Below are 144179 nucleotides of genomic sequence, written 5' to 3' on the forward strand. Positions count from 1 at the left end.
GGAAGAGGGAATCCCCTATTGGACAGGACACGCAAGATCCTGAGCCCAATCTGGGATCGCTTGTTGCAGACACCGAGGGCCCATCGTTAATCAGGAGACGTGTGACTGCAGTACAGTAGACAGGACACGTAAGATCCCAAGCCCAATCTGTCTGTCTGTCTATCTATCTTAGCATTATTGATTGTGCAGATGAGAGTCATTGCGAATCCAGTTGATGACTTCAGGTTGGTTTCGCTAAGGACAACGCAACTAGTCATTGTGAACCAGCGGAGGGAGCTGAAGCTTCAGGCGATTGGCCATTAGTTTGGCGATACATTTTCATGTCAGCGGTAAGGAGTGAGATGGGTCTATAGCTAGGACATAAGGTAGGGTCTTTACCACTCTTTGGTATGACCGTTATATCTGCTTCAAGGGACTGTTTTAGTATCTAAAACTCAGGTACGCTCTAGTCATTAGAGGTGCGAATTTATCCTTAACCCTCTGCAGTGCATTTATTTGGAATTTTATTTATTATTCACAAATGTTCTACATACAAAGTTGAACGATGTTAATGTCTTATGCTGGCCACACATCAGACCAACTTTCCTTCAACCATCCAACTAGTTGGTTGGTTGGATTGAAAATCTGGTACTGTATGGGGGCAAATGCCAATAAGAAATTTGCTCACAAACTCAGGAGAATGGACAGAAACATTCAGTTAAATTGTTTAAATCAAACAGGTCCAACTACAGTACATCGTCTGAGTGACACTTGTTGTCCATTTTCCTATTTGGGAAACAAAAGACTTAATTAAAAATTACATTTGCTCCTATCCCGTACCAGGTTTTTATTCCATCCAACCAACTAGTTGTATGGTTGGAGGAAAGTTGGTCTGATGTGTGGCCAGCATTAGTTTAAAGTGTCTCCCCATTGAATCTGCTACTAGCGCTGGGGCTGCTGAGCCTGCCTACACGTTGGACCTGAAAGGGTTAAAGGTTTTATAATAGGCATGTGACAGGCCTCTGGGCAGGGTCTTTTACCTGTCGGGGATGATGAAATCACCTGATCGCCTTCCTCCAATAGAAATGGCAGATCAAGCGGGTGGCCTCCTCTGGAGACAGGGAGGGGTAGTGGAGAGATGGAAGATATTGTGACACGGCTTCTTCAGGAGATGCGGTGTTTCTGGTATTGTCTATGTATTAATGTTCTAGAGTTTGGTGTAATATGACTGGAAGGAATCTGTGATATTTTCAGTCACATTGTGGGTCTTACCGTGTTCATCTTTTATTGAGGACATAATTGCATGTTGTTCTCGTGGGGCTTTTGCTAACATTCTACCTGGCTTGTTGCCCCATTGGTTGTAACGATTGCGGCATGATTAGCGTCTATTGAGAGCTGCTCTCGCTTCGGTTAATTCAGTGTTGTAATGAGATGATAGGGAGGCTTCATGGGAAGTATCAGGAGACTTTATGTTGGTCGGAAGAGGATCTCGTCTGGGCCTTTTGCTTCTTTAAGTATGAACTAAGTTTGATACATGTGCCCCGTAATACACATGTATGTGCTTCCCAAACCATCACCTTTCAAATGTTGTCCAGACCAAAAAATTCCGGATGATTTATTTTTTATTAAATTGGTAATTTATAATAAATAATGAAGTAAACAATAATACAAAGTTCTATAAATATACTATAAATGTAATATATTTACTTTAATGACTTGCTAGCGTCAGAATTAATCCTGGCGCAGACCAGCAAATCTTCTGTGTATCAACAGTTGGACGAGAAATTCACTATTGTATCTCCCATATCTTTGGTTGGACACAACCGCTCACAAGTGGAAACCGCCTGCGACGCTTGCTTACCATCAATGGTTATTTTCCCCTCTGCGCGCAGCTGAAGGGGAACCCAGGACTTCCTTTTTGTCTGCATGGTCTTCTCTGAAATGGGGGCGGGCGCTGACATCATGTGAAGTCCACCATCCGCACCGGGTAGACAGTGGAACACCTGTGTTCTGCCCAGCGTTTTTTTTGTGGGTGTGTCCACCCCAGAACGCCCCCTGCATGTCAATCAGCCGCCAAGCTCCCCATCGATTGACAATATCACAGTCGGCGACTCAATGCGCGTAGACTCCCACCACTGGACAGGGGAGCGAATGCAGACTTGAATGTACAGGTCTAAGTCACCCCGTAAATGGCTGAAGCATGGGCAAGTCGCACTGTTCCCCCTCAGTACAGAGGTGGATTTAGACCTCACGGGGCCCTATGAAAGAAACCAGCAGAAAATCCCCTTGCATGGCTCACATACTTCCGCCAGGTGACCCGCTGTACTAGCACTGTGCCCGGCCTCCTTCATGGAGTCCATGTCCATTGAATCATGAAACACTTGTGTGGACCGCCGCCACGTCTAGCTATTGCGTGTGCCACCAGGAGCATTGTTGCTCACTGCAGGAGGGGGTAGTCAACGGCAACGATACCTTTTAAGTTAGGGGAGAGGCAGGTCTAGAATAGCTGGAGCTAGTTCCCCATCCAACACCAGCCAGAGCCTCTAGGGATGGGGCAAGGGGTCTGAGGGTCTGGCCTGTGGCTTCATCCGTGTGGGGAGAATGGCAGTTGGCAGCTTCACGGACAGCTGGAGCAGGGCCCCGGCCAGGTAGTGGTGCTAGATATAATACAGTGTAGGTCAGGGGGTGGCCAAACCTGTCCTCAAGATCTACCAACAGGCCATGTGTCTCAGCCAACCTGTGGGTCTATAGTAGGAATGCATGCAGCAGGTTTGACAATGTGAGTTAGTAATGACTACACCTGTGCACCAGCTAGGTGATCTGGGGAATGTGACAGTTAGTAATGACTACAGCTGTGCACCAGCTAGGTGATCTGGGAAATGTGACCGCTAGTAATGACTACAACTGTGCAGCAGCTAGGTGATCTGGGGAATGTGACAGTTAGTAATGACTACAGCTGTGCAGCAGCTAGGTGATCTGGGGAATGTGACAGTTAGTAATGACTACAGCTGTGCAGCAGCTAGGTGATCTGGGGAATGTGACAGTTAGTAATGACTACAGCTGTGCAGTAGCTAGGTGATCTGGGGAATGTGCAGTTAGTAATGACTACAGCTGTGCAGCAGCTAGGTGATCTGGGGAATGTGCAGTTAGTAATGACTACAGCTGTGCACCAGCTAGGTGACCTGGGAAATGTGACAGTTAGTAATGACTACACCTGTGCACCAGCTAGGTGATCTGGGGAATGTGAGTTAGTAATGACTACAGCTGTGCACCAGCTAGGTGATCTGGGGAATGTGACAGTAATGACTACAGCTGTGCACCAGCTAGGTGGTCTGGGGAATGTGACAGTTAGTAATGACTACACCTGTGCACCAGCTAGGTGATCTGGTGAATGTGACAGTTAGTAATGACTACAGCTGTGCACCAGCTAGGTGATCTGGGGAATGTGACAGTAATGACTACAGCTGTGCACCAGCTAGGTGGTCTGGGGAATGTGACAGTTCGTAATGACTACAACTGTGCAGCAGCTAGGTGATCTGGGGAATGTGACAGTTAGTAATGACTACAGCTGTGCAGCAGCTAGGTGATCTGGGGAATGTGACAGTTAGTAATGACTACAGCTGTGCAGCAGCTAGGTGATCTGGGGAATGTGCAGTTAGTAATGACTACAGCTGTGCACCAGCTAGGTGACCTGGGAAATGTGACAGTTAGTAATGACTACAGCTGTGCAGCAGCTAGGTGATCTGGGGAATGTGACAGTTAGTAATGACTACAGCTGTGCAGCAGCTAGGTGATCTGGGGAATGTGACAATTAGTAATGACTACAGCTGTGCAGCAGCTAGGTGATCTGGGGAATGTGACAGTTAGTAATGACTACACCTGTGCACCAGCTAGGTGATCTGGGGAATGTGACAGTTAGTAATGACTACACCTGTGCACCAGCCAGGTGATCTGGGGAATGTGACAGTTAGTAATGACTACACCTGTGCACCAGCTAGGTGATCTGGGGAATGTGACAGTTAGTAATGACTACACCTGTGCACCAGCCAGGTGATCTGGGGAATGTGACAGTTAGTAATGACTACAGCTGTGCAGCAGCTAGGTGATCTGGGGAATGTGCAGTTAGTAATGACTACAGCTGTGCAGCAGCTAGGTGATCTGGGGAATGTGCAGTTAGTAATGACTACAGCTGTGCACCAGCTAGGTGACCTGGGAAATGTGACAGTTAGTAATGACTACACCTGTGCACCAGCTAGGTGATCTGGGGAATGTGAGTTAGTAATGACTACAGCTGTGCACCAGCTAGGTGATCTGGGGAATGTGAGTTAGTAATGACTACAGCTGTGCACCAGCTAGGTGATCTGGGGAATGTGACAGTTAGTAATGACTACACCTGTGCACCAGCTAGGTGATCTGGGTAATGTGACAGTTAGTAATGACTACACCTGTGCACCAGCCAGGTGATCTGGGGAATGTGACAGTTAGTAATGACTACACCTGTGCACCAGCTAGGTGATCTGGGAAACGTGGACCATTGATAGATCTCCAGGAGCAGTTTGGCCCCCCTTGTCTAGTCATTGCGGTATGCAGTGAGACTCAGATTCCCATCTACCTAATAATCCTGCAGACTATTGTTATTTTCTTCTGTATAACATAGCAGACTGGGGTATTCCTGTTACCAGCATCACCAGTAATGGTAGTGTCCAGAGATTCTCTATTACCGCCTTGTTGTACAGAGCCCTGTGTCCCTCTATATACTCCCACTCCTCCATGGGGTAATACAGCGCCATCCTCACACCTTATAGGAAGCTCAGCTGAATGATAACAACTTAATAGGATTACTCGAACATTGCTCTTTTTTTTTTTGTATACCCATTGATTTGTCCCTGGTAACTGGATATACCCAGTCGACTCGATCAGGACTATACGTAAAACCTGGACTGTTGGTCTGGCTTCTGAACACAGTTTGTGCAGTGCTGATCACATAGCAGGCAGATTGCACTTACCATGTGCCCCAGGAAATGTAGTTGGGGTGGGGGTAAGTATAAGTAATAGGGGAAAAGTTTGCCTATTTTGGCTTAGTTTGGCTAAGTCAGCAATCTGACCCCATGTACATAACCATTTTCAGTTAGCAATGACTGAATGCTGCAGTGACTGTTGACACCTATTTTTTAGCCTACCCTTAGCATTGATACCAACATCGTAACTATCTACTTTATAGAGGCGAATCAGCTGTTGTTTGTCCTGACTGCCACGAGCTGGTACCCAACAAACCGTCCACTCAGGTACACATGCACCCGTGGGGAGAGCACATTTCCTGATGCCATAGCCTAGACTGTGTAGCCGCTATACATGGCTAATACCGGTACTAAAGGGTGCGCAAATGGGGCATGCAAGCCCATTGTAGAGGACAGATAAATAGTTTCGGTAGTTACAGAACACATCTAATTTGGAGGTAAATGTATGAAGCGTGGAGAAGTGGTCACTATCCCCATAACAGTATGTGCAAGGTGATAATGCTCCAGCCAATCAGCTGTGTACATTGACAGTTAGGAGCATTGTCACCTTGCACATGACGTTTGTTATGGGGATACTGTAGCTACCACTTCCCAGGCTTCATACATTTACCCCCAATTACTCATAATGTACACGTGTATACAATGTCGTGTCAGGCAGACAGAACACCCAACATCACTGGTTCAGAGCACGGAGAATGAGGTCCACCGCCAGTTACGCAGAAAAGTCAGCTAGACGCAATGTTAACCAAAATAAATAAGAACTCCCCAAATGTTAATGTTTTTAGAAAGTGTTTTTGTAATTCTATTTTTTTTTTCTGTATAATTGTACAACAGTTCAAAAGGACATTTGCATAATAATCTAATTCTATTAACAGCCATTCAAAAAATTGAACTACGTTTCCAACACTTGTCATCCGGGGACAGAAAAAAAAAAGAAGAAGAATGAATGAATGAATAAACGCTTCCACTTCTCGTGTTGCTTTCTGTAGTGGACAACAGGCAGGCGAAGCCCGGGAGAGGACACCGTATAGGTATAAAGGAACAAGAAAAGAAAAAAAAAAAAAGATGTGTACTGGTACGCCATACACAGCAGCTAATCTGGCAAAGGTGAGAGGCGGAGTTAAGAAAAAAATTATTATAAAAACTAAAACAGACCAGGTTTCCTACGAGCGGGCAGGGTAAGAAAGATGGATTTTCTTCACATTCCTCAGAGCTACTGCGTTTCGTTTCATCCCCCCCCCTCCCCCCAATCCCCTTTTGCAGCCTGAAATCTCTGGCACACCACAACATGCTCACACTTCTCCTGAGGAGAACGCTCCTGCCCCCTATGTGTCGTAAAAGTCCTTTAGTAATGTTCTTCTGCGCTGTTCCGCTATGTGCATCTGGTTCTCCAGGTCCTGTGGCAGCAAGAGGAGAAAAGGTTCTAGGTTACACAGTTCCATGTACACCAACACTAAAGGCCTTTGGGCACATTATTAATATTACACCTTTGCTTGTGAAAAGTGAACACCTTGGACCGTTCCCAGGGTACAGAGCTCCTTTATTCACTAAGGGTTTGATGTACCAAGCAGTGAAGAGAGGGGAAGAAGTTACCCTTAGGTACAGGGGATTGCGTCTGGCGGACAGAAACCTCCTGTGGAGCAGATTTTGAACCCGGGTCCGAGCTGGGTCACACCAGTCACACTAATCCAGGGGCGCCCATTATACAGAAGGTGGCCCAGGTTTAACCTGGATTGAATAAGTGCCGGTTATGTAATTTGGGGCTTTCATACTGCACCTTAACCCGCACTGACCCAGGTTATAAATGCTGCATTATAGGGTCATCAATCTTCTCTACAGACTGGACGCAGTTTTCTGGAATAATATCTATTGTACCAGCTATATCCTCCAGAGAAACGAGCCAGACACTTGTGATAGAGCGGACTCTGAATTCTGATGGTTCCAGATATCCTGCACCACATAATTGTACACGTGCTTCACTGGCGTGATCACTGCACACGGCCTGCACCTCACTACACGCATGGTACACCTATGGCTTTCACAGACTAAACTGGGCAACATAACAGTATAATAAACATGCATTATGTGATTAGGTGATCTAGAGACTCTATAGTAACTCACTCCTCTGTCGTAGCTGTCTGCCCGCTCCACCTTCCAGGACAGGTTCTCTATCTCTGCCTCTAGCTGGGCCTGCTGATACTCAAACTGAAAGAGAGATGCGCACATGTCACACAGAGCCAGGGTACGTGTCACAGGGGTAATGATCAGGTGCCAGAAAGCTGTACAGAGGGTTCGCAGTAGCAGCTAGGAAAAGTAGATGTACATTCTATTCACAACACAGACTAGATTGCAGCCTATCGATGCCCCAGCAACCAATGACATCACTGAAAAAGGTCACACATGACTGATAAAGCCGCAATCGACAACAATAACCAAGGAAGCAGCAACAGGTTACAGCCCATTACTGCAGGTATAGAAATAGAAATCTGGGCCAGTCGGCATTGACGCTTCCTATGGCCGCTGGTAAATGGGTACCATCACTGGGGCAGCCGCTGCGTATATATAAACTAGAATGATAAGCGAGAACTTACCAACTTCTTTCGGGGGCCGGACTCCATGTAGTAAGCGTAGGGATATGTGTATTGCAGAGTGTATCGGCACTGAGAGCAAGGGATACAGAAAGGAACAATTATTAAAATCAGGCTTTAAATACACATCATCAATGAAGCAAGGGGCAGGGGTCTAACAGGCAATATTCTGATAAGAAAGAAAACGTATTGTGCAATAACTCAGGGGTCATGGAAGAGGGAGGGTAGGATGGGACTTAAGCACCAATACTTTCTCCTGCCATCGCAAATAAAAGTCAACGGGAATGGACTTATTTCCGAGCAGCGGGACAACGTCCCGGCGCGAGTGATCCAGAATCAGCTCCTATGAGGATTATGCATGCATTGTATTTCTGAACAATGCAAGAGACAGTAGCTGAAGAAGGGGCAGAGAGAAGATTGGGAGAGGGCCAGGGGCCAAGCCGAGAGGCTATGGGAAGAGAACGAGTGAAGAGATAGATGGGCGGGGGAAGGGGGGGGGCTTTAACACTTGTAATATTAACTAGCAAACTGGTGAATGAAAGGTCCAACACACTAAGACTACAAGGTCCTTCCAGCTCCATACTGGTGATATGCTGCATCCGTTACCTTTGCCAGCAGTTTTGCAGCATTCTGTAGGTACTGCCAGTCAATCCAGGTGCCAAGGTTGTTCATGACCCGCTCCTGAATCTTTTCCTGAATTTGCTGGTAGGTCTGGGCCTCCAGCTGTAGACTCTTATTGTGATTTTCCCACTGCCGGAGACAAACAACCAGTGTAAGAGCAGCTGATCGCGGGAAGACAAAATGCAGCAAGTAGCGCAATAGGAGCTAATGAGGTCACCCCAGAATCCAGGGGCGCACAGAGAGGAAGCGGTCTGTGTGCAGCCTCTTCCGGCCAGGCCACCTAGCAGAGTCTGAGCACTAGAGTTGCTCAGACTCCACTGCACAGGCGCGGTGGCCATTTCTCCAGCTGCCTCCCATGCTGCGGGCATATGTAAATGTTCTACTGTACCCCCAGAAAAGGTTTATGGCTTTATAGGAGATGCAATCTTCTATGGTACCCTGTGAATAACCCAAATTATGAATGTTCGACATGATAAATAATGGACCATTTCTGAGAGCAGTAAGTAAATCTATGCGGAATGTGAACATGGAAGCTTATGCTAGAGCGGGAAAGCACAGAACACTGGGCGGAGCTAGATCTTAGTACTAGAATGCGATTGGCTGTTCTGGTTCCTGCTGTTTACCCTCTCAAAGTAGAAGAGGTATTTCTTCAGCGCCTCCCTGGCCTGGGCCTGCTGACTCTGGTTCACAATGTCGGGGTTCTCCTTGTAGCGGCTGCATTCATAATACTCGCTGCCGTGTGTCTTCCAGTCCCCAAGGCACATCCAGCAGAAGTCTGAGAACAGACACAGTCATATATGGTTACAAAGTACAAATCCCCTCCCCCCCCCCCCCTCCCCAGAGTACAGGGGATATCGGAAGGGACCAAGTTCTTGCTACCTTTAACCATGTTATTCTATAGGAATACTATTGCATTTATACCATGTTTCCTGTTACTTTGTATTGTTCTGTAATATACTTTAAATAACCCGTCCTGTGTCCCCGTCAACTTTTGCTGTACTAACTAATGTATCTCTCACATTGATAAAAACCAACGAATACAATCTGCAAACAAATAGAACCAAATAGGATTTCTCTTTCAGGAACAGATGTACTAAAAGCCAATATGGGATTCTGACTGTCGGATGGACTGACAGAATTCCAGCCGTTTTTCTCTTGATCTGACAGTACATGGACAGTCGGTATTCAACATACAGTGTAAGAAAGTCTGCGAATTGTCGAAAACGGCCATGGATTGTCCGAACACAGCCGTGAATTCGACAAGCCGCAGCAGTTTTTTTTCCAACTTTAAAAAAAAGGCAGATCGGACACCCTTCAATGCTTCAACGGCAGTATTCAATAGTTGAGTGGCGATATTTATCCTGTTGGGAAATACTGGCACATATTGAAACACCAGGGACGGTGTAATGGTTAGCATTACTGCCTCACACCGCTGAGGTCATGGGTTCTACTCCCACCATGTGTTATATATACGGGGCAGTACGGATGGTGTAATGGTTACATTACTGCCTCACATCGCTGAGGTCATGGGTTTGATTCCCACCATGGCACTAACTGTGTGGAGTTTGTATATTCTCCCCGTGCTTGCGTGGGTTTCCCCTGGGTACTCTGGTTTCCTCCCATATTCCAAAAATATACTGGTAGGTTAATTGGCTCCCAACAAATCAACCCTAGGATGTCTGTGTGCGCGTGTACATGTGGTAGGGATTATAGATTGTAAGCTCCACTGGGGCAGGGACTGATGTGAATGTTCAAATATTATCTGTACAGAGATGTGGAATATGTGTGCGCTATATAATAACTGGTAATAATAGTCTCTGTACAGCACTGCGGAATGTGTGTGCGCTATATAATAACTGGTAATAATAATCTCTGTACAGAGCTGCGGAATATGTGTGCGCTATATAATAACTGGTAATAATAGTCTCTGTACAGCACTGTGTAATATGTGTGCGCTATATAATAACTGGTAATAATAGTCTCTGTACAGAGATGTGGAATATGTGTGCGCTATATAATAACTGGTAATAATAGTCTCTGTACAGCGCTGCAGAATATGTGTGTGCTATATAATAACTGGTAATAATAATCTCTGTACATCGCTGCGGAATATGTATGCGCTATATAATATCTGGTAATAATAATCTCTGTACAGCGCTGTGGAATATGTGTGCGCTATATAATAACTGGTAATAATAGTCTCTGTACAGCGCTGCGGAATATGTGTGCACTATATAATAACTGGTAATAATATTCTGTACAGCGCTGTAGAATATGTGCGCGCTATATAAATAACTGGTAATAATATTCTCTGTACAGCGCTGCGGAATATGTGTGCGCTATATAATAACTGGTAATAATAGTCTCTGTACAGCGCTGCGGAATATGTGTGCGCTATATAATAACTGGTAATAATAGTCTCTATACAGCGCAGCAGAATATGTGTGCACTATATAATAACTGGTAATAATAATAGTCTCTGTACATCGCTGTGGAATATGTGCGCGCTATATAATAACTGGTAATAATAGTCTCTGTACAGCACTGCGGAATGTGTGTGCGCTATATAATAACTGTTAATAATAGTCTCTGTACAGCGCTGTGGAATATGTGTGCGCTATATAATAACTGGTAATAATAGTCTCTGTACAGTGCTGCGGAATATGTGTGCGCTATATAATAACTGGTAATAATAATCTCTGTACAGCGCTGTGGAATATGTGTGCGCTATATAATAACTGGTAATAATAGTCTCTGTACAGCGCTGCGGAATAAGTATGTGCTTTATAAATAAACAATACCCCTCAAAGAACCAATCAGCTCATATCTGTAATTTAGGAAATATAGAAAATGGCAGTTAGGAGCTGATTGGCATGTACTTTATTTCTACATCGCTTCCTACAATTTCCCCCTTAACATCTAATCAACCGCACTTGCCTTCGGATTACCCTGAGTGGTGCTATAAACTGCACTCTCTCACAAATCTTACTAGGCGCGTGGCTACCGCCCGGGGACCAATCTCCTGCATGCTGGATAAATCCGTCGGTGGAGAACACTGGACCTGACACATCGCTGTGCCCTGAGCAATCTTGCTGAGCCATCCACTGCCCTCAACGTTTTTTAAAGCAATAAACACCCTACAGAAACTTGCCATTAACACGTGAATGAACCTGCACATGTGACTGCTGCCCTTGGTCAATGCTCTGACCTCCTCGAATTCTAAGTTAATGCAATGGAAACCTACTACACAGACGCGGTGACTTACCATGCTTGCATTTCGAACATTGCTGTAAGAAAGAAGACAGTGTTACAATACTACCACTAACAGCATTACTTGTGTGAGCTGCCGGCGCACGCACGCACGCGCACGCACACACACACACGAGCAATGAAAGCAGTTAAGCATGCACACACACAATGTGAGCAGTTAGGGGCACGCGCACACACATACACAATGTGAGCAGTTAGGCGCGCGCACACACACACACACGAGCAATGTAAGCAGCAAACGCGCACAGACACACAAGCAATGTAAGCAGTTATGTAGACTTCTAAAGAGTCACATTGGTAATAAGTGCTGCATGGCATCAATCCCATGAGTGGGCGATGCCAAATCACTACTTTTGCAACTGGCACTGTGGCACGGAGCCCCGAAACAATGAGGGACATTTGGTTAAAGGCTCTGCCCGGACCTGCGAGCTATCTGGGATGGCAATGGCTTCCTTTATAACTATCCTCAATGTACATAGATCACCCACCTCTCTCTCATGTAGCGGTACATGTACACTATAGGCGTGCACTGCCCCTATACTGCACATAGGGAATTAGGGGTACAGAACACAGCTCCACATGGGGATGGGAAATCAGAACAGACTATCCTCGCCTCATTATTAGAGTGCGTCAGAGTCTTCCTCACTCATTACTACAACTTCTTCACTTCTATTATTTTAATAGTAAAACAAGCACTGAGTAACCAGACAGGGCAGCACTGGGTCTGCAGCTTCGGTAGTAAAGCAGCATGTCACCGGCACGGGGTAAACACTGAAGGTGAATGCTATTTATTTAATACACAGCAGCAATCCCTGAAATACAGACATTATTAATGGATTACTGCACTGCAGACATGAATATTGGACTCTCCGATGTACAATTGGTTGTGTTACGTACCATGTGATTGCATCCACCATTTTTTTCGATACAAATATTGCACTTGGGACACTGGAGAAAAATAAATAAAGAAAGTCAATACACAAAACATACATAATGTAACATAACTGCTACCAGCATACACGAGGAGGGGTATTCAATCCCTGTGACGGCGATCAGTGCCGATAGCTCGCCGTCAGTGCATTCTACTCCCGCCCCTTCACTTGCTGTTTCCACCTCCCTGCGGGGGGGATTTATTAAGCTCGGTGAAGTGATAAAGTGTCTGGTTTTTATCTCCGGCCAATCAGCTCCTACCTGCCATTTTTCAAACCAAGCCTGTAACTTCAGTTAGGAGCTGATTGGCCGAGTGATAAAAACCAGATACTTTATCACTTCACCGGGCGTAAAAAATCTGCCCCTGTGTTCCTTTCAGCGAAGTGGAAACAGTGATTGTGGCCATCAGAACGGCGGGCATTGCGCTGAACCTCGCAATTCAAGTGGATTACGGATAATATTCTGACAGCACTGACGCTTGGGGCAGATTCAATCAGCCACTGGTACAGCATCGCATGTTATGTCATGGAAGGCAGAATCTGCTCGCTGCCCATGGATGTGCCTGCAGAATCCCAACAACGCTGACTGGCCGGGGGGAGCCCACATGTGAATCTGCTCCCATGCGTCTGAGCGGTTTCTTAGGGGATACAGATTTGTGGAGAGCGTTGCCTAGAGCCTTCACACTCTAGACCAGAGCCTGAAAATGAGATGATGGAGTTCTTGCCATATTCATCAGGTGAAGTTGGATCACTGAGCGGGAGCAGTAAGTGCCGCTGTTAAAGGAACACTGTGTTCTATGACTCCTGCGCCAGCTGTCTGCGGATCTGAGCGACTGTTACAGGGAGACAGAATAGCACAGTCTGGGATGGCTGCTCCCGGCTCTGCGTCACAACACTGCACATCTACAATACCTGCCTCAACTATAGAAAGAATTAGCTGCACACTCACCAATAGCAGACAAGCTGTTCTCTGGCTATGCACCTGCCTGGAAGCTTTCTCCAACCCCTCCTAGAACAGAATCCAAGCCTGTGCTGAATATGAACCCTGCAGATCGCATTGTATGGAACAAACTGCCAAACAACTTGATCTGCGGACCGTCCGTGCCCAAATCCAAAGAGCTCATCATCTAAAGTTGGGTACACACTGGGAGATCGATCGGCCATTCAAACGTAAGGCAATATATTGTGAGGTCGGTGGGTGCGTACTTCTGATAGGTCTGAACATCATCATTAACAGCCGTATCTGCACAGATCTATCGGTGTATCTGACTGTGCTGCAGGAACCGCGCAGGCCAATTCAAAAGCCCGTCCGGCTGTGACGTCATGGTGGCACATTCAGCGGCCAATTAGTAAGAGCGTATGTTTAGCAGAATGGGCTGCTCAGTCAGTGTGATGGCGAATCCGTTGTAAGTTCGACCAAGTGTGTACCCAGCCTAAAAGTGTTCAGGTAAAGACACTTAAGGGTGCAAAGACTTCCAACTAAGCCAATCACCTGACCCGTTACTAGGACCCAATTTTCTGCTCAAATAAATAAAAACTATTTGTACAGAAACATTTGGGGTTCTCCAGAAACTTGCAGACTTCTGCAACTAAATGCGCATGCAAGCACCCAGAATAGTCGCAGAGTGTATGGGGGCTTTACTTTTTTAGAACCAATCAGATTAGACGGATTTATCTAGCACCTTCTAGAAGAGAATAGCTAGATTCTGATTGGTTCTTATCGGCAACAACTCTCTATTCTAAAAACTCACACTTTAGTAATTATTCCTTAGTCTGCACAAATGTCGTCGTGTCATCACAAGTGGAACAGAATAGGGGTGATGCTCACATACAGTGCATTGTAGTGCATTAAAAATGCAGCGTTGGGGGGGGGGAAGCAGCAGAACACTGGTGTAATGTGGGCAAGTCTACACTTCCGCTGTACAAGTTGTTACAGTAACACTTATAGGTCTTTGTCCGACTACACAACTGATAAACCGAGACCCCCGCCACTTTCACAGCTTACGTCTTTAGTGTGAGCACTGATGTAGTTCGCCGTTTCTGAGTCATCTGCGCACTTTGTCAGCCACTTCCGGATGGTGGCGCAGTCTGTGGGAGCGTGGTACATTTGGCGGCACCGGAAGCTTAAAGAAAGAAGAAAATTGGAAACATTTTTTAAAGACCACAAAAAGGGAAGGGAAGGTAAGCCGGAGCGCGGGGCCAGGCTCGTCGGCAGAGCCGGAGCGTGGGGCCAGGCTCGTCGGCAGAGCCGGAGCGCGGGGCCAGGCTCGTCGGCAGAGCCAGAGCATTCTCACGGGGCAGATACATAAGGTGTGGATTGGTAAATTCATACAAATGGACAGAACCAGAGATGGCAGCAGCATGAGGCGACAATTACAGCTTTGAGTCTTTAATAAAAGCCAAATAGAAATTGGACTTGTTATAAGAGATACTATGAAATGCTAAACCACCATACTATAGTTCGGATCTGTCACAACCTCCTCTTAGCAGATCAATGTCGGGGTTTAGTGGCCTGTTTAGACAGCAGGTCGCTCTTGGGGGCTGCTGAGAACCCTGCTCATTCCAGTCTGTCAAACGCTGCTCTAATCTCACGGGTCACTGCTGCCCAAAATATATCCACATTCATCTCCTGAAATACTCTGCTACTGTGGGCAACAGGCTTCACAATCCCCCGACACAAATATACGGATTTTAGATGCTTTTATGACAATTTTTTGTAAGCCTTTTGATAAAATAAAGTGATAAAAACAACTCCTTTGCCAGGACATGAAGTGCGATTTGTATTGAGCAGCCCAGTAAGGGACAGGGGAGACTACCAGCATTTTATAGGCGCTGTGCGGCCAGAAGACATTTAAAAATAGACCTGGCAGGCGGTTCAGGTGTTTTTGTGAAACATTAACCCATGTGGGTCCGGGCACTTGCAGTGTAGCGGTTCCTCGATGGGTATGAATTAATGATGGCAGAATGAGTGATTGTAGAGTGCTGGAAAGAATACCCCGAGATCAGAGGCTAATCTATGTATTGTTATTTTACATAGATTAGCCAGTAGAGCCCAGAGCGGGAGAGGCGGGCAGTCACAGAGCCCAGAGCAGGGGGCGCGGGAGAGGCGGCCAGTCACAGAGCCCAGAGCAGGGGGCGCGGGAGTGGCGGCCAGTCACAGAGCCCAGAGCAGGGGGCGCGGGAGAGGCGGCCAATCACAGAGCCCAGAGCAGGGGGCGCGGGAGAGGCGGCCAGTCACAGAGCCCAGAGCAGGGGGGGCGGGAGAGGAAGCCAGTCATGGTCCAGAGCAACAGGATGTGAAAGGCGGTCAGTCACAGTCTAGGGCAATGTGACCGGAGAGGTGTCAAGTCACAGAGTCCAGGGCAACATGAAGTATCCGGCATGTGCAAAAGTACCAATGTACACTAATCTATTCTATCCGTACAGGGCTGGTACCTTTGTAAGCCGTATGTGGATGCCATTATTTTTAAAGCGGTACGTACGCTAATCAAGTGGGGGCTTCCCCGGTGCCCCTGCATGAAGTAACAGCTGCCTGAGGATATGTACTATAGGCAACACATTACTAGCTGACAAAGTGTCTTGCAGTCAGTATGTCAACAATGACTATACAGTAAGTGTCAACACCAGAAAAGGGGGATTTTAGGTTCTTACCCGTAAAATCCTTTTTTCCTAGGCCAAGGTGGATGCTTGGATTGTGGGTAATCCAGGACATGTGGATCGGGCACCAAGAAGATTAGTGCAGCCCGTAGCTCCACCCCCCTCAATACCCCTCCTTCCTGTCCTCAGAGACTCGTTTTTTTCCTTGGTGCTCTGAGGAACAGGGTGATGTTTTCAGAAGATGCCTGTTTCAGCCCCAATTCACTACTTTTTAATTACTTTAGGCTATCAGCATCGCAGCTGACAGCCTCCGCACTTCTCCCGGCGACTGGACCTCACAGTCGCTCACACCAGTCATCTCCCTGCACTTGGAAATGCAACCAAGGGTCCCCGACCGATCAATGTTGTTCACAAGGTCAGCAAGTAACACACTTTTCCGGCCAACATAAGGAATTTGACAGTACAATTGTCAACATTATGAATGTCAACAAATTATGCCGAGCTGCAAGATTTTACTAAACCAAGAGTTGTGTGTAAGGTTTGTGCAGTTGTGAGATTCGCCCTCCTCCAGACTAAGCAGAAAGGGCAGGCCGTCATCTACAGAGAACTCTACGTTCTGTATGCATCACATTCCCGCACTCACCAGAAGACCTCGTTGCATCGGTTGCACTGTACGCGACGAGCCTTCGGCTCCTGAACCTGTATGACCATTGGACAGTCAGCACCGGGGCACAGCTGTAGCTGATAGTGGCTCTGGAGGGTGAGAGAAGCAGAAAGGCCCAGGATGTGAATCATACAAAAGGATCAATCAAATTAGGTGCAGTGTGATGTTGCAGAAAGGCGCATCATGCGACTCCCTACATCGCCCCCTGGTGGTGCACAGTCAGCCATGCTACAGAGGGAACTGTACACGACAAATGACTACAGCACTAAATCATGGCATATAGTGACTGTAACCTAAACAGAGCACAAGGTGCCAGCAGCAGCCATCACTCATGCCAATCATACAGATACTGCTATTAGAGACATTCATTTCTGAGCAACATGGGGTTCAAGTATCAACATGATCTAACAGAAGTAAATAGAAAAGCTCTAAAAACCACATTAAAAAGCAGCTTCTGCAGATCCCAAATACTGCCACCTGATTGGTGGACAGTAGAACGACGCACCCAAAGAACTAGTTTTTCGTTTGAAGATGTACCCGCTTCCCCACACAGCGCCCTCTACACCTTACACTATGGTACTGCACCCAGATAGGATCCAGGCATTATAACATGCAGGGATTTTTGGGCCAGTCTTTACGCCCATTGAGGGCCAGGCTCTCACACCTGCACAGAAAGGCGGATCTTCAGGCTGCCAACATAAATCCCTACACGTTTCCATACAGCCGCCGCGTGTACAAATACCTCTACGTAGTCCCTGAAGAGATAGCGTCTGTATTTGTCTTTGAGTTCCTCATTAGGCAGTAAAGGAAAAACAAAATCTTCTGGCGCTCGGAGTAAGCATTCCTGGGCCATGCAGGAGATCCCTGAAGGAAGAACAAATGGTTAATAGTCTAGAACCGATGCAGTGGATCAATGTTCTAGGACAATGTGAGGCAAGCTCTGTCAGCCGGCTTCTGAAAGGACTTACCAACGCCAGCCCCATCCTTCACCAGAACAGTGCAGTGCTGCTCCCAACAGCTGCGGCAGAACTGGTGCTGACAGGGCAGACACAGCAGGTTCTCCTTCCGGACAAACTGCATACACACCGCGCAGTGATGGGAGGAATGTGCCATAACCTGGGGACAGGAATGGAGCCAGGGTTAGCAGCATGGATAGTGACGAAAGGCAACTTACACGCACCTACCTTTCTTATTAAAGCCATATTTCCTAACTTTATTTATGCACAATATCTGGCATACATACAGAAGATTGTGTGCGACCGTCCCAGACATCCGATACGCATGAGCCGACGGCTTTATTACAGCAGGACGCCGGGCAGAGCTGTAGGCTCAGTGCGACTCGGGCTGAGCCAATTAACCTCCTCTGCTGTTTTGCAATGTCAGTATTAAGCAGAAGCACTCAGAGTACATACAAACTCCACACATACAGGGCCACTGATTGCAACCAATCCAAGGGCATTGAAAATAATGCCAACCACTGTGCCACTGAAATGGCAAATTCATGTCAATAACAGGGCATGGGTCATTAGCTAGACAGGTGTTGGGTTGACCACTGATGGTTGACACGGCTTAAGTCGACATGAAATTGGTGGACATGGCCAAGGTCGAGTGGATTGAAAGGTCGACATAAGCATTAATCAGGGCTGGGCAACACCGGCCCTCCAGATGTTAATGAACTACACATCCCAGGATGCTTTGCATTAGTTTTGCTATGTGGCCATGCTGAAACTGATGCAAGGCATGCTGGGATGTGTAGTTCATTAACATCTGGAGGGCCGGTGTTCCCAAGCCCTGCATTAGATAGACAATGGCAAGGTCAACGTAATTCAGGCGTTTGTGTCCCAAATGTCAACATGGACACCATCAAAGTGTACCGCTGCGCTCGCCATGCTTTGGGCGCGGTGACTGGCTGCGCTCGGCACATTAGTCTCCCTCCACGCCCTAGTGAATGGTAGGACATAAAATTCCGCCTGTCGACACGTGAAAAGTCATAGCAACCTTTAGCATGTCGAACGTGCTATTGTCGACCTAATGCTTGTGTCGATCTCCCACCCTGTCCACCGCAGCCATGTCGACCCAAGCCATATTGACCTTCAGTGGTGGACCAAATATGGGTGGACCTATTGAGCATACACCATACCAGTAGAGGAAGCAGTTGTATGCATTGGTTACAGTGACGTAGCCTATGGAATCACTATGGACCGGGGACGTGGAGGCAGAACGGACATTAGCGACGTGCTGGCGGTCTCAGGAATACCTGCGCAGCTCAGCGACTGCCTGTACATAGCAAGTGCACTTTAAAATGTAAAAAAAAAAGCCCTTAAACAAACAGGCCAATGTGTGATTTACAGCAGAGAGTCACAAGTGTATACAAACCACTCACATGTTTAAACGATAATGGCTGAACTCTGGCGTCGACTAACAACTGCGCAGAATTCAGTTTATGCCTAGAAGACAGAAACACAATTACATCAGGGCTACAGGTATTTGGTACAAATGTTATTCTTTATAAGGCAAAGAGCTGCAATGTACTAGAGCAGGCCTGGTCAACGTGTGGCTCTACAGGTGTTGTGGAACTACAAGTCCCAGCATGCCTTCCCACAGTTTTGCTATTAGGGAATGCTAAAGCTGTGGCAAGGCATGCTGGGATGTGCAGGTTCCGAGAGCCGTCAGGTTGGCTGGGCCTGTACTAGAGCAACTGTAACAGACAAGTCTGACCCTCTGAGACATCAGTCCGGAGCGGACGTCCTATAAATGGCTACACAACTACGACGTCTGCAGATCACGATGGGACTGTCAGTTCTACGCTAAGGACTACAGTAACATTCATAAAAACCCCAAACTGACAAACTGCAATAGTACGGGCGCAGTCATTGGCTTATCAGTGTGCAGTCACAGCCGGGGCCTCTATTCCTCCACACTAGCTGGCACTAGCACATGGGTGCTCTGGCACAGTCTCGTGTTTGTAAGTCTCTGGGGGAAATGGCCATTTTCCTGGTGATTTTGCAGTGCTGTGACAGTATAGAAGGGGCACAGGGTGTTGCCCGCACCCACTCTAGATACGCCACTGGATCATACACTCACTGCAGAAGCTCCGCCCAAAGCTCTGGGACAGAGTCCAGATTGGATAGAAGCGGAGACTGCAGTCACAGAACATAATGCACCTAATCCTCATTTACTAAGTATACAAGGTAGATTCTCTATTCAGGAGGTATGTGCCTCTCTAACAGGCGGAAGGACACCAAATTAGGAGTATATTTACTAGGATGACAGTTCTAGCTCTGTAGAACGTTCCCCATAACAACTCATCAGATTCTAATTATTTAGCACCTTTTAGTAGATAGATATAATCTTCAACAGAACGCATCTCAGTAAGTTTACTCCTTAGTATTCCATTCAAGGAATGGGGGAACCTTCTGAAAGTAAAGGGATTCCTAAAATCTGTCAAAAGAGCGGGATAAAACCTGTCTCCACTCCCCCAGTAGTGGCACCGGTGGCTTCTAAATCTCACATTATGTGATCATTACATAGACAAGTGACAGCCGGTGTGCATAGTAAATGTATCACATAACCCTACAGTCTCATTGAATGGAATGTGACGGGGACGTAATGCAGTGGCGTACGGTGTATAAGGGCGTGACGGGGACGTAATGCAGTGGCGTACGGTGTATAAGGGCGTGACGGGGACGTAATGTGTTGGGGACGTAATGCAGTGGCGTACGGTGTATAAGGGCGTGACGGGGGACGTAATGTGACGGGGACGTAATGCAGTGGCGTACGGTGTATAAGGGCGTGACGGGGACGTAATGTGTTGGGGACGTAATGCAGTGGCGTACGGTGTATAAGGGCGTGACGGGGACGTAATGTGACGGGGACGTAATGCAGTGGCGTACGGTGTATAAGGGCGTGACGGGGACGTAATGTGACGGGGACGTAATGCAGTGGCGTACGGTGTATAAGGGCGTGACGGGGACGTAATGTGACGGGGACGTAATGCAGTGGCGTACGGTGTATAAGGGCGTGATGGGGACGTAATGCAGTGGCGTACGGTGTATAAGGGCGTGACGGGGACGTAATGTGACGGGGACGTAATGCAGTGGCGTACGGTGTATAAGGGCGTGATGGGGACGTAATGTGACGGGGACGTAATGCAGTGGCGTACGGTGTATAAGGGCGTGACGGGGACGTAATGTGACGGGGACGTAATGCAGTGACGTACGGTGTATAAGGGCGTGATGGGGACGTAATGTGACGGGGACGTAATGCAGTGGCGTACGGTGTATAAGGGCGTGACGGGGACGTAATGCAGTGGCGTACGGTGTATGAGGGCCAGGAGACACTTACCGTTCCAGGATTTCTGACACTTGCCAGTGAAAGTGAACTAAGATGAGTTTTGCCACAGAATGAGATACCTGAGGGGGAGAACACAAGCGTTACAGTACGGTGGCTGCGCATATGGTAAAAGACATCACAGGATACATGTAGGCCAATGGTTCCAAACTTCTGGAGTATCAGAATTCGTCACAGCACCCCTAGGATAAGAGTTTATTATGGAGAAATTTAGAAAGAAAGAAATAAGGCCCTTGTCTTATTTAAACCAATCTTTGATGGCACCAAATCCCACAGGGGGTGGGGGTAGTAACAGCAGCAGCAATATAGCGCGGCAGCCCTTAGGTCATACAGCAGCTGTGCTACTGGTATGTGTATTACACCGGATACAATACGGCCCCGTCTGACACTGCCCTATACACGTGTATGACAGATATATACACACACACACACACAGAAAAGCAGCAGTAAGGCCCATGTACAATACTGGCTAGAACAGGAACAATATAGATACAGGTGTTAGTTACTAATAACATAAATTATACGGAGCTCTGTATCACGGGCTTGTAGAATTTCGGAAAATGATCAATTCCTTTGCGCTCCTTGGGACATCTCTGCAGCGTCCCCGGCCTATAACGCTCAGATAGAGCAGAGTCATACGGCTGGGTTCCAGGCTCGGATGACATCATTCAGGGAAGATTGCATCGATTTTGTTACATTATTAATATTTCTGCTTATCCACAAAGCAAAGGCAAGAAACAAATGGATACCATACAGAGGCAGCTGGCTCTATGTCTGACAGATTGTCCACACACCTCCTCCCTCTGATCATCCTCCTCTGGCCTCCACAGAGTCCTCCTCTTTACCTCCAACCTTATCTTAGTCCACACACCGCCTTCCAATTATCATCAGTCCTCTATAAATCACCACCTCCTTCCCCCAATCATCATCACCCCACTCATTTATCTCCCAACCTCATCTCAGTCCGCACACCACCTTACTCGGATCATCATCTGGCCTCCACCTCACTCTCCATTATCTCCCAACCTCATCTCAGTCCGCACACCCCCTTACTCTAATCATCAGCTGGCCTCCACCTCACTCTCCATTATCTCCCAACCTCATCTCAGTCCACACACCCCCTTACTCTGATCATCTGGCCTTCACCTCACTCGCCATTAACTCCCAACCTCATCTCAGTCCACACACTACCTTACTCTGATCATCATCTGGTCTCCACCTCACTCTCCATTATCTCCCAACCTCATCTCAGTCCGCACACCCCCTTACTCTGATCATCATCTGGCCTCCACCTCACTCTCCATTATCTCCCAACCTCATCTCAGTCCGCACACCCCCTTACTCTAATCATCAGCTGGCCTCCACCTCACTCTCCATTATCTCCCAACCTCATCTCAGTCCACACACCCCCTTACTCTGATCATCATCAGGCCGCCACCTCACTCTCCATTATCGCTCAACCTCATCTCAGTCCGCACACCCCCTTACTCTAATCATCAGCTGGCCTCCACCTCACTCTCCATTATCTCCCAACCTCATCTCAGTCCACACACCCCCTTACTCTGATCATCATCAGGCCGCCACCTCACTCTCCATTATCGCTCAACCTCATCTCAGTCCGCACACCCCCTTACTCTGTTCATCATCTGGCCTCCACCTCACTCTCCATTATCGCTCAACCTCATCTCAGTCCACACACCCTCTTACTCTGATCATCAGGCCTCCACCTCACTCTCCATTATCGCTCAACCTCATCTCAGTCCACACACCCTCTTACTCTGATCATCAGGCCTCCACCTCACTCTCCATTATCGCTCAACCTCATCGCAATCCACACACCCCCTTACTCTGTTCATCATCTGGCCTCCACCTCACTCTCCATTATCTGCCAACCTCATCTCAGTCCGCACGCCCCCTTACTCTGATCATCATCAGGCCTCCACCTCACTCTCCATTATCTCCCAACCTCATCTCAGTCCGCACGCCCCCTTACTCTGATCATCATCTGGTCTCCACCTCACTCTCCATTATCGCTCAACCTTATCTCAGTCCGCACACTACCTTACTCTGATCATCATCTGGCCTCCACCTCACTCTCCATTATCGCTCAACCTCATCTCAGTCCGCACACCCCCTTACTCTGATCATCATCTGGCCTCCACCTCACTCTCCATTATCTCCCAGCCTCATCTCAGTTGATGCGTGCGTCCTTACCCTCCGATACCAGCACGTATTGAGTATTATACTTATGCATAGTCCCCGATAAGCAGTTACCAAAGCCTCGATACCACATGAATCAGGAGCTTGCCTGATCGTGGGTCCCTTTTCAGCAGATAAAAACGGCCTCTAACTGGATATCACAATAACGAGCACTGGTGATAAGTTGCGTTATCAGGCTGTTTTATCAGCCAAAAATGCATCAGGGCTTATTGGATCCCCCCATAGTGCCGAACCTCTAAACAAAACATTTCCAGAGTCTGATCACAGGAACTGACACCATCTTCAGAAGACATTAGATCCTGAAGGATTGCTCCTTCCAAATGAAAGGAGTTCCAAAGGGTATAGAGGTTTCCATCAAAATCTCTCCACCACCTTACACGGGCGCTCTGATGTCTGTGTAGTGTCAGGGCTCACAGAACGTATTCTGACCAGAGCAGCTGCCAGACACCCAAAGCAAATTCCCCAGTACTTTAGTACCCCCCCCCCCCCCCCAAGAAAAAAAAAAAACTGGGGCTAACGAATAGACCGTTAGTTATTAAAATGACAACAATGGATTCCTCTGACCATATTGTTTAAAAAAAATATATAATAATAATAATAATAATAATAATAATAATAATAATTTGGGCTCACATGCTATATTTTAGTCGACACTAATGCTGTCAACAGTAGTACACCAATTTAATTTTATTTAAAGCATTTAACTGTCGGCATTACAGATTTAACTATGCTCAGAAATGATGTTTAAAATGATCATCCCAATGCTTTAAACACTACAATTGTGTGGTAAAAGGGTCCTAGGACTAGACAATGACCAATCAGTGGGGCAGCCCGGTCACACCGCGCGCAAGGGCAGCCCGGTCACACCGCGCGCAGGGGCAGCCCGGTCACAGTGCGGCACAGTTATAATATCTGAAGCAGCGATGAGAGGTATAGAGGGTTTCTTTTCTTAGCTCATGGGGTCACGACGCTGTCATACAGCCTTATCCAAAGCAATCGCCTGCGGTACGTCATCATATACTGAGCTGGGGGGCTGCAGGCACATCTCATGGAAGAACCCATTGATTTTACCATGTGTCAAAGTACAACACTGAGGAATGGCGCTGCTGTTAGAAAAACATAATATTTTCATTCAAGTGCGAACCCTAAAAGTGAGCAATGTATACAATCTAGTCTTCGTAGTGGGAAGCGACAGATAGAGGTGTCTATTTACATTGTAATGAGATCTGTAGGTATCCAATGCCCCTTTCAGACATACGATAAAAACCCGGGATTTTTCACGTGCATCATCCTGTATGTCTGAAAGGTTATTCCCGGGATTTCAGTCAACCAAAATCCAAGGTCCTGCACTCCTGCAATTGACCCGGGATTTAAAAAACCCAGGATTGTACCAGGTTTAAAATCTCGGGTGTCATGACTGAAAGTGGTATAATAAAAGGCTGAAATTTAGGTCACGGTGCAGGCCCGTTGGGCAACGGTCGGTAGGTCGAACACTGTTGAACAACACGAGTTCTATTCATACAGGTGGGCACAGAGCTAGAATCTAATGCCCGAAGCACAATTATACAGTGCTCATGTCGACAAAAGCTACGTGGACCTTTTGACCTGTCGACCAATAGTGGTCAACATTAATTGTGTCGCCCCTATGACCTATATAAAAATGTTGCCATAGGGGGGCCACAGTTTTTTCTTCTTCTGACAGTAACTCGACAGCCGGAATTGAATGTTCGGATTGTTGGAAAGTCGGAATATCCCCCTTAGAGCGGTTTTCAGCTACACGCAGTTTTATAATTCCTACAGATTTGCCACTAGATATCAGACTTGCTTTATCTCACGGGCCAATCACAGCGCAGGACACAGGACCCAGAGACTTAGCAGGATTGAGCTTTTACAGACAGTCTCCTGTTAACATGAGAACAGGACAGACAGGATTGCTGCAGGTCTGTACTTGTCCCCAACACACAAACGCCCACATTTGCCAATGTACCCTGCACTACGCAGCCCCATTATGTTGGCCTAAATCTTACAACAGGGATGGGGAACCTTCGGCCACCCAGCAGTTGTTGAACTACACATCCCAGCATGCACTGCTACAGTTTTGCTATTTTGCCATACTAAAACTGCTGGAGGCCATGCTGGGATGTGTAGTTCAAAAACATCTGGAGGGTTGAAGGTTCACCATCCCTGTCTTACAGCATAAATCCCAAATGACCCAAATAGGGATAGAGTTTGACTGTGCATTGTTGCACTTTATAGCAATTTTACATTAGGAACAAGGCAGGAAGCGATGAAGATACCCAATACTGCAAGGACTCCTATTTCCTACCCCGTGTTGTCAGCGATCAGGGACCTCTTACTGGTTTATTCCCAAGTGTAGGCGGCAAGGGGCCATTGCAGTAAGCGGCTCTGCTAGTATTTCCCCATAGACGTGCGTGCAGTGCAGCTAGAAATTTTGTAGAACTCCCGTCCAAGTGACCAGAGATCGAGATTCGCAATTAAATGTAATTTTTTTTATTTTTATTATGGCAATGATTGGGCCCAGACTAGTATTAGCCGCGTCCAAGCTAATTTTTACTTGCCAGCATAGCAGCTGTGTCTGTTCTTGCCCAAGCGGAGCAACAACTGAATTACTGCCAGGTCCCACCTAGTGGTAGCCGGCAGGATTCTCCTCATGGTCTGTAAGGCCAGGTACACAACAAAACGATCCTGATTGTTAGTAGATCGTTAGCAGATTGTGTGATTTTCGCACGATCTGTTGGAGCACACAATCTGCTAACAATCTGCTAACGATCTGCATCCAATCTGATCCCAATCCGATCTGAGTCTGTATCCAGTTGAATGGATCTTTTACAGATCCTCACTGCAGCAGGTAAGATCTGTAAAACGACCAAACGACAGCGGGGACGCGCATCGGATTGGAATCGGATCGGAATTGGACCTAAACATGCCCAATCTACATACAATCTGCATCCAATCGGTCGGAATTGGATCCAGATTGATGGAATTGAGCCCTAATCATTCTGGTGTGTACCCCCCCTAAGATTTTCTACTGCAAGATCAAATATAAAAAATATATACTGTATATACTTGATCAACACCTAGCGTTAAGGGCAGAAATGCACTTAACGCTAGTTAACTGGGGGGTGATTACGTTTTCCCCAATGTATCACTAGCGCACCCCATGTTGGGGACAGCCCCAATGAATTACGCACGGCGGGGCTGTCCCCGGCAATCCCCCCTCAGTGATTAGTGGCCGGAGCGATGTATTAACAGCCACAACAGACGCTTTTGCCAGCGTGGATAATGGTGACATGTGTGTTACACCTGCTATGCACACGCGTGGATAATGGTGACATATGTGTGTTACACCTGCAACCCTGCACACGCGTGGATAATGGTGACATATGTGTGTTACACCTGCAACCCTGCACACGCGTGGATAATGGTGACATATGTGTGTTAGACCTGCAACCCTGCACACGCGTGGATAATGGTGACATATGTGTGTTACACCTGCAACCCTGCACACGCGTGGATAATGGTGACATGTGTGTGTTACACCTGCAACCCTGCACACGCGTGGATAATGGTGACGTGTGTGTTACACCTGCAACCCTGCACACGCGTGGATAATGGTGACATATGTGTGTTAGACCTGCAACCCTGCACACGCGTGGATAATGGTGACATGGGTGTGTTACACCTGCTATGCACACGCGTGGATAATAGAACTCATGAACTACACATAACACGGACACTATAAGCGACTTCTCACCTTTACCAAGGACGCCAGGCTCGCCATCTGCTCATTAAGTGCACTCTCCGATTCCCTGTAGGTGAGGCAGGTAAACAGATACTCCTCTGGGTCAAACGAGTCTGCCCCCTGCTGCTCCACATCATTAGCCACCCCAATGTAATAGTCTTCTATGTCTCCTGGTTCATCTTCCTCTTCTTCCTCCTCCTCCTCCTCACAATTAGGGTCATAGTCCTCATTACTGTCTGAGCCCTGACTGTTCATATCTACAGACATTTTACCATTGGGGTAGGGGGGGTCACTAGTAGTGTTCCAAAATCCTGTGCATGCCCCTTCACTTCAGGATGAGCTGCTGCTGTCTGGCACCCATCTGGCTTGTGTTGTATCCTGGGGATAAAGGAGGAAGGCACTTGAGTAACATCGGCAAACATCACATGTTGCAGGGAGGAATAATGACAAATGTCCTGTCCGTTACTGGAAGAATAAAAACACCACAACATATACTGAGAAATACACTTGTAAAGCTGGGTACACACTGGTCGACATGGGAGCGATGGCAGGTGTGAACCAGCGATATATCGCATCGGCACTGCAGCACAATCATACATATCAGCGCATTGAGCTGTTTGTACGAGCAATCCACCGACGACAGACTTGAGATATATATATATATATGTACCCATATAAAAAAAAAAATATATATGTATATATATATATATATATATATATATATATATATATATATATATATATATATATATATATATATATATATATATATATATATATATATATATATATATGTACCCATCATATAAAAAAACAATCACACTGGTCCCCACAGGTAACAAAAATAAAATACATTGGTCTTTTACATGAAAAGAAGAGACCAGTAAAGAACAGTTGAACTGTTGGTGGCTGTAAACTGGTTTGGGCATTTCTAGATCTGGGGGCTCCATGCACACTAGAAGCGTACCACAGCACAGTGGATGAAAAACACTGATCTAGAGGGAAGACCTTGGAGGTAGCCCACCACCTCCGTAAGTGCTGTAGACCCCTCTAAATTGGGGAATTGTCATGAGGCATATCCCTTTTTTGGGAATGTGTGCAGGAAAGCCCCTCTGCACATCAGAATAACTGCTCTGACCCCTGTTTGTCAGGAACACTATGTATGCACTTACCAATTGTCAGATAGGGTGGCAAATTCAGCCAGATGGCCAATCAGTCTCTCATGCTGAGTACACAAGGCAGGCCATAGGCCGCTGTGCACAGGGACAATATCCAATCCTGCTTGATAGAACAGCTGTCAGTCAGGGGGCCGAATCACAAATGTACACCAACCCGATGGTTATGTACATCTCGGACACATGTGCAGACCTCATACTGTGATGCACAGCGCCCCCTAAACCACAGCATGGCTGACATGCTGCAGCCGTTTGGAGGTGTGGAAAGGATGGGAAAAGGCAGATTTATCAATGCATGCCGAAGCCTGTGTCTTCGGGAGTAACCCACTGGCCCCGGGTGCCGGACGGCTCTCTGACAGTCGGGATTCAGACAGTCAGTACTTCGACGTCGGAATCCCGACTGCTCCCTCGTGGGGGTCCACGACCCCCCATAGAGGGAGAATAATGTGCTCGCCACCGAGCCCGCAAGATGCTTCATTGCGCTCCCCCCGCTGTGCAGTCGGGATTCCGACGTCGGAGTACTATACCACACCCCTGGCCCCAGCAGCATACAGACACCGGCCATCCTGAGCAACCTAATGGTGTGTACACACGGTCAGATGTGCCTTAAGATACTATCCAATCAGATCAGATCGTGGATAGTATCTGAAGGCACATCCGATTTGCATACAAGTCTGACTATATGGTGCAGATCTGCACTATGTAGTCATGGCAGACAAGACTTTCTGCCTTGCGATACATGAACGAGCATCGGAATCGGATCGGGATCGCAAGGGTTAAAACCCTTGCAATCTGCACCAGATTCCGATCCGATGTTGACTATATCGTCAATATCGGAAGGCAAAAAGTACCATGTGTACACACTATAAGGGATGCTCAGACGAGCAATGCATCTACGGATGCAGCAGCAGCATGCAGTGTGTGTGTGTGTCTGTCTTGCTACGTCTGATGCCTCCTGCTGCATTACCATATTTCAGCATAGCATCTGGGTAATAAGATGAGGCGGCTGTCCTACTGAATCCACCTGAAGCGGTAGAACACAAAGCGTGCCCGATTCAGACTCACATTATGGATTTTGTGATTTTAGCATCAGAGGCTGTGGATGCAACTTGGAACAATAATTCTGATCAGTAGGGACCTCAGCCAGCAGACATTAAGCACATGCGCTGATCCTCTCCAGTGCTGAGAACGGGTGTGAGGCAGCTCCAGCCCTGGGTTACCAGTACTAGGCCTTTCCCTTTTAAAGTCATCTTTAAACAATGCAGGAGATCTAATTACAGCCTACAATGGTTTTCATTGGGGTTTTTTTTCCCATGTGTGTGTAAAATATATGTGTATATGATTATTTTCAGTATCATAAACTATATTCCCAACAGTACCATAACCTTATTAACAACTGCAGGAGGATTTATTTATTGCATTACATGCCACATCTTAACCCAGGACAGGGACGTGTCTTCCCCAAAAGCAACAGATCCCAAAAAGGCATTGTCAACCGGTTCACTACTGCGATCGTAGAAGTGGCGGAACCAGTAGGAGCGAGAAGCTTTAACTGGTGTCCCAGGCACAGAACCCCCCTTATTTTTCTACAATTATAAATAATGCAAAAGGCTATGTTGGTTAGTTTGGGTCTTCATAAATCTGCAGGTAACATTATTCCTACAGTATATGTATTAGTATTAGCAATAAGCACATTCTATTAATTAGACCTTTATTTCTTATTAAAAGGACTGAGGCAAAGTTGAAAGTAAGAAAGAGACCTCCACAGGCGTTTAAGTGGGGTAGTGGTCGGTATATCAGTGAAGCCAATTATTGTGATCTGCAGACGATGAACACAGGAAAAGCTTGAGTTATTGTGCTGGCTCTTAGTAACGGTCAGACCACCCAGCTACAAGGTAGAAGTCTTTTGCATTAATAGGGTTTGGACACAGGGCAATGGAGGAGTGTAGTGATGTATTTTGTGTTGTCCGACGAGGGTTCTCTCCCATTTTTACCTTTGCTACTGTCAGCACTGCTTCCAGTAAAAGCACTTTGTCATCAGCAGTGTTCACATCGTGGTAAGCATCAGTTACACCAGAAGCATCAGGACTTGTCAATGGATAGAACAGTGGTCAGTTAACACAAATGGAAATCAGATTACAAAATATTAGTACAACAGACCATAAACATCTCCAGCATGTTGCAGTTTTCATTTGTCTGATGCATGTTTATAGCACCGTATTGTAAATGCACTCTCTCCAGCAATCTACTGATCAGCACTTTTAGTCTACCCATTGCAAAAGCAGAGGTTTACCTGCACATATGGAAATGTTTTACAAGAAACCCTGATGGTCTAACGCAGGCATGTCCAAACTATGGCCCTCCAGCTGTTGTGAAACTACACATCCCATCTTGCTTTGCCATAGTTTTAGCATTCCCTAATAGCAAAACTGTGGCAAAGCATGCTGGGATGTGTAGTTTCACAACAGCTGGAGGGCCATAGTTTGGACATGCCTGGTCTAACGGGTCACCTCAGTATCTGCCTAGTCCTGACACCCCTGATCTTTGACCCTCATTACTAGCCTCAGTAATTTAGTGATCCCAGTCACTCCTTATTAGAAGTTGATCATACACCCATAGCACCCCATCCCTGGGGGCACCAGATCCTCAGGCCCCCATCCCTGGGGGGGGGGGGGGGGCAGCTCCTCATGCACCCACAGCCCACCATCCCTGGGGGCACCAGCTCCACATGCACCCACAGCCCACCACCCCTGGGGGGCACCAGCTTCTCATGTACCCACAGCCCACCACCCCTGGGGGGCACCAGCTCCTCATGCACCCACAGCCCACCACCCCTGGGGGGGCACCAGATCCTCATGCACCCACAGCCCACCATCCCTGGGGGCACCAGATCCTCATGCACCCACAGCTCACCATCCCTGGGGGCACCAGCTCCTCATGCACCCACAGCCCTCCATTACTGGGGGCCACCAGCTCCTCATGCACCCACAGCCCTCCATTACTGGGGGGCACCAGCTCCTCATGCACCCACAGCCCTCCATTACTGGGGGGCACCAGCTCCTCATGCACCCACAGCCCACCACCCCTGTGGGCACCAGCTCCTCATGTACCAACAGTGCCCCATCCTTGGGGGGCACCAGCTCATCAGACACTCACAGTGCGCCATCCATTGGGGCACTAGCATCTCATGCACCCACATCCCCCACACACAGTAATCAGTCTCCCTCATATCCCTGTCTTATCCCCTCCCCCACCACTGTCCCGATCTTTAGCCTCACTCACGCAGGTATACGTCACTCCTGACAAATCCCCTTCCTCCCACAGCCAGCGCCGCCCGTGTGGCCGGATCCATGATCTTACCCAGCCCCATGCAGCCCCCGCAGATGTGCGCTCCCGGCCTCACCTAGCAGTGACCAACCTCTGTCCGACGCCCAGCTGCGCCGCGCAGGGTCCTGGGGGGAGGTGGCTCCGATAACCGCCGCAGCCGTTCCACCTCCACCGACTGCCCACACCGGAAGTGCTTCTCTCTGTGTGACGTCACTTCCGCCGCCCAGGTGCTGGGCGGTGCGGCGCTATGACAACGCACGTAGGGCGAGGCCTGGCCGGTCACATGGTGCGCTGTGCCGCTGCTGCCGGCGCTCGGAGACTACAATTCCCGGCATGCCCCGCGGCCTGACACCCAGGCCCAGCTGCTCTGCCTGTCAGAGGTAGAGATGGGCAAAACGGTTCTTTGAGCGGACCCGGGTCGACCCGGATCGGTCAGTGAAAAGATCTGGACCCTTTGGGCGGCTCTACGGCTCTGTTTGTGTAAAAAAGACAGTTATTTATGGTTTGAGTTAGTGTACCATACCTCCCAACATGACCCTTTCCAGGAGGGACACAATGCTCTGTTTCTGGACTTCCCTCTTAATGTTTGATTGTTATTACCTGTGTGGAAACACCTTTCTTACCCATTTACCTGTTTAGAACAGGTAATAGCAATCATTCGTTAAGAGGGAAGTCCAGAAACAGAGCAAAGTCGTAGGTCAGAGATGGGGAACCTTTGGCCCTCCAGCTGTTGTTGGACTACACATCCCAGCATGCCCTGCTACAATTTGCTATTTGGCCATGATAAAACTGTTGCAGGGAATGCTGGGATGTGTAGTCCAACAACAGCTGGGGCCAAAGGTTCTCTAACCCTGACCTAGGTGGTGCACTTAACATAGATTGTTCTCCGCAGTATTAGCCCGTAGAATCTATGGTTTTACACACAGGGGAAATTGACTAATAATTGAATAGCCCTGCGTGGTAAACACAGTAGATAATTGAATATTGAATACGTTGGGTTTGCCCCCTTATATATCTCAGGGTCCTTTCCTGTGGGGCTACCGGTCTCTGTACTACTACAATTAGCCTGTAGCCCCTCCCCTTGAATATCTCCCCAATAGGCCCTCAGCAGTTCAGGCATACACGCCGCCGGATACGGCAGTAGGGGGAGGTGGAGTCTGATATTCTGTGGCTCACTGTACAAATCAGGCCTCCCTCTTGAAGACCCCTTTTCATTGCCAGTTTCGGGAGGGAGGAGGGGGTCCCTATGATATAAAAATAAAAGTGTCTACTCACCCATTAAATACAACCATTTCCCTCATGCCTACCTATATACTTGTACAATGACAAATACAGGGAATAATCCTTTGTGAGGTGGTGTCCTGGGGTGTTGATCATATTGGGGCAATTTATCAATTTTGAGGGCGCAGGGACAGGGCTCCGAAAGGAGCCCGTCCCTGCGAAGCCCTAACCTGGAAGCCGGGGGGTCAGACCCCCACTGACCCCTCTCATCCGAGCCGGGCAGTGCGATGTGTAGGCATAGACTACAATGGGCTATCGCCATCTCAGAATGGCGGTAGCCCAGGGGTGCGAAGCCGGGCTGCCCGATGTTGATACATCGGGCAGCTTCGCATCCCCCATAGAAACCTATGGGGATGCGGCCGGCGGCGCTTAAAGGGGGATCGCAGCAGGGATCGGAGATTCCTGTTGCGGTTCCCCGATGATACATTTAGGGGATACGGGCTTACTAGAGTAGAAGATACCATGGCTCTGGTACATGTACAGCTGCTAGCCAGGGAGTACACGGAGGGTGTCAGAAGGAGAAGAGGAGCTTACAGCGGGATGCGGCTCCTTAAAGCGTTCTGTACATTGCACATTTTAGAGAAATGTAATGACATCATCTCCAAGCGCCAGGCCCGCGGTGATCCCCACCGGGACCACTGATCGCCGTGCTGGGGACAGCCCAGCACCAAGGTAAGCTGCTGGGCTGCCCCTTAGTCCCCGTGCACCCCTCCAGCCATCGTCCTGGAGGTGAATGGATGCCTCACACCGGCATCCATTCACCTCCTCCGCTGCTGTCTGCTGAATATAGCAGACAGCAGTGCAGGCTGTCTGTGCCCCCCTGTCCAACCTGCGGATGCTGCGGCCCCCCATTGATGTAAATGGGAGCCGGTTCGGATGACCCAGTGTACCCATTTACACCGACTGCCCTCTACCCAGGTCATAGTCATGTTCTACCCAGGTCAGGACCTGGGGAAACGGTCGTTTGGTCGACATTAGGTCAACAACACTAGGTCGACATGCTGAAAGGTCGACATGGTTTTAGGTCGACATGGAACAAGGTCGACGTGGTTAGTAGTAGTAGTACGTTTATTTATAAGGCGCCGCAAAGTGTCCGCAGCGCCGTACATAGCAAACAAAAAACAAATGACAAGGTAACATACAGGGTGTGTTGAAAAAGTCAACGTGGTTACAGGTCGACGTGGTTTTACGTCGACATGGAACAAGGTCTACATGGTTATAGGTCAACATGAGGAAGGTCGACAGGTCATAAGGTCGACATGGGGATTTTCACTGTTTTTTGAGCCGACATGTGCCGACAGGCGGTATTTCATGCCCTACCATACACTAGGGCATGCAGTGAGATTATAATAGTGTGGCAAGCGAAGTGAGCCACTGTGTCCGAAGCATCGCAAGCGATGCGAGGGTCCGATTTCACTTCCAACTGTGTTGACATTCGGGTCAAAAAACAGCGAAAACCCCATGTCGACCTTATGACCTTTCGACCTTCCTCATGTCACTCTAACGTCCATGTCGACCTAAAACCACGTCGACCTTGTTCCATGTCGACATTTTCCCATGTCGACCTAGTGACTGTCTGACCAACGCTTGTCTGACGAACAATCCAGTTCCCAGGACCTGGGTAGAAGTCCCGTGTAAAGGGACACGGCATGTCCCATTTACACTGCCGCTGACCGGGGTCTGACCCGCTGAAGACCCGGGGTTTTGCGGCGGTGTAAAAGGGGTATTAATTTTGCTCGTTGCCAAGGGAGACTAAGTTTGCTTATTGCCAAGGGGGATTACATTTGTTCATTGCCAAGGGGGACTAAATTTGCTCATTGCCAAGCCCCCCCCCCCCCCCCAAATGAAAGTTAAAAGAAGGCCCCCTCCCCCTCCAAATTAAAGTTAAAAGTACTACACATCCCAGCAAACACAGATCTAGTAAAAAAAAAAAAAAAACATGTGCACTGCCTAACTAAAGTCTGTGTGTCTGTGAGAATGTGTGTTCATACTTCTACACAACTTTCTGTGATACTGTACTAGTAGAAGATGGTGAAGCAATCCTGCAATGCCTCTGCTGAGTCTGCTGTTGACCTCCTTCAGGGCTTCAAGAAGAATCTAGATCTGCACATGACACAGCAGCAGCACAAGCAGGCTTGTTTTTCTATTCACTCACAGTCTCCAATTAGAAGAAAATATCTCAGCTGCCAAAGGTGGCAGTGCTGAGCTCAAGCAATGCATTGTATTGTATGCAACGTAAAACGTAACTGATCCGGATCCCCATTTTGGGATCGACGGCTCCCTCGTTCTTTGAAGTGGACCGTTCAAAAGAACCGGATCGTTCGCGAACGACCCATCTCTACAGAGGTAGCCGTCAGGGCGCGCTGAGTACCCCTTCGGTTAACCCCCACCTCCTATTAATGACTTAATAGGCAGCTGGAAATTTCCAATTAATAATCAGATCTACCGTAATCTATGCGATCTGAGGCGGATAAAGGCCCATACACACCAGAAGATTATCTGCCCAATCTGGTTGGCTGGAATGAAAATCTGGACATTGCTGGGAACAACTGTTTGCTCCTAAACCTGGAAAATGGACAAGAACAGTCATCCGCATACAGGCCCATACACACTAGACGATATTGGCATCAATCTCGTTCAGAAAGGGGCTTCTGAGTGATATTGCTGGCAATATCTTCTAGTGTGTATGCCTGATATCTTCAACAATGCTTATTGTTACCGATATGGACATCTTCCGGACATGCAGGTCACATCTGTCAATATTGCTCATGCCATTTGCACCCATCGTTCAGTGTGTATGCACAATATCTTTCATGATCAGCTTAAAGGTCCGTACACACTGGGTGATGATGCCCAGCTTGTATGGACGGCGATGACCGCCGCTTAGCGCATACACACTGAGCAGCTTTACTCCTGCCCAGCGCTGTCAGCAGGGGGGGGGGAGGGGCGGCTTTGCATACACACCTAACAATATTGTTCGGTGATATCACCCAGCCCTGTGCTGAACATACAGTCATTGATGATAATGTCAGATTTTACTGCAGGAGGTGTTGTTAATGATATAGTGCAGTGGTTCCCAACCTTTTTTCTCTCCCGTAGCCCTTGATTAGGCTTTTCATTGATGAGTACCCCTCCTCTCAATTTAAAATATAGACAGTACTTAGCGGTATGTGTGTCCTTGTGCATGTCCTTATATTAATAGGAGCGAGCGGCGACTAGCCGGGAGAGACCGTAAACTATTAGTCTGCGCTCCCAATGCCATGAGATGCTACCATTGTCTTGCTGGTATTAGGATGGGGGCAGGGAGATAGCAGTGAAAGGATAAGGGGTGATAAAAGGGGGGAAGGTAAGAGAGAAGCAGGTAGTAGGCGCCTCCCCATGGGAGTAGACTTATACTTAAGGACAGGACAGGTAGGGGGAGGATCAGAGAGAGCAAGAGGGCACACCGTAAGGATTGTGGAGACTCACCAGCAGCTTTAAAGTTAAAAAGAAGCAATGGACTGTCCTAAGAGATCCAGAGAAGTGCGAGCGAGATTTAAGGGACCGGAGCAGCAGCAGAAGAAAGCAAGGAGGGCTCCAGCAGCAGGAGATCTGAGATCGGCGCCAGGAGGAACGGGCCGGCCGTGAGGAAGAAAGAGGCAGAAGACAGGACTCTAGCAGCGGGCAGCAGCGCCGAAGAGAAGCAGCAGCAGCCGGGACATACACACAGAGTTGGGTTGGAGCATCCCCAGGGCCGCACTCGCAGCCAGAACGCAGCCCGTCCCCTCCTTACCCGACTCCCAGCAGCAGCGGGCACCAGCAAGAACATCCAGAAAGCACCAGAGGAATGATCCAGAAATATTATAAGTATCTTTATTTATTGGCATTTGTATCCCTTCTTATTCTTTTACTTAATTCCATATTCAGCACCCTGCTACCATCTGATGTCACAAACTCCCAATGTCTCTCTTATGAATTCAATCTTTAATGCAGATAGAATTTTACCACATGTTTTATATTATGCTGGGTAACTTCCCCTAAGGAATAACAGCACCTAATAGAGTTTCACACCTATAACCTAACAGTACAGTTGGGATTCAGTGCTGAAGTTTTTTCAATGCAGACTTCTAGCAGTTTAAGGCCAAAAAATGAGTACTTAGGGATTTATTATTATACTCGCTGCAGCCTTTAGCAAAACAGCAAAGAATTAGGCCCAATGTTCAGGCAAGTTGCAAAAAATGTCCAATCCCCCCCTCCCCCTAATTAAATTACTGAGGGTTTGTTTACATGGCATAGCATGTAGATATCATGATAGAGGTATCCTTTCAATACAATCCATTCATCTACTCCTCCCACTAGGCAGAGCATACAATGGAGTCAGCAGGCTGCCTAGCAATGATAAACAAATGTATAATTTGCGCAATAAGACATTAATATGGTTATTATTATTATAGTTTTATTTATAAGGCGCCACAAGTGTTTCGCAGCGCCGTACAAACATGAAATGCATGATTACAGATGAGCGCCGAGTCGTGTCATTTCATATGTACTAGGGGAATGACATAGTTTTCAGAACATAATATAATATTGCTTAAGAGTGTTATTAGGATACGGCAAAGCATATGCTTAGATAGGCAGAATCCAAATATGGGAACGCATTGTTTTGATTTTAATGTTAAAAAATAATGCTGTTTAATGTTAAATATAATGCAAAATAAGGCAGGAAAATTAATTATGCAGTGCAATTTTCAGCGTGCAAGGCATCATAGGGGTATAATAGACAGTATTATAAATATGTTGCTGAATGGGGGAATGATATATGGTAACAGGTTAGATTAAGCTGCAGTCAGTAATATAATATGGTGTCACATACAAATGAGTAAGTTCATTGTTACGTGCATGTATGTACAATAATAATAATAGTACAGGATATCAATAAGTGAATTCATTACATTTGTGCATGATAAGCATTTTACTTCATATTAGACTGTTATATCTTTGGCAGATCCAAACTTACTGTTGCTTCCTGAAAAGCGCTGGGTTAATCTGCTGCTTTATAAAAAATCCTTTGCTGTTAGAATTCTGTTAAGTCAATTCATGCAATTGTATAAGAAGTAATGTATATAATTAGGGCACAGGGGTGGAACCATAGTTCTCACAGCAACTAAGTTTGTAAGTTCATTTTTTTTTTAGTTTTTTGTTTAAAGGGGTACATGCTTGGCCTTAGCAGGGAAGACCTATGCGCAGTGCACCTGCCAGCAATGTGGTGGCTATATCTTATAACCTTTATGCTAATACAAGGGATAACAGCCCCTTCTTTTGAAGCTTAGTACAAGTTCTCTTTCACGGTCATTTAGAACAAAGGTAATGCACTATTTACTGAACAAGCTTAGTCCAACAATGTCCAATGCCAACGGGGCTTAATGGGACATTACAAATTTCCACAGTACAAACTAACATGTTTTATGTCACCTCGCAGTGCAACACTTCCTCTTCCACCTGCAGATGCCTAAGGATCGGAGGGGGCGGGCAGGCTGATGACCTGGACAGACGCTGATGGTTCTTGGGGTTTTGGGGTACCTCGAGGGAGAATGGGGCGCATCGCAGTGGCCGCAGAGCTGGGACGAAGCAGGACTGACCAGGAACATGCTGCTGCTAGAGCTGTTCCCGATCTTAGTAGCGGTGGAGTTGTGGGGTAACAGGTTAGCCAACAAGGAAATAACCTTCTGGTATGACAGCCTGGGGGTGGTCCAGGCGGTCTATAAGCAAAGTGCCTCCTCCCCACCAGCGATCAATCTGATCAGGCATTTGGTATTGGTTTGCCTGCGGCACTACATTAACTTTTGCGCCAAGCACATCCCAGGGGTAGATAACATAATTGATGCCCTCTCAAGGGGAAAATGGGAAGCCTTTAGGGAGGCAGCACCGCAAACACAGCTGCAAAGGTTAACCTGTCCTCCTAATTTATGCAAGGTTGTCAATATGGCGTGAACAAGCTGGTGAAAGACTCATTAGTGCCTGCGGCAGGGAGAAGCTACAGCTCATGGCAGCAGCAAAGGGCGTATGCAAAGATGTCTTTAAAGCAGCGATGCTCAGGGAGGCATTCGCAACACCCTTCAGGAACTCATTGCAGGAGGAAAATGAGGACTCCCGGAACGGGGTCCAAGGGTGAGATACGGTGGGGAAGCATTTCAGTTCAGGAGCAGAGAAGAGCGTGCAGATGGTTACATATAGGTTCTAGATTAATAGGGCGAGGGAAGGTCACGGTGAGGTGGCGGGCTATGGTTCTAGGAACCTAGCGTTGGCGGAAGTACTGCGGGCCAGCCAAAGTTTGGCGCCAGGAAACGGAGGCACCCCAGAAGAGGGGGTGCAAGATCCAAGGCCTGGCGTCGGAGGGGGCAATTGGGGACCCCGGGCGGTTACATGTTTCAGGTGCGAGAAGGGGTCCCCACCCCCGGGCGGCTTGATTCAGTTACGTTGGAGGGCTGGTGGACCGCAGTGCTATCTTTGCCACCTAAGAGAGTAGGATTATATTGGTAATCTGATTAATAAATGTGACCTTTAATTCGCCATAAATAAATGACTCAGTTTGGTTATTCCAGGTGAAGGGGAAAGGGGAGGGGGAGGGGGCGCTTTATAGGTGGGGGTGCTTGGTCTGTTTAAGGTTAAAGGAATGGCGGGAGCATCAGACGCTCAGAGGTTTAATAGGAGCGAGCGGCGACTAGCCGGGAGAGACCGTAAACTATTAGTCTGCGCTCCCAATGCCATGAGATGCTACCATTGTCTTGCTGGTATTAGGATGGGGGCAGGGAGATAGCAGTGAAAGGATAAGGGGTGATAAAAGGGGGGAAGGTAAGAGAGAAGCAGGTAGTAGGCGCCTCCCCATGGGAGTAGACTTATACTTAAGGACAGGACAGGTAGGGGGAGGATCAGAGAGAGCAAGAGGGCACACCGTAAGGATTGTCCCACCCACCCACCCTTGGACGAAGAAGGAGCAACATCCAAACAGCATCTAGGTTACAGCAGAGATTGTCTTAACAGAGGCGGAAATACTGCGGGCCAGCCAAAGTTTGTCGCCAAGAAACGGAGGCACCCCAGAAGAGGGGGTGCAAGATCCAAGGCCTGGCGTCAAAGTGGGGGTTGCAATTGGGGGACTCCGGGCGGTTCTAGTTACAGGAGAGATTGTCTTAACAGAGGCGGAAGTACTGCGGGCCAGCCAAAGTTTGGCACCAGGAAACGGAGGCACCCCAGAAGAGGGGGTGCAAGATCCAAAGCCTGGCGTCGGAGCGGGCAATTGGGGACCCCGGGCGGTTACATGTTTCAGGTGCGAGAAGGGGTCCCCACCCCCGGGCGGCTTGATTCAGTTACGTTGGAGGGCTGGTGGACCGCAGTGCTATCTTTGCCACCTGAGCGAGTAAGATTATATTGGTAATCTGATTAATAAATGTGACCTTTAATTCGCCATAAATAAATGACTCAGTTTGGTTATTCCAGGTGAAGGGGAAAGGGGAGGGGGAGGGGGCGCTTTATAGGTGGGGGTGCTTGGTCTGTTTAAGGTTAAAGGAATGGCGGGAGCATCAGACGCTCAGAGGTTTAAGGAGTAGCGGACAGGAATCGTGCCCTTCTGTGTCTGCTCGCTGGTTGTGTAATGTCTCCAGGGTTCCCACTTACACCTGTAGGATTAATGCCGCTGCTTCTTCCACCTGTGTCAGCGGAGGACAGATGATTGCTGATGTCTGAGGGCAGCATGGGAAGCTCCCCATGGATTGCTGGTCAGGCAAAAGCACAATGAGACGCTGATGACGCTGAAGACAGAACCATAAGTGGCACAACATGGTTCTTCTCCATAGCAATGGGTCTTCTTCTTCTGCCATCAAAATACTTTTTTTCATCTTCCGCCATTACCAATATTATTTTCAAGTACCCCCAACTGGTCTGCAGAGTACCCCCAGGGGTACTAGTACCCCAGGTTGGGAACCACTGATATAGTGCATACACACTAGACGATATCCTTATCATGCATAGTGTGTACAGGGCTTTTCACAAACTGCTACACAGTGCAGCAGTCGCATACAGGGCCGCCAATAGGGGGGTGCTTTGGGTGCAGCTGTCCTGGGCCCTGGCCTCTGGAAGGGCCCGGGCTGCTCATTTTGCCCACCACAACCCTTGAATTTTGCCCTCCTCTGCGCTGAACAAAGCAGGTCCCGGAGCGCAGACTTATTCAACCCAGGACACCAGCAGCAAATTAAAATGCTGCACTGGCTTTTGAGCCAATCAGAGCTTGCGTACCAGCAGCTAATCAGAGTGGCTGCCGGTACGCAAGCTCTGATTGGCTCTCCAGCCAGTGCTGCCTCTTAATTGGCCGCCGTCATCCTGAGTTGAAAAAGCCTGCGCTCCAGGACCTCTGGGCTGCAGCTCAGTGGGGGGGGGGGGGGGGGGGGGGGGACGGGACTGGAAATGAGTCCTGGGTCCCAAAATTCCTGATGGGAGCCCTGGTCGAATATGCCTATTATGCCCCTTTCCCACTGCAGGCTTTACACGGTAAAATGCCGTTTTTTTAGCCTTTTTAAACGGCTAGAGCTGCAGTGGGAAAGCTCCAGGTTGCTTTACCCGGGTAACAAATACCGGTATTTGTTAACCGGGTAAAAAGCAGTGTTTTACCCGTGTAAGAGTTTTTGGCAATGGGAAAGGGTTTTAAACGGTATTTAGAAATAATAATAAAGGTTAAGAACATGATTGGTGCATGTGATGTTTTTAATGACAGGCAAGGTTTACTAGAGAGTTTAAACGTGTTGCTTTGTGGTTTACACGGGTAAGTGTGAATGGGACATTTACTGCTTTTAAACGGTTTTTACCGTTTAAAAGCTGCAGTGGGAAAGGGTCTTTGTGGCTCTTACCCGGGTAAAGACCCATTTAAAAAAAACAGGTCTTTACCCGGGTAGGCAGTGGGAAAGCAGCATAAGGGAGGTTTAGCGATCTGCCTCTTCCCCCACATCCCCTGGATCTGCCCCTGCCTCATGGCACCCCTCAGCATGGAATCTGTGAAAACGGCCCTGCAGCAATGGCCGATGCCTTGTTGGTGACAGATGTAAATGAAGGGCAGTGCATACAGAGCGTCCTGGAAGTGCCAGGTTCCAGGAGCACTATGAGCATGCAACCCTTGGCAATAAGCATGTAACTCCCTCACAATGGGCATAGAAACCCCCTGGCAACAAGCATGTAACCCCCTGGCAAAGAGCATGTGATCCCCTGGCAATGAACATATAACACCCTACCCATGAGCATAGTAATCCCTGGCAACAAGCAAGAAACCCCTGACAATGAGCATGTAGTCTGGCATTGAGTAAGAAACCCCTGACAATGAGCATGTGTCTGGCAGGGAGTAAGAAACCCCTGACAATGAGCATGTAGTCTGGCAGTGAGTAAGAAACCCTTGACAATGAGGGGGGGTTGCACCAGAATGTTTTTTTGTCATATATTGGCAATTAGAAAGAGGCTGTGGGACGTGCATAGCAATCAATTAAACGTAGTTGCCTTCTCTCCCGCATCCTGCAGTAGGTTCCGTTCAGTCCTTATTATTATTATTATTATCATTTATTTATATGGTGCCACAAGGGTTCCACAGCGCCTAACAATACATAAATGAGCAAAAACAAACAAATGAACAAATAATGAATTACAGTACAAGGCATCATGGTACAGTACACTGAATCAATTATTAGGGTGGCAGAAATATATATATATTCTAAGAAAGGCACATGAGGAGAGAGGATCCTGCTCGTTACAGCTTACATTGTAAAGGGGAGGGGCAGACAGACCGGGGTGACACAGAAGGGGAGGGGCAGACACACAGGGGTGACACAGAAGGGGAGGGGCAGACACACAAGGGTGACACAGAAGGGGAGGGGCAGACACACAGGGGTGACACAGAAGGGGAGGGGCAGACACACAGGGGTGACACAGAAGGGGAGGGGCAGACACACAGGGGTGACACAGAAGGGGAGGGGCAGACACACAGGGGTGACACAGAAGGGGAGGGGCAGACACACAAGGGTGACACAGAAGGGGAGGGGCAGACACACAGGGGTGACACAGAAGGGGAGGGGCAGACACACAAGGGTGACACAGAAGGGGAGGGGCAGACACACAAGGGTGACACAGAAGGGGAGGGGCAGACACACGGGTGACACAGAAGGGGAGGGGCAGACACACAGGGGTGACAGAGAAGGGGAGGGGCAGACACACAGGGGTGACACAGAAGGGGAGGGGCAGACACACAGGGGTGACACAGAAGGGGAGGGGCAGACACACAGGGGTGACACAGAAGGGGAGGGGCAGACACACAGGGGTGACACAGAAGGGGTAGAAGGTTAGGGTGAGAGATGGCTGGCTGTAATGAAGAAGTGGGTTTGAGAGACTGTTTAATGATTTGTAGGGAGAGTCTGATAGGGAGGGGTAGAGAATTCCAGAGATAAGGAGCACAACTGCCAAAATATTGGTGCCAGGAATGTGAGAAAGTAACCAGTTGGCAGGAGAGGCATAAATCTCCTTCTGCCATGCATTGTACTCTGGGGGGTTATTCTGGTTCACCAAACCCCACCTTGCAAATGGTTGGCTGCCACCACGCAATTGCAGGGCGACTTGCTCGCAGGGGCCTGCAGATGGATGTTATACAGTAAGGGCAGGAGGAACCTCCCACATCTTTCTATAGTCGCAGACCATCGAATGATGAGGAAGGTGCACGCATATGTGAGGTTGCTCTGAGCAACCTCACATGTGCGTACATGCTGGGGAGGAAATGGGCAGGTAGCTGAGATCCGGTGATGTCAGCTGCCCCCCCACCACCACCCGTCACGGCCTCATTAGCACAGGAACGCCCATGAAATGCTGGGCATTCCCATATGATAATGGGGCTGCACACGCCCCTCTCTGCCCCCTGCCCGCTGTGTTGGGTGTGTGCACTAACAAAACATCTGTCCTTGTGAGAACGCAGGCTATCTGCGAACGGACCTGAATAAGACCCTTAATCCCCCAATTCTTCTGATTCTGCCAGGGTTGCCAGTGCCACTAAGGACCTTTACAAGGACAGTGATTAACCACTCAGATTAGGAGTCTTTGCTGATTATCCCCTCTTGTGGAAACCCCAGACAGGAGAGAGACAGCAGAACAATGATCATACAGGGTCATTCTTTTCTCTGCTGGTGTGCACTCATCCATAGTGCGCTGCTGCTGTTCGCTGTAAGGAGAAGTATTTTCTCTAGTAATCTTTCTTCAGTTAAATACATTTGTTTAATTACAGTATCTGGTGTCCATAATTGTTTGACTAATGCTATAATGGTATTTAAAACAGCATATCCAATAATATACGTAGTTCCTACAAGTTGCAGACAGTCATTGTTAACAAAAAAATAGCATTCACTATACCAAAACATACTTCTATGCTTAGGGATGAATCACACAAGGTCAAATTGGATTTGGAATTTATTGCATAGGCATCACCTGAATCAGTGAGTGAGAAGAAAATAAATATCACAGCGACAACAAACCCCATATTGCAGACAGCAGTTAGTATCACTACTCACAAAACTTCCCAAAATATGTTGTTACTAATGTTTATATCGAAATATTTCACAACAACAAGTATGTAAGCATAGACACGCCCATATGTGGTCCTAGACACGCCCATATGTGGTCCTAGACACACCCATATGTGGTCCTAGACACGCCCATATGTGGTCCTAGACACGACCATGGCCCTTATTCTGGTTGGTGCGGTCGAGCCGCATATGCGGCTCCGACCGCACCAGACGAATCCCCGCCCACCCTACGGATCGCCACGGCCGTCCGTACACGGACGGCTGGCGATCCGCATAAAAATGGTGGAGGCTACGCCTCCACCATGGTGGGAGCTGCCCCCTGCATTCGATGGTCGTCGACCATCGAAGGCAGGTCCGCACGCCGCGGCAGCTCCCGCAAGCTGAGACCACACGGACAATCGTCCGTGTGGTAGCTTGTATGGGGGCTGAAAGCTGACATCCGGCGACGTCAGCTTTCCGCCCCCATGAGCTGCGTCATGCCCTCATTTCCATGCATACGCCCCGCGTTTGCATGGGAACGCCCATGAAACGCGGGGCGTACACATAGGGAAATGAGGGGATGAAGCCCCTCACGCCCCTATCCGCCCCCTTTGCGGCGGACGAAATACGTCTGCGGCGAAGGGGGCTGCACATGCGCAGAATGACCTCTGCGCATGTGCAGAGTAAAAACATCGGCGGTACGGCCGCACGCGGGCCGTACCGATCCGATCAGAATAAGGGCCCATATGTGGTCTAGACACTCCCTTTTCGTAGAGTCTGACATGGCCCTCAATGGCGCATCCTACTGTAATCTCCCTGATTCTAGTTTCAAAAGTAAGCAAGTATGTAATCAACCAATCATATTCTAGATAATATTTTTTAAATACTTATATAAAATGATAGCTATAATTTAGTACGTTGATATGGGCAAAACCCACTCTTGACATCTTCAAAAAGTTAAATGCATCTCCTCATAGTATTATATCGGCCAATGGTTGCCAGATCACTGCACTTAACTTAATATTATGTATGAATATATTTTAAAATATAAATAAACATAGAATGAGTTTTTGGAGATAAGGAGCCCATACACGCTCCGTTCGGTACTTAAATAGTACACATCGCATCGCGGAGCACAGAATGGAGCGTGTATGGGCTCCTTAAGACGTATCTATGATGCATGATGGCAGATTAACTATGTAAAAAAATTGAAACTGTTCCGAAAGCAAGAAAAACATTTACAACATCCACATAAAATTCAAGATGGAGTGCAATAAAGGGGTCAGGATTCTGACGTCGGGCTAATGACTGTCGGAATCCGGACTGTCGGTCTGTTATACCACACCCCAATAAAGGCAGAGAAAAACAATACAAATATTAATATGGAAATGGATACGTCAATGGAATAAAAGTCACTTTGTGCCCTTCTTGTCCATCTCCGAGAATGCAGTCCACATGTCTTTGAAGTCCAAAGTGGAGCCTGTCATTCTTCTGAAGATGTCTTTAATGTCATCACAGGTGGTCTCAAAGTGAGTGGTGGCATCATATGATTGGGAGATAAAAATCTGTAGAAAGACAAATGACTGACAATTGTATAAATCGGTTCCCCATGGAAGGTAGAGCGGTGCTAGGGCATTTCATTAGATGCAAGCCTTGTGGTTACAATACAAGTGTGACCCTGTAGAAGGTTTTCCCTGTCTGTCACCTTGGAGAATTAGGTATTTGGAATCCACTTGACATTGCAGTGTGCTCCATTCCATGCCAAAGCCCTGTCTTTACTGGTAACCCGTTTGCCAACCATCACCTGTTCATAATAATTACTTTACACCAGTGGCGGATCCAGAGGTGGGGCTGTAGTGCAGTCCAAAATTCAAATAGGAGAACCACACCAAATTCCCCTACAACCTCGCCATTTAGGAATCACTGGCTCCTCTATTTGAATTGAGGATTGCGCTGAAGTCCCACCTCTGAAGCCGCCACAGCTTGAGGCTAAAAGCATCTAAAAAGGACAAATTGCATCCAATGGGATCCTAGCATCACTTCATAGCACCTCCCCTTGTCCTCTCTAGATGGTTTGATAGATCTGCCCTAAATCCTGGTGACAACATAACCAGTTTCATGGGTAGGGGGGGGGGGGGGGGTTACCATAGGGGAAGCTCTTGTCTGATAAAATAACAAGTAAAGGCCCATACAGGGTTTTGTGACAGTGAATACAGTTTAAGGGTGGGGGGATACAATTGTTGTTGGGCATATTAAGTCACGGACACCATACTTCAGCCCCACCCTGCCCACTGCACTAGGAAGCAGTCGGGATACGGCAGATCCACTTACTGCTGCAGGGGTGCAGGGGACCACCTGAAAAATATGGAGTCTCCCTCAACTTCTGGGAAGGCAAGTATGATGCAATGGAAGCAGGAACCATTACAGAGGATTCTGCACTTTACTTCTCTACTTCTGGAGGAAGTCGTTTTGTGGATGATCACACAAAGTAGTTGCACCAAGATTGCTGAGAGCCCCAGATTGCTTTTTGGTTGCTATGTATCTAATGCTGGGAAAGAAGTCATTCACAATAATATGTTGGTACGGAGTACAGCAGCTAACAGTGTATAGTGCAAGAGGCTCATCCCACAGCACTTGATGTTTATGTGTAATATCACAAATATGGTGCAGACTTACGTTATGTGATATGGTGCACACTTACGTTCTTACCTGGTTTTTCGTTCCATCGTGCTTCGGGATATACTGGTCCGTAATGGCCACAAATCTTAGAGAAAATGAAAAGTCTGTTTTATCTTTTGTAATCACGGGTATAATGTTAAACCCAATGAAACCCAATGAACCTGGGGCATTAGTGGCAGCATAAAAATAGTCTAAAACTAATTAACTAAAATATCAAAATGACGGCTTCTGCAATGTTCTTTCACTTTGAGCTGTGACCGATTTTACTATAAATTTGAGCCGTGACAGTTTTTAGCCCACAAACTCTCTACCCAACAGTCACTCCCTATCAGCTCCTACCTCAAATCTCCGTCTTTACATTTCCCTCTCTCTATATCCAGCAATATGGAAATAGATCAGTGTCCCTGCAAAAATTGCTTTCCCTTTCTGTTATGACATCTTTTAGCACACGAAGGAGCAGTTTGGTCCATTGAGTGGCCTCTAGTGGTTACTGGTGGTTCTTCACCTCATAAAGGTGAGGAGTACTTAGCCTTTTATATATATAAATGTCATATGGCATTTAATGGGAGGAGTCCACTGCACTGCTTACAGCTCTTTACTTTCTCATGGCAGTGGCACCGATTGCCAGCCACAGAGGCAAGGGAGGGCAAAAGCCAGAAGGGCCGATGGCCACCTGGGCCTATTTGTCCATCCATTTTCAAGACTGGCAGTGGCAGCACCACCATCTGATCGGGGCACAGAGAGAGCCGCTGGACTCGCGTGGACTTCAGGATGTGCGTGCATAAATGCCAGGGCTAATTCGGAGGCCCAGTCAGCCCCTGCAGTGTTATAACATCATTGTTGCCACTGGCATACCTCCCAACTGTCACGATTACAGCGGGACAGTCCCGATTTTCGAGTCCTGTCCTGCTGTCCCACCCGCGGCAGGCATTAACTGGCCAGTGGCCACTGTATCACTATATTAGTTACTATAAAGGTGCCCATACACACACCAATCCCAGGGTGTGATCTGTACTATGAGATAGTAGTTAGGAGATAACTGGCCAGTGGCCACTGTATCACTATATTAGTTACTATAAAGGTGCCCATACACGCACCAATCCCGGCCGTGTGATCTGTACTATGAGATAGTAGTTAGGAGGTAACTGGCCAGTGGCCACTGTATCACTATATTAGTTACTATACAGGTGCCCATACACGCACCAATCCTGGCCGTGTGATCTGTACTATGAGATATTAGTTAGGAGATAACTGGCCAGTGGCCACTGTATCACTATATTAGTTACTATACAGGTGCCCATACACGCACCAATCCCGGCCGTGTGATCTGTACTATGAGATAGTAGTTAGGAGATAACTGGCCAGTGGCCACTGTATCACTATATTAGTTATTATAAAGGTGCCCATACACACACCAATCCCGGCCGTGTGATCTGTACTATGAGATATTAGTTAGGAGGTAACTGGCCAGTGGCCACTGTATCACTATATTAGTTATTATAAAGGTGCCCATACACACACCAATCCCGGCCGTGTGATCTGTACTATGAGATATTAGTTAGGAGATAACTGGCCACTGTATCACTATATTAGTTATTATAAAGGTGCCCATACACGCACCAATCCCGGCCGTGTGATCTGTACTATGAGATATTAGTTAGGAGATAACTGGCCACTGTATCACTATATTAGTTACTATAAAGGTGCCCATACACGCACCAATCCCGGCCGTGTGATCTGTACTATGAGATATTAGTTAGGAGATAACTGGCCAGTGGCCACTGTATCACTATATTAGTTACTATAAAGGTGCCCATACACGCACCGATCCCCGCCGTGTGATCTGTACTATGAGATAGTAGTTAGGGGATAACTGGCCAGTGGCCACTGTATCACTATATTAGTTATTATAAAGGTGCCCATACACGCACCAATCCCGGCCGTGTGATCTGTACTATGAGATAGTAGTTAGGAGATAACTGGCCAGTGGCCACTGTATCACTATATGAGTTACTATATAAAGGTGCCCATACACGCACCAATCCCGGCCGTGTGATCTGTATTATGAGATAGTAGTTAGGAGATAACTGGCCAGTGGCCACTGTATCACTATATTAGTTATTATAAAGGTGCCCATACACGCACCAATCCCGGCCGTGTGATCTGTACTGTGAGATAGTAGTTAGGAGATAACTGGCCAGTGGCCACTGTATCACTATATTAGTTATTATAAAGGTGCCCATACACACACCAATCCCAGCCGTGTGATCTGTACTGAGATATTAGTTAGGAGATAACTGGCCAGTGGCCACTGTATCACTATATTAGTTATTATAAAGGTGCCCATACACGCACCAATCCCGGCTGTCATGCCTTCAGCATAAGTTTCTGTTGTGTTCTATTGTTTCTCTGTTTTGCATAATCCACTCCTTCCTGTGGTCAGTACAGAGCTACTGTATGCTAGGTAGTTTGTCCCCCTTAGCTTTCTGTAGCTAGCTAGCTAGCAATGCATTCTGGGACAAAGAGGATCATCAGGGGCCATATTAAGTTTCACATGTATGCAGACAGACACAGCTCACATGGTCCAGCCTGATACAGCATTCGATGGTGAGTTTATCACTCAAAACTGTGTCACCCCTAACTCATTTAGGCAGTTATGTATGTTAGCAATACCAGTTACACTCTAGCATATACCTTTACCCATAATGTCAGGTTATATGCACAATGTTATGTGTACTGCATGTTTACCTTGCATTTTTCTATATGCAGATTGTAATTGCATGTTTATGTTTTATTTACAGTTTTACCCAATTCATTGAATATGCAACTTCTCCAATTCATTGTATATGCAACTTCTCCAATTCATTGTATATGCAACTTCTCCAATTCATTGTATATGCAACTTCTCCAATTCATTGAATATGCAACTTCTCCAATTCACTTGTATATACACCATCTAATCAATCATCGCATATATATACATGATCCCTTTACTGAATAATAAACACCGTTCTTCAGACATCGTATATCAAGATCGATTATTGAAAAGTAAAGGAGGGTTATGCTGTAGGTTTCGAATTTGCCAAAGCTGCTTAGTGAGAGACTGAACAGTAAAACATCGATGCTATCAGCATTTGGACACATGCACACTGACTTCATCAGCAAACCATCGATGCCATCGATGCTACCATCGAGTTGGACACACGAACACTGATTTGTCAGCAAAATATCAGGCTGTCTGCAACTTAAAACATACATCCTGAATTTGTCAGCAGCATTGTCTGTCAGCAAGTGGATCACATGTACTGACTTACAGATCTGTTACACTGCCAGCCACAGCTATCTGCATATGACAGCACAAGTTTCTATACAGTCTGCTAACAGTGGCAACTCAGCAATAGGAGTACCGCCATTCGACTACACAGAAACCTCACACTGTCAGCACAGCTACCTGCACATGGCAATACAACAGTCCCTGCACAGTCAAACAGCTTAACAGTTCCAAGAACCTGACTTCACAGAGCTCTGCTACACTGTCAGCACAGTTACCTGCACACGGCAATACAGCAGTCTCTACGCAGTCAAGCATTTACATCTCATCAGTATGTCTCATAAAACAAAATCTTCATGCAAAACAAGGTCCTACATCTCTGGTTCCTCCAAATCAACATCAGTTAGCAATGCAGCCATCCTTGCACGTGCAAAAGCAGAAGCTGCAAAGGTACGGGCAAACTTTGCTGAGCAAGAAATGCAGTTGAAAGTAGAGAAATCACGTTTGGAAGCAGAGAAAGAAATAGAGAAATTTCACATGGAGGCAGAAAAGGTACGTCTGGGTGCAGAAAAGGATATGGAGAAAAAACGCTTAGAAGCAATTAGTGAGAAGCTTGCTGCTGAGAGGGAAGCTGCCGCCGCTATGGCCGAAGCAGAGTTCTTAGAGTCTGCAGAACGCGTCAACATAAAAGAAACCATTAATATACTTGATGCAGAACTTGGATCACAGAATTCAATGCAACGTGCAGCAGAATACAGGCGCCAAGTGTCCGCAAATAGCAGCAACGCTCCACCAGTACAAGATATGCAATCAGATTTCATAAATGAAACAAGCCAAGTACACTATGCAGTGCCACCACAAGTCAGTAGCAGACTGCAAACCTGCAAGCAAGAGGACTCCATTCACAGTGGATCCATGAGAGACAACTCACCCTCACGCCAAGAGCCTGTAGCCGCAAACTACAACCATGATAACACACCACTTACCCACCATGCTAATGCACCTAGAGCCAATCAAGATACATTAGACTTTGCCAGATTTCTTGCACGCCGTGACCTGGTCACAAAAGGACTCTCAAAGTTCAATGATCACCCTGAGAGTTTCAGAGCATGGCGATCCTCTTTCCAAAACGCAATCAAAGATTTAGGCCTTTCATATAGTGAAGAGATAGACCTCTTAATTAAATGGCTTGGGAATGAATCAGTTGAACATGCTAGAAGGATAAGAGTGATTAATATTAACCATCCTGAGTATGGCCTTAAAATGATCTGGGACAGACTTAATGAGTGCTATGGCTCACCAGAGGTAATAGAAAATGCACTGTTCAAAAGGATTGATGATTTTCCTAGGCTACCTAACAGAGGCTATCAGAGACTTAGAGAGTTAAGCGACTTACTAATGGAGCTCCAAGTAGCCAAATGTGAGGGAGACTTGCCAGGACTTGCTTTTCTAGACACCGCCAGAGGCATTAACCCTATAGTGCAAAAACTACCTTATAATCTACAGGAACAATGGATTACCCATGGTTCAAAGTTCAAACAGCGTAACAAGGTACCATTTCCACCATTCTCTGTTTTTGTGGACTTTGTAAGTCAGCAAGCCAAGACCAGGAATGACCCTAGTTTTGCCTTTACCCTAACAGGCACTACCCCTGCGCTACCTAACCCTCGCAAAACTGCAGTCACAGTTCACAAGACTAACGTTCATAATTCAGATTCTTCCCACAGGTTTATCAGCTCTGCTCACCAAGAGACCAGGGAGAAAGATCCCGCCAAGCAGTGCCCTCTGCATCACAAACCACACCCTCTCCTGAAATGCAGAGCCTTCAGAGAAAAGTCCCTAGAGAACCGTAAGGCCTTCTTAAGAGAAAATGGTATCTGCTACAAATGCTGCTCTTCCTCATCTCACCTCGCCAAAGATTGCAAGGTTAGTCTTAACTGCACAGAATGTCACAGCACAAGTCACAACACAGCTTTACACCCTGGGCCTCCCACATGGGCTTTACAAAACAGCCACAGTGACACAGAGCATGGCGGGGAGCATAATGCAGAGCAAAAATACACTAATGCAGCAACACCAGAGATGACTGTGCAATGTACCGAAGTCTGCAAAGATGCCATTAGCAACAGATCTTGCTCCAAAATCTGTTTAGTCAGAGTCTACCCCAAAGGCCAACCAGATAAAGCTGTCAAACTTTATGCAATCCTAGATGACCAAAGTAATGGTTCTCTAGCCAGATCAAACTTCTTTGAGACCTTTAACATCAGAGGCCCCAGCACCCCTTACTCCTTAAAAACCTGTGCAGGGAGTTTTGAGGCAGCAGGAAGGAAAGCCACTGGCTATATAGTGGAATCCATAGATGGTAAGACACGTCTTCCCTTACCACCAATCACCGAGTGCGATGATATCCCAGAGAAAAGGTCTGAAATTCCTACACCAGATGCAGCCTTTCATCATTCACATTTAAAACGTATAGCACATCTGATACCAGAACTAAACTCACAAGCCCAGGTATCTCTACTCATCGGGAGAGATCTCCTACGAGTCCACAAAGTCAGAAGTCAGATTAATGGTCCACACAATGCACCTTATGCTCAACGTTTAGACCTAGGATGGGTCATAATAGGAGAGGTATGCCTTGGGAGTGTGCACAAACCAGCTTCTATCAATACCATGCTTACTTGCACTTTAGAAAATGGACGCCCTTCTCTGTTTCAACCATGTCACAACCACTTCCTCATTAAGGAACTACCACACCGGACTCCCATAGATTCTCTTAGTGACGACCAGATCTGTGACAACTACCAAGATCATCTGGGATTCACAGTCTTCCAAAGGACAAAAAGGGATGACCAAGTAGCAATGTCCATAGAAGACAAACTATTCTTGGAAATAATGGAGGAAGGACTAGTTAAAGACAATGCCAACAGCTGGGTGGCCCCTCTACCGTTTAGAACACCCAGACAACGTCTACCTAACAACAGAGAACAAGCTCTCAAACGTTTCTCCTCACTTAAACGCAATCTTCACAGAAAACCAGAGATGAAAGATCACTTCTTTTCTTTCATGAGCAAAATATTTGAAAACTGTCACGCTGAGATAGCTCCCATTCTTAAAGAGAAAGATGAATGCTGGTACCTGCCAATGTTTGGAGTATACCATCCAAAGAAACCAGGTCAGATCAGAGTTGTATTTGATTCCAGTGCTAAATTTGAAAGTATCTCCTTAAATGATGTGCTCCTGACAGGTCCAGACCTTAACAACAAACTCCTTGCAGTACTCATACGATTCCGAAAAGACTCTATTGCCTTCACAGCTGACATTCAGCAAATGTTTCATTGTTTCCTTGTGAGAGAACAGGATAGGAATTTCCTAAGATTCCTTTGGTTCAGGGACAACGACCCCTCTAAGGACATTGTAGAGTACCGCATGAGGGTACACATCTTTGGTAACAGCCCTTCACCTGCAGTTGCCATCTACGGACTCAGACGTTCAGCTCAAGAGGGTGAACTAGAGTATGGTTCTGATGTTAGACAGCTCGTAGAAAAAGATTTCTATGTGGATGACTGTTTGAAATCTATGCCAACAGAAGAGACCGCAATCAGCATTCTCAAGAGAGCTCAGGAAATGCTTGCTTGTTCCAATCTCAGGCTTCACAAGATAGCCTCCAACAGCAAAAAAGTCATGGAAGCCTTCCCTACACAAGATCATACCACTGACTTAAGGGATTTGGATCTAGGAACTGATTCGCCACCAGCCCAACGTAGCCTTGGACTCTTATGGGACTTGAAATCTGACTCCTTTACCTTCCAAGTAAGTAGTGAAGAAAGGCCCTTCACTCGCAGAGGTGTCTTATCTACTGTCAATAGCTTGTACGACCCCTTAGGATTTGCAGCTCCTGTCACCATTCAAGGTAAAGCCTTGCTCAGAGACCTATCCTGTGAATCATCCGACTGGGATGCCCCTCTGCCTCTAGGAAAAAGGGAATTGTGGGAAGAGTGGAAAAGTTCTCTGTCCGCCTTAACCAACTTTTACGTTAGACGCCCATATGCACCTGTACCTTCCACAGAAGTGCAAAAGCAGAGACTGTGTGTATTCTCAGATGCTTCAGTTCAAGCAATTGCTGCTGTTGCATATCTCAAAACCATGGACAATAAAAGTCAATGTAACATTGGATTCGTCATGGGCAAAGCAAAGCTAGCACCTCTTCCAGAACACACAGTGCCCAGGCTAGAACTTTGTGCTGCAGTACTAGCCGTAGAAGTAGCTGAATTAATCTCATCAGAGTTGCCTATCGAACTCTCAGAAACAGAATTCTACACTGACAGCAAAGTAGTATTAGGGTACATTTACAACGAGACCAGACGTTTCCATGTTTATGTCAGCAACCGTGTGCTAAGGATCAGGAGATCTACCAATCCAAAACAGTGGAACTATGTATCTACTGCTCATAACCCCGCAGATCACGCCACAAGAGCCGTTCCAGCCAGTCTCCTCAAAGACACCACATGGCTCATGGGACCTGAATTCTTGTACCAGACAGATTTGATCAATCCTCAAAGAGACCAATTCGAACTAGTAGACGCAGACTCAGATGTTGAAATACGTCCACAAGTAACTACAATCCATACCATGGTTTCAGATCGTCAACTTGGATCCCAAAGATTCCAAAGATTCTCAACGTGGAAATCACTTGTTAGGGCTATTACCTGCCTAACCCACATAGCCCGTTCATTTAAACACAGTACAGCTACAAATGTGATTAAGTGTAAAGGTTGGCATCACTGTCAAAGTACTTACACACCAGAAGAAATACAACAATCTCAGAACCTGATTATCCGTATTGTTCAGCATCAAACCTATGCCACAGAAATTCACAACCTTACCAATGGAAATCCTATTCCAAGAGACAGCACCTTGAAGAAACTAGACCCGTTTCTCGACGAGAGTGATTTATTGAGAGTAGGAGGTCGCCTTCAAGAAGCGAACTTAGGATCAAATGAGAAAAACCCTTTAATCATTCCTGGAAGTCATCACATTACTTCTTTAATTGTGCAACACTATCACAATGAAGTCAAACACCAGGGACGACTGTTTACAGAAGGAGCTCTACGGTCAGCAGGGTTCTGGATTATTGGGGCAAAAAGGTGTGTAAGCAACATAATCTTTAAATGTATTACTTGTCGCAAACTTCGTGGTACTTCTCAAACTCAGAAGATGGCTAATCTTCCAGCAGACAGGCTTAGTACAGATCCTCCTTTTTCAAATGTTGGTCTTGATGTATTTGGGCCTTGGACCATCATTACCCGACACACTCGAGGAGCCAATGCAAACAGCAAGCGCTGGGCAGTTGTATTCACCTGTATGAGCATCAGAGCTGTTCACATTGAAGTTATAGAATAGACACTTCAAGCTTCATTAATGCACTAAGACGCTTCATGGCCATCCGTGGTCCTGTAAAACACATCCGTTCGGACAGAGGCACCAACTTTGTTGGAGCAGCCAAGGAATTACAAATTCCCTCAAACATCGACAGAAAGGGAGTGGAGAAATACCTTAGTGAGAAAGGTTGTATGTGGACTTTCAACCCTCCTCATTCTTCTCATATGGGAGGTGCATGGGAAAGGATGATAGGAATAATACGCAGAATCCTTGATTCCATCTTTCTGCAAGTAGGAACTGCAAGACTCACCCACGAGAGTTTAACTACCTTCATGGCTGAAGTCTCAGCTATCATCAATGCCAGACCCTTGACTTCAGTTTCTACTTACCCCTGCCACTCTTCTTACTCAGAAGACTGGGACTGCTTATGCTCCTTCAGGAGATTTCAACACCAAAGACTTATTTAAACGTCAATGGAGACAAGTTCAAAGCCTTGCAAACACTTTTTGGGACAGGTGGAAAAGTCAGTACTTATCTACCTTACAACCAAGAAGCAAATGGCAAGTTGCCAAACCCAACTTAAAACCAGGTGACATTGTGCTCATCAGAGACTGTCAGGCACAACGTAACGAGTGGCCTTTAAGTCTCGTCACCAAAACATTCCCAAGTAAGGATGGGAAAGTCCGTAAGGTGGAGGTCAAGCTCTGTAAACAAGGAGAGACTAAGTTCTATCTCAGACCAGTATCCGAACTGTTCTTACTGTTATCATCTTAGAGTTTAATATATGGTATCAGTGATACCAGACGGGGAGTGTCATGCCTTCAGCATAAGTTTCTGTTGTGTTCTATTGTTTCTCTGTTTTGCATAATCCACTCCTTCCTGTGGTCAGTACAGAGCTACTGTATGCTAGGTAGTTTGTCCCCCTTAGCTTTCTGTAGCTAGCTAGCTAGCAATGCATTCTGGGACAAAGAGGATCATCAGGGGCCATATTAAGTTTCACATGTATGCAGACAGACACAGCTCACATGGTCCAGCCTGATACAGCATTCGATGGTGAGTTTATCACTCAAAACTGTGTCACCCCTAACTCATTTAGGCAGTTATGTATGTTAGCAATACCAGTTACACTCTAGCATATACCTTTACCCATAATGTCAGGTTATATGCACAATGTTATGTGTACTGCATGTTTACCTTGCATTTTTCTATATGCAGATTGTAATTGCATGTTTATGTTTTATTTACAGTTTTACCCAATTCATTGTATATGCAACTTCTCCAATTCATTGTATATGCAACTTCTCCAATTCATTGTATATGCAACTTCTCCAATTCATTGTATATGCAACTTCTCCAATTCATTGAATATGCAACTTCTCCAATTCACTTGTATATACACCATCTAATCAATCATCGCATATATATACATGATCCCTTTACTGAATAATAAACACCGTTCTTCAGACATCGTATATCAAGATCGATTATTGAAAAGTAAAGGAGGGTTATGCTGTAGGTTTCGAATTTGCCAAAGCTGCTTAGTGAGAGACTGAACACCGGCCGTGTGATCTATACTATGAGATATTAGTTAGGAGATAACTGGCCAGTGGCCACTGTATCACTATATTAGTTATTATAAAGGTGCCCATACACGCACCGATCCCAGCCGTGTGATCTGTACTATGAGATATTAGTTAGGAGGTAACTGGCCAGTGGCCACTGTATCACTATATTAGTTACTATACAGGTGCCCATACACGCACCAATCCCGGCCGTGTGATCTATACTATGAGATATTAGTTAGGAGGTAACTGGCCAGTGGCCACTGTATCACTATATTAGTTACTATAAAGGTGCCCATACACGCACCGATCCCGGCCGTGTGATCTGTACTATGAGATATTAGTTAGGAGGTAACTGGCCAGTGGCCACTGTATCACTATATTAGTTATTATAAAGGTGCCCATACACGCACCAATCCCGGCCGTGTGATCTGTACTGTGAGATAGTAGTTAGGAGATAACTGGCCAGTGGCCACTGTATCACTATATTAGTTATTATAAAGGTGCCCATACACGCACCGATCCCGGCTGTGTGATCTGTACTATGAGATAGTAGTTAGGAGATAACTGGCCAGTGGCCACTGTATCACTATATTAGTTATTATAAAGGTGCCCATACACACACCAATCCCGGCCGTGTGATCTGTACTATGAGATATTAGTTAGGAGATAACTGGCCAGTGGCCACTGTATCACTATATTAGTTACTATAAAGGTGCCCATACACACACCAATCCCGGCCGTGTGATCTGTACTATGAGATAGTAGTTAGGAGGTAACTGGCCAGTGGCCACTGTATCACTATATGAGTTATTATTAGACTTGCAGACAAGGCATGGTAAGGAATACATCTAACTATAAATGTATCCCCGATACCTGCAGGAGTCATGTCCGACAATAATTACTGTGTTGTGTGAGACGCGCCAGACCAAGTAATAAATGCTAAGTGTGAACAAGCTGGACATGATGTCATACTGTATCTACATGATATATGCATATGTTCCATCGCCAGCATGCACCCGCCTCCACAGCTCAAGGGAAGAGCCTGGGGCAGGGCAGAACTTGGGGCATACTGATGTAGCCAGGCAGATGCCAGGTCCCTGTACTAGTCGTATGGGCTAGATATAATGCTGCCCAATTTCAGCGACCGTGTGGTATGCCGGGAAACGAGGAGGAAACGCTTACAATGCACAACCATGCCCTGTAAATGATTGCCCCTTTACAAAAACGCCTGAGTTTGGCCGACATCGCAGACGGCCCCTGAACTCAGGCGGCATTACATCCGTGTGACTGCGTGTGAGACTCTGCGTGCGTGTGACTGTGTGTGCGTGTGACTGTGTGTGCGTGACTTTATGTGACTGCGTGTTTGACTCTGTGTGACTGGCCAATGTTGTTAATAGCATACAGCACTCAGCCAATCAGAAGCAGCTGCTGACTGTCATACACGTGTATGTAGAACAATGGGCCACTCACCTCCTGACCGGTCTTTGCTGCATTCTCTGTTCGGCCTCACTCGGGGACCGATTCAGACCTGTTTGCTAGGCTGCGTATACTTGCAGCCTAAGGAACAGGTAAACGGCACTTGCTGCCCCGCCAACGTCTGCCCCCCCCCCCCCCCCCCCCCCCTCCCACCACCCCTGGAACAAACCCATGCAGCCAAAGGGGAGAAAAATCATTCGATGTTCAGCGACAGTGAAAACCCAAGATCATCGAATACGGGTTGGCCGCTGGTGTCATGTGATGTGAGCCGCCTGCCCCGAGCTGGCAACGCCACACCTCCGTTCCCAGGGGAACCCTAGCATTTTTATGGGGATGCCCACGAAAATCAGGTGGTGTTCCCAGTCACCCATACAAGTGGGTGGTCGGAAGGGGACCCGATGGCAGGATTCACACTGCTTTTAGGCACACCCACCTTCACACCTGGCCATGCCCACTTTGTGCCTACCACGCTGCACCCTCCCAGAGGACACAATGCCTTCCAGCCTACATAGGTGTACATGCATTAGTATGTTCTCTACATACACGCAGTACATTGCGCCATAGAATACATGGTGAGGTTCCTCCTCTACGGCTGGCCCTTTCCTCTCCCTAATGCTGTGTACACACGGTGAGGTTCCTCCTCTACGGCTGGCCCTTTCCTCTCCCTAATGCTGTGTACACACGGTGAGGTTCCTCCTCTATGGCTGGCCCTTTCCCATCTCCCTAATGCTGTGTACACACGGTGAGGTTCCTCCTCTACGGCTGGCCCTTTCCCATCTCCCTAATGCTGTGTACACACGGTGAGATTCCTCCTCTACGACTGGCCCTTTCCCATCTCCCTAATGCTGTGTACACACGGTGAGGTTCCTCCTCTACGACTGGCCCTTTCCCATCTCCCTAATGCTGTGTACACACGGTGAGATTCCTCCTCTACGCCTGGCCCTTTCTCCCTAATGCTGTGTACACACGGTGAGATTCCTCCTCTACGGCTGGCCCTTTCTCACTAATGCTGTGTACACACGGTGAGATTCCTCCTCTACGGCTGGCCCTTTCCCATCTCCCTAATGCTGTGTACACACGGTGAGATTCCTCCTCTACGGCTGACCCTTTCCCATCTCCCTAATGCTGTGCACACACGGTGAGGTTCCTCCTCTACGGCTGGCCCTTTCCCATCTCCCTAATGCTGTGTACACACGGTGAGGTTCCTCCTCTACGGCTGGCCCTTTCCCATCTCCCTAATGCTGTGTACACACGGTGAGGTTCCTCCTCTACGGCTGGCCCTTTCCCATCTCCCTAATGCTGTGTACACACGGTGAGGTTCCTCCTCTACGGCTGGCCCTTTCCCATCTCCCTAATGCTGTGTACACACGGTGAGGTTCCTCCTCTACGGCTGGCCCTTTCCCATCTCCCTAATGCTGTGTACACACGGTGAGGTTCCTCCTCTACGGCTGGCCCTTTCCCATCTCCCTAATGCTGTGTACACACGGTGAGGTTCCTCCTCTACGGCTGGCCCTTTCTCATCTCCCTAATGCTGTGTACACACGGTGCGGTTCCTCCTCTACGGCTGGCCCTTTCCCATCTCCCTAATGCTGTGTACACACGGTGAGGTTCCTCCTCTACGACTGGCCCTTTCCTATCTCCCTAATGCTGTGTACACACGGTGAGATTCCTCCTCTACGGCTGGCCCTTTCTCCCTAATGCTGTGTACACACGGTGAGATTCCTCCTCTACGGCTGGCCCTTTCTCACTAATGCTGTGTACACACGGTGAGATTCCTCCTCTACGGCTGGCCCTTTCCCATCTCCCTAATGCTGTGTACACACGGTGAGATTCCTCCTCTACGGCTGGCCCTTTCCCATCTCCCTAATGCTGTGTACACACGGTGAGGTTCCTCCTCTACGGCTGGCCCTTTCCCATCTCCCTAATGCTGTGTACACACGGTGAGGTTCCTCCTCTACGGCTGGCCCTTTCCCATCTCCCTAATGCTGTGTACACACGGTGAGGTTCCTCCTCTACGGCTGGCCCTTTCCCATCTCCCTAATGCTGTGTACACACGGTGAGGTTCCTCCTCTACGGCTGGCCCTTTCCCATCTCCCTAATGCTGTGTACACACGGTGAGGTTCCTCCTCTACGGCTGGCCCTTTCCCATCTCCCTAATGCTGTGTACACACGGTGAGATTCCTCCTCTACGGCTGGCCCTTTCTCACTAATGCTGTGTACACACGGTGAGGTTCCTCCTCTACGGCTGGCCCTTTCTCCCTAATGCTGTGTACACACGGTGAGATTCCTCCTCTACGGCTGGCCCTTTCTCACTAATGCTGTGTACACACGGTGAGATTCCTCCTCTACGGCTGGCCCTTTCCCATCTCCCTAATGCTGTGTACACACGGTGAGATTCCTCCTCTACGGCTGGCCCTTTCCCATCTCCCTAATGCTGTGTACACACGGTGAGGTTCCTCCTCTACGGCTGGCCCTTTCCCATCTCCCTAATGCTGTGTACACACGGTGAGGTTCCTCCTCTACGGCTGGCCCTTTCCCATCTCCCTAATGCTGTGTACACACGGTGAGGTTCCTCCTCTACGGCTGGCCCTTTCCCATCTCCCTAATGCTGTGTACACACGGTGAGGTTCCTCCTCTACGGCTGGCCCTTTCCCATCTTCCTAATGCTGTGTACACACGGTGAGGTTCCTCCTCTACGGCTGGCCCTTTCCCATCTCCCTAATGCTGTGTACACACGGTGAGATTCCTCCTCTACGGCTGGCCCTTTCCCATCTCCCTAATGCTGTGTACACACGGTGAGGTTCCTCCTCTACGGCTGGCCCTTTCCCATCTCCCTAATGCTGTGTACACACGGTGAGGTTCCTCCTCTACGGCTGGCCCTTTTCCATCTCCCTAATGCTGTGTACACACGATGAGGTTCCTCCTCTACGGCTGGCCCTTTCCCATCTCCCTAATGCTGTGTACACACGGTGAGATTCCTCCTCTACGGCTGGCCCTTTCCCATCTCCCTAATGCTGTGTACACACGGTGAGGTTCCTCCTCTACGGCTGGCCCTTTCCCATCTCCCTAATGCTGTGTACACACGGGGCAATTCCCTCGCTATCTGACTTAAGATTCGAGTGCTATGCAGTCTTTGCTATCTCTGTACTATCTACATACAATCGATACAATCTGCATTAGATTTGCACTATATAGTCATTGCTGCCCTGTCTATCTGGGCTTCGATTTGTGCTGTCACAGGGGCAATCTCTGTACATCAGCCCTTTGCATTTATAAATGACAGATGAGAATCTTCTTTTCTTGGAGTTGCCAGCAAAACTAAATGCGATGCGATGGGCACTCCCGCGGGCATCGCATCGCACAGTACAAAAAGTATGTGCTAGACTTTAGTACTGCCCGCGGATTGCATCGCATTGCACGCACATTGCATGTCGTGCGGTGCGATCTAGCCCATAACGCATGTGATTCTCGCAGCGTGTATGGGCAACTTAAGCAATATCTCAGGACTATAATGTCATTGAGAGTCTGACATATCGCACCAGGTCCCTACGGAACCTTGGACCTTATTGATTCTGCCCCATGCACCGTATTATGAAACTACCTGTAAATGAAAGAAACTAGTGGGGAAAGTTCAACAAATGAAATAGCGTTAATACTGTGCCTTGTCCCCACTTCCTAGCTTGTGATAGCATGGGGCCCTTCTGCACAGGGACGGACTCTGTGGGTCATCTCTGATGTTTCACCCCCCTCCTGCCACACTGTGAAGGTTGCACAATATCAGTGCCAGGATCAGCTCACACCAGGAATTGTGACTCATCACAGCCGTATTTCCTGCATTCCGCTGAGGTTCTAGGAAATCTGTCGCCCACCAGACTTGCGAAAGAGAGAGAATAACACCTTTCATTTGACAGCTTTACACCCATCAGCTTGTTTGTCCCTGTCCTACGGGTAATAAAAGGGCATTCCTAATCCGTGCTAATGCCACCAAAGAAGGTGGGTCATCACCGCCTTGCAGAAATGTGCCAGGGATAATCATGGCTGACACATAAAGTGGCTTTAGATATTGGGAATTGGTAAGTACAGTTATGGGATCAGTTATCCGGAACTCTTTCGCCGTGATGTGGAACATGCTGTACAGTTTGCATGGTATCTGGTCAAAGTAGATCCATCTTGCTACCCATTGTATAAAAGAGGGGTGCAGGAGGGGCTTAAATATTGGAAGAGCACTCAGGGTTGTCTAAGACCACACTGGCATGCTAGGGGGGGGGGGGGGGGCTCAAGTTATGACAACAATAGCAATGTTATAATAATACAACAATGGGCCTATCCCCAGTCCCCATCCCACTCACTTCTGATCAACAGGTTCCAGGAGTTCTAGAGCCGGCTGGATCTCAGTCTGCGGATTCTCAGTTTCGACTGTTGTGCTAATTATAGCGACATATTTCCCGTCTGATGCGACGCAGTGTGAACAGGAGACCATACACACATAGATGTCTGGGCAGGGGGGAAAGACGACAGACTGCAGTTATAATCACCAGTAATAATACATTCACACTCATCTGGCCCACGCTGGGCTTCCCTGACTGGTCCATGTGGGCGTCTGGCCAGGGACTGAATGCGCCATGTTAGGGAATGTAGGAAAGATTATTTTAGCAGTTTAAGGGCTGATTCTGACGCACCCAACAAGTGGCTGTAGTTTAGGGACAGAGCGGAAGCCTATTTTAATACCTTACGCTAATGCTAGAATCTGCATAAGGTGTAATGGCCTCCATTTTCCGAGGGGGAGAAGTCACAAACAATGCCCCTCCGGGCGGCAGGGACATGTACGATATATGGTATCAGCTCATTCTGCATATGATACTGTATATTGTATGCGATCCTGTGCCCCACTGCTGGGAGTCAGAGGTCAGCGTGCAGCAGGTCCGACCTCCTCTCTGATGCAACCATGACAACGGAAAGGATGTCAAACACAGATGATTTGGCCACTCTGCACCCGATTTTTCGGCCCGATGCATCAGAATCGGGTAAAAAAAGAGGCCAAATCGGACAAGTGCATGGGGGCCTTAAAAGATCTGTCAGATACAGGCTTTCCTTTCCCGTATGCAGGATTCAGAACAGCACAGAGCTTTCCATATGTCAGAGACAGGCTTACCTTCCCCGTACTCAGGACTCAGAATCGCACAGAACTTTACATATGTCAGAGACAGGCTTCCCTTCCCCATAAGCAGGACTCAGAATCGCACATAGCTTTACATATGTCAGAGGCAGGCTTGCTTCCCCGCACTCAGGACTCAGAATTGCACAGAGCTTTACATATGTCAGAGACAGGCTTCCCTTCCCCATAAGCAGCACTCAGAATAGTACAAAACTTTACATACAGTATGTCAGAGACAGGCTTCCCTTCCCCGTCCTCAGGACTCAGAATCACACATAGCTTTACATATGTCAGAAGCAGGCTTCCCTTCCCCATAAGCAGGACTCAGAATCCTACAGAGTTTTACATATGACAGAGACAGGCTTCCCTTCCCCATACACAGGACTCAGAATCGAACAGAGCTTTACATATGTCAGACACAGGCTTCCCTTCCCCATACACAATACTCAGAATCGCACATAGCTTTACATATGTCAGACACAGGCTTCCCTTCCCCATAAGCAGGACTCAGAATCGTAGAAACTATACATATATCAGAGACAGGCTTCCCTTCCCCATACACAGGACTCAGAATCGCACATAGCTTTACATATGTCAGAGACAGGCTTCCCTTCCCCATACACAGGACTCAGAATTGAACAGAGCTTTACATATATCCCCATGCCACTCCCTTAACTCTGGGTTGTTCCGTGTGCCTGCATTTTCACTGCCGAAAGTGCACTATTTCACAGAAATACAGGTCAGGCCGATGTTTGTACAACTCAGAATAGGACAAAGATAAGCAAAAGTGCACATCTGACCTTGCACTATATGAATAAATCTTCTGTTTGCTCCCTTGCACAGATATCATCCCATAAACCCCTTAATGCGCCTCACCTGATTTTCTGTTGACTTGCGTCTGGGGGATGATGATTTGGCAAGACGTGCACTCATCCGTGTTCCTGATTGGATGGCTGAGGATGCAGATAACACGTATGACCTGCCCAGTCTTCTTCACTTGGTCAGGGACATAACTGGGGTCACAGATTAACTGCTTACAGTAAGCAATCTGCAACACAAGTCAAAGCCGTGCTTGGAATGGTATGTGTCTATAATGAGCCCAATTCGGGCAGTTTTGTGGGGCAGCAAAATGTAAAGAAAGAAATGAAAAACTGAACAAGTGCTGATAGCCCCACTAATCATTAAAGTAATCATGTAAGACTGAGTCTATATTATGCTGTACACTTATATACAAGTTTATGTTGCTCTATGTAATGAATGTATTTATGAACCTGTGATGCAGTATGGGGGGGATTTATCAAACCTTCTAAAGAGGAAAATGGAGTCATTGCCCATAGGAGCCAATAAGATTCTAGCTACCAATTTATAGAATGCAAATGGTAGCAGGAATCTGATTGGTATGGGAAACGCCTCCACTTTTATTCTTTAGAAGGATTGATAAGTCTCCCCCAGCTGAGTCTCTCTACAAGTCCCAGCATGACCGTGGTCAGGGGCGTTAGAGGAGGGGGACCGTGTGCAGGCTCCGGATTGGCTCCCTCCTCTTCACGCTCTACTATGCATGTGCAAGTCTCCAGAAACGGGATGCAGTCAAAATCCCGACGGTCAAAATCCTGACAGGGTCAAAATCCCGAATGGGTCATAATACCAACAAGGACAAAATCCCGACAAGGACAAAATCCCGACATTTAAAATCCCGACAGGGTCAAAATCCCGACATATAGATTGTACAGGTGAAACAGTCAATATGACTTTCCGTCGACAGGTCGCAAGGTCGACATGGGTTTTTTCAGTGTTTTTTGACCTGACATGTGCCGACAGGCGGTATTTCATGCCCTACCATCCACTAGGGCGTGGTGGGAGAATAAAATAGTGTGCCGAGCGCAGCGAGGCACCGTGCCCGAAGCATGGCGAGCGAAGCGAGCTATGCGAGGGGCTGCGGTTCACTTCCAACTGTGTCCATGTCCACTGTGTCGACATTTGGGTCAAAAAACAGTGAAAAAACCCATGTGGACCTCGCGATCTGTCAACGGAAAGTCATGTTGACTGTTTCACCTGTACATTCTATATGTCGGTATTTTGACCCTGTCGGGATTTTGTCCTTGTCAGGATTTTGTCCTTGTGGGTATTATGACCCATTCGGGATTTCGACCCTGTCGGGATTTCAACCGTCGGGATTTCATACCGAATCCCCAGAAACATGGTGCCCGCCATGTTCTGGAGATTCATTTGACTAAATCGTAACCATTTTGGCTGCTATTTTTGCCGCATCTGTAGCGCCTGACGCGGGACTTCAGAAACGTAAGTAAAAGAATCATGGGTGCAGTATGTGCTGTGTGGCCCTCTGTACTCAGGGCCCGTGAGCACCGCCCACATTACACTGATTATACAAGTGACTATGGCCGTGGTAGCCATTGATATTAAATTACTGAAAATACAGGGAGATTTATCAAATATTGGAGAGAGCTAAAGTGGAGAGAAATAAAGTACCAGCCGGTCGACTTTCACGTGTCATTTTGCACAGGGTGGGCTGAACTAAGAGGAAAATGCATCCAAAAAGTCCAAAAACTGCTGTTTTTGGAGTTTTGGCCAGATTTCCTTAAGCACCAAGCTGTGGAATGTGATACTTTGGCGCACTGTCCTATTGATGGTGGTGACCAATAGAAACCTATGGGGATTCTCTTTTCTTTTCTTCTAAGAGGGATCCAATGGGGGGGGGGGGGCGGTGTTTTCAGGTCTCCCCTCCTCATACCGGGCCCTGTACAGGCCACACCCATTTCAGTAAGGGTAGATCAGTCCCTGGTTACACACCTACTACCTATCTGTTTTCAGCAAGGTGTAATATAAAACAGGACCAGTGAAATAGGTGATGTAGATAATGGCTCATACAGCACATGACAATATAACCTCTCACCTCTCCCTCGGACCGCACTCCAACCGCCTTCCCCTTCTCCATTAGGATTTCATTTACAGGTTTATTGAGCATGTAAATTCCCCCGTACAAAGCGCTCAGCCTAAGGGAGTAGAGAGATATGTGAAATCCTCCATTTGGTCTGTACAAGGCAATTATGTTTCGCGGCAGTCAGCAGAGGTCTAGGGGCCAAACCCGTCTCTAAGACACTTCAATGTTTCTCCTGTAGTTTTCTTTGTTATTATTGGGCCTATGGAAAAAGGTAAAACTATCACCGGGACATACTATGTTGATCTTTTGTAGCAGCTACGAAAGAAGGTCAAGACGAATCGACGTGGGAAGTTGACCAGAGGGTTCTTTTTACAACAATTCTCCAGCTCACCAGTCAATGGTGGCCATGACCGCCATCCAGAACCACCATATTCGCCTGATCGGCACCATCGGGAATACTTCTTCTTCCCCAAACTGAAAACGTTTTGTGGTCGCTATTTGGTCACAGACAATGACGTCATTGATCGGTTTTTGAGGGTACAAGATTATGACATGTACAAGACAAGAATATGTATTCTCCACTGGAATTATATTAAACAACCCAGTTATGCTGACCGTTGCCCCGGCTCTAAATACCATGTTGATTTGCTATGTGGAAGGAATCCTTGGTGGTATCTCACCTGGCAAATCCCTGCGGAAGCTCCCCCAGGCCATACAGAGGGTACAGGTACGGGCTTTTGCTGTATTTAGCCAAGGATTCACAATACAGCTTGATTCGGTTTATTGTCTCTATACACGGCTGGTCCAAGTAGCTGCAGTACAAAAACACAGATTATCTCCTTCTCCTCTGAAAAAGGTCTCCTCTCTGACCCAGCCACACTCACCTCTCTCTAATAACAACATTTAATTTAAGTCTACGGAGCTGGTTCACTTAATGGTACCACCCTACCTACCTTAGCCAAAATAATAAACCCCTGCCAGTAAAAACAGCTTCTACTTACTCGTCTGTCCTGTACAACGCCAGGGCATGGCCAGTGAACGCCATGACCTCTGGACCTAGGTCAAATTTCCGATACAATTCCCTCATGGTCATTTTCTTCGGCTGCGTGCAGTGATGAGTCTTCACATCTTGTTCATTAAAGTTCAGAACAAATAGTAAGAATTTACGGAAACGTCTCTTTTCGAACATGCCCATTAAGTCTGGAACCAAGAAAAGGCCGTGTAAGTCATTGTGGGGAGCCGGTAAGAGCATATCGTAGTCTGCCGGAAGGTAACCATTATGTAGACTAGCACTTGTCCAAATAAGTAATCCCACTAGGTCGTACTGAATGGGTAAGATGCACAGGGCCACCATTAGGTAAGTATAGGGCCCAGACTTACCAGTACTGCTCACCGCTGACCTACCTGCCCTGCTGCTTCAATTAACACATCATGCCAAGAAAGGAAGTAAGCAGGGGATGACAGGGAAGCAAATTTGGAAGAGGTACATGGCAAGTGGGTAGGTGGGTGGTATGTGGGAAGGTCTTATAGATCTGTAAATGGCATAAAAAGTAATATGATGGACATATGGGGAGGTATTATGGACATATGGGGAGGTATTATGGATATATGGGGAGGTAAGATGGACATATGGGGAGGAATGATGGACATATGGGGAGGTATGATGGGCCTGTGGGGAGGTATGATGGATATATGGGGAGGTATGATGGGCATATGAAGAGGAATGATGGACATATGGGGAGATATGATGGATATATTGGGAGGTATGATGGACATATGGGAAGGTATGATTGATATATGGGGAGGTATGATGGGCATATGGGGAGGTATGATGGATATATGGGGCGGTATGATGGACATATGGGGAGGTATGATGGATATATGGGGCAGTATGATGGACATATGGGGAGGTATGATGGACATATGGGGAGGTATGATGGACATATGGGGAGGTATGATGGACATATGGGGAGGTATGATGGATATATGGGGCGGTATGATGGACATATGGGGAGGTATGATGGACATACTGTATGGGGAGGTATGATGGACATATGGGGAGGTATGATGGACATATGGGGAGGTATGTTGGACATATGGGGAGGTATGTTGGACATATGGGGAGGTATGATGGACATACTGTATGGGGAGGTATGATGGACATATGGGGAGGTATGATGGACATATGGGGAGGTATGATGGACATATGGGGAGGTATGATGGACATATGGGGAGGTATGATGGACATATGGGGAGGTATGATGGACATATGTGGAGGTATGATGGACATATGGGGAGGTATGATGGATATATTGGGAGGTATGATGGACATATGGGGAGGTATGATGGACATATGGGGAGGTATGATGGATATATTGGGAGGTATGATGGACATATGGGGAGGTATGATGGACATATGGGGAGGTATGATGGACATATGGGGAGGTATGATGGACATATGGGGAGGTATGATGGATATATTGGGAGGTATGATGGGAATGTGGGGAGGTATGATGGACATATGGGGAGGTATGATGGACATATTGGGAGGTATGATGGACATATGGGGAGGTATGATGGACATATGGGGAGGTATGATGGACATATGGGGAGGTATGATGGATATATTGGGAGGTATGATGGACATATGGGGAGGTATGATGGGCCTGTGGGGAGGTATGATGGACATATGGGGAGGTATGATGGACATATGGGGAGGTATGATGGACATATGGGGAGGTATGATGGACATATGGGGAGGTATGATGGATATATGGGGAGGTATGATGGACATATGGGGAGGTATGATGGACATATGGGGAGGTATGATGGATATATGGGGAGGTATGATGGACATATGGGGAGGTATGATGGACATATGGGGAGGTATGATGGATATATTGGGAGGTATGATGGACATATTGGGAGGTATGATGGACATATGGGGAGGTATGATGGACATATGGGGAGGTATGATGGACATATGGGGAGGTATGATGGACATATGGGGAGGTATGATGGACATATGGGGAGGTATGATGGACATGTGGGGAGGTATGATGGACATGTGGGGAGGTATGATGGACATATGGGGAGGTATGATGGACATATGTGGAGGTATGATGGATATATGGGGAGGTATGATGGATATATGGGGAGGTATGATGGATATATTGGGAGGTATGATGGACATATGGGGAGGTATGATGGACATATGGGGAGGTATGATGGATATATGGGGAGGTATGATGGATATATGGGGAGGTATGATGGATATATTGGGAGGTATGATGGACATATGGGGAGGTATGATGGATATATTGGGAGGTATGATGGACATATGGGGAGGTATGATGGACATATGGGGATGTATGATGGATATATGGGGAGGTATGATGGATATATGGGGAGGTATGATGGATATATTGGGAGGTATGATGGACATATGGGGAGGTATGATGGATATATGGGGAGGTATGATGGACATATGGGGAGGTATGATGGACATATGGGGAGGTATGATGGATATATGGGGAGGTATGATGGATATATTGGGAGGTATGATGGACATATGGAGAGGTACGATGGACATATGGGGAGGTATGATGGATATATGGGGAGGTATGATGGACATATGGGGAGGTATGATGGATATATTGGGAGGTATAATGGGCATATATTGGGAGGTATGATGGACATATGGGGAGGTATGATGGGCCTGTGGGGAGGTATGATGGACATATGGGGAGGTATGATGGATATATTGGGAGGTATGATGGGAATGTGGGGAGGTATGATGGACAAATGGGGAGGTATGATGGATATATTGGGAGGTATGATGGGAATGTGGGGAGGTATGATGGACATATGGGGAGGTATGATGGACATATGGGGAGGTATGATGGACATATGGGGAGGTATGATGGGAATGTGGGGAGGTATGATGGACATATGGGGAGGTATGATGGATATATGGGGAGGTATGATGGACATATGGGGAGGTATGATGGATATATGGGGAGGTATGATGGACATGTGGGGAGGTATGATGGACATGTGGGGAGGTATGATGGACATATGGGGAGGAATGATGGATATATGGGGAGGTATGATGGACATATGGGGAGGTATGATGGACATATGGGGAGGTATGATGGACATATGGGGAGGTATGATGGACATATGGGGAGGTATGATGGATATATGGGGAGGTATGATGGACATATGGGGAGGTATGATGGACATATGGGGAGGTATGATGGATATATGGGGAGGTATGATGGACATATGGGGAGGTATGATGGATATATGGGGAGGTATGATGGATATATGGGGAGGTATGATGGACATATGGGGAGGTATGATGGACATATGGGGAGGTATGATGGACATATGGGGAGGTATGATGGACATATGGGGAGGTATGATGGACATATGGGAAGGTATGATGGACATATGGGGAGGTATGATGGATATATGGGGAGGTATGATGGGCCTGTGGGGAGGTATGATGGATATATTGGGAGGTATGATGGACATATGGGGAGGTATGATGGATATATGGGGAGGTATGATGGGAATGTGGGGAGGTATGATGGACATATGGGGTGGTATGATGGACATATGGGGAGGTATGATGGACATATGGGGAGGTATGATGGATATATTGGGAGGTATGATGGACATATGGGGAGGTATGATGGACATATGGGGAGGTATGATGGATATATTGGGAGGTATGATGGGAATGTGGGGAGGTATGATGGACATATGGGGAGGTATGATGGATATATTGGGAGGTATGATGGACATATGGGGAGGTATGATGGACATATGGGGAGGTATGATGGATATATTGGGAGGTATGATAGACATATGGGGAGGTATGATGGGCCTGTGGGGAGGTATGATGGACATGTGGGGAGGTATGATGGACATGTGGGGAGGTATGATGGACATATGGGGAGGTATGATGGATATATGGGGAGGTATGATGGACATATGGGGAGGTATGATGGACATATGGGGAGGTATGATGGACATATGGGGAGGTATGATGGACATATGGGGAGGTATGATGGACATATGGGGAGGTATGATGGACATATGGGGAGGTATGATGGATATATGGGGAGGTATGATGGACATATGGGGAGGTATGATGGACATATGGGGAGGTATGATGGACATATGAGGAGGTATGATGGACATATGGGGAGGTATGATGGACATATGGGGAGGTATGATGGACATGTGGGGAGGTATGATGGACATGTGGGGAGGTATGATGGACATGTGGGGAGGTATGATGGACATATGTGGAGGTATGATGGATATATGGGGAGGTATGATGGACATATGGGGAGGTATGATGGATATATGGGGAGGTATGATGGATATATTGGGAGGTATGATGGACATATGGGGAGGTATGATGGACATATGGGGAGGTATGATGGATATATGGGGAGGTATGATGGATATATGGGGAGGTATGATGGATATATGGGGAGGTATGATGGATATATTGGGAGGTATGATGGACATATGGGGAGGTATGATGGACATATGGGGAGGTATGATGGATATATGGGGAGGTATGATGGATATATGGGGAGGTATGATGGATAAATTGGGAGGTATGATGGACATATGGGGAGGTATGATGGATATATTGGGAGGTATGATGGACATATGGGGAGGTATGATGGACATATGGGGAGGTATGATGGACATATGGGGAGGTATGATGGACATATGGGGAGGTATGATGGATATATGGGGAGGTATGATGGATATATTGGGAGGTATGATGGATATATGGGGAGGTATGATGGACATATGGGGAGGTATGATGGACATATGGGGAGGTATGATGGACATATGGGGAGGTATGATGGATATATGGGGAGGTATGATGGATATATGGGGAGGTATGATGGATATATTGGGAGGTATGATGGACATATGGGGAGGTATGATGGATATATTGGGAGGTATGATGGACATATGGGGAGGTATGATGGATATATTGGGAGGTATGATGGACATATGGGGAGGTATGATGGATATATTGGGAGGTATGATGGACATATAGGGAGGTATGATGGATATATTGGGAGGTATGATGGACATATGGGGAGGTATGATGGACATATGGGGAGGTATGATGGACATATGGGGAGGTATGATGGACATATGGGGAGGTATGATGGACATATGGGGAGGTATGATGGACATTTGGGGAGGTATGATGGATATATTGGGAGGTATGATGGACATATGGGGAGGTATGATGGGCCTGTGGGGAGGTATGATGGACATATGGGGAGGTATGATGGATATATTGGGAGGTATGATGGGAATGTGGGGAGGTATGATGGACAAATGGGGAGGTATGATGGATATATTGGGAGGTATGATGGGAATGTGGGGAGGTATGATGGACATATGGGGAGGTATGATGGACATATGGGGAGGTATAATGGACATATGGGGAGGTATGATGGACATATGGGGAGGTATGATGGGAATGTGGGGAGGTATGATGGACATATGGGGAGGTATGATGGATATATGGGGAGGTATGATGGACATATGGGGAGGTATGATGGATATATGGGGAGGTATGATGGACATGTGGGGAGGTATGATGGATATATGGGGAGGTATGATGGACATATGGGGAGGAATGATGGATATATGGGGAGGTATGATGGATATATTGGGAGGTATGATGGACATATGGGGAGGTATGATGGACATATGGGGAGGTATGATGGACATATGGGGAGGTATGATGGACATATGGGGAGGTATCATGGACATATGGGGAGGTATGATGGACATATGGGGAGGTATGATGGACATATGGGGAGGTATGATGGATATATGGGGAGGTATGATGGACATATGGGGAGGTATGATGGATATATGGGGAGGTATGATGGATATATGGGGAGGTATGATGGATATATGGGGAGGTATGATGGACATATGGGGAGGTATGATGGACATATGGGGAGGTATGATGGACATATGGGGAGGTATGATGGACATATGGGAAGGTATGATGGATATATGGGGAGGTATGATGGATATATGGGGAGGTATGATGGGCCTGTGGGGAGGTATGATGGATATATTGGGAGGTATGATGGACATATGGGGAGGTATGATGGATATATGGGGAGGTATGATGGGAATGTGGGGAGGTATGATGGACATATGGGGAGGTATGATGGACATATGGGGAGGTATGATGGATATATGGGGAGGTATGATGGATATATGGGGAGGTATGATGGACATATGGGGAGGTATGATGGACATATGGGGAGGTATGATGGACATATGGGGAGGTATGATGGACATATGGGGAGGTATGATGGATATATGGGGAGGTATGATGGACATATGGGGAGGTATGATGGATATATTGGGAGGTATGATGGACATATGGGGAGGTATGATGGACATATGGGGAGGTATGATGGACATATGGGGAGGTATGATGGACATATGGGGAGGTATGATGGATATATGGGGAGGTATGATGGACATATGGGGAGGTATGATGGACATATGGGGAGGTATGATGGATATATGGGGAGGTATGATGGACATATGGGGAGGTATGATGGACATATGGGGAGGTATGATGGATATATTGGGAGGTATGATGGACATATGGGGAGGTATGATGGACATATGGGGAGGTATGATGGACATATGGGGAGGTATGATGGACATATGGGGAGGTATGATGGATATATGGGGAGGTATGATGGACATATGGGGAGGTATGATGGATATATGGGGAGGTATGATGGACATATGGGGAGGTATGATGGACATATGGGGAGGTATGATGGATATATGGGGAGGTATGATGGACATATGGGGAGGTATGATGGACATATGGGGAGGTATGATGGATATATTGGGAGGTATGATGGACATATGGGGAGGTATGATGGACATATGGGGAGGTATGATGGGCATATGGGGAGGTATGATGGACATATGGGGAGGTATGATGGACATATGGGGAGGTATGATGGGCATATGGGGAGGTATGATGGGCATATGGGGAGGTATGATGGATATATGGGGAGGTATGATGGACATATGGGGATGTAGGATGGATATATGGTGAGGTATGATGGATATATGGGGATGTAGGATGGATATATGGGGAGGTATGATGGATATATGGGGAGGTATGATGGACATATGGGGAGGTATGATGGACATATGGGGAGGTATGATGGACATATGGGGAGGTATGATGGATATATGGGGAGGTATGATGGATATATGGGGAGGTATGATGGATATATTGGGAGGTATGATGGACATATGGAGAGGTACGATGGACATATGGGGAGGTATGATGGATATATGGGGAGGTATGATGGACATATGGGGAGGTATGATGGACATATGGGGAGGTATGATGGACATATGGGGAGGTATGATGGACATATGGGGAGGTATGATGGGCATATGGGGAGGTATGATGGACATATGGGGAGGTATGATGGACATATGGGGAGGTATGATGGATATATGGGGAGGTATGATGGATATATGGGGAGGTATGATGGATATATTGGGAGGTATGATGGACATATGGAGAGGTACGATGGACATATGGGGAGGTATGATGGATATATGGGGAGGTATGATGGACATATGGGGAGGTATGATGGATATATTGGGAGGTATAATGGGCATATATTGGGAGGTGTGATGGACATATGGGGGGGTATGATGGGAATGTGGGGAGGTATGATGGACATATTCGGAGGTATGATGGATATATTGGGAGGTATGATGGGAATGTGGGGAGGTATGATGGATATATTGGGAGGTATGATGGACATATGGGGAGGCATGATGGATATATTGTGAGGTATGATGGATATATGGGGAGGTATGATGGACATACTGTATGGGGCGGTATGATGGGAATGTGGGGGGGCCCATCTCTCCTCATGTGCCTTTCTTAGAATATATAAACCTCTGCCACCCTGATGATTGCTGCAGTGTCCTGTCCCCTGATGCAACTATCCTTAATTACCATGTACTTGTCCTACATTGTCTTGTACTGTAATTTTGTATGTGTTTTTGCTCATAACTATGCTCTGTACAGCGCTGCGGAATATGTATGAGCTATATAAGAAACTGTTAATAAATAAATAGGTGTGATGGACACATGGGGAGTATGGTGCAATGTGGGGATGTCTGATGGACATTACATATATGTATATATATATATATATATATATATATATATACATATATAGAGAGAGAGAGGTATAAATACGCTTACCACACTATCCCTTTAAGCTGTGGCACTAATGAATTACACAGGTTCTGTGGCTGGCTGATAACAAGCCTGCATTTTCCCTAGTTATAATCAGCTAAAGAAATGTGTGTAATTTATGAGTGTCCTGGTTTAAAGGCATTAGATGGCAAGGCTAGGAATTCTGGGTATGTAGGGAGTAGGGCTTAAATTGATTCTGGAGAGGTGGTAGAACTATTTTCCGCAGAATTTACAAAATGGTTGCCTCCACCTTCTCCTGAAGAAAGAGATGAAACTGTATTATGAACAAGGCAGATAACAGACGTTCCTGAACACTTTCCCTCACCAGAGACCAAGGCCTCTTCCTCTGTGCTCGGCACCTTGTGAATCCTTCCAGCTTTGTACACGAAACTTCCATCCACCACCTTGAAATCGATATATCGGGTCACTTCTGTATATAACAGCAACTTCACCAGCTGCCCTAACAGAAGCAGAGAGAAGAACAGAGACCTTGAGCCCCATGCAAAATGGCCGGACCACAAGACACGTGAAGCATTTGTTAAATTATACTCTCGCTAATCTGGGATCAAGTGAGGTCATGATAATAATCTTAATTGCAAACCAAAAAAAGAAATGTCCAAACAATCGGCTTCTGCTCTAATTGTATATAATGTACTTGATAACTACTAGCACAGACGTAACTGGTTGCTATGGGCAAATTCTCTTCTCGTTGTTCTGTACATCTCCCCCTAAGTTGCTCCCTTACCATTGGCCATAAGAAATTTGGGTACGAGATCAACATTCCATTCTCTGCCTCTACCCATGGGTTCTGGGGGACCAATCATATTAAACCTTCGATAAAGCTGGAAAAAAAAGAGAAAATGGACTTTAATACCAGTAAACAACAAGAGGTATACTTCCTACAGCTTCTAAGAATGAAAAGAGGTGATGTTGCCCTATATCACATACATTATTATTATTATTACCAGTTATTATATAGCGCACACATATTCTGCAGCGCTGACTGTACACAGAATATCATTACCAGTTATTTATATAGCGCACACATATTCCACAGCACTGTACAGAGAATATTACCAGTTATTTTATAGCACACACATATTCCGCAGCGCTGTACAGAGACTATTATTACCAGTTATTATATAGTGCACACATATTCCGCAGTGCTGTACACAGACTATTATTACCAGTTATTATATAGCGCACACATATTCCGCAGCACTTTACAGAGATTATTATTACCAGTTATTACAGGTCGAGTATCCCGTATCCGAATATCCGTTATCCAAATTATTCCGAAATACGGACTTTCCAGAAAGTGAAATTATTTTTTTTTTTTGCTAAAAACTCACTGGGGACATTTGTAACAGCATCACTGGTGACATGATATGTAACTGGCACTATATATGTGCAAGACAATGATTGCTTGGCATTCAAATTCAGTGCTGAGATAGTACACACATTTTTGTTTCACGTTTTGAAACCTTGTTTTTTGAACAATTAAAATATATTTGTGTGTATTTTATGTGGTAATAAAATATATTTGTGTGTATATTATGTGTTTATACAGCATAAATGCAAGATACTTCAAAATACATCATTGAAATATTAAAATATTCCGAAATACGGAATAATCCGTTGAAGTAAACAGAGAACAGTGGACACTAGTACGCAAGTTTGCGCTTAAAAGAGCAGCAAGTGTAAAGACAGTAAAATGGTGTCCCCACACCACAAAAATAACAATATGCAAAAGGTTCTGTGTTCCTAAGAGACACAGATGGTAACTGTTTTTGTCACTTGCGCTACAAAAGAGAAAAAGACATTCCCTGGTATATAAAGGGCGTCTCCTCTTCTCCGTTAATCAGATAGACTCGTGTAGTTGGTATCACCACGTGAGAGGTACAAGGAAGAAATACCGTACGCCCCTGTTAGGGAGGGAACGGCTCCTCTTCTCCGTAACTGGATAGCAGCTGTGGATTCCTATATCTGCTAGGGATCTTTTCCTAATTGTGATGTACTCCAATGCAGCCAATTTCATAGGTAGAAATGGGAGATAAGTAGGACATAGAGTAATACTGATAAGGGAAATTTTATTTTACACAGCATACAATACAGATATAAAAGCAGGAGGTAGATAAAACATGGGGTGTTTAAAAAGAGAGACCCCCGGAGTCAAGACTGGTTACCGGAGTGGATGGAGAACTGAGATGGACAACAGTTCTCATAAGCGCTTGGGTAAAACAGTTCCGGATACTGTCCCACAGAAGGCAAGCAGGTCCGGCCACACAGTCTCCAACAGCAGGGGTGTACAGGTCCAACGCGTTTCAACCCTGTTCCGGGGTCTTTATCAAGGATAAACATAGACAGTTCCATGGGTGTTTAAATAGCAGTCCAATAACGAGGTGGATAAGGAGGAGGTGCATCTGTCATGATGACAACTTCCTCCTAAACTCCAGTGAGTCCGTCAGAAAAAGAGCTCCGTTTCCGGTCTGATGGTATTATGCGAGCGCGGATCTGCCTCACTTCCGTCATTTTTGTTCTCATACAGCCGCCCCACTTCCGTAGCGGCAGGCGGTGGTAGCGTCATGGTTACCATGGTGATGGAGCTTCGTCTCCGTCTGTGACTCTGAGATGTCCGCGTATCGGGTAGATGTCTTTCTTTCGTAGCGGGCAGCGGCGGTCTTATCAGAGCAGAGGGTGTTTAATATGAATCTGAGACTTTGAGGTATATCAGCATAATGTCAGCAACGTTTTTCAACATTGCTTCCCCTCAAAGTCAAAGTCTCAGATTCATATTAAACACCCTCTGCTCTGATAAGACCGCCGCTGCCCGCTACGAAAGAAAGACATCTACCCGATACGCGGACATCTCAGAGTCACAGACGGAGACGAAGCTCCGTCACCATGGTAACCATGACGCTACCACCGCCTGCCGCTACGGAAGTGGGGCGGCTGTATGAGAACAAAAATGACGGAAGTGAGGCAGATCCGCGCTCGCATAATACCATCAGACCGGAAACGGAGCTCTTTTTCTGACGGACTCACTGGAGTTTAGGAGGAAGTTGTCATCATGACAGATGCACCTCCTCCTTATCCACCTCGTTATTGGACTGCTATTTAAACACCCATGGAACTGTCTATGTTTATCCTTGATAAAGACCCCGGAACAGGGTTGAAACGCGTTGGACCTGTACACCCCTGCTGTTGGAGACTGTGTGGCCGGACCTGCTTGCCTTCTGTGGGACAGTATCCGGAACTGTTTTACCCAAGCGCTTATGAGAACTGTTGTCCATCTCAGTTCTCCATCCACTCCGGTAACCAGTCTTGACTCCGGGGGTCTCTCTTTTTAAACACCCCATGTTTTATCTACCTCCTGCTTTTATATCTGTATTGTATGCTGTGTAAAATAAAATTTCCCTTATCAGTATTACTCTATGTCCTACTTATCTCCCATTTCTACCTATGAAATTGGCTGCATTGGAGTACATCACAATTAGGAAAAGATCCCTAGCAGATATAGGAATCCACAGCTGCTATCCAGTTACGGAGAAGAGGAGCCGTTCCCTCCCTAACAGGGGCGTACGGTATTTCTTCCTTGTACCTCTCACGTGGTGATACCAACTACACGAGTCTATCTGATTAACGGAGAAGAGGAGACGCCCTTTATATACCAGGGAATGTCTTTTTCTCTTTTGTAGCGCAAGTGACAAAAACAGTTACCATCTGTGTCTCTTAGGAACACAGAACCTTTTGGAATAATCCGTTATCCAAAATTCTCCTGGTCCCGAGCATTTTGGATACGGGATACTCAACCTGTATATAGCACACACATATTCCGCAGCACTGTACAGAGAATATTATTACCAGATATTATATAGCGCACACATATTCCGCAGCGCTGTACAGAGAATATTATTACCAGTTATTATATATCGCACACATATTCCGCAGCGCTGTACAGAGAATATTATTACCAGTTATTATATAGCGCACACATATTCCGCAGCGCTGTACAGAGACTATTATTACCAGTTATTATATAGCGCACACATATTCCGCAGCGCTGTACAGAGATTATTACCAGTTATTATATAGCGCACACATATTCCGCAGCGCTGTACAGAGAATATTATTACCAGTTATTATATAGCGCACACATAGTCCGCAGCACTGTACAGAGAATATTATCACCAGTTATTAAATAGCGCACACATATTCCGCAGCGCTATACAGAGACTATTATTACCAGTTATTATATAGCGCACACATATTCCGCAGCGCTGTACAGAGACTATTATTACCAGTTATGATATAGTGCACACATATTCCACAGCGCTGTACAGAGATTATTACCAGTTATTTATATAGCGCACACATATTCCGCAGCGCTGTACAGAGACTATTACCACCAGTTATTATATGGCGCACACATATTCCGCAGCTCTGTACAGAGACTATTATTACCAGTTATTATATAGCGCACACATATTCCACAGCGCTGTACAGAGAATATTATTACCAGTTATTATATAGCGCACACATATTCCGCAGCGCTGTACAGAGACTATTATTACCAGTTATTATATAGCACACACATATTCCACAGCTCTGTACAGAGACTATTATTACCAGTTATTATATAGTGCACACATATTCCACAGCGCTGTACAGAGATTATTACCAGTTATTATATAGCGCACACATATTCCGCAGCGCTGTACAGAGAATATTATTACCAGTTATTATATAGCGCACATATATTCCGCAGCACTGTACAGAGAATATTATCACCAGTTATTAAATAGCGCACACATATTCCGCAGCGCTGTACAGAGACTATTATTACCAGTTATTATATAGCGCACACATATTCCGCAGCGCTGTACAGAGACTATTATTACCAGTTATGATATAGTGCACACATATTCCACAGCGCTGTACAGAGATTATTACCAGTTATTTATATAGCGCACACAAATTCCGCAGCGCTGTACAGAAACTATTATTACCAGTTATTATATAGCGCACACATATTCCGCAGCGCTGTACAGAGACTATTACCACCAGTTATTATATGGCGCACACATATTCCGCAGCTCTGTACAGAGAATATTACCAGTTATTATATAGTGCACACATATTCCGCAGCACTGTACAGAGATTATTATTACCAGTTATTATATAGGGCACACATATTCCACAGCGCTGTACAGAGAATATTATCACCAGTTATTTATATAGTGCACACATATTCCGCAGCGCTGTACAGAGACTATTATTACCAGTTATTATATAGTGCACACATATTCTGCAGCGCTGTACAGAGACTATTATTACCAGTTATTATATAGCGCACACATATTCCGCAGCGCTGTACAGAGACTATTATTACCAGTTATTATATAGCGCACACATATTCCGCAGAGCTGTACAGAGACTATTATTACCAGTTATTATATAGCGCACACATATTCCACAGCGCTGTACAGAGATTATTATTACCAGTTATATTATATAGCGCACACATATTCCGCAGCGCTGTACAGAGACTATTATTACCAGTTATTATATAGCGCACACATATTCCGCAGCGCTGTACAGAGAATATTATCACCAGTAATTATATAGTGCACACATATTCCGCAGCGCTGTACAGAGAATATTATCACCAGTTATTTATATAGCGCACACATATTCCGCAGCACTGTACAAAGACTATTATTACCAGTTGTTATATAGCGCATACATATTCCGCAGCGCTGTAAAGAGAATATTATTACCAGTTATTATATAGCGCACACATATTCCCCAGCGCTGTACAGAGATTATTATTACCAGTTATTATATAGCGCACACATATTCCGCAGTGCTGTACAGAGACTATTATTACCAGTTATTATATAGCGCACACATATTCCGCAGCGCTGTACAGAGACTATTATTACCAGTTATTTATATAGTGAAGTAAGAAATATAGGTGGATACATGCGCTAGAAACAATGTATAAATAAATAGTTTAAGAATTTATTAAACAATACTGTATATTTCACTGGCCAGTGATACTAAACAGTACTAAAAACAGATACACATATAGTATTAATAGATGATTTGTTCTTTGATAAAAACAGCCTTTAGCTTGTTAATATACAATCTCCTAGAATGGTTTAGATCCAAGTGTAATTTCATCAGTACTGTCGACCAAGCGTCGACATTTAGGATTTCTTGGGAGTCTTGGGACAGAGAAAGCAAAAAAAAACTGATCCCAAAGAGAGAAAAAAAAAAGGGAAGAGATTTTTTAATGTCCGCTGTCTGGCCAGATACAGCTTAAAACAAGAAGAAGACGGATCCCAGTTTTGTGCTGGCTGCTGACTGACCAGCTACTATTTGTGAAATGCTGAGTTGTAATATCGCAGTACTTGCTTTTTTGCAGGTAGGTTAGGGATCGTATTCTGGAGCTCCAGGAGGAAATGGTGAGAGTAGCATACAGTCAAATGACGCGTTTCTCCGCCTCCTGTAAGGTGTCAGCGGCTTCATCAGATGAATATTTATATAGCGCACACATATTCCGCAACGCTGTACAGAGACTATTATTACCAGATAATATATAGCGCACACATATTCCGCAGCGCTGTACAGAGAATAATTGAACATTCACATCAGTTCCTGCCTCAGTGGAGCTTACAATCTATATTCCCTACCACGTGTACACGCACACAGACATTCTAGGGTTCATTTGTTGGGAGCCAATTATCCTACCAGTATATCTTTTGGATTGTGGGAGGAAACTGGAGTACCCTGAGGAAACCCACGCAAGTACGGGGAGAATATACAAACTCCGTACAGTTTGGGCCATGGTGGGAATCAAACCCATGACCTCAGCGCTGTGAGGCAGTAATGCTAACCATTACACCATCCGTACTGCCCCGTATATATAACACATGGGGGGAATAGAACCTATGACCTCAGTACTGTGAGGCAGTAATGCTAACCATTACCCCATCCGTACTGCCCCGTATATATAACACATGGTGGGTATAGAACCCATGACCTCAGTGCTGTGAGGCAGTAATGCTAACCATTACACCATCCGTACTGTCCCGTATATATAACACATGGTGGGTATAGAACCCATGACCTCAGTGCTGTGAGGCAGTAATGCTAACCATTACACCACCCGTACTGCCCGTACATATAACACATGGTGGGAATAGACCCCATGACCTCAGGCTGTGAGGCAGTAATGTAACCATTACACCATCCGTACTGCCCCGTATATATAACACATGGTGGGAATAGAACACATGACCTCAGTGCTGTGAGGCAGTAATGCTAACCATTACACCGTCCGTACTGCTCCGTATATATAACACATGATGGGAATAGACCCCTTGACCTCAGCACTGTGAGGCAGTAATGTAACCATTACACCATCTGTGCTGCCCTGTATATATAACACATGGTGGGGATAGAACCCATGACCTCAGCGCTGTGAGGCAGTAATACTAACCATTACACCATCCGTACTGCCCAGTATATATAACACATGGTGGGAATAGAACCCATGACCTCAGCGCTGTGAGGCAGTAATGTAACCATTACACCATCCGTACTGCCCTGTATATATAACACATGGTGGGGATAGAACCCATGACCTCAGTGCTGTGAGGCACCATCCGTACTGCCCTGTATATATAACACATGAGGGGAGTAGAACCCACGACCTCAGTGCTGTGAGGCAGTAATGTAACCATTACACCCTCCGTACTGCCCTGTATATATAACACATGGTGGGGATAGAACCCATGACCTCAGCGCTGTGAGGCAGTAATGTAACCATTGTTATAGTAATGTTATATGTACTGCCCCGTATATATAACACATGGTGGGGATAGAACCCATGACCTCAGCGCTGTGAGGCAGTAATGTAACCACTACACCATCCGTACTGCCCCGTATATATAACACATGGTGGGGATAGAACCCATGACCTCAGCGCTGTGGGGTAGTAATGTAACCATTACACCATCCGTACTGCCCCGTATATATAACACATGGTGGGGATAGAACCCATGACCTCAGCGCTGTGAGGCAGTAATGTAACCATTAAATAACAAGAAGGTGACTAGCGCTCAGGCTATAACTTGATAACGGAGATGATATCTAGTGTGGTACAGCTTGCGTGTAAAGCAGGGTTATAAATAACAACAGTGTGCCAGTATAATGAAAGCAAAGGTGTTTATTGTCATTTAGTAAAAAATGACATCCAATGGTGGGGGGTGGGGGTGGTGTGGGATGGGAGCCCTCTATAGGAGGGGTGTGGGGGGCTGGTGGTGGCTGCAAGAGCCAGAGTCCAGAGTCGTACAGTAAAAAGTAAAAAGTCACACAAGCACACTCCGTTTCACCTCCTGCGGTGAACACAGTCTGTGTGCTGGGTGGAGATGGATGCTGTGGAGATATTAGTGCACAGAGAAATCGTTTGGCTGAAGATGGTAGGTCACAGTCTTATCATAGGGTCATGGTAAGTGTCCAGGTGTCGCTCAGGTTAAAGAGCGTCCTCTCTGCTGGCCAAGCGGTGCACCTAACACTTACCTGATACCGCTGATGTCCTCAATCCTTCCGTCCCTCGCCGCTTCGCCGCTGAGTGGACTGTATCCTGCTGGTGTCTGCACAGCCGTGCAGATCACCAGTGAGTAACCGCGTCGCTTCAACAGAGACAGAAGTACTTCCGGGTCCCGCTGGCTTGCGTTCGCCGGGTGCTCCTGATCTCTGGAGTAACTCGGGCTGCACTCCCAGAGGGGAGGAGGCTTGTCGTAGATGGCTGTGTATGAGGTGCTGTCCAACACCCCATCATACCGGTATTTTACTACTTACCTAAACTGCACAAAAACCCCACAAACCCACCAGGTAGACCCATTATTTCAGGGATCAATTCACTATCCGCCAACTTAGCTCAATACACAGACAACTTCCTACAAGGAATAGTGAAAAATTTACCTTCTTACATCAGAGACACCACAGACATACTGAACACGCTACAACACATAGACTGGCAGGAAGATTTTTGGATAGCCACCAGCGATGTTACATCCCTATATACCGTCATCAACCACAGACAAGGACTCGACAGCACCAAACACTTCCTGGACACTATCTCAACACTACCACCAGAGCACACAGACTTCATCATGAAATCACTAGACTACATACTACTACATAACTACTTCTGGTTCGACAATTCTTTCTATCTACAGACCACCGGGACCGCCATGGGATCAAAAGTGGCGCCCAGCTATGCGAACCTCTTTATGGGGAAATGGGAGGAGGACCATATTTGGGGTGATCATGGCTGGAGCGACAATTTGATCCTATGGCGGAGATATATTGACGACATAATTTTCATCTGGAGAGGGACGGAAGAGTCCATACAACATTTCACACAACAACTCAACACGAACAACAATAACCTAAGATTCACCACTAACTATAGTAAACAGTCAGTACAATTTTTAGATTTGGAAATTTACATAGAACACGACACCATTCAGACCAAAACATATAAAAAGGCTGTTGATGTCAACAGTTACATACTGTATAACAGCGGACATCACAGACCTTGGCTTGATAACATACCCAAAGGACAGTTCCGCAGAATAAGGCGGAACTGTTCCAAGACCACAGACTACAACACACAATCTGACAAACTCAAACAACAATTCCTGGAAAAACAATACAACCCTACACTAGTTGAGACTGCACAACAAGAAATACTCAACACAGACCGGAAAGACACACTGACCATAAGAGACAAGACATTAAGCACGGACAACAATAACATACTATTTATCACTCAATACAACCAATCAGCACACACTCTCAAGAGGATTTTAAAGAAACATTGGCACATTTTGCAAGACGACACAGATTTAAAAACACTCATTCAAGATCAACCCAAGGTAGTTTTCAGAAAAGCCCCTGACCTTAAACAAAAACTGACGAAAAATCATATCAAACCCTCAAACTCCTTCCAGAGCACCCTGACCAACAGCTTAGGTTTTTTTCACTGTGGTAGATGCGCAGGGTGCAAATGTATGTCAGACATGAGCACTAAGGCCAACACCACCTGGCATTCAACCACTGTGAATAAAACATTTAAATACAAGGAACATCTGACATGCAACTCAACTGGAGTAATATATCTTATAAAATGCCCCTGCAACATAGAGTACATAGGCAGAACAACTAGATCTCTGGGCACCAGAATGTACGAACATGTTAGAAACATAAAAAGGGGATATGAACAACACAGTGTGTCCTCACACTTCAAAGACAGACACAACTGTGACCCCAAAGGACTGAAATTTACAGCTATTGAGGCCCCCAAAAGAAATTGGAGGGGAGGGGACTTCACGGCCACCCTGGATAAAAGAGAGATGTTCTGGATCTACCAACTCAATACTCTCAAACCCAATGGCTTAAACATAGACTTCAACCTAGGTGCAATATCCAAATAAATGCCACTCAAGAAATAACCCACATGACATATGGTGACCAGCATTTGAGATGATTGGCTCCTCCCGGCACATACACAAGCAAGGGTTAAACAGTAAACATGATTATACTCAAGTGAACAAAAACACCCACAATTTCCCCACCAGCCCCCACGTTCACTTTCAAGCAGTACCCCCATTTCCAGCCCATTCCGTCATCAACACACACATAAGGTTGACACACACCATGTCGACCACTTCCTGAACTTGCGATTCCATGTAGCCACTAGACTGCCACACATCATGCAGCATCTGACTCTCAGCGTACTAACATGGGCACAAGGTCTACATAATATATGTTGACCTTTTCCATAAGCCAGCACACCTGAAAGCACTTAATGAATCTGATTGTATACAGATTACTGGTGCATCCACACACCTGATGCTCTGCAGTCACATGCACCAATGAACTCCGCTCATCAGCACTTCTCATCATATGCACCAATGAACTCTGCTCATCAGCACTTGTCATCAGATGGACAGCAACAACACCCAATGGACGCCCGCCTCCAAGGGGCGTATCCCACGAACAAACCCTCATAAAAACACTTCAGCAAAGCAGCTCAGTTATCCTTGAAAAAGACCCCAGCGGGGTTGAAACGCGTTGGACAGCACCTCATACACAGCCATCTACAACAAGCCTCCTCCCCTCTGGGATTGCAGCCCGAATGCAGGAGCACCCGGCGAACGCAAGCCAGCGGGACCCGGAAGTACTTCTGTCTCTGTTGAAGCGACGCGGTTACTCACTGGTGATCTGCACGGCTGTGCAGACACCAGCAGGATACAGTCCACTCAGCGGCGAAGCGGCGAGGGACGGAAGGATTGAGGACATCAGCGGTATCAGGTAAGTGTTAGGTGCACCGCTTGGCCAGCAGAGAGGACGCTCTTTAACCTGAGCGACACCTGGACACTTATCATGACCCTATGATAAGACTGTGACCTACCATCTTCAGCCAAACGATTTCTCTGTGCACTAATATCTCCACAGCATCCATCTCCACCCAGCACACAGACTGTGTTCACCGCAGGAGGTGAAACGGAGTGTGCTTGTGTGACTTTTTACTTTTTACTGTAAGACTCTGGACTCTGGCTCTTGCAGCCACCACCAGCCCCCCACACCCCTCCTATAGAGGGCTCCCATCCCTCACCACCCCCACCCCCCACCATTGGATGTCATTTTTTACTAAATGACAATAAACACCTTTGCTTTCATTATACTGGCACACTGTTGTTATTTATAACCCTGCTTTACACGCAAGCTGTACCACACTAGATATCATCTCCGTTATCAAGTTATAGCCTGAGCGCTAGTCACCTTCTTGTTATTTAACTTACCCTGGGTTTGGACAAACCAGACTTAGCAGCCGGCAACCGAGGTAGAGCGCCCACTCTCACTCTCCTGTTCAATGTAACCATTACACCGTCCGTACTGCCCTGTATATATAACACATGGTGGGGATAGAACCCATGACCTCAGCGCTGTGGGGTAGTAATGTAACCACTACACCATCCGTACTGCCCCGTATATATAACACATGGTGGGGATAGAACCCATGACCTCAGCGCTGTGAGGCAGTAATGTAACCATTACACCGTCCGTACTGCCCCGTATATATAACACATGGTGGGGATAGAACCCATGACCTCAGCGCTGTGAGGCAGTAATGTAACCATTACATCATCCGTACTGCCCCGTATATATAACACATGGTGGGGATAGAACCCATGACCTCAGCGCTGTGGGGTAGTAATGTAACCACTACACCATCTGTACATTAAACCACATTAATGAGAAACCAATGTAACCTAATGAGATTTTAAAGAAAATCAAAAAGCTAAAACATCAGTCAGTTTACTGTGGCATCACTGACTCTGTGGGGGAAATTAATCAAGATCAAATGGGTATGAATACACGTATTCGATTTCGTACCCATTTGATGTCAAATTTGGCTGATACTAAAGTAGCGGAATCTAATTTACTATCAGCCGAATTTGGCTAATTTTTTCTGCCTACTAAAATGCAGTAAATACCTTGATAACGGAGTTTTTACCGCATTTTTCCTTTAGTGCATCCCGCACGGGGAGAGTGGGGGGGTGTTGGGAAGGGTGACATGTATTTCTAGTGGGCCCCTGACATAGGACAAGCCTACAGATGTGTCACTCAGACTCTGCCTGCTCTGTTAGAGACCTTCCTGTAACAAGGCAAGATGCTGAGGAGGAGGAGGAGGAAGAAGAAGAGTAACAAAGCAAGTAGGGCAAACATTACATTTCAGCTATTTCCGGAACATTTGTGCACTGAGCAGTATGTGGCCTCCATTGTATGCCAAGGTCAGAGAGCGCCATTGCTGGTGCCTTATGCAGAACTGGTCAGTTATAAATATTCCATCCATGGTTGGATAACAAGCTGGGGAGATCTGGAATCGCCAGCACAAGCAGGAAATCTCATTGGGTGATTACAAAGTACCCACCTCTTCCAGGGGCGTGATTGAGGCACTTTCTCCTCCGTAGTGGTTATTCCGATCTATATGTAAAACTTTCTTTCCATTGACAGACATTATCCCGGACAGCACACATTCCTAGGACAGATGGGGGGAGGATGCTTATTATTACATACTGGGATTTTGGAGCAATTATTTGCCGGTGGCTGTTCTACAGTGGTTTCTTTACTCTTCCCCAGCGTTCTCCCATCTCCCCATCCTTCCCGTTACTCCCTTGTGTTTCGGTACCCATTGTAGGCACCAGGCATAGCAATGCATCGCGGGCCCCTTCCCACCCTTTCATGTGAATACATTAAAATAAATTTCACAACTTACCCCTCCTGTGGTCCTGCGCCATTTCTCTACATGCTCCAAGTAGTGACTGCCTCCAGCGATCCACCAATCAGCATGCCAACAGCCTTTTGCTGTCTGGCTATAGGCTGGTGGCAGGTAGAAAATGCTGCACTCTGATTGGTGGTTAGCTCCAGACATTCATTAAACAGCAAGTGTTTTACAGGGTGTGGTATAGGGGTCCGACAGTCCGGATCCCGACAGTCATTATCCCGACATCGGGATCCCGACTGGCCGGACCCAGACAGCATGGAGAGCACAATGAAGCCCCCTGCCGGCTCGCTGCACTCGCCACGCTGCGGGCACGGTGGCTCGCTACGTTATGCGAACCACCTATTCTATGCGAGCCACCTATGCGAGCGATGTATATGCCCCCAGTCCCTCTCTCCCCGGTGCATGCATTCACCGCTGCCGTCATAAGCCAAACAGCAAGTGAGGGGGACTCCCAATTTACTCCCCCTCCCACCCCACTGTGGGACACTGCTATCCTTGGGTGGGGCAGCGGGACAGTCCTAAAAAATGACAGTTGGGAGGTACAGTATGCTCTAATCTAAGTGCATTTACATTTGTAATTAAGCTAACACCTGCATTTTGGTGAGACCGAGATGAACGGAAGCGGCAACATGAAACAGTACGTTCCCGGGAATTCTAATATCCAGGTGTGAAATAGGGGTCAATTTACTAAGAAGGGAGTTCTATAGAAGATGAGATTCTATCTATTATCTTCTAGGTGCTAAATAAATGATCACAAACTGATTGGTTCATTATATCTCCGCACAATAGAACTCGCACCGCAGCACGCAGCACTACGGGGGATCCTGGTGTAGGGCTAATCCTGCTTCCCTGACATATTAGATGGATATATAAGACACTGCTTGGTGACAGAGCCACAATCCTCCAAGCAGCTTACATGTGACAGCTTCGCTGATCTGCCCGCGATATCAGCTGACGCGGCTGTGCGCAGACGTGATGACATGTGGGACTGTAACTAGTCAAATCAGGGACCCGGGACAACAAAATTGCCAGACACCCCCCATGGACCATTGATAGATTGCCCTGATTTAGAGGACATGATTATGTGAGCATATATTTGGACAATTAAATATAAGTGGTTTATCAATATTAATGTCAATGAAATGTTGGAGTCACATAATATGGGGACTTATTAGTGCTTGATATTGACGGATGTTCTACCAGTGAGGGAACAGGCAGTCCAAGTCCATATGTGGCAAACTTGCCTACTTTTGAAAACTAGTTTCAGGGAGATTATAGTTGGTAGTAGAATTTTGCACCGCGCCCCCTTGAGGGGGCGTGTCATGCTCCTCCCAAAGGGTGTGTCTAGTTCCATATATGGAGAGATTGTGAAAAGAGATTGTGAACGTGGCACCTAGCAGCGTGGGTGTGTACTGCGACATCTGAGAGGAATCTTTTACAATGACTTATATCCAAATGTAGATGATCCCCAAAGCAGTTAGTAAGAGCTACTATACTTGGTAAAGTGCTGGGAAATGGTGCTGATGATTCAGTGTAAATGTATCTGTCTCTAATTCCTTTTTTCCCAAAAAATGTAACAGTGTAATGTGGGCTAGGTGATATTAGAGAGATTGCTAGACTAATGAGGGAGAGAGGGAGATTGCTGCTATGTCAGTGAGTCTCCTGCAGAATGCAGGAGGGGAGGTAACTAGGATGTAACAGTGTAATGTAGGCTAGGTGACATGAGGGAGATTGCTAGACTAATGAGGGAGAGAGGGAGATTGCTGCTATGTCACAGAGACTCCTGCAGAATACCAGAGGGGAGGTAACTATGGTGTAACAGTGTAATGTGGGCTAGGTGACATGAGGGAGATTGCTAGACTAATAAGGTAGAGAGGGAGATTGCTGCTATGTCATGGAGTCTCCGCAGAATGCAGGAGGGGAGGTAACTATGATGTAACAGTGTAATGTGGGCTAGGTGACATGAGGGAGATTGCTAGACTAATGAGGGAGAGAGGGAGATTGCTGCTATGTCACGGAGACTCCTGCAGAATACCGGAGGGGAGGTAACTATGGTGTAACAGTGTAATGTGGGCTAGGTGACATGAGGGAGATTGCTAGACTAATGAGGGAGAGGGGGAGATTGCTGCTATGTCAGGGAGTCTCCTGCAGAATGCAGGAGGGGAGGTAACTATGATGTAACAGTGTAATGTGGGCTAGGTGAGATGAGGGAGATTGTTAGACTAATGAGGGAGAGAGAGGGATTGCTGCTATATCAGGGAGCCTCCTGCAGAATGCAGAAGGGGAGGTAACTATGATGTAACAGTGACATGGAGGAGATTGCTAGACTAATGTGGGAAAGAGGGAGATTGCTGCTATGTCAGGGAGTCTCCTGCAGAATGCAGAAGGAGAGGTAACTATGATGTAACAGTGTAATGTGGGCTAGGTGACATGGAGGAGATTGCTAGACTAATGAGGGAGATTGCTGCTACGTCAGGGAGTCTCCGCAGAATGCAGGTGGGGAGGTAACTATGATGTAACAGTGTAATGTGGGCTAGGTGACATAGGGGAGATTGCTAGACTAATGAGGGAGAGAGGGAGATTGCTGCTATATCAGGGAATCTCCTGCAGAATGCAGAAGGGGAGGTAACTATGATGTAACAGTGTAATGTGGGCTAGGTGACATGAGGGAGATTGCTAGACTAATGAGGGAGAGAGGGAGATTGCTGCTATATCAGGGAGTCTCCTGCAGGATGCAGGAGGGGAGGTAACCTGGTGGCCCCCCAGCCAGGCATGCATGATACACAGGGCAGCCTGCAGAGCGCCGAGCCTAGGACACAGAGGGGCTCGGCGCTCTGCAGGCTGCACTGTGCCTGTGTTGTGTGTTCACTGAGAGGTCAGCTGAGGTGAGTTCCGGGGGGGGGGGGGGGGGGGGGGGTGCGCGGGGGGGGGGGGGTTTCTAATGGGGCCTACATTTGGGCATTTTCTATGCAATCTGACCAGATCTACATCGTTCCGTGTGTAGGGGCCATAGCGATAGTGGTGCACGTCGCTGCCGCCATGGCGATTCATATCCAGCGGAGAACACTGGCTCTGACAGATTGCTCAGCACAGTCTCTCCGTGTGTAGGCCCCTTCACAATATGGGCCAGAGTGCAACAAGCCCCTATCTGCTTTCAGAAAACATTGCAGCCTTCTGTCTCCATCAGATTACAACTATGTGGGGAGACCAAGGCCTCTCAGTCTGTCCTTGAGGGGGGGGGGGGGTTTGAGTGTGCCGGTGAGGGTGTGTGTGTGTGTGTGTGTGAGGGGGGGGGTGTTTGAGTGTGCCGGTGAGGGTGTGGGGGGTGGAACGATCTGCTTTTGCGACTTGTATTTTTGATCTGTTTTTATTGGCTCTCAGCGTAAATCTGCATGTGACATCTTGCTTCTGGGTGTATCGCTTTTAGTCTTTTATGAATTCTGATTATATTACTTGGGGAATGTTTGGTTGATGTTTTTACAACAGAACACCCTGGTGCAGTAGAACTTACCTCCCAACAGTCCCGATTTTATCGGGACAGTCCCGATTGTCAGGGCCTGTCCCGCTGTCCCACCCGCGGGCGGCAGTGTCCCGCGGTGTGGGGGGGCTGTTGGGAGTCCCCCCTGTCAGCTGCTAAGCAGCGGGGAATAAACGCTGTGCGCATGTGCACAGCGTCTATTCCCGCAGCCAGGGGGCTGGGGGCATGGCTAGAGGCTCACAGAGCCTCTGGGTCATGCCCCCATAGCGGCAAAATGGGGGCGTGGCCTCGCGGGGGAGCCTTCGGCGCGCAGCAGCAGTGTCCCGACTGCTGACCTTCGGAAGTTGGGAGGTATGCTTACAAACCAGGTGCAAGAATAAGCTCAATGGACGATACAGTAGCACAGAATAATCCTGTAATATTACAGCCCCTTACGCCCTTACAATGTGACCAGTACTAGTCCCTGTGCTGTGATCAGCAGTTTTGGAAGTGACGGCCAGTGGCCCATCCCAGGCTGAGCCCCCTTCTGCCCCAGGAACTCCACAAACTCAAATCTGCAGCCAGGAGGCCCCAATGCAGCCAGACAGGTGCCCTGAGGTTCCTTGGGGAGTGGGTTCTCCTACCTTCAGTCCGGTCCCCAACACAATCACATCATACTCTTCCTCCATGCCAGAGAGGGGTCCGTTCCACCCGCGGATCCCTCTGTTTTCACTCCAGGATGCCGTCTTAAGCTGATCTGCCAGACGCTGATTAGTGACCGGCTTTCAGGCTGCCACTGGCCGCAATGACCCAAAGCTGAGACACCTGCCTGTAATCCATGTGAGTAATGCGGCCAGCCTGAGAGCGCAGTGGTGTATTCTGTCATTGGTACATGGTGGTGATGCTGCCGTATATGGATGTATTCTGTATTTACTAACAGTGATTGATATAGTGCATGTATATTCTTCAGTGCTTTTCTATGTATATGTTCAGTTATTCACAATAGCCCCTGTCCCTGTGGCCTTACAGTCTAAGGGGCCCATTTATCATTGATCGCATTTACAATGCAATCTGGGTGGAATATTACCGCCCCATGCAATCCTATCGGCGGGATGTAGCTGGCGCCGGGGGGTTCTGTGCATGCGCGGTTAGCGATGTCCCCCTGCCGACCACGCTGGCCGCACTGCCCCGACAGCAGTGTGGGTTAGCTATGGGGGATGCGGCCGGCAGCGGTACAGGAGGGATCGGAGTTTCCTGCTGTGGGTTCCCTCCTACATAAATTGGAGTGACACTTTATATTTGCAGCTAATTATATTTAGTTGGGAGTCCCCCCCGGCCCTTGCTGAGCAGCACCAGTGGGGCTGGGGGCATGGCTAGAAGCTCACAGAGCCTCTGCGCCATGCCCCCACAGTGTCAAAATGGGGGTGTGGCCTCACAGAATGACACAAATTATAGGCCATGCCCCCTTTCCAGCAGGCTGCAGCAAGGGACCCGTGGCTAAGTCCCTGCTGTGAGTGGAGGAGGTGCAGGCAGCAAGGGGCCCAGGCCCTCCCCTCTCTTCTGAGTGGCAGGCCTGGGACAAGTAACTCCCTAATGGCAGCCCTGGATAGGCTATTAGCTTGATCTCCGCCCAGCGTTATACACACACACAGAGTGACAGATCTGGCTAAATATATCATACCCCTTTCACACCAGAAATGCAGAGACAAACCCGGGAATTAAATTCCAGGGATAAGCAGGGACATTCCCGGGTTGGGACCCATTCACACATGCTTTTGAAGCAGGGACAACTCGGGTCGGCACCTTTCACACCGAACCCGGGATGACCCTGCATTTCTATGAGAATAGCATTGAAAATGGCCTTTTTTAGGCTCACATTAGATAATTGATTATTAATAATTAAGACACAAAACATTTGTAGTGCTTCAGCCTTTGTTTACGTGTATAAAACAAATTAAAAGGCATCTGAAAGCATCTTCCCCTCTAATGATTAATAGCTCTCTCACCTCCTCATTTGTCAAAGACATGGCACACATTGCAGGCTTTCAGGGGTTAAAATGAACTTCTGGGGTCTGTGGTGCTACAGAACATGCACACTGTCTCCCTGCACGCTGTATTCTGCCTCTGGGCGTGTCTGTGAGCGTCCACCACAACAGGAAGTTTCCCTGCTAGCAAATCAGCACTAGCAGAGGCAACACGGGAAGCAGGGACATGTCCCTGCACCTTTCACACCAGCCAGTAACCCTGGAAGGACCCGGGAGCAACCCTGCTACCTAGCAGGGTTGAATTGCCGGCAAATTAACCCGGGAATTTGTCCCTGGAACCTTTCACACCAGAGCTAGTCCCGGGTTGTTCCCGGACCCAACCCGGGAATTTAGGCTGGTGTGAAAGGGGTATAAGAGATACCTATGAAGTGAAGTATGGCCAGTGACCACTAGAGGCCACTCGATTGAGCAAATTACTCTCATAACAGAAAGTGAAAGCAATTCTGCTGGGACACGTCTGTTTCAAACTTGCTGTATAAGGAAAAAGGAAGCTGTGCAGAAGAGGTTGGAGACAGAAGCAGATAGGGACTGGGGTGAGGTGGAGAGTTTGTGGGCTAAAAACTGTCACAGCTCAAAGTGAAAGTAAAAAAGTTATAAATATCTTCTTTGTATTATTCTAATCATTTTATACTAGATTGTACTGGTGTATGAGGTGAGACTCTTACTCTGCTTACCATCATACCCTGACTAAGGGAAGGCCTCTGACCATCGCTTATAATCATCAATGGTTTAAGGCTAATTGTCAAATGCTTTTGCCATCGATGTAAAGAACCATGTCCCCTCCATCAATGGCACAGCATAAGTCTGGACATGGAGCATCGCTCCGCCCTGACATGCACAAAGCCCATTGGGTAGTGAAACCATTGATAGTTACCCGCTGCATTGTAGGTGACAATCAATGGTCACTTGGCTACCACACCATTGCCCATCCCTACTCTGACTGCATACCTCCCAACTTTCGCAGGACCTTCCCGCCTTAAATTTTGGGGGCGTGACCTCGCAACGAGGGGGCATGGCTTTGCAATTGTGTCACTTGTGTGAGGCCACGCCCCTGTTTTGCCGCTGCTGCCCCTCTGCTTGCGGGAACAGACGCTGTGCATGCGCACAGTGTCTACTCACCGCTGACAAGCGGACAGCAGCTGGTACTCTCAACTGCCCCCCCCCCCTCCACCAGCATGGGACACTACTCTCCCCAGGTGGGACGCGGGAACGTCCCCAAAAACTGGGACGTTCTCACGGTAAACGAGACAGTTGGGAGGTATGTGACTGCACATCACTGGGGATAAAGTACCAGCCAATCAGCTCCTATCATTTTTCAAATACAGCCATGGCATAACATGGCAGTTAGGAGCTGATTGGTTGGTAATTTATCTCTCTCCTAAATTTCCCACCATATTTTCCAAGTAATGTGAGTGGATATGGTCAGTTCACATTAATTAATGTTAAATCCATGTGTTACTTTGACATTTTGGGGGAAATTTACTAAGATGTGTATTCTACTTCACATGTGATGTTGCTATGGGCAACTGATGGGTTTCCCATAGCAACATCACATGTGAAGTACAATGCACATCTTAGTAAATTTACCACTTTATTTGCATTTTATTATTTGCACCGTGCAGGTCTCATTACAGAAGTTGTTATTAAAAGGACAGAAATAAATGTAACAATAGATGGAAGGAAAATATAAGAAATGAGGGAGAATTTCTGCTGTAGCAATAAAATAATACGTAAGGCGATACAAGTCCATTATATTAGTAATGTATGAAATATTCAGAGTAGTCTTTCAAGGAGCAAGATCGCCCCCTGCTGACCACATTAAGGGCTGTCATTATTCCAAACAAGGTTAAAATTTCCTAAAACTTCTAAAAATGAAAAATAACATTGCCCATAGCAACCAATTAGATTCTGTCTGGTGTTTACTCCAGGCTGTTTTCGGAGGCACCCTGCTAAAACAGCCAGGTCCGTTCGTCCCTGCTGTCGCTAACCGAAGTGCTCTGGGGAAGCCCAGCACCTATGTAGGTGCTGGGTAGGGTTACCACCTGTCTGGGATCGCACCGCTCGCTCGCGCCTGTCACTGAGTGTGCGCACAGCCCGGAGCCCGCCTGGGTTGGTGAATCAGCCTGTGCGTAAGTACTGCATAATCTGCAGCAAGCGCAGCCCGGGCTGTTTCTTTCTGGGGCTTGCACAGAAGGCAGATGCTCCTTTAAGGAATGCTGGGGCAGGGGGGCTGCACTCATTACCCGGCGCTCCTCTTCCCTCCCGCCGCCATTTGAATTTAGGCTGGCCGCTGCCTGTCTGTGTTCAGCGCAACCACTGCCAGTCCCAGTGTTCCTCTATCCTCCTTCCCCATAACAGAACAGACTGAGACTGCTAATAAGTGGGAACTGGCCAGAGAAGAGAAATGTGCAGTGTGTAGTGCTGCCTGCTCTAGGCAGGCTGGCTGTGTGAGTCTGAGGCTGCCCTGTGCCTGTGCGTGGCACGCTGCACCACGTAACATAACCTGCAGCATAAATCGCAGACCTGCTCTACATTGCCTGTCTGCCTGCTGCTGTCATCTTCACCTCCCCCGTGGTAATAAGCATCTCACTCCCCTTGCCAATGAGCAAGTAACCCCTGGCATAGAGCATGCAACCCCTGGTATCGAGATGAAACCCCTAGCATTGAGCTGGAACCACTGGCATCGAGCATAATTCCCATAGCAAAGAGCATGTAGGTAAGTGGCTCTTATGTGGCATAATATGTAATAGGCATTACAGTTTGTGGTGTTTTATGTAATGGGCATTACAGTGTGTGGCATAATGTGTAATGGGCATTATGGTGTTTGATATAACGTGTAATGGGCATTACAGTGTTTGGTATAACGTGTCATAGGCATTCCTGTGTTTGGTATAATGTGTAATGGGCATTACGGTGTTTGGTATAACGTGTCATAGGCATTCCTGTGTTTGGTATAACATGTAATGGGCATTACGGTGTTTGGTATAATGTGTAATGGGCATAATGGTGTGTGGTGTAATATGTTATAGGTATTACGATGTGTGTCATAATGTGTAATGGTTATTATGGTGTGTGACATAATGTGTAATGGGCATTATAGCATGTGGTATAATATGTAATGGGTGTGTGATGTGTAATAGGCATTATGGTGTGTGACATAATGTGTAATGGGCATTATGGCATGTGGTACAATATGTAATGGGTGTGTGATGTGTAATAGGCATTATGGTGTAAATTTTTGTGTTACAGAACATGTAAGTGGCATTACGGTGTGCAAAATCAAGAATTGAATTGAAGAAAGGGTTAAAAAAAAGACGATAAGACGGGTCAAGGGGCATGGCTGGGGCGGGGCAATGGGTCAGCTGTGGGTGTGTCAATGGGTGGGCCACTGTCTGGGAATCTCTAAACACAAAGGTGGTAACCTTAGTGATGGGCACGCCCCCGTTAAAAAAATATGAGTTGAGGATGACCAGCTAATTTACATAATGTATGAAACTATGGGACAGGGCCTGGCGATCATTGTCTAAAGACATATTTTGGCTGAGTAGAAATGCGAAGGTCAAAGTATTTGTGGCACAGTGACAGGACAGCCACCTGGCCATGCTTCACCTGCTACAATCTACCTGTATAGCTGCGGGCTTATCGAGCAACAGATTTCAAGTTTTATTGGCTGCTTATCCTTTAAATTGTAGCAGAGGGCACTACGCAGGCCTACCCAGCATGGACATATAATAACAGCAATACTGGAAGAAAGTAAGACAAACAGAATATAATAGTTTTTATTGGCAGCAGTAGCAGCATCTTCCCAGACCAAGACGCATAACAATATTTTACTTAGCTTGGACACGATCAAGGCGTTTGATTCGGTTCTTTGGCCCCACCTTTAATTTGGCCTTAATAAATTTCATAAAATTCCTATACACCTCCCCTATGACGCACATTTAAATTAACGGTTTATTCGGTGCCCCAATTGAAATGCATAGGGGAACCCGGCAAGGCTGCCCCCTATCGCCTTTGCTGTTTAATTTGGCTATAGACTCTTTTCTGCAAATATTGGCGGCCGACCCGATTTTCCAAGGAATATTAGTGGGATCCAAGAGGGTGAAACTCACTGCCTTCGCAGACGATGTACCGCTCGCTGGACATCTCCAACCTGATTGAATCCCTCCAGTACATTTTTGAACTTTTCCAATCTTTCGAGTAAATTTCGGGTTTCGCAATCAATATGCAGAAATCGGTGGCCCTCTCACTAACCCCACGACCCTTACCAGTAGAATTTTTAAATAGCACACCTTTCAAGTGGGCTACTAACTCATTTACATACCTGGGGACCCAAATCCCAAGACACTTATCTAATCTTTATAAATTAAACTATACCACGATATTTCAACAAATACAAGCGGAACTGACCAGCTGGAAAAATCTACCCATTTCTTAACTGGGGCGCATAAGCCTTATTAAAATGACATCTTTCCCGTGACTAATGTATTTGTTACAGGCTTTACCCCTATACATATCCCCAAAATATATTCAATTGGTTTATCAGAATATGAAACAATTCATTTGGAGAGGAGGGAGACCTAAATTAAGTCTAATAAAGATACAACACCTTAAGGGGAATGGAGGAGTAGGCTTCTAAACAAGGAATGGCAGAATGGTCAGGTTAAGAGATATGCAGAAACCCATGTATTAAACTATATTCCCTTTACAGCTGAATGGGCGGGTTCTGGGTATAACTTCTCCAGACCTGAGGGTTAGCAAAGGCGGTAGACGATTACTACTAGCAATAAGCGTGGAAAACCATCCTACAAGAATGGACATCTAATTCTCCCCCCACATTCTCGCTGTTTAAATACAAATTATTCCACCTTTTTAGAATGGACTGGGTTGGGGAGGAGGGGAGCGGGGAGGGAGAGAGAGAGAGCGCTCTTCTCTTCTTTTTGTTTCCTTTCTTTTATGTTTTGTTGATACGAGTTTTTATATGTTGATTTTATTCTACATTTGTATGGAAATGTACATCGATATATCATATATTGCTATACCATTAATATGTCGTGATGAAGATAGAACTATACGTTATTCATGCTACTATACGTAATCATATAGACAAGAGAGACGGAAAAGGATGATGTTATTCTTTATTTCAGATTATGGATGTACTCAACAATATTATTTACTTGTACAATGTGATCCTATGTTTTCAATATCCAATTTATATTTAAAACAAATGTACATTTCCTGTATATGTTTACACAAGTGCTTTAATAGAAACATTTTTAGAAAAAAGTTTTTATTACACAATTTAAGCCAAAGTCCTGTTTGCTTTATACAGAGGTATCCAGGTAACACCAATAATCCTGCAACAGACGTCACTGGTTTCCTGTTTCTAATTACTATGGAAACCTGCGAATGAACGTAGAAGATGTCCTCCTTATTTGCACCATGGCAGGTAACCTGGGGTCATCTGTAATTGTTGATTCATATATACTGGGGCCAGATGTATCAAGCTTCAACAAGTGATAAACTGGAGTGATAAACAGCCAGCCAATCAGCTCCTAACTGTCATGTTATAGGCTGGGTTTGAAAAATGACAGGTAGGAGCGGATTGGCTGGTTGTTTATCTCTCTCCACTTGATCACTTTTTGAAGCTTGATACATCCGGCCATTAAGGTGCCCATACGCTTATCCAATTTTGGCTGCTTTAGCCCTATGCTGACAGATTGGGCCGAGAAATCGCCCAAATCGGATGTGTTTGACACCCCATCTGACCCAATGCGCGGTCCCGTGCGCACTGGGTTGGACCCTACAGATTGAACCTGCTGCAGGTTCAATCTGTCGGAACGGACCCATCAGCTGCACATCGCTCGTGCTTTTTAGCACCCAGGATGTGTTGGTCCGATCCGTAGGTGTGTGCCAGTGGTGAAGCACCGCTGGCACACACCTATGTGAAGGGAGCGGGCAGCATGAAATGCCCAGGGGCTGTGAGTGCAGGGTTGCGGTGGGACGGGCAATCCGCAAGGAAACAAAAAGACCTGGGCAGCGTGGGGTCTGGACTGCGTGAACCGCCTGGGGGCTGTGGGTGCAGCGTTGGAGCTGGCAGTCCGCAGTGTCCGGGAAGCCCTGAGTGAGCGGACACTGTGGACAGTGGCAGCAGAATTAGAAAATTCATAGGATAGGCCGGCCGCTGATTGGCCGAGAGAGTGAGAGATCCCCTGGAATTTATCCCATGTAAAAAATGGCACATCAAGTGCCAAATCGTAGTGAGCTCTCCTGGGCAGCTGCCGGGGGAGCTCAAGGGAAATTAGGTCTGACTAGTCCTTCGGACAAGTTGGCCTAATGTATGGGGGCCCATAGACTCTCGGTTCCAGATTCAGCTGGTTCGCAGCTGAAACGGGGCTTTAATGACTTTTGAGAGCAGAGACTGGACTGGAATTAGGAACTGGAATCCAACAGAATGAGACCCTGCAACCCCCCATCGTGGTGGACTCAGACCAGCACCTGAATCCAGGGCTTGGGGCCCGATTGAGACCCACTGAACTGGCCATCGATAGTGTAAAACTATGCAGTGGATGACCATCGATAGTTTTATATATCGATGATCATCTATTATGTTTGACTGATTGGCCTGTGGGCCAATCAAAACACATGGTCAGGGCTTCACGAGTGTCAGGCTTAATGCCTTGTCCTGGCACTTTGAACAAACAAAAACAAAAGCAAAACATCGGTTATGCCTTTGCCATTGATGGAGGGAAACCATCTGGTTCCCCCCCATTGATGGCAAAAGTATTCAACATTGGCCATTAACCATCGATGATTATGAATCATCGATGGTCGATGGTCATCCCTAGATTGGATTAGCACAGGAGTCCTGGTCCCTGCATATAGGGCTAGATTCAGACCCGATCGCACAGCTGCGAGTTCGCATGGTGGCCAATTACCGGTAGACTGCGCATGCGTGCGGCCCATGGTGCCCAGTGTAAGAATTATTTGATGGCGAGCCTGTTACGATGGGTTGGACATAGGTCCTTATTCAGATCTGATCGCAGTACAAACTTGTTCTCAAAATGGGCAAAATCATGTGCACTGCAGGTAGGGCAGATGTAACATGCAGAGAGAGAGAGAGTTAAATTTGGGTGGGGTGTGTTAAAACTGAAATCTAAATTGCTGTGTAAAATATAATTCAGCCAGTATTTACCCTGCACAGAAACAAAATAACTCACACAAATCTAACTCTCTCTATACATGTTACATCTGCCTCACCTGCAGTGCACCTGGTTTTGCCCATTTTGAGAACAAATTTGTACTGCGATCAGATCTGAATAGGGGCCATAGTCACTCAGCTGCGAATAGATTTGTAGCGGTGCACATCCATTCGCACAAAAGATCACATTAATGTGCGGCCGTGCGATCATTTCTGAATGACCCCACAGCCCCTGTCGGAAGTTTTCAGCAGGCTACCAAGTGACTGCCTCCAGGAAGATGGCTCTTAGTAACAGACACACGGTGATTATACAGCGCTGAGCGCTCCCTCTAGTGACCAGAGAGGAATTCTGCTCTCTTACTGCACGCAGGCGGGGTTTTAGAAGGACTGCACAGCCATAGGTAGAAACAGCTGTCATTCAGCGAGTAAGGGCGGAAGTTTGCGGCAAAGAGTGCGGCGATTGGACGGGATTTACTTGTAGCTCTCTCTTTGATTGGTCCGTTCGGGCCGTGAGTCAAAGTGGGGCAAAGGTCGAGGCGGTAACCCTTGGCCGGTACGAGTGTGGTGGAAGCGGCTGTCACTGATCGGTGCACCGGCCCCTCTCTGCGCTCAACATGTCTGACAAGCCGCAGGTCATCAGCCCATTGAAGAACTTCTTCGCCGGGGGGTTCGGAGGGGTCTGCCTGGTGTTTGCCGGCCACCCGCTGGACACCATCAAGGTGAGAGCCGACTGTCAGGGGACATTACAGTGACCCCTGTATGCAGAGGTGGCAGGGCTGTGAGGGGGGTGCTGCAGGCAGAGGTGGCAGGGCTGTGAGGGGGTGCTGCAAGCAGAGGTGGCTGTGAGGGGGGTGCTGCAAGCAGAGGTGGCTGTGAGGGGGGTGCTGCAGGCAGAGGTGGCTGTGAGGGGGGTGCTGCAGGCAGAGGTGGCTGTGAGGGGGTGCTGCAGGCAGAGGTGGCTGTGAGGGGGGTGCTGCAGGCAGAGGTGGCTGTGAGGGGGGTGCTGCAGGCAGAGGTGGCTGTGAGGGGGGTGCTGCAGGCAGAGGTGGCTGTGAGGGGGGTGCTGCAGGCAGAGGTGGCAGGGCTGTGAGGGGGGTGCTGCAGGCAAAGGTGGCAGGGCTGTGAGGGTGGTGCTGCAGGCAGAGGTGGCAGGGCTGTGAGGGGGGTGCTGCAGCAGCAGGCAGAGGTGGCAGGGCTGTGAGGGGGGTGCTGCAGCAGCAGGCAGAGGTGGCAGGGCTGTGAGGGGGTGCTGCAGCAGGCAGAGGTGGCAGGGATGTGAGGGGGTGCTGCAGGCAGAGGTGGCAGGGCTGGGAGGGGGGGTGCTGCAGCAGGCAGAGGTGGCAGGGCTGGGAGGGGGGTGCTGCAGCAGGCAGAGGTGGCAGGGCTGGGAGGGGGGTGCTGCAGCAGGCAGAGGTGGCAGGGATGTGAGGGGGGTGCTGCAGCAGGCAGAGGTGGCAGGGCTGTGAGGGGGGTGCTGCAGACAGAGTGGTTGGGCAGGGGGCGCAGTTACAGAAATTATATAGCCACATTGAGTGTGTGTGTGTATGTGTATATATATATATATATATATATATATATATATATATATATATATATATACACACTTAACATCGGCACTCACCTTTCCTAGTTTTGGGGTGCCCTATGGCTTGTGACCACATTGTTTAAACAGACATTGGATGGGCTCTGCACACACTAAATTAATTTAGTGTGTGCAGAGCCCATCCAATGTCTATATATATATATATATATATATATATATATATATATATATATATATATATATATATATATATATATATATATATATATATATATATATATATATATATATATATATATATATATATATATATATAGAGATATATATATATATATAGAGATATATATATATATATAGAGATATATATATATATATATATATAGAGATATATATATATATATATATATATATATAGAGATATATATATATATATATATAGAGATGAAGAAAAAGACTGGCACTCGTGGGTCTTTTTAGAAACTGTATTAAACTGTGGAACAACCAACGTTTCGGGGCTGCGCCCCTTTGTCAAGGTGTGTGTGAACAAATAACATCAAAACGTGCTTACCTTAAATAAGGGTGAGTGATTAGGAGGCTGCGTGGTATGCTGGGCCGGGCCTGCTCCATCAACGGGTCGTGTCGCCGGAACTGGCTCACAGGAAGGGGTCACTGAACCGCATGAACGACGCGCTATGGAGCGCAGGCTCCAGCAGCGCCGGAAGTGAGGGGTGGATGGAACGCACGCACAATGGTTGTCATGGTGCTGCGATAATACCCGGTGGGCGGCATTTGAGGTCCAGCATTCCACGTAACCTGAAATAATAGCAGTGAAAACGAATCATTACAAAAACATGTGCATAAATATTGCTAATAAACATTGCATATGTGGAAATATTACATATAAAAAATCGAGCACAATTAAATCTCCTAGTGATGATTAGAACTGTGACATGCGCGAAGCGCGTGATATATTAAAATCAGCCACTATATATATATATATATGTATGTGTATATATATATATATATATATATATATGTATATATATATATGTGTGTGTGTGTGTATTATTTTTTTTTTTTTTTTTTTATTAAATGGCACACAGGCTTCCAATTTACCTGGCAGCTCCACTAAACGCCTCTGAGGCAGTCCTGGATCCCAGAGGAATTTTCTAGAATAACAATAAGAGAGCGCTCTCCATAGTGCATGAAAAAGTCTTAAAACATTTATGGAAAACACACATAAGCAGTAATGGTACTTATGTATCAGCCGGGCGCCCAATTTGCATATGTTCGGCACCGTAGTGAAATCGCATCACATGCGATTGTTTGGATGCGATTTTCCTATGTAATTTATTCACTGCTCTCTGGCCTTGGGCGGTGCGATGAGATTGCATCGCACCTCCCACAAAATCGCATGCGACTGCATTTGATTTTATAGGCTGCGATGCCATTTGTACCCTGTTCTCACTGCAGGCAAATTCCCGGGTCTAGCATGTCGACCCAGGAATTTGCCTTTTAACACAGTTTTATTTGCAGTGTGAACAGGTCGCATATCCGGATCTCATACATGGGTAAAACCCTTATTTTTACCCGTATTTGAGATCCGGGTATGCAGACACGGGTTGACCCGTTCTCACTGCATAAAAACCTGTGTTAAAAGGCAAATTACCGGTTACAACTTCTTCACCTGGGAATTTGCCTTGCAGTGAGAACAGGGGTCCGTCCCTGCAGTCCCCGGTATTAATGTACTATACACTTGTATGACATCCAATGGTATTTAGACACTCCTCCACTATTCACGCCCCCCCAAAGCGTGGCGAGCGCAGTGGAACGCGTCCTCCCGACCTTTTCATACCCCCACTATCCACGGCGTGGAGTTGATTTTATATAGTGTGGCGAGCGCAGCGACCCGACGCGGAATACATGTAACGTAATTCACGTGTGCTCGCCACACTATATAAAATCAACTCCATGCCTGCGTGGATAGTGGGGGTATGAAAAGGTCGGGAGGACGCGTTCCGCTGCCGCTCGCCACACTTCGGGCTCGCCACACTATATGAAATCAACTCCACCCGACGTGGATAGTGGGGATATGAAAAGGTCAGGATGACGCGTTCCACCGCTGCTCGCCACGCTTCAGGGTGGCGTGGATAGTGGAGGGGGGTGCCTAAATCCCATTGAATGTCATACAAGTGTATAATACATTAAATGTCATCGCACCCTATTAAATCGCATTCGATTTTGCGGCAGATGCGATTTTGCGGGAGATGCGATCACGCACGATGTGATCTCATCGCACCGCCCAAGGCCAGAGAGCAGTGAATAAATTACATAGGAAAATGCAAAAAAGGCATGCAATGCGATGTGATTTTCTTTCGCAGAATCGCCCACTAAGCTATTTGCTTAGTGGGCGCCCGGCTATTATATAAGTACCAAAGTACAAAGCAAGAATCGCGTACCACAAATGGCTGTACTAAACACCGCAGTTAGTTCGCAGACAGTGCTACATGCACAATTGTAGGAGCGGTTACAGTCAGCGGCAGTGGTCAGCAATTCGCCGGTTACACTTGGCATGAGCGGTGCAGTAGGTTCCACTTGGCCGTGAGGATCAGCAGCAGCAGGTCACCCAAACAACTTTCGGGTCAGAGACGACGCTAGGCCACGCCCAAACGCGTTTCATCATCGACTTCGTCAGATAAATTATCTATCTATATTTCTATCTCACACACGAGTATATAAGAACTGGCAGAAGGAAAGCAATAGTACTGTCTTTTTCCAACAACAGAAGTACACCATAAAGCAAAACGTTGTAATTGAGGTGCAGGGTACCTGGTCCCCGGGTCGACAATGTCTGTCGCCCACTATTGGTTGATGTGACTAGGTCGATACCTAAGAATGGTTGACAATATCTTAAGGTTAACATTGACAAGGTCGATGCAAGTTTTTGATTTTGTTTGGACCAACTTGGTTCATACTTTACTATACAAGTGGGCACAGAGTGAGAACCCACCATTAGTGGTAGACCTAGGGATTGTGGACCCCCATACCATAAACGAGGTGCAGTTGGGGATTTATGGTACTCTGGGGCAGATGTACTAAGCCTGGTGAAGAGATAATGCATCAGCCAATACTCCACACTGTCATTTTCAAGCACAGTTCATTGGCTCCACTTTATCTCTTCTCCAGGCTTAATACATCTGCCCCTCTGTGTTACCAGCCAGAAGGCAGACCAGATGGGCCAAGTGGTTCTGGCCTGCGGTTACAGTCTGTGTACAGCGCGCTGTGTGACGGTTCTATAAAACCACATGGAAGTGATGAATTCTATCTGACGGGATCAGGCAGTTGGTCAGGTTGGTAGAACACGTGGATATAGCACTATTTCTGTATGTTCCCGAGTCAGCTGACTTGCCTCCAGTCCCTGGCCTTACAAGAACTCATTCAAAGGTGACTCCTGCGCAGTACCTGCTGCGTCCTGCAGGGGGCACTCGTGTTCATTTGGAGTTTTGTAGGTGAAAGGGTACAGTAGACAGAGAGCAGCTTATTCCTTGTCAGATAATGTCACATTGCCGTACAGATTACTGTGTATGACACTCCCGTATATATAACTATATAAACCTTACATGACTATACTAATACAGACAATCAGACAGTGACTGTGGTTGTCACATCTCTCTAAGGAGCTCAATAAGTATTTCCCAAGGTCATTTCTTATAATGTGCACTTCACGTTGTTATTTCTGGTAGTGATTCTGTGCAGACCAAGCCCCTGCTACTAATCCAGATAAATGTACCCTGGAAGGGCCAGAAGGTAACTCTCCTCCGTGTGAGCTGGGCCCTGGCAGTACAAGTGGCACCCGCGCCATATTGCTGTGTATCCAGGAGCGCTTGTGGTTTCAGTAGGTCTTATTGTGTATTTACATTGTCATTTGCTTTTTTATCTTTTATTTGCAGGTTCGGATACAAACCCAAACGAAGCCCGCCCCGGGGGTAGCACCGGTATATTCCGGAACCTTTGACTGCTTTAAGAAAACCCTAGTAAATGAGGTAGCGTCTTTATTTCACTATATCTGTACTACTGAGCAGGTTCGATGGAGGGCGCAGTCACAAAATAAGGATGGTCATCGAGGAATCAAAATTGTCAATGGTTTTTGGCCGATGTAGAATACATTTGCCATAGATCGGGGAGAACCAGATGGCACAGCAGAACCAAAATAAAAAAATAGGTACTTGTTTCCTAGAATGGCGCCCACTAAGCAATTTGCTTAGTGGATTATTCTGCGTACTGAAATCGTATGTAATGTAATTTATTCACTGCTCTCTTAGCCCCGGGCCATCGCATCTGCCGCAAAATCGCATGCAACTTTATAGGGTGCCATGGCAATGGGTAAACGCACCCCCCCCACTATCCACGCCACCCTGAAGCGTGGCAAGCGGCGGCGGCGGAATGCGTCCTCTGACTGTTTCATTACCCCACTATCCACGTCAGCGTGGAGCTGATTTTATATAGTGTGGCGAGCGCATGCGGAATACATGTAAAGTCATCCACGTCGCTTCACGGGGCGCGCTGCGCTCGCCACACTATATAAAATCAACTCAACGCCGACGTGGATAGTGGGGTAATGAAGTCGGAGGACGTGTTCCGCCGCTGCTCACCACGCTTTGGGGGGGGGGGGGGTGCGTTAAACCTATTTTTGGGACATACAATCATTATTGTATACCTATTGTTATGGCATCGCACACACTATAAAATCGCATGCGATGCAATATAGTGGGGTACAATGAGAAAAATCAATCGCATCGCATGCCGCTATAATGGCCCATGCGATGCAATTTCCCTACGGTGCAGGAAATCTGGGCGCCGTGCTAGGAAACTAGTACCAAAAAATATATTACCGGGGTGCCGGAACACCGAGCATAGCTCCGCCCCTAACACCCCAGATGCCTCACCCCACACTCTGATTGGCTTATGTGCCAGTCAGTCAGAGAAAAGCAATGATCATCGATAGGTAAAACTGTCCATGGGGACCACACCGATGGCCATCCTGAGTTTGAGGTGGTTTCTTTGTCTTGCTGCTACTACAATGGGAGTTCTGTTGAAGGGGGGATGTTGCCCATAGCAACCAACCAGATTCTATCTATTATCTTCTAGAACAGGGATGGGGAACCTTCGGCCCTCCAGCTGTTGTTGAACTACACATACCAGCATTCCCTGCTACAGTTTTGCTATTTGGCCATTCTAAAACTGTTGCAGGGCATGCTGGGACGTGTAGTTCAACAACAGCTGGGCCAAAGGTTCCCCATCCATGTTCTAGAAGGTGCATCTTGGTAAATTGACCCCTCCGTTACTGTCACTGCCGTGTATACCGTTGGTGATGTGACATTTGCTATGTTGGGATTTTGTGTGTGTGTATGCTTTGTGTGGTGTGTGTGTGTGTGTGGGTGTGCGTTGTGTTGTGTTGTGTGTGTGTGTTGTGTGCTGTGAGTATTTGTGTCACTGTCATGCAGGCTACATTCCATTAAAGATGCTTCTCGCCTTCTCTTGCACAGGGTGTCAAAGGCCTCTACAGGGGGATGGCCGCCCCCATAGTCGGAGTAACGCCCATGTTCGCCGTTTGTTTCTTTGGCTTTGGCCTCGGGAAAAAGCTCCAGCAAAAACATCCGGAGGAAGTGCTGACGTAAGTCCCGTACCTATCCCGTCGTAGGTCTGCTAATGCCATGCACATACATACATACATACGTACGTACATACATACATACATACATACATACATACATACATACATACATACATACATACATACATACATACATACATACATCTGGAGGAAGTGCTGACATAAGCCGTGTACCTATCCTGTTGTAGGTCTGCTAATGCCACATCCATCCATCCATCCATCCATCCATACATACATCTGTGGGTAACCGGCTTTCTCAAATCCCACAAATCATTTCTCATTAATTGGCGATTATGAGTTTCTGTATTGTGACATTTCAGTCTATAAATAGCTGCTACTCGTTAATCCTCAGTAATTACAGCGATTTGCTGCTTTCAGTTGTTTCAGTGAATGTGGGAAATATACACAGACCGCGGCTAGAGATATCACGCCCCCCCCCCCCCCCGCTAAAGATACATTATACCCTGCCGTCAGTGATGTCATCTCACACCGATGCTCCCCATTGGCTTATATAAAAGGTCTGCACTTCTACCTGTATACTGCCATGTTACAGGCTGTGGAAACGTCAGGAAGTGATTGGTTGGTACTTTGGGCCTGATTCTGATTGGCCGCAGCTTACCGAGCACCAGACCCGCCCCCGTCTGAATGCCACCACCCCCGCCACCACTGGATCACCTCGGTGACATGCGGGGGATGTGTAACGAAGACGTGTCTCCGCTGCAGGAGGAATCATTCCATGTTGCCGACCATCCAATGATTTCTCCTCGCTTTGTGAATTCAAGTCAGTGGGAAGTGACTGTTATGTGCGAGCGCCGTGACAAAGACGGGACAGCTGAGATCCTGTGACGTCAGCCGCATGCCCTCTGACACACATCGTCCTGCCCATAAAACCCTGGGAGGTCCAATGGGTGACCCCTGTCCCGGCCGTCGTCCATCCCCGGCCCGCCCTGATCCTTGCGAATGGCTCGTGACTATGCAAGTCACCAAAGCCGTCAAAGGGGGTCTGCATGTGCACATAATACACTATGCGCAGAGCCCCAAACATTGGAACATGACTGAATCGGCCCCGTCCCAATGAACTAGAATCACCCCCTTTATCTCTCTCTGCTTTATGACTCCCAGAGGCTTCGTACAACTGCCGGTGTCCGGACTCTATGGGGACGGATAGAACTAAGGCTCGCACCAAATACTGCGGTTATTTATATCTATTTCTCCATGTATGTTCCCGTATAAGAAGCTGCGTTTCCCGCAACATCCGGACTGTCAGTCGGTGAAATATTTATCATTCTGTAATGAACACTTTGAGACAACTGTATAATTGGTCTGACTCTGCCGGAGTGAAACGCGTCATGGAAGGGCGAAGGGTCAGCTTATTGTCGTCATTGAGTTTCAGACGAACCAGTTTCTGTCCCCTTTGGCTACAGCTGGGTGAGAGCTGTGAGAGATGCAGGCCGTTTGGGTGTGAGCTGTGAGAGATGCAGGCCGTTTGGGTGTGAGATGCAGGCCGTTTGGGTGAGAGCTGTGAGAGATGCAGGCCGTTTGGGCGAGAGCTGTGAGAGATGCAGGCCGTTTGGGCGAGAGCTGTGAGAGATGCAGGCCGTTTGGGCGAGAGCTGTGAGAGATGCAGGCCGTTTGGGCGAGAGCTGTGAGAGATGCAGGCCGTTTGGGCGAGAGCTGTGAGAGATGCAGGCCGTTTGGGTGAGAGCTGTGAGAGATGCAGGCCGTTTGGGCGAGAGCTGTGAGATGCAGGCCGTTTGGGCGAGAGCTGTGAGAGATGCAGGCCGTTTGGGCGAGAGCTGTGAGAGATGCAGGCCGTTTAAGAACCATTTTCTGTGCTGAAAAAACACTTAGATCGACAGTGGGGCAAAAAAGTATTTGGACAGCCACCGATTGTACAAGTTGACCCACTTAAAAAAATGAGAGGTCTGTAATTTCCATCATAGGTACACTTCAACTGTGAGAGACTGTTACTACTTCTATACGAAGCTCTTCTCTCCTCCACTCACCTGTTTGTTATCTGTATAAACGACACCTGTCCACACCCTCAAACAGTCAGACTGCGACCTCCCCACCATGGCCAGGACCAGAGAGCTGTGTAAGGACCCCAGGGACAGAATTGTAGAGCCGCACAAGGCTGGGATGAGTTACTCGGCCATATGCAGCAGCTTGGTGAGAAGAGATCAACTGTTGGTGCAATTATTAATAAATGGAAGAAATACACGATCACTGATAATCTCCCTCCACCTGGGGCTCCATGTAAGTTATCACCTTGTGGGGTATCAATGATCTTGAGAACAGTGAGGAATCAGCCCAGAACTACACGGGGGACCTGGTCAATGACCTCAAGAGAGCCGGGACCACAATCACAAAGGTTACTATGTCGTCATGGATACAAATCCTGCAGCGCCTGTAAGGTTCCCCTGCTTACACCAGCACATGTCCAGGACCATCTGAAGTTTCCAGTGACCATCTGGATGATACAGAGGAGGATTGGGAGAATGTCCTGTGATCAGATGAGAGCAATATAGAACTTTTTGCTAAAAGCTCCACTGGCCGTGTTTGGAGGGAGAAGAATGATGGTTGGCATCCCAAAAACACCATGCCCACTGTGAGGCATACAGTGAGGCATGGGGGTGGAAACATCTTGCTTTGAGGCTAATTTTCTGCAAAGGGGACAGGGCGACTGATCCGTATTAAGGAGAGGATGAATGGGGCCAAGTATCGTCAGATTTTGGCAGAAAAACCTGCTTCCCTTGGTAAGAGAATTGAAGATGGAACGTGGCTGGTTCTTCCAGTATGACAATGACCCCAAACACACCCCCGGGCAACTAAGGAGCGGCTCCGTAATAATTGTTCAGGGTCCTGGTGTGGCCTAGCCGGTCTCCAGACCTCAACCAATCCGTGGAGGGAGTTGAAAGTCAACAAGGTGACAGCCCCAAAACATGACCGATGTAGAGAGGCCTGCAGGAAGAGTGGCCAATATACCTGCTACAGTGTGCGCAATCCTGGTCAGGAACCACAGGAAACGTCTGACCTCAGTAGCTGCCAACCGAGGTTATATTACATAGGGCAGTATTCAATGAGAAAAAATTGCCATGTTTTATGGCGAGTTTGTGCTTTTCTCGCGTTGGACGGAGACTTTTGCTCTCAAAAAGCGAGCAACCATATTCAACGTGCACTTCTCGCCGTCTATCTGAGTGATTTTCGCTGTGTCTCTCCGTGTAGCAATTCTCCATCTTTTCATGGAGAAGTGGAATATGAACTTTAAAAAAAAATTGGTGTAAAAAAATCAGGAATTTTATTCTGTGAAGGGGCATGCTATTTTTATTCATGTGCTTACAGCACATGAATATATATTTAATTAAAAAAAAAAATAATAATTTTTACACAGCAGGGGGCGCCGGAGCCGAGCTGCTCATTAGATATTCATATATTCACTGCACCCGATCATTACATATGCATGATCGGGAGCAGTGACTATACCCGGTCCCCTGCTGGCTTGGGGGGGGGGGTGCAGCTTGTGCTGCCTGGGTCCCGGGGAGCCCACCTCCCCCCCACATACGTTCTGGGGCAGGCAGGGAGACTTCAATCTCCCTGCCTGCCACCGTCCCACGGCTCCCTGCCGCGGACGCTCGTCCGCTGCAGGGGTTAAGATTCGCCGCGAGGGGCTACTCGCCCCTCTGACATTGAATACGGAGAGAGCGAGTGGCAGCCAGCCCTCCGGAACTCAGCGAGTGTGCAGCGAATCCTAAACAGGATTCCCTGCACACGGCGAGATTTATCATTGAATACTGCCCATAGTATTGAGTGTAACTTTTTGCTTGTCCAAGTATTTATTCTCTGTAAGAATATACAATTAAATGGTTTATATATCATACAATGGGATTTCCTGTCGTGTCCCCCCCCCCCCACACACATTCTGTCTCTCACAGCTGAAGAGTACCTATGATGGAAATTACAAGCCTCATCTTTTTAGGTAGGTCAAATTGCACAATTGGTGGCTGTCCAAATAATTTGTCCCACTGTAGATTAATGGGTGTGGCCTGCAGGTGTGTTAATCACAGATTTGCTACATCAGACAATAGCCCTCTTCCGGCTGACACAACAGCTTGGAAAGAGAGGACAAATTTGCTGTGGTGCTGTCAGTGGGGCCTTGTGCAATCTTAGTCCATGTTAGTGAGTGGCCATGGAACTAAAGGCCTGAGGCTGTTGTGTCTGTGACATCGGCTACATGTGACCCCACTACATACTCCGCTACCGACACGTCTGCCACAGCTCAGAGATATACGGGAGCTTGTGATACCTAATGTCCGAGCATCATGAAAGATGGGGATCGTTACCACCAAAAATAATATATAGGCCCGAATAATTTGCGACCAATCACTTGCCAGTACTTTAATGCCTTCCTCTGGTACGCTGGAAGGTGGGTGTGGGGTAGAGATATATGCCTGGCACCCTTGCCTTCATTCAGCCTATGTGTCTGTCATTCTGTGTACACTAGTACAGGCCTAGCCAACCTGTGAAACTACACGTCCCAGCATGCCTTGCCACAGTTTTAGCATTCTCTAATAGCACATCTTTGGCAAGGCATGCTGGGACGTGTAGTTTCACAACAGCTGGAGCGCCACAGATCTAGTAATTGGTGTATAATGACACTTACCCCATCGCCATTTCTAGGCCTCCTCTAGCTGGCAGATCTCAGGCCTAAAATGCAACATTTGGATGTTTATTTAACAGAGTGAAACAGGGTGGACACCCAGCTGCTGTGGAACCACATGTCCCAGCCTGCACTGCTCAATCTTGAGATATGGTCGTTCAAAAACTGTGGCAAAGCATGCTGGGACGTGTAGTTTCACAGCAGTTTACATGTTCAGTACCCCTGGCGCAGGAGACCTTAACATTCCACATATGATCTTACTGGTCTGGCCATTAGAATACCCACATAGAGCTGCCCAGTGCTGGGTTCTTGTCATTCCCGACTGGTATAAGATGTTTTTCTCCTTTTGCTTTGCAGATATCCGCAGCTGTTTGCCGCAGGGATGTTGTCTGGTGTTTTTACAACGGCCATCATGGCGCCTGGCGAGCGCATTAAGTGCCTATTACAGGTATGTAGTTGAGCGACACACGGTAGAATTGCGCTGACCTGTTGTCTTTAGCCGCGGTTATGCAGATGACTTCACGTATGTTCTCAGTTTCAGCCTAGCTGACTTATCACATTGGCAATAACTCATTTAATTTAGGACTGGGCCGGAGGACACTGGGATGCCACAGCGCCCAATTCAGGAACCACTGCCGTAGCGGAAGACATGTAACTTATGGGTTCAGACCTGGAGGCACAGGACTTTCCTTTCACTGGACACCGTTCCTCAACCCTGTCCCCAAAATGTGCCGTAACCTTGTCTATCGTCCCAACACTTATTCATTTTATTATTATTATTGTTTATTTATATGGCGCCACAAGGGTTCTGCAGCGCCTGACAATACATAGATGAGCAAAAACAAACACAAGAAAATAGTGATTTACAGGATGAATGCAGATTAGGACAAGCACATGGTAAATTAAAGACAGTTGCAGCAGCGGACACTGATACAAGTCTAAATGCACATGAGGAGAGAGGGCCCTGCTCGTTACAGCTTACATTCTAAAGGGGGGGGTCAGACGAACTAGGGTGACACAGCTGGGATAGAAGTGAGCATGAACAGAGGGTTACAATGAGAAATGGTTCAATTTAATGAGAATCTGATAGGAAGGGGTAGAAAATTCCATAGATATGGCCAAAAGCTTGGAGGCGGGAATGGGAGGAAGTAACCAGTTGGCAGGAGAGGTGACGTGCGTTTGTGGTGCGGAGAGGGCGGCTGGACACTACAGAGCTGCGTATGTGTCTCTGTCCTCTCCGTGGCGGAACTGCTATATCGGGGCGATTCCACAGGGGCGAAATTCAGTGCATATTTGTTAACTTGGCTTCATAGATGTTGCCAGTGTAAACTCTCCTGTTTATAGGTGTTTAATTTGCTTCAAGTCTGCACAGGTGCACAGGTGACCCCCTTCATCCCGCCCTGCCTGCTACAGGTGCACGTACATCTCCCAGAGCACCAGGGAATCGCTGGCCGCCGCGCGGTTCTTAGGACACAATGTACAGTTTACTTCTGACTTTGCGTCGGTCTTGGTCTTATTTGTAAGCAAATTGTCTTTGCCGGGTAAATGTGGAACTGGTTCTGCTGCATTGTGGTAGAAGTACGGCCACTAACTAAACACCTTCCGTGGGTATTTGCATACCAGAGGAACAAAGGCTTCACTTATCTTATGAATAGCTGGTTCTTACGGGAACATCGCCATCTTAGGGGCTCGTTGTGCTCATCCTGTAACACCTGGTATCTGATTGCTAGATACATCGTCCAATGGGACAAGAGCGTTTTATTTCTGCTGGGGGTGCGTGTACCAGCGACATGGATAGATTGGGATAATGGTGCTAATTAAGCATGGATCGCTAATCATTGAATTTGCAAATCGATCAATTATCGAAGGACTGCACCGATGTGTGAGGGGAATTAGCGACTGACAATGCGAATGGGTCATAAACACAATGTGGCCGGAGCTTGACTGACAGGAAGCCGGCATTTGGAGGTGGAAACCTGCTGTATTCTGGGTGTGTCTGAAAAAAAGTAGGCGTGTCCAGGTGTTAATGAGGAGGGCCTGTGAGGTCATCGATGGCCACTTCCACCCTGTCTCAGTCGCAGATTAGTGGAAGCCTCCAACCTACTCGCAGGCGGCAAAGACTCTTCGATAGGTCAGTGATTGTGAATGGATCATATTAGCGATCCATTTGATTATTTTTGTTTTCACAGGCCACTGCGACTTCTCACGGTAAGGCTCTATGCTGAATTAGGCCCTCTTTGGGGTGATTCAGACCCGATCCGTGCGGAACGAAGTCACTGCGAAACTCGCCGGAGGCGGTCGCTGTGGGGGTTTGCACATGCGCATGTTCGCAAACCCCCCACAGCGAACGCCTCCGGCGAGTTTCGCACTCGCAAAGGCATCGGCTCCAGGTTGGGCGGGCAGGAGGGTTTTATTGGGGTGGGTGTGTGAGCAGGAGTGCGAATATAAGATGCCTATAGAACATATACCTTCGTAACTTCTTCATGTGATTGAGAAAACTATCCCAGCGATGGCGGCTACAGAGGACTCTGCATACTGACAGTGTTCCTGTTATAGAATGCTGGGATCGGGGGCCGGCTGGTCGATCTGTAGCATCCACTTCGCTGGGACCTGTTCAGTTGTTTATACTAAGACGTTCCAGAGATGCATCTGTAGGTCTGGCAGTTATTCTCTGCACAGACCGGATGTGTCTCTCCAAGCTGCCCCTCTCTGCCGCGTCTTCTCCTGGGTACAGGGAACAAAGTCAGTGGCAATGAAGGAAAAGTCCACTGGCGTATAGAGGTGCTGAGTTTGGGTAACGGTTACCTCATTACAGCCATAGGCGAATCTAGGGGGTGGTCCGGGGGTGCACAGGACCACCCATTAGCCCATTCATTGTAGCTGAGGGATGGGGCTTTCCAACGAGCCCAGCCCCGTGTCTCTAACCCCCTGGGAACCGGAGATGCGGCCAGGCAAAGCTGGAACGTTTAGGATAACATGGGACCCGCTAATTCCGACCGCCACCCAGTTCAATGACTGCCAGTTCCCCCTTCGGCATCCCTGAAGCTCGAGGTTGATCTCAGTCGAACCCAAATCGATGGGCCTTCAATCTGATACCAGGCTGGATCCATATGGGTTAATTGGTTCCAGGGATATTGAGGTTAAACGTTTTTGTTTTTTTCATTTCTTAAATGTAATTTCATGACTGTTTATGGTCTTTGAGGGCAGATTTCTCTGGAACCAAACAGCCCAGTTTCACGGAACCAAAATCATTCGATGCCAACTCAAAAGTTCTTCAATATGATACTGGTCTCATGTAAATGGGTCAGTTGGTTCCGAAGATATAGCTGGTTGGTTAAAGGGGGGTAGGGACAGGGGAGTGGTTGTCTCTCCCCCTCACACCAGAAAATGCAAGGACTAGGCTGGTGTATAAGGGGTCAGCCTGGGAATGTCCCTGCATGATCCTGGGATCATATTCCTGGGTAAATCCCTGCATTTTCTGTTGTGAAAGGGGTATTATTTCAAACAGCCGTGACCTGCAGTGCTCTGAATACAGCCGGGCAGCCCCCTGCTCTCTGCCCAGCTGTCAATGACTTTCACCCCTGCAGCTTCCGCTCCAATTCTTCTCCCCGCTTTCACCTCAGCCCGCCCCCCCTTTAATCATGTGGTGTCGGTGCCCGGCGTGCTCCCCGGACGTGACGCACAACAACAGCGCGCACAATATTTCAAATGTCCACTCGGCTAGAGGGGACACCAGGAGGGGAGTGGGAGCGTGCTCTGCACTGCGCTCTGCTCCTCTCCCCATAGAAGCAGCTGCACCGGTCTCCATCTCTCCCTGCAGCAGCGAAGGCTCATATAAAAATTTACAGTAAGTGGCACTTTTGGGGGCATTGCTTAAGGGACGCTACAAGTAGCGGTATGTGGGGGCATTACGCATAATGTGTGGCTTAATGTGTAAGGGGCATTACGGTGTGCAGCATCATGTGTAAGTGGCATTATGTGTGCAGCATCATGTGTAATGGGTACTATGGTGTGCGGCATCATGTGTAAGGGACATTATGTGTGCAGCATCATGTGTAATGGGTACTATGGTGTGCGGCATCATGTGTAATGGGTACTATGGTGCCATCAAGCAAGAACCCCCTAGCAATGAGCACGTAGGTAAGCAGCACTTATGTGACAAATATGTAATGGGCATTACGGTTTGTTATATAGTATGTAATGGGCATCATGATGTGTGGCACAATGTGTAATGGGCATTATGGTGTGTGGCCTTATGTGTAATTGGCATTATGGCGTGTGGCTTTATGTCTAATGGGTATTACGGAGTTTGCTAAAATGTGTAATGGCCATTACTGTGTATGGTCTAAAGTGTAATACCACACCCCTTTTTGTGATGCCACGCCTCCTTCCCGTGAGGCCACGCCCCCTTTTTGGCGCGCGATGGTCCCCCTGCTATTATATCTAGATATGGGACCACCCATTACCATAATTCTAGATTCGCCTATGATTACATCCCATATAAGCATGTAGATCACTGTAAGCAAAGATCTGCGATGTGTCTGCGAAATATACAGCCATCATCCACCTTGGTGCCTGACACGCCCGGTCCAGCTGGATTAGGCAATAAGGACAATGTCCAGTCTCTCTATTAAAATCTAGATCAATATTGTAGAACTGTTTTTATTTTGGATACGTGGTCCCAGCGCAAATCATCCTTCATAACCTGGTTTAACCTTCCAGATCCAGGCTGCCTCAGGAGAAGTGAAATACGCCGGCCCCATGGACTGTGCCAAGACTCTGTACCGAGAAGCCGGAATTAGAGGAATATACAAAGGCACAGTGCTGACACTGATGAGAGGTATACAAAATCATTTATCTGCCGCTGTAACAGTGTAATGTTCTGCAAACAGCACTAGGTGGCGATGTTACAGAGCGAGAAGCCTCTGACCTACTGGCAGTGCGACATCACCAGATCCCAGCACTAGGTGGCGATGTTACAGAGCGAGAGAAGCCTCTGACCTACTGGCAGAGCGACATCACCAGATCCCAGCACTAGGTGGCGATGTTACAGAGAGAGAAGCCTCTGACCTACTGGCAGAGCGACATCACCAGATCCCAGCACTTGGAATGTCTTCCACGTGGATAATGGTGATTACTGTCACTCCACGGCTCCTACTCAGGATAATTAGATTCAGAAGTAGCATCTCATCTTTTGTAATGATTAAATTTCACATCTTAATCAGAGTCACGGCTGCGCAATTTGTGTTAATTTGACATTGAGAAGCCAAACGAATAACTGGAGGTCAGATGAGCGTTTAGGAAACCAATTTTAGATTTCAAGACCCGATGGTTCCCGGTGAGCTATTCGCATTCTCATTCACATTGGTAGAAGTTTGCGCCTGAATTTTACTTGCTTATCTTAATTGTGAATTCCGCTGCCGCCTAGCAATAGTGTTCACAGAGACACAAGGCACCGCAAGGGTCAGTCACTGTGTGTGTCCTGGCCTCCTCATATGGTTAGGTACGCAGGAAACGGGATACATACGATATCCACAGATGGACCATAGCATCCCTATACAAAGAATAGTGATAGGGGCTTCCGCGTGTACCCTAAACCCCCCCCCGTCTAACCCTAAACTACCCCCCTCCTCAGCCTAACCCTAACCTTCCCGCCTCCCTGCAGCCTAATCCTAAAGCCCAGTACACACTAGCCGACTAGCAGCACCACCGATATAGTTAACGATATCACGCTGTTAAAACGAGCGAGTGCATACACACCAACACTATTGGTTACCGATATCATTCAGTGACGACACTGGATCTCCCCGCAGCGATGCACAGATGGAGGGGAGGGAGGTTACTAACGATGTGTATGAGGATACATCATTAACAACATTGAGCATACACACTGAACACTATCGGTTACCGATAACGTAATGCATCATTAACAACATTGAGCATACACACTGAACACTAACGGTTACCGATAACGTAATGCATTATTAACAACATTGAGCATACACACTTAACCAGATATCGGTCAGGATTTTTGTGCCAGTCTGCAGGCGGCCGTCGGTATACTGAGCGCTGGGATTGTAATGACTGGGATGCTGACTGCGTCTCCAGGAAACTCCCATTTTATAAAGATAATGCAGATTAGCGGGAGATTAATCAAACCTTTCGAAAGCAGAAAAGTTGTGGTGATCAAGCAACTCCTAACTTCCATTTTATATAAGGTTGAAGATAAATGACTGCAAGAAGCTGATTGGTTGCTATGGGTGATGTCACTACTGTTCTTCTTTAGAAGGCTGTGTGTTTGCTCGGTGTCGCACAGTTTACTGTTGCTGTGTTACTGCGTCCGGACTCTAATAACAGCTACAAATCTTTCCAGCGACTGAATCCAATCCCTTTTGTTTCTAGACGTCCCCGCCAGCGGAATGTATTTTATGACCTACGAATGGCTGAAAAATATCCTCACGCCCGAGGGTCACAGGTAATCAGGGACCGAAGTGACATTTTTTATTTGTTGTTTTTACTGTTGGACCGTTTTACACCGCAACGTACAGAGATCTACAATGACCATCTGATATCCTACGTCCCAATCACCCCAATTATGGAGGAAGTGCTCGAGAGTGGGCGTGGCTTCACGAAAATGCCGCGTTTCTGGATGTCTGCGTGTTACTGGCTGAAATAGGCCTTTTTCATTGTTCAATGGCTGTTTAAATTTTATGGTGCCTGAGCATTAATTTCGCCATATATACGGGAATGACGCCAGTTTTGGACTGGTATTACGTTCTTAAACTACAACATGATTATAATTGTTTATTTTTATTTATAGCGTTATAGGTTGTCTGGTTCTTTTTGCTTTGCTGCGATTGGCTGACTGAATGCTTGTTTTTATTGTGCCAGTGGACAGGCTGGGCTGGGATATCTGGTGTCACAAGTGTTCAGGGAGATTGTGAAAGTAACACCTACTGTATAAGCACTGAGGTGTACTGCTACACAGGGCTGTAGAGAGGGCGGTGCTAGGGGCGTGGCCTAATGTAAGGAGGCGGAGCCACTCAGCCAGGAGTGAACAAGGTGGGATGTCAGTGAGTTACGCCCCCCCCCCCGTCCTCTGTGCATGCACAGGCGAGGGAGCCGATTATTAATGAGGGCCATGCGAAATGCAGAATGGCCCCCAATTACCCTGCCACCATTGCTTGTCACCCTCTGGCATCGGCAAGTGCATTCACTGTCACTGCCGCAATGGACTGTCCATTTAATCACCTCACTATGACAAAAAAAAACATTTTTTTTTTTTTTTTTTTTTTTTTATAATAATATACTTACATAAATCTTTGTATCACCCCTAGAGTGTGTGTGTGTGTGTGTGTGTGTGTGTGTGTGTGTGTGTGGGGGGGGGTTTCGGGTGGTGTCGTGCACTTTGTGTTCAGTACTTGAGTTTTTCACATCGGAAGTCGGTGACCTTTCAATGATGCAGGTTGCTGGGTTCTTGCCACAAAGAATAACCGCTGACACATTGTGGCCACAGAAACACCAAAGGCTAACGCGTCTCTTTAAATGTATGTTTGTCTTTCCCCCCTTCCAGCGTGGGTGAGCTGAGTGTTCCTAAAATTCTCTTTGCTGGAGGAATGGCTGGAATCTTTAACTGGGCTGTCGCAATTCCCCCGGACGTGCTAAAATCTCGTTTCCAGACAGGTGGGTAACGGCTGATGTCTCCCGAGTATCTGCGTTATATTACACTGAATTCCCTGCTATATTCTTTCCTGCTAATACAGTAATTCTTTCGCCAGCAGTGAACTGAATGGGGGCGCTCTAGCAGACAGGCTCATTGCAGTTATATGGGGTGTTGAGAAAATCGGGGCCCTGTGCTGGTTCATGTAGAGTAAAATAATAAACATGTATGTAGCCGGGCTTAATAGTCCCACGTCTCTTACATGGAAGTGCAAGCCCTAAATACCTCACATGGGGCTCATTCTGAATTGGGAACAAGTAATTGTGCATCTGGTGACACATGCTGCAATTTAAGGGGGGATAAATCAGTTTATTTTTTTGCATGCAGAGTAGATACTGGCCGCTTTTGCATGTAGTCTGCTAGGCCTCTTTAATCTTACACTGCAGTTTAGATTTGAGTTACAGTAGGACATTCAGAGCCTACCTGATGTCTTAGCCACAGGGAACGTTTAATTTGTGTCCTGATATGTACTGTAGTATTTCAGGAGGGGGTACACATTAGTTACCGCTCCTGGGAGTCCTTATCAGCAACTTACTTGCACTTTATCTGGTCTCCTTGCTATCAGTATGACCGGGTAGTGATTAAAAAATCCTGATGGAGGTTGTAGTCCATGGAACATGATGTAGACGCGTTTCACTGTGTATGAATACTACTTCTTCAGGGATCGTTGGTTGCATTTTAATCTATATATGATATGAAGCTGATTTGAGTCTTGTTTCCTTCAGCTCCAGCAGGAAAATATCCCAACGGCTTCCGTGATGTTTTGCGGGAGTTGATCAGAGAGGAAGGAATTGGATCACTGTATAAAGGCTTCACAGCTGTCATGCTCAGGGCATTCCCTGCTAATGCTGTAAGTGTTCACCTGATGCCTTCAGGATTAATATATTTTAATAAGTATATCTCAACGTTCTAGAATATAATTAGTGTTGGGGACCTGTTTCCAAAATTACCACCGACCTGTAACAGGCTGCCCAGAATGCACCACAATGGCATTATTTAATTTTACCAGCCCGCTAAGTGTTCTTGGCAGAAATCGTTATTCCAGAACCGATCTTTAGATCCTAAACCACTTTTGATGGACCATTCATATGTGGATACTTTTTCTTGAATACTGGTAGAATTATTAGATTTGTCCTAATAGACTAATTACCCCCTCTCTCCCCCTCTCCCCCCCCCAGGCATGTTTCCTTGGATTTGAAGTCGCCATGAAATTCTTAAACTGGATGGCGCCAAACTTGTGAAAACACCAAAACTAGGGGGCGCAAACCCATAAGCTGACTTCTGCGCCTACACCGGGTAATCCTCTCTTATGGAAGGAACCGACTGCCTTAGCTGTGACCGCGGCACCCAGCCTCGGGGGACACCGAGCGACTCCTCATATCTGTACCTATTCATTAACTTGAAAAACGACTGTTTGCAATATTCAGCGTGAATGAAACGAGCTGCTTGGGTTTTTTTTATAGACTGTAATGAATTAGACCTCAGTTTACTAAGGCATTTATTTTTATCTTGCGGATCAGTAATGCAATGATCCAGCGCTGACCTCTTGTCTTAACCACTTCTCGTAATAAAACAACGGGGATCGTAACCTAATCTCTCTTCACACATTAAATATACATTGTGTAGCCGGGCCAAGAGACCTGCAGCCTCCCCAGCTGTCTGTCCGCCAGTCTAAGTGCTGGGTAATATATACGGAGAGTAGACGTACAGTTGCATCAGGGATCCACAGGTTCCCTGTCCCCGCTCTCCGCCTGCAGCGCATAAGTTGCACCCAGTGTTTCTACACCATTGTTAACACCCCCCCCCCCCCTGTTATATCCAAAGGTTCGGGCGTATGAATATGTTCTATCCCTGCATCAGTACTGTGGGTAACCTGATCGGGGCGACCTCTGAATGTATACAGCTGCTCAGATTAGATGTCTGCCACTTGCTGTAGATTATGCAATGTTTCCCGCACATAGTCGGCCTCCCTCCCCGTGCGCTGGGGAATGTCATGAATTGTTTTCAGGCTCTGACTTTGGACTCTGTTGGGGGGTGTTGAGATTTCTATTTTATACGGGCCCTTAACAGCAAACCTTTGCCTTATTAAACCGTTGTTATTATTTGCGTCTTATTGTACAGAGTGAAGCGCCAATAACACGCCAAGCATTGTGTACTGCATTTACGGATTACTCTGGGTACTTGTGTATTGTCTGGGCCCCCATGTTAAATGCACCCCATTATTTCATACCCCTACTATCCAACTACGCATGGAGTTGATTCTATACAGTGTGGTGCGAGCGCAGCGAGCCACCGAGCCCGAAGCGTGGCGAGGTCTCATAAGAAAAGCGGGAGGCCAGATATTACATACGTACCTTAAGGGCCCTACATACGCAGAGATGTGTGCCAGAGATACATAACGGGAGATTCAGCACAAGAGATTTCACTCTTGTGACTCATTTCAGACAATGAGCCACATACAGAGAGATTTGTGTCAGAGATTCATAATGGGAGATTCAGCACGGGAGATTTCAAATCTGTCACAGAAAGTGAAGTAAAAACACTGCACTTCATCACAAAAATGTTATTATTACTGAACACATCTAGCACATAACTTTATGTCTTCTTTAATAAGTATTCTTTCACCTCCCCTAATATGCTGCCCCCCCCCCCAAAAAAAAATTAAATCATGGTGGCTAGTGGTTCCCCCTGAACCGAATGCAAACCCATATGCAAACTATTAAACGTTGGTGGTACAGTGGGAGCTGACAAAAAAATACTTACCAAGTCCGGGGTCCAGCGTCTCATCCGCTGTCATACAGACAATAATTTTGTAAAAAAAAATGGCATGGGGTCCCCCCCCCCAGGCATGACCAGCCCCGGGCTTTTTGAGTGGTCCTGGTTCCCAAAATCCAGAGGACAAAGTGCGTGGGGTCCCCCAGATTTTGGGGACCAGCACCAGGCTCTGGAGCTGGCCCTGGTTTCCAAAATACGGGGGACAAAATGAATAGGGGTCCCCCATATTTTGGAGACCAGCACCAGGCTCAACTAGCAGGGGGTGTAATGCCATAGCCAGGGGACACGCTTGATGGTGTCCCGTGGCCAAAGCATTACCCACCCTAACTAGTCAGCCCAGGCCGGGAGTTTTTGGGGAGGTGGGGACCCCCCAAATAAGGGGGTCCCCCCTCTCCAGGGCACCCCAGGCCTGGGCTGCAGCCCGGGGCTATCCCCTGCACCCCTGGGCGGTGGGTGCAGGGTTGATAGCTTATTTAACAGTAATATTGTCTTTTACAGTAGGACTACAGGTCCCAGCAAGCCTGCCCCACATGTGGGCACTTGGGAGAACCACAGGTACCAGCATGTGGGGCATTAAAGGCCCGCCGGTACCTATAGCCCCCCTGTAAAGGAAATATTAAAATAAAACAACAAACACTGGTTTTAAATGTTTTATTTAATAAAAACACAAACACAGAGTTTTTAGTATTTTATTAAACTGCATCTGGTCTTCACCTGGGGGCAGCGGCCCCCTAAGCTCTTTTGCATGGCCGCCGCCTCCCAGGGCTTCTGCCTCTTCATCTGTTTTCTTCACCTGGGGGGCGGCAGCCTTTTAAGCTCTTTTGCATGGCCGCCGCCTCCCAGGGCTTCTGCCTCTTCATCTGTGTTCTTCACCTGGGGGGCGGCGGCCTTTTAAGCTCTTTTGCATTGGCCGCGCCTCCCAGGACTTCAGGAGCTCTTCACTCCTCCTCCGCCGTCGGACTGACTGCCCCGACCCTGTCTCGAGCTGGCTAATATAGCCAGCTCTAGGGGGCGGGGCAATGACGCGGCGAGCCGTGATTGGCTGGCCGCGGCCATTTTGAAATTTGAATTTTTTTTTTTTTTTTAACATCTCCGTGACCCGTCCCGATGCCGCCGCGCTGCCGCCGAGAGGAGAGGAGAGGTGAGGTGGCGATGGGTGCTCCTGCTGGTGGGGGAGGGAGGTCAGGGGTGGCGGCGGCGTGGGGTGCGGCGGTTCTGCGGTGCGGGGTGCGTCGGGTCTGCGGCGTCCGCAGTCGCTCAGTTCTGCTCATCTGCCCGCAGCCACACATGCGGGAGATGAGCAGGAGCTTTCTGAGCGACTGCTCTGAATTGTACAGCCCGTCCGTTCTGAATCTTGGACAGATTCAGAACGGCGGGTGCGCGCATGTAATTCGCTGTGTGGGCTATATACACAGCGATTTACATGCATCTTCAGGCATTTTCTGAGCGATTTGTTAGAATCGCTCAGAAAATGCCTGAATATCGTGCTGTATGTGGGGGCCACTGCGCCGGAAGATGGAAGCCCTGGGGACATAAGGGGGATATAGATGAGGCCTTGGAGAAAGTACAGAGAGAAACTAGCAGCCAATCCGCTCCTAACTAACTTTTCTTAAACAGATCTTGTACAATAACCCTTATCAACCTGGCATTTATCTCTTGTTAAGGCTTAATACATCTGCCCCTGTGTTTGAAAAATGACAGTTAGGAGTGGATTTGTTGGAAGCTTGTCTCTCTGCGCGTTATCATGCTCCAAGGCTTAGTACATCTAATAATTCAGTACAAACTGGTTCTCTCGTTCGTGGTTAGAGACTGTGTTCCAGGGAGCATATGCCAGGGGCATACACTGGCAGCTGCTTACTGTGCCAGCTCGTGTACCAGTTACTCTGCTGGGTTTGGTTGTGCATAATGGCAAGGGAATTTGCTCAATAAGGGGTTCGTGTCCGTGGCAAACGTAGGAATTTTAGAGGGGGGGGGGGTTCAAATGTAATCCAAAATCTCCCACTCTGCATTGGAGTAAGTACTGGAGGTACCACTCTGGAGGAGCGGTAACAACCCTGAAAATAATTAATATGTGATAGTATAGGCTTAAATAACATAAGTGGTCAGGAAAAGGTTAAACATATAATAAATACACAAACAGAATAGAACCAGTACTGCACTTTCTAAGCTCACAATCTCCCACTTCATGGTAAGGCTCCTGTCTCTTCCTCCTGGCAGCTGCTCTCTAGTCCATTGTGATGTTTGAGGGCTCAGATCCACACAGACAGTAAATGTGGTGAAATAAGCTGGTACACTGGGCATGTGCAGCAGCTCTGCTCTGTCCCTTACACTGCATGATGTGGCGGCAGCTCCGCTCTGTCCCTTACACTGCATGATGTGCTGCAGCTCCGCTCTGTCCCTTACACTGCATGAAGTGGTGGCAGCTCCGCTCTGTCCCTTACACTGTATGATGTGGTGGCAGCTCCGCTCTGTCCCTTACACTGCATGATGTGGCGGCAGCTCCGCTCTGTCCCTTACACTGTATGGTGTGGTGGCAGCGCCGCTCTGTCCCTTACACTGCATGATGTGCTGCAGCTCCGCTCTGTCCCTTACACTGCATGATGTAGTGGCAGCTCCGCTATGTCCCTTACACTGCATGATGTGCTGCAGCTCCGCTCTGTCCCTTACACTGCATGATGTGGTGGCAGCTCCGCTATGTCCCTTACACTGCATGATGTGGTGGCAGCGCCGCTATGTCCCTTACTCTGTATGATGTGGCGGCAGCTCCGCTCTGTCCCTTACACTGTATGATGTGGTGGCAGCTCTGCTCTGTCCCTTACACTGCATGGTGTGGTGGCAGCTCTGCTCTGTCCCTTACACTGCATGATGTAGTGGCAGCTCCGCTATGTCCCTTACACTGCATGATGTGCTGCAGCTCCGCTCTGTCCCTTACACTGCATGATGTGGTGGCAGCTCCGCTATGTCCCTTACACTGCATGATGTGGTGGCAGCGCCGCTATGTCCCTTACTCTGTATGATGTGGCGGCAGCTCCGCTCTGTCCCTTACACTGCATGATGTGGTGGCAGCTCCGCTCTGTCCCTTACACTGTATGATGTGGTGGCAGCTCCGCTATGTCCCTTACACTGCATGATGTGCTGCAGCTCCGCTCTGTCCCTTACACTGTATGATGTGGTGGCAGCTCTGCTCTGTCCCTTACACTGCATGATGTGGTGGCAGCTCCGCTCTGTCCCTTACACTGCATGATGTGGTGGCAGCTCCGCTCTGTCCCTTACACTGCATGATGTGCTGCAGCTCCGCTCTGTCCCTTACACTGCATGAAGTGGTGGCAGCTCCGCTCTGTCCCTTACACTGTATGATGTGGTGGCAGCTCCGCTCTGTCCCTTACACTGCATGATGTGGCGGCAGCTCCGCTCTGTCCCTTACACTGTATGATGTGGTGGCAGCTCCGCTCTGTCCCTTACACTGCATGATGTAGTGGCAGCTCCGCTCTGTCCCTTACACTGTATGATGTAGTGGCAGCTCCGCTATGTCCCTTACACTGCATGATGTGCTGCAGCTCCGCTCTGTCCCTTACACTGCATGATGTAGTGGCAGCTCCGCTATGTCCCTTACACTGCATGATGTGCTGCAGCTCCGCTCTGTCCCTTACACTGCATGATGTGGTGGCAGCTCCGCTATGTCCCTTACACTGCATGATGTGGTGGCAGCGCCGCTATGTCCCTTACTCTGTATGATGTGGCGGCAGCTCCGCTCTGTCCCTTACACTGTATGATGTGGTGGCAGCTCTGCTCTGTCCCTTACACTGCATGGTGTGGTGGCAGCTCTGCTCTGTCCCTTACACTGCATGATGTAGTGGCAGCTCCGCTATGTCCCTTACACTGCATGATGTGCTGCAGCTCCGCTCTGTCCCTTACACTGCATGATGTGGTGGCAGCTCCGCTATGTCCCTTACACTGCATGATGTGGTGGCAGCGCCGCTATGTCCCTTACTCTGTATGATGTGGCGGCAGCTCCGCTCTGTCCCTTACACTGCATGATGTGGTGGCAGCTCCGCTCTGTCCCTTACACTGTATGATGTGGTGGCAGCTCCGCTATGTCCCTTACACTGCATGATGTGCTGCAGCTCCGCTCTGTCCCTTACACTGCATGATGTGGTGGCAGCTCCGCTATGTCCCTTACACTGCATGATGTGGTGGCAGCGCCGCTCTGTCCCTTACACTGCATGATGTGGTGGCAGCTCTGCTCTGTCCCTTACACTGTATGATGTGGTGGCAGCCCCGCTCTGTCCCTTACACTGCATGATGTGGCGGCAGCTCCGCTCTGTCCCTTACACTGTATGATGTGGTGGCAGCTCCGCTCTGTCCCTTACACTGTATGATGTGGTGGCAGCTCCGCTCTGTCCCTTACACTGCATGATGTGGTGGCAGCTCCGCTATGTCCCTTACACTGCATGATGTGCTGCAGCTCCGCTCTGTCCCTTACACTGCATGATGTGGTGGCAGCTCCGCTATGTCCCTTACACTGCATGATGTGGTGGCAGCTCTGCTCTGTCCCTTACACTGCATGATGTGGCGGCAGCTCCGCTCTGTCCCTTACACTGTATGATGTGGTGGCAGCTCCGCTCTGTCCCTTACACTGTATGATGTGGTGGCAGCTCCGCTCTGTCCCTTACACTGCATGATGTGGTGGCAGCTCCGCTATGTCCCTTACACTGCATGATGTGCTGCAGCTCCGCTCTGTCCCTTACACTGCATGATGTGGTGGCAGCTCCGCTATGTCCCTTACACTGCATGATGTGGTGGCAGCGCCGCTATGTCCCTTACTCTGTATGATGTGGCGGCAGCTCCGCTCTGTCCCTTACACTGCATGATGTGGTGGCAGCTCCGCTCTGTCCCTTACACTGTATGATGTGGTGGCAGCTCCGCTATGTCCCTTACACTGCATGATGTGCTGCAGCTCCGCTCTGTCCCTTACACTGCATGATGTGGTGGCAGCTCCGCTATGTCCCTTACACTGCATGATGTGGTGGCAGCGCCGCTCTGTCCCTTACACTGCATGGTGTGGTGGCAGCTCTGCTCTGTCCCTTACACTGTATGATGTGGTGGCAGCCCCGCTCTGTCCCTTACACTGTATGATGTGGTGGCAGCTCCGCTCTGTCCCTTACACTGCATGATGTGGTGGCAGCTCTGCTCTGTCCCTTACACTGCATGATGTGGCGGCAGCTCCGCTCTGTCCCTTACACTGTATGATGTGGTGGCAGCTCCGCTCTGTCCCTTACACTGTATGATGTGGTGGCAGCTCCGCTCTGTCCCTTACACTGTATGATGTGGTGGCAGCTCCGCTCTGTCCCTTACACTGTATGATGTGGTGGCAGCTCTGCTCTGTCCCTTACACTGTATGATGTGGTGGCAGCCCCGCTCTGTCCCTTACACTGTATGATGTGGTGGCAGCTCCGCTCTGTCCCTTACACTGCATGATGTGGTGGCAGCTCTGCTCTGTCCCTTACACTGCATGATGTGGCGGCAGCTCCGCTCTGTCCCTTACACTGTATGATGTGGTGGCAGCTCCGCTCTGTCCCTTACACTGTATGATGTGGTGGCAGCTCCGCTCTGTCCCTTACACTGCATGATGTGGTGGCAGCTCCGCTCTGTCCCTTACACTGTATGATGTGGTGGCAGCTCCGCTCTGTCCCTTACACTGCATGATGTGGTGGCAGCTCCGCTATGTCCCTTACACTGCATGATGTGCTGCAGCTCCGCTCTGTCCCTTACACTGCATGATGTGGTGGCAGCTCCGCTATGTCCCTTACACTGCATGATGTGGTGGCAGCGCCGCTATGTCCCTTACTCTGTATGATGTGGCGGCAGCTCCGCTCTGTCCCTTACACTGCATGATGTGGTGGCAGCTCCGCTCTGTCCCTTACACTGTATGATGTGGTGGCAGCTCCGCTATGTCCCTTACACTGCATGATGTGCTGCAGCTCCGCTCTGTCCCTTACACTGCATGATGTGGTGGCAGCTCCGCTATGTCCCTTACACTGCATGATGTGGTGGCAGCGCCGCTCTGTCCCTTACACTGCATGGTGTGGTGGCAGCTCTGCTCTGTCCCTTACACTGTATGATGTGGTGGCAGCCCCGCTCTGTCCCTTACACTGTATGATGTGGTGGCAGCTCCGCTCTGTCCCTTACACTGCATGATGTGGTGGCAGCTCTGCTCTGTCCCTTACACTGCATGATGTGGCGGCAGCTCCGCTCTGTCCCTTACACTGTATGATGTGGTGGCAGCTCCGCTCTGTCCCTTACACTGTATGATGTGGTGGCAGCTCCGCTCTGTCCCTTACACTGTATGATGTGGTGGCAGCTCCGCTCTGTCCCTTACACTGTATGATGTGGTGGCAGCTCTGCTCTGTCCCTTACACTGTATGATGTGGTGGCAGCCCCGCTCTGTCCCTTACACTGTATGATGTGGTGGCAGCTCCGCTCTGTCCCTTACACTGCATGATGTGGTGGCAGCTCTGCTCTGTCCCTTACACTGCATGATGTGGCGGCAGCTCCGCTCTGTCCCTTACACTGTATGATGTGGTGGCAGCTCCGCTCTGTCCCTTACACTGTATGATGTGGTGGCAGCTCCGCTCTGTCCCTTACACTGCATGATGTGGTGGCAGCTCCGCTCTGTCCCTTACACTGTATGATGTGGTGGCAGCTCCGCTCTGTCCCTTACACTGCATGATGTGGTGGCAGCTCCGCTATGTCCCTTACACTGCATGATGTGCTGCAGCTCCGCTCTGTCCCTTACACTGCATGATGTGGTGGCAGCTCCGCTATGTCCCTTACACTGCATGATGTGGTGGCAGCTCTGCTCTGTCCCTTACACTGCATGATGTGGCGGCAGCTCCGCTCTGTCCCTTACACTGTATGATGTGGTGGCAGCTCCGCTCTGTCCCTTACACTGTATGATGTGGTGGCAGCTCCGCTCTGTCCCTTACACTGCATGATGTGGTGGCAGCTCCGCTATGTCCCTTACACTGCATGATGTGCTGCAGCTCCGCTCTGTCCCTTACACTGCATGATGTGGTGGCAGCTCCGCTATGTCCCTTACACTGCATGATGTGGTGGCAGCGCCGCTATGTCCCTTACTCTGTATGATGTGGCGGCAGCTCCGCTCTGTCCCTTACACTGCATGATGTGGTGGCAGCTCCGCTCTTTCCCTTACACTGTATGATGTGGTGGCAGCTCCGCTATGTCCCTTACACTGCATGATGTGCTGCAGCTCCGCTCTGTCCCTTACACTGCATGATGTGGTGGCAGCTCCGCTATGTCCCTTACACTGCATGATGTGGTGGCAGCGCCGCTCTGTCCCTTACACTGCATGGTGTGGTGGCAGCTCTGCTCTGTCCCTTACACTGTATGATGTGGTGGCAGCCCCGCTCTGTCCCTTACACTGTATGATGTGGTGGCAGCTCCGCTCTGTCCCTTACACTGCATGATGTGGTGGCAGCTCTGCTCTGTCCCTTACACTGCATGATGTGGCGGCAGCTCCGCTCTGTCCCTTACACTGTATGATGTGGTGGCAGCTCCGCTCTGTCCCTTACACTGTATGATGTGGTGGCAGCTCCGCTCTGTCCCTTACACTGCATGATGTGGTGGCAGCTCCGCTCTGTCCCTTACACTGTATGATGTGGTGGCAGCTCCGCTCTGTCCCTTACACTGTATGATGTGGTGGCAGCTCCGCTCTGTCCCTTACACTGCATGGTGTGGTGGCAGCGCCGCTCTGTCCCTTACACTGCATGGTGTGGTGGCAGCTCTGCTCTGTCCCTTACACTGTATGATGTGGTGGCAGCTCTGCTCTGTCCCTTACACTGTATGATGTGGTGGCAGCTCCGCTCTGTCCCTTACACTGTATGATGTGGTGGCAGCTCCGCTCTGTCCCTTACACTGTATGATGTGGTGGCAGCTCCGCTCTGTCCCTTACACTGCATGATGTGGTGGCAGCTCTGCTCTGTCCCTTACACTGCATGATGTGGCGGCAGCTCCGCTCTGTCCCTTACACTGTATGATGTGGTGGCAGCTCCGCTCTGTCCCTTACACTGTATGATGTGGTGGCAGCTCCGCTCTGTCCCTTACACTGCATGATGTGGTGGCAGCTCCGCTCTGTCCCTTACACTGTATGATGTGGTGGCAGCTCCGCTCTGTCCCTTACACTGTATGATGTGGTGGCAGCTCCGCTCTGTCCCTTACACTGTATGATGTGGTGGCAGCTCCGCTCTGTCCCTTACACTGCATGATGTGGTGGCAGCTCCGCTCTGTCCCTTACACTGCATGATGTGGTGGCAGCTCCGCTCTGTCCCTTACACTGTATGATGTGGTGGCAGCTCCGCTCTGTCCCTTACACTGTATGATGTGGTGGCAGCTCCGCTCTGTCCCTTACACTGTATGATGTGGTGGCAGCTCCGCTCTGTCCCTTACACTGTATGATGTGGTGGCAGCTCCGCTCTGTCCCTTACACTGTATGATGTGGTGGCAGCTCCGCTCTGTCCCTTACACTGTATGATGTGGTGGCAGCTCCGCTCTGTCCCTTACACTGCATGATGTGGTGGCAGCTCCGCTCTGTCCCTTACACTGTATGATGTGGTGGCAGCTCCGCTCTGTCCCTTACACTGTATGATGTGGTGGCAGCTCCGCTATGTCCCTTACACTGCATGATGTGGTGGCAGCGCCGCTCTGTCCCTTACACTGCATGGTGTGGTGGCAGCTCTGCTCTGTCCCTTACACTGTATGATGTGGTGGCAGCTCCGCTCTGTCCCTTACACTGTATGATGTGGTGGCAGCTCCGCTCTGTCCCTTACACTGCATGATGTGGTGGCAGCTCTGCTCTGTCCCTTACACTGCATGATGTGGCGGCAGCTCCGCTCTGTCCCTTACACTGTATGATGTGGCGGCAGCTCCGCTCTGTCCCTTACACTGTATGATGTGGTGGCAGCTCCGCTCTGTCCCTTACACTGCATGATGTGGTGGCAGCTCCGCTCTGTCCCTTACACTGTATGATGTGGTGGCAGCTCCGCTCTGTCCCTTACACTGTATGATGTGGTGGCAGCTCCGCTCTGTCCCTTACACTGCATGATGTGGTGGCAGCTCTGCTCTGTCCCTTACACTGCATGATGTGGCGGCAGCTCCGCTCTGTCCCTTACACTGTATGATGTGGTGGCAGCTCCGCTCTGTCCCTTACACTGTATGATGTGGTGGCAGCTCCGCTCTGTCCCTTACACTGTATGATGTGGTGGCAGCTCCGCTCTGTCCCTTACACTGCATGATGTGGTGGCAGCTCTGCTCTGTCCCTTACACTGTATGATGTGGTGGCAGCTCCGCTCTGTCCCTTACACTGCATGATGTGGTGGCAGCTCCGCTCTGTCCCTTACACTGCATGGTGTGGTGGCAGCTCCGCTCTCTCCCTTACACTGCATGATGTGGTGGCAGCTCCGCTCTGTCCCTTACACTGTATGATGTGGTGGCAGCTCCGCTCTGTCCCTTACACTGTATGATGTGGTGGCAGCTCCGCTCTGTCCCTTACACTGTATGATGTGGTGGCAGCTCCGCTCTGTCCCTTACACTGTATGATGTGGTGGCAGCTCCGCTCTGTCCCTTACACTGTATGATGTGGTGGCAGCTCCGCTCTGTCCCTTACACTGCATGATGTGGTGGCAGCTCCGCTCTGTCCCTTACACTGTATGATGTGGTGGCAGCTCCGCTCTGTCCCTTACACTGTATGATGTGGTGGCAGCTCCGCTATGTCCCTTACACTGCATGATGTGGTGGCAGCGCCGCTCTGTCCCTTACACTGCATGGTGTGGTGGCAGCTCTGCTCTGTCCCTTACACTGTATGATGTGGTGGCAGCTCCGCTCTGTCCCTTACACTGTATGATGTGGTGGCAGCTCCGCTCTGTCCCTTACACTGCATGATGTGGTGGCAGCTCTGCTCTGTCCCTTACACTGCATGATGTGGCGGCAGCTCCGCTCTGTCCCTTACACTGTATGATGTGGCGGCAGCTCCGCTCTGTCCCTTACACTGTATGATGTGGTGGCAGCTCCGCTCTGTCCCTTACACTGCATGATGTGGTGGCAGCTCCGCTCTGTCCCTTACACTGTATGATGTGGTGGCAGCTCCGCTCTGTCCCTTACACTGTATGATGTGGTGGCAGCTCCGCTCTGTCCCTTACACTGCATGATGTGGTGGCAGCTCTGCTCTGTCCCTTACACTGCATGATGTGGCGGCAGCTCCGCTCTGTCCCTTACACTGTATGATGTGGTGGCAGCTCCGCTCTGTCCCTTACACTGTATGATGTGGTGGCAGCTCCGCTCTGTCCCTTACACTGTATGATGTGGTGGCAGCTCCGCTCTGTCCCTTACACTGCATGATGTGGTGGCAGCTCTGCTCTGTCCCTTACACTGCATGATGTGGTGGCAGCTCTGCTCTGTCCCTTACACTGTATGATGTGGTGGCAGCTCCGCTCTGTCCCTTACACTGCATGATGTGGTGGCAGCTCCGCTCTGTCCCTTACACTGCATGGTGTGGTGGCAGCTCCGCTCTCTCCCTTACACTGCATGATGTGGTGGCAGCTCCGCTCTGTCCCTTACACTGCATGATGTGGTGGCAGCTCCGCTCTGTCCCTTACACTGCATGATGTGGCGGCAGCTCCGCTCTGTCCCTTACACTGCATGATGTGGTGGCAGCTCCGCTCTGTCCCTTACACTGCATGATGTGGTGGCAGCTCCGCTCTGTCCCTTACACTGCATGATGTGGTGGCAGCTCTGCTCTGTCCCTTACACTGCATGATGTGGTGGCAGCTCCGCTCTGTCCCTTACACTGCATGATGTGGCGGCAGCTCCGCTCTGTCCCTTACACTGCATGGTGTGGTGGCAGCTCTGCTCTGTCCCTTACACTGTATGATGTGGTGGCAGCTCCGCTCTGTCCCTTACACTGTATGGTGTGGCGGCAGCACCGCTCTGTCCCTTACACTGCATGATGTGGTGGCAGCTCCGCTCTGTCCCTTACACTGCATGATGTGGTGGCAGCTCCGCTCTGTCCCTTACACTGCATGATGTGGTGGCAGCTCCGCTCTGTCCCTTACACTGTATGATGTGGTGGCAGCTCCGCTCTGTCCCTTACACTGTATGATGTGGTGGCAGCTCTGCTCTGTCCCTTACACTGTATGATGTGGTGGCAGCTCCGCTCTGTCCCTTACACTGCATGATGTGGTGGCAGCTCCGCTCTGTTCCTTACACTGCATGATGTGGTGGCAGCTCCGCTCTGTCCCTTACACTGCATGATGTGGTGGCAGCTCCGCTCTGTCCCTTACACTGCATGATGTGGTGGCAGCTCCGCTCTGTCCCGTACACTGCATGATGTGGTGGCAGCTCCGCTCTGTCCCTTACACTGCATGATGTGGCGGCAGCTCCGCTCTGTCCCTTACACTGCATGGTGTGGTGGCAGCTCTGCTCTGTCCCTTACACTGTATGATGTGGCGGCAGCTCCGCTCTGTCCCTTACACTGTATGATGTGGTGGCAGCTCCGCTCTGTCCCTTACACTGCATGATGTGGCGGCAGCTCCGCTCTGTCCCTTACACTGGATGATGTGGTGGCAGCTCCGCTCTGTCCCTTACACTGCATGGTGTGGTGGCAGCTCCGCTCTGTTCCTTACACTGCATGATGTGGTGGCAGCTCCGCTCTGTCCCTTACACTGCATGATGTGGTGGCAGCTCCGCTCTGTCCCTTACACTGCATGATGTGGTGGCAGCTCCGCTCTGTCCCGTACACTGCATGATGTGGTGGCAGCTCCGCTCTGTCCCTTACACTGCATGATGTGGTGGCAGCTCCGCTCTGTCCCTTACACTGTATGATGTGGCGGCAGCTCCGCTCTGTCCCTTACACTGTATGATGTGGTGGCAGCTCCGCTCTGTCCCTTACACTGTATGATGTGGCGGCAGCTCCGCTCTGTCCCTTACACTGCATGGTGTGGCGGCAGCTCCGCTCTGTCCCTTACACTGCATGATGTGGTGGCAGCTCCGCTCTGTCCCTTACACTGCATGATGTGGTGGCAGCTCTGCTCTGTCCCTTACACTGCATGATGTGGTGGCAGCTCCGCTCTGTCCCTTACACTGCATGATGTGGCGGCAGCTCTGCTCTGTCCCTTACACTGCATGATGTGGTGGCAGCTCTGCTCTGTCCCTTACACTGTATGATGTGGTGGCAGCTCCGCTCTGTCCCTTACACTGCATGGTGTGGTGGCAGCTCTGCTCTGTCCCTTACACTGCATGGTGTGGTGGCAGCTCCGCTCTGTCCCTTACACTGCATGATGTGGTGGCAGCTCCGCTCTGTCCCTTACACTGTATGATGTGGCGGCAGCTCCGCTCTGTCCCTTACACTGCATGATGTGGTGGCAGCTCCGCTCTGTCCCTTACACTGCAGGATGAGGTGGCAGCTCCGCTCTGTCCCTTACACTGTATGATGTGGTGGCAGCTCTGCTCTGTCCCTTACACTGCATGGTGTGGTGGCAGCTCCGGTCTGTCCCTTATACTGTATGATGTGGTGGCAGCTCCGCTCTGTCCCTTACACTGCATGGTGTGGTGGCAGCTCCGCTCTGTGCCTTACACTGTATGTTGTGGTGGCAGCTCCGCTCTGTGCCTTACACTGTATGATGTGGTGGCAGCTCCGCTCTGTCCCTTACACTGCATGATGGGGTGGCAGCTCTGCTCTGTCACTTACACTGCATGGTGTGGTGGCAGCTCCGCTCTGTCCCTTACACTGCATGATGTGGTGGCAGCTCCGCTCTGTCCCTTACACTGTATGATGTGGTGGCAGCTCCGCTCTGTCCCTTACACTGCATGATGTGGTGTCAGCTCTGTCCCTTACACTGCATGATGTGGTGGCAGCTCCGCTCTGTCCCTTACACTGTATGATGTGGTGGCAGCTCTGCTCTGTCCCTTACACTGCATGATGTGGTGGCAGCTGTGCTCTGTCCCTTACACTGCATGATGTGGTGGCAGCTCTGCCCCTTACACTGTATGATGTGGTGGCAGCTCCGTTCTGTCCCTTACACTGCATGGTGTGGTGGCAGCTCCGCTCTGTCCCTTACACTGTATGATGTGGTGGCAGCTCCGCTCTGTCCCTTACACTGCATGGTGTGGCGGCAGCTCCGCTCTGTCCCTTACACTGCATGGTGTGGTGGCAGCTCTGCTCTGTCCCTTACACTGTATGATGTGGTGGCAGCTCCGCTCTGTCCCTTACACTGTATGATGTGGTGGCAGCTCCGCTCTGTCCCTTACACTGCATGATGTGGTGGCAGCTCTGCTCTGTCCCTTACACTGCATGATGTGGTGGCAGCTCCGCTCTGTCCCTTACACTGCACGATGTGGTGGCAGCTCCGCTCTGTCCCTTACACTGCATGATGTGGTGGCAGCTCCGCTCTGTCCCTTACACTGTATGATGTGGTGGCAGCTCCGCTCTGTCCCTTACACTGCATGATGTGGTGGCAGCTCTGTCCCTTACACTGCATGATGTGGTGGCAGCTCCGCTCTGTCCCTTACACTGTATGATGTGGTGGCAGCTCCGCTCTGTCCCTTACACTGCATGGTGTGGTGGCAGCTCCGCTCTGTCCCTTACACTGCATGGTGTGGTGGCAGCTCTGCTCTATCCCTTACACTGTATGGTGTGGTGACAGCTCCGCTCTGTCCCTTACACTGCATGATGTGGTGGCAGCTCTGCTCTGTCCCTTACACTGCATGGTGTGGTGGCAGCTCTGCTCTGTCCCTTACACTGTATGATGTGGTGGCAGCTCCGCTCTGTCCCTTACACTGCATGATGTGGTGTCAGCTCTGTCCCTTACACTGTATGATGTGGTGGCAGCTCCGCTCTGTCCCTTACACTGCATGATGTGGTGGCAGCTCCGCTCTGTCCCCATAATTTAAGACACTTGCCAAGAGGAGGGGCTTTCTGGGTAACCCTCGCGTTTGCCTATGAATGTATTAGCACCATTGTTTGTGACAGTCAGCGTATGGTGTAAATCTATTTGAATTATTTCTTTAAGAACGAGTGGAGCTTCAGCAATTAGTAGGCCTGAGTGGTGCGTAGCTGATTGGGGGGTACGGCTGACCCTTTCCTGCTGAGGACCGATGTGCAATGACTAATGTGCTGCGTTCTAGGTGTGAGTGGGCGGCACATAGAGGTGTCACATGTGAAACATTTCCACAACGCAGGAGCAGGGAGAGATCTGCTGCATTTCTGTCCGTCCCTATTGCTGGTGCCTGCGCTTAACATCTCATTTATTCCCGTTCATTCATTGGCTAAGGCCTGATGTGTGTTCATGCGTTGTCCTATCAGAATTGTTCTCAGATTAACCTGCACACAGTAATACATCAACAATTCTCATAAGGACTAGAAATAGGTACAGTCGGGGAACAGATTCCGGGGCAGGACAAGTGGGTTCTGGTCCCTGGGTGGTCTATGGACTATTTAAGGGCCTACAGACAAAAGACCCTTCAGCCTGGCATTTGCCAAGTTCAGTATGGCATTGCAAAACATTCAGGAATATAAGTATACGTGCGTACACATATGTGCTCGCGTGGGCAGTATAACAGGACCAGCTTGTACTGGGCAGGATCCCGCTCTGGCCACAGACCACCCTGAGCTCTTTGTGGCATGGATGCAGCAAGGTGCCTGAGATCCTGGCCCATGGTGCCCTGATGGCATCACCGTGTTGCGGAGGATTTGTCTGCTGTATCTTCAGGTGTAGAAGCGGGAGATATCCGTCGATGGCGAGCGACCGTCGAATGATTCCTTCGTGCGTCCACATGCGAGCGTATGTGCAAGCGTGCTAGTGGGATTTGCATGGCGGTGGGGTGGTTGATGCGAATATATGCTGCTTAGCGAGCAGGCCTGAATCAGACCCTCAGTCAGATAATAATTGGGGGATTAATCTGCGGTGCTAATGAGATGTTCTCTGTTAGTACATAGCCACAACATCTGATAGCGCCATTCCTGCATCATTGTGCTTACAGACAAACCGGCCCCAAAATCTACTGTGTACACATAAGAGTGGCGTTTGTACCAGTTGTAAACGGCAGTGCCGCAGTGTCAACTCAGTGCGCCAGCGGGCAGCGATTCCACCGCATCATTTACAAGGTTTGATGATGACTTGTGTGCGAGCTCCGGGGCTATAAAACAAAAGACCTTGAGGGTGTAGGGCACACTGACAGCTTGCTGCCGGATTAATGTATTACGGGATTACATAAACCGCTAAGAAGTGACAGGTGACGTCAGAGCACTTTGTGCAGAATGAGAGGGGGGCAATTACATGACCGAGGTAATTAATCCAGCTGGATGATATCCCAATTGCAATTGTTTCACTAGGCAACAGAACGTATGCTTATAGCAGCCCCCTCCTGCGATGTATGCAGATTACTAGCAAGGCAAGAGGCGTTCGCTCTGATGTTAAAGGGAAACGCAACTGCACTTGTGCCTGGGATAGATTATCTGGCCGTATAACATGGATTTATATATAGTTTGTGCTCTACTGCTGAAGCAGGCAGGGTTTCTCTTCCGTCCATCTCTGCGTTCCCCGCCGCGGCACAGACAGCCCCCCATATTTACTGAGGAACTGTAACATTCGGGGTTATTCATACCCGATCGCGCGCACAGCGGATGATTATCGATAGACTACGAATGCACTCGGCCTTTACTACACATGTGGGAGGCTATTCTGTGATTAAATCCTGGTCGTTTTTCTTTTTGCATGCCGTTTGCAAAGTGATTGACCAGGAAGTAGCATCTGGGGGTGGACATTTAGTGGGAGTGTCCAGAAAATCGCAGGCGTGCCTAGGAAACAGCTGGGAGTGTCTGGGAGAATGCAGGCATGCCTAGGAAACCGCTGGGAGTGTCCGGGAGAAGGCACGCGTGCCTAGGAAACCGCTGGGAGTGTCCGGGATAACGCAGGCGTGCCTAGGATACCGCTGGGAGTGTCCGGGATAACGCAGGCGTGCCTAGGAAACCGCTGGGAGTGTCCGGGAAAACGCAGGCGTGCCTAGGAAACCGCTGGGAGTGACCGGGATAACGCAGGCGTGCCTAGGAAACCGCTGGGAGTGACCGGGATAACGCAGGCGTGCCTAAGAAACCGCTGGGAATGACCGGGATAACGCAGGAGTGCCTAAGAAACCGCTGGGAGTTCTGGGATAACGCAGGCACGCCTAGGAAATCGCTGGGAGTGTCCGGGATAATGCAGGCGTGCCTAGGAAACCGCTGGGAGTGTCCAGGATAACGCAGGGTTGCCTAGGAAACCGCTGGGAGTGTCCGGGATAACGCAGTCGTGCCTGGGAAACTTCTGGGAGTGTCCGGGAAAACGCAGGCGTGCCTGGGAAACCGCTGGGAGTGACCGGGATAACGCAGGCGTGCCTAAGAAACCGCTGGGAGTGACCGGGATAACGCAGGCGTGCCTAAGAAACCGCTGGGAGTGACCGGGATAACGCAGGCGTGCCTAAGAAACCGCTGGGAGTGACCGGGATAACGCAGGCGTGCCTGGGAAACCGCTGGGAGTGTCCGGGATAATGCAGATGTGACTAAGAAACCGTTGGGAGTGTCCGGGATAACGCAGGCTTGCCTAGGAAACCGCTGGGAGTGTCCGGGATAACGCAGGGTTGCCTAGGAAACCGCTGGGAGTGTCCGGGATAACGCAGGCGTGCCTGGGAAACCTCTGGGAGTGTCCGGGATAACGCAGGCGCGGCTAGGAAACCGCTGGGAGTGTCTGGGATAATGCAGGCGTGCCTAAGAAACCGCTGGGAGTGTCCGGGATAACGCAGGGTTGCCTAGGAAACCGCTGGGAGTGTCCGGGATAACGCAGGCGTGCCTGGGAAACCTCTGGGAGTGTCCGGGATAACGCAGGCGCGGCTAGGAAACCGCTGTGAGTGTCTGGGATAATGCAGGCGTGCCTAAGAAACCGCTGGGAGTGTCCGGGATAACGCAGGCGTGCCTGGGAAACCGCTGGGGGTGTCCGGGATAACGCAGGCGTGCCTGGGAAACCGCTGGGGGTGTCCGGGATAACGCAGGCGTGCCTGGGAAACCGCTGGGAGTGTCCGGGATAACGCAGGCGTGCCTGGGAAACCGCTGGGAGTGTCCGGGATAACGCAGGCGTGCCTGGGAAACCGCTGGGAGTGTCCGGGATAACGCAGGCGTGCCTGGGAAACCGCTGGGAGTTTCCGGGATAACGCAGGCGTGCCTGGGAAACCGCTGGGAGTTTCCGGGATAACGCAGGCGTGCCTGGGAAACCGCTGGGAGTTTCCGGGATAACGCAGGCGTGCCTAGGAAACCGCTGGGAGTTTCCGGGATAACGCAGGCGTGCCTAGGAAACCGCTGGGAGTGTCCGGGATAACGCAGGCGTGCCTAGGAAACCGCTGGGAGTGTCCGGGATAACGCAGGCGTGCCTAGGGAACCGCTGGGAGTGTCCGGGATAACGCAGGCGTGCCTAGGAAACCGCTGGGAGTGTCCGGGATAACGCAGGCGTGATTAGGAAACCGCTGGGAGTGTCCGGGATAACGCAGGCGTGCCTAGTAAACCGCTGGGAGTGTCCGGGATAACGCAGGCGCGGCTAGGAAACCGCTGGGAGTGTCCGGGATAACGCAGGCGTGCCTAGGAAACCGCTGGGAGTGTCTGGGATAACGCAGGCGTGCCTAGGAAACCGCTGGGAGTGTCCGGGATAACGCAGGCGCGACAGAGCCATACACAGCCATTCGCGCAGCGAGCACGTTCATTTGCAAGGCGGGATTTCACTCTAGTTGGGCGGTGGCTTAACAACGCTGGCCATGAGAATTAGCTGCAGTTTCATCCGTTCTGAATTACCCCCAATGTTTTCAAATATTGAAAAAATTGTATTACAATGAAACTTTACATTCTCTTTGGACACATCGATTGGTTCTGATTATAGTTAGTTACAATAGTTCCCAAGATTTGATAATAATCAGACAATCGGTTCTATTATACCGTGTGCGGGCACGAGCGCTTCACCCTGATAAAACACGCAGAAAGCATCCAGAAAGGCGCGAGTAGCCGATCGGTCAGTCTTGGCAACCGATATTGCGCAGTGTGTGAGCCTTCTCGTTAATCTGCCCGTATTACCTGCGGATCAGCCTGATGATCCTTGTGGGCGGGCATATGCAAATTAATCTGCCCTATATGTGAGCAATGCACCGGAAAGGTGGGCTAGCCTCCCATGTGCCGATGGACACCCCACACGTTATTTAGTGTCATTGTCGCCCCACCCCCTCGTAGACGGGATGCGGTCATTTGGTCTACAGCATGATGGTCGACAGTCATTAGGTCGACACCATTAAGTCAACATTGGAAAAGGTCAACATGGTTCTAGGTCGAAAGGTCATTAGTTTGACAGGTCATTAGTTCGACAGTGTCTAGGTCGACATGGGGTTTTTCACTGTTTTTTGAGCCAACATGTGCCGACAGGCGGTATTTCATGCCCAACCATCCACTACGGCGTGGTGGGAGAAAAAAATAGTGTACCAAGCGCAGCGAGGCACCGTGCCAGAAGCATTGCAAGCGATGCGAGGGGATGCGGTGCACTTTAAACTGTGTCCATGTCGTCTGTGTTGACATTTGGGTAAAAAAACAATGAAAAACCCCATGTCGACATTTTGACTGTCGACCTAGACACTGTCGAACTAAGGACCTGTTGAGCTAATGACCTTTCGACCTAGAACCATGTCAACGTTTTCCCATGTCGACCTACACCCATGTAGACCTCTACCCATGTCGACCTAATGACTCTTGACCATCATGCTGTAGACCAAATGATCCCAACCCCTCGTAGACCCACGAATCACAGTATTGACATGTAATGGGGGCGGGGCTTGATGACGTCCCTTGAAGTATGCGTAACTGTTATCTTTTAAACACAAAATATGTCAGAAGCCGATTGGTTAGTACTTTTATCTCTCTCAAGCTTTGATAAATCCCCCACCATCATCATCTTGCCTGACTCGGAAGTCTCTGAGCAATACAAACAGTTAAAATCCAAGACATGGCAGCTTGTATATAGAGCGTACCAGAGCATGTATATCAAGATGCAGCTGCTTCTGCAGTTATATAGACGATGTAAGCAGCAGTTTCCAGGTGCTGCCCTGCGTCAGTGACCAGCTTTCCCCCAGCCCGGGTACTAAGGCTGCCCTGTGTCAGTGACCAGCTTTCCCCCAGCCCGGGTACTAAGGCTGCCCTGTGTCAGTGACCAGTTTCCCCAGCCCGGGTACTAAGGCTGCCCTGTGTCAGTGACCAGTTTCCCCAGCCCGGGTACTAAGGCTGACCTGTGTCAGTGACCAGTTTCCCCAGCCCGGGTACTAAGGCTGACCTGCGTCAGTGACCAGCTTTCCCCCTGCCCGGGTACTGAGGCTGCCCTGCGTCAGTGACCAGCTTTCCCCAGCCCGGGAACTGAGGCTGACCTGTGTCAGTGACCAGCTTTCCCCAGCCCGGGTACTGAGGCTGCCCTGTGTCAGTGACCAGCTTTCCCCAGCCCGGGTACTGAGGCTGACCTGCGTCAGTGACCAGCTTTCCCCAGCCCGGGTACTGAGGCTGACCTGTGTCAGTGACCAGCTTT

General features: G+C 48.1%; 4 protein-coding genes across 7 annotated transcripts; 2 read left to right on the top strand and 2 right to left on the bottom strand.

Moving 5' to 3' along the window:
* Window positions 1–5769: 5769 nt before the first annotated feature.
* Window positions 5770–31742, bottom strand: ARIH2 (ariadne RBR E3 ubiquitin protein ligase 2). 3 transcript variants are annotated; one of them, XM_083155587.1, is made up of 15 exons: window positions 31593–31742; window positions 27012–27377; window positions 21011–21078; window positions 19050–19113; window positions 17635–17782; window positions 17409–17530; window positions 16646–16755; window positions 14411–14528; window positions 12374–12424; window positions 11472–11493; window positions 8830–8981; window positions 8192–8335; window positions 7589–7657; window positions 7119–7202; window positions 5770–6394 (listed from the first exon to the last, which is right to left on the bottom strand). In XM_083155587.1, exons 2-15 carry the CDS (start codon window positions 27264–27266, stop codon window positions 6323–6325), a joined length of 1479 nt encoding a protein of 492 aa, XP_083011713.1. In that variant the 5' UTR covers window positions 27267–27377; window positions 31593–31742; the 3' UTR covers window positions 5770–6322. The 3 variants fall into 3 exon arrangements, with proteins under 3 accessions (XP_083011713.1, XP_083011712.1, XP_083011714.1); XM_083155586.1 differs by having other exon boundaries at window positions 31578–31734; XM_083155588.1 differs by lacking the exon at window positions 31593–31742 and adding an exon at window positions 31535–31556.
* Window positions 31743–44599: 12857 nt separating this feature from the next.
* LOC146025633 (rab GDP dissociation inhibitor alpha-like) lies at window positions 44600–93706 on the bottom strand. The gene is made up of 11 exons (XM_083155590.1): window positions 93566–93706; window positions 89111–89218; window positions 76841–76937; window positions 76421–76555; window positions 67766–67964; window positions 67445–67576; window positions 66777–66876; window positions 64742–64913; window positions 63060–63204; window positions 47047–47101; window positions 44600–45902 (listed from the first exon to the last, which is right to left on the bottom strand). The coding sequence occupies exons 1-11, from the start codon at window positions 93608–93610 to the stop codon at window positions 45750–45752; spliced, it is 1341 nt and encodes a 446-aa protein (XP_083011716.1). The 5' UTR covers window positions 93611–93706; the 3' UTR covers window positions 44600–45749.
* On the top strand, window positions 49389–57143 carry LOC146025632 (uncharacterized). The gene is made up of 2 exons (XM_083155589.1): window positions 49389–56722; window positions 56917–57143. The coding sequence occupies exon 1, from the start codon at window positions 50621–50623 to the stop codon at window positions 55688–55690; it is 5070 nt and encodes a 1689-aa protein (XP_083011715.1). The 5' UTR covers window positions 49389–50620; the 3' UTR covers window positions 55691–56722; window positions 56917–57143.
* A 6667-nt stretch (window positions 93707–100373) lies between the features above and the next one.
* SLC25A20 (solute carrier family 25 member 20) lies at window positions 100374–123863 on the top strand. Of its 2 annotated transcripts, none has more exons than XM_083155592.1 (9): window positions 100374–100415; window positions 107661–107753; window positions 109257–109384; window positions 114399–114489; window positions 118764–118881; window positions 120444–120516; window positions 121615–121724; window positions 122487–122611; window positions 122940–123863. In XM_083155592.1, exons 1-9 carry the CDS (start codon window positions 100389–100391, stop codon window positions 123000–123002), a joined length of 828 nt encoding a protein of 275 aa, XP_083011718.1. In that variant the 5' UTR covers window positions 100374–100388; the 3' UTR covers window positions 123003–123863. The 2 variants fall into 2 exon arrangements, with proteins under 2 accessions (XP_083011718.1, XP_083011717.1); XM_083155591.1 differs by lacking the exon at window positions 100374–100415 and adding an exon at window positions 102659–102886.
* The last annotated feature ends 20316 nt before the right edge of the window (window positions 123864–144179 follow it).

The sequence above is a fragment of the Crinia signifera genome, chromosome 8, assembly GCF_055691185.1.
Source record: "Crinia signifera chromosome 8, ASM5569118v1, whole genome shotgun sequence".
NCBI classification, from domain to species: Eukaryota; Metazoa; Chordata; class Amphibia; order Anura; family Myobatrachidae; genus Crinia; species Crinia signifera.

Excerpts from the sequence above, each read along its gene's own strand:
- ARIH2 (XM_083155587.1), bottom strand. The coding sequence starts at position 27,266 with ATGTCTGTAGATATGAACAGTCAGGGCTCAGACAGTAATGAGGACTAT. Across the intron at positions 8,336-8,829 it reads ACCTCTTCTACTTTGAGAGG|TGGGAAAATCACAATAAGAG; the intron begins GTAAACAGCAGG and ends TGTCTCCGGCAG. Across the intron at positions 7,658-8,191 it reads CTGCAAAACTGCTGGCAAAG|TGCCGATACACTCTGCAATA; the intron begins GTAACGGATGCA and ends CCTTGCTCTCAG.
- LOC146025632 (XM_083155589.1), top strand. The coding sequence starts at position 50,621 with ATGTCTCATAAAACAAAATCTTCATGCAAAACAAGGTCCTACATCTCT.
- LOC146025633 (XM_083155590.1), bottom strand. The coding sequence starts at position 93,610 with ATGGAGGAAGAGTATGATGTGATTGTGTTGGGGACCGGACTGAAG. Across the intron at positions 89,219-93,565 it reads TGTTGGGGACCGGACTGAAG|GAATGTGTGCTGTCCGGGAT; the intron begins GTAGGAGAACCC and ends CATCTGTCCTAG. Across the intron at positions 66,877-67,444 it reads CTTCCGCAGGGATTTGCCAG|GCTGAGCGCTTTGTACGGGG; the intron begins GTGAGATACCAC and ends CTACTCCCTTAG.
- SLC25A20 (XM_083155591.1), top strand. The coding sequence starts at position 102,782 with ATGTCTGACAAGCCGCAGGTCATCAGCCCATTGAAGAACTTCTTCGCC. Across the intron at positions 114,490-118,763 it reads GCATTAAGTGCCTATTACAG|ATCCAGGCTGCCTCAGGAGA; the intron begins GTATGTAGTTGA and ends TTAACCTTCCAG. Across the intron at positions 122,612-122,939 it reads GGGCATTCCCTGCTAATGCT|GCATGTTTCCTTGGATTTGA; the intron begins GTAAGTGTTCAC and ends TCCCCCCCCCAG.